Consider the following 143,863-nt stretch of genomic DNA (forward strand, 5'->3'; position numbering starts at 1 on the left):
GGCAGCAGACTGAGGCAGAGCGGGGGCTAAGACTTGGGACCCCCACACGGAGCCCCAGGTAAAGGTCTCCACTATCAGAGGGGATTCCTGTTGGTTCTCACAATTCCGAGCCTGCCTGTGAAGGGGACGGACCCCTTTACACAGACTTCTTAGCCAGCCCCCGGTTCTGGTGGGGATGGAGGGTGGGAGCGGGGCGGGGGAGAGACCTTTCAGGTAAACGGGTCTATAGCTATTTGCAAAGGAAACGCATGTAAGTTGCCTGTAAAAATCAATGTGTCCCATCATTCCTGAGCCAAGCCATGCCAATCAAAGATCGTAGCGGTTTAAAAGCAACTAATGCTGTGAAAGGCCAGAGAGTGGGAGAGAAGAAACAACACTTAAAAAAAAACCTTCCTAATCTAAACTCCAAAAGATAGACTATTTATCCATTGAAAAGAAGAATAGAAACAGATGGCCATGAAAAAAGAGCCCTGAGAAAATTCAAAATTCTCAAAAATTAAAAACATGATTGCTAAAATGAAAACTCAAAAGTAGAAGGTCTGAGCGAAGTAAAAGATCAAACAGTGATCCAGAAGATACGGACAGAGAGATATTCCAAAATATGGAGCAAAAATGAGGGAAAGTTAAGAAACACAGAGGATTCGATATCTATCTAATAGGAGTTTTGGAAGGAGAGAACAGTGAATGAAAAGAAAGTGTTTAAAGAAATAACTAAAGATAATCTCCCTGAACTGAAAAAAACCTTAAGTGTTCAGGTGGAAAAAGTTGACTCGTACCAAAGACAAGGAATTAAATACACACACACACACACACACACACACACAGACTTATTTTGATTAAGGTCCAGAATGCCAAGTTTAAAAAGAAAACCGAATACATTAGAATACATAAGGAATATAGGAATACATTAGAAATAAGGAATACATTAGAATCAGGAATATCTAAAGTGACATCGTTTGCTAAAACATAGGGGAGCAACGACCCCCAAACTTAAAACTACATCCAATCAGACAAGCAAATGTGAGGATAAAATTAAAATGTTAAGCACTCACAAAGTTTCTCTCTCCATATTCCCTTTCTAGAAAAATTAATCAAGGATGTGCTCCTCCCAAAGGGAGAAGGAATCCACGAAAGAGGGAGGTGTGAAGCCCAGAAGCCCAGGAACCACAGGGGGTCATGTGTGTAACAGGCCTGGAGAGCTGTCAGTTCAGATTAAAACGGGAAGTAAAAGCCCAACAAGAAGATGTCTTTAGGAAAAAAATAGATTTCATTACACACATGGAATATTTAGGAACCTAGAAATACTTAATGACAAAGTGAAGATATTTCAATAACTACATGTAAACACGCACACACACATACACACAAAAGGAAACTAGAAACTGGGGAAGACAAAACAAATGCTGTACAAGCTAGTCATGATCCGAACAGGAAGCTAATTAAAACGTGATTTTGAGCTATGCAGAGAATTTAGAAAAGTCTTTCATCGTGACGCGGGTGTCATGACACTATACTTTTCTGTGGGTTCAATCGCATCACTTGTTTTTGCACTGAACCTCTATACAGAGCACAAAAGACTTAATTATAGTTGTAGGACAGAATGAAGATGTAAGAGCAATGGCAAACTTGAACAGAAATAGGGAACGGGAGAGAAGCAGAAAGACCTGCAGATCCGTGGTGACCTCACCTCACAGGGTGGCCGCCTTTTACAGAGCTTAGGAGAGCTCGGAGGGAAACCCCTTTCCCCTGCGGAGTGGGATCTAGAGAAGGGAAAGGGAAAGGGGAAAAGGGGGTTTTGTACCCCAGAGCCTGGCTTCAGCAGTGACCGTGGCTTTGGTCTTTAATCTCAGGTGGGACTTTCTGTCCTCATCACCATAGGAGTCAGATTCTCAGCCACCGCTGCTTGTTTTGAGACCCACAGCCCAGGTCCCACTCGGCTCTTACCGTTTCTTTTCTCTTTCTTGTCCTCATGAGTAATTGTCTTATTTCTGAGCCATGTTCTATCTTTTTTTAAAAAAGTTTCCTCTGTGTATATTTCGTTTGGCATTGCTTACTGTTCTCACAGAGGATGAAAGGCACCTTGCTGCACCATCTTGACTGGAAAGCCATTGTATTACTGCTATAATTCTTAAAATGATATCTTAAGACATGGAAAATCCATTCCTCTCTCCTTGTAGGATCTAATCTGCAAGATACTGACATTGTGTAGTTATTGGTTTTTATACACATGCAAAACCAGAACTTATCTTTCGGATCAACACAGTATCCCTTTTCTGAACTCCGAAACAGTTATTCCATGAGGGAAACCGAGGCACGGGAGAGGGTACCATTGATGTTCAAGTGGTTCACCCACCCTCAACCTGTGCCCCGCCCCTCCTGCCCCCAACCCCGCCTTCGGGGAGGAGCATATGCAAATACCTCAGAGTTCTGAGAGGTCCGCGTGTAATCTCCACCTGCGGTGTGTTAACAGTCGCCCGCCCGGTCAGCACATTTCTCCTTACAGGTCACCCTAAGCCACTTCTGCTTCTTCCCTTCTCTCCCGTCTCAGCGGAGATGAACAGCTGGCCCTCCTCTGCCTCCTCCTCCTCTCCCCTCTCCTCTGGGGCAGAGTCCATTGGGTAGCAGGAGATCATTATTTAGTCACCCTCTAGCCGTTTCTTTCCCTGGCTGGCTCACGCTCCTTCCTTAAAGGTCTGTCCTAGGTCTTATTCTGAGCAGTTAGTCATCTGGTGGCTTTTCTTCGAAATCCTTCCTAGGCGCTTTTCCTCGCTAAGCGCTGAGGTCGGAATGGATTGGACACTCTTCTGGTAAACATTTCCAGGAGGGCTGAGACCGTAATCCTTTTCATAATTCTTAGGATTAAAACATGAAACACAATGAAGCAAACCACTGACAACTGTGCCCTAACAAATAAGGAAGCAAATACATAAAGTTGGGGGGTTGACCTCATTCTTAAACATTATCATTCTGTTTCCTGCTCTGAGCCAGCCTGTTATCTGCCGGGCTGTTTTCCTCCCAGTGTCCATTCTCTCCATTTTTTGTGCTCAAACCCCCAGTTATTGGTTGGATACATGACCACTCAGAGTAAAGACTGTTTCCTAGGCTCCCTCATAACTTGATGGGACTCTGAGACCAAGTTCTGACCAATGGAATGTTAATGGAAGTGTTGGATACAACTACTGACAAATATTTTTAAAGGGTAAGGGCAGGCCCTTTCTCCCCCTTTCTCCTTCTCACTGCCTGGAAAAGGAGATCAGATGGTAGGGATCCCTCCAGGGCCATGAGGCAACTCTCTGTGGATGGAGAGCAATACAACGAAAGGCCCCCGGATCCAGATAATCACGTACTGGTTAGAGCAGCCCTGGCTACCTTCTGGCTTATTTAGTGTGTGAGAGAAATTAAATTCTATTTTCCTAAACTGCTGGTGTGTAAGTGTGTGTGGCGGGGAGGGTATTTATTTATTTCATGAAGCTAAACCTGATTAAGCGGCCCTTGGAATGTGTTTATATATGTTTCGGTTTTTTTTGTTTCGCTTGCAGAGGATGATACAGACAGAGAATATCCAGCTGGTTGTGTTTTTCTCTCCTCTGTGTATGAGCAGCTCAGGGGTACCAAATGCTTACTATATACCACGTATTTGGTATGCCTGGTTTCATTGAATCCTGACATAAACCTAGGATGCTATTCTTATTTTCACTTTAAATGAGAGTACACTGACACCCGGAGGTTAAATAACCATGCTCAAGGTCACATCCCACAGCCTGACCCTACAGCCCACCCTCCTGGCATGTGAGCATTGATTCTGTTCCCCAAGGACCTACCGCAAAGGTGTTCATAAAAGTTACCATGCGTTGAGTCCTTGCTCCATGCAGGCACTGTGCTGGGACAGAAAGCAAATTCTAGAAAGGCTGGAGTGAATTGGTATAGGGGAAGCAGAGCAGGCAAGGTAGCTAGGGGCTCAAATTGTGTGTTTCCAAATTCAGAGCGCCTCTCAGCAGTGCTGTGTAGTGCAATATTCCTCTTTCCACTGATGCATTTTGAAATTGTGGTTGATAGATGCATTCTTTTTGAAGCTCAGTAATCCAGGATTCTTTCTTGTTCTTTCGTCTAAATTATTCTCTTAAATGGCTTCACCTGGACTTTCCCTTTGTTTTATGTTGAGAATATTGATGTCATAAGAATCTTATTCATCACATGCTGATATTAATTCTGGAAAGTAATTACTCTGAGGTACATTTTATCTTACTCACATTCAAACTAATTATGAGACGATAGAATATGAAGTATGATAAAAATACAGTAATTTATCAGCTATTGACCTGGAGATATTATACATGACTTAAGCTACAAATAAAGTCAAATGAAAGATTCGTTAGTGTCACTTTCATAAACTAACAGACTAACATTAAAAAATCATCCCCTTTTAGACTAACAACCTTTGGAAAATTCAATACTCAATATAGTCAATAAACTATTGATTGATGACACATGAAAATAACCGTTCTTATTTATTCTCCTTTAGCTGTTCTTGAACAGGAGACAACTCTTCATTTCCACTTTGAACAATTTGTAAGGTGAAATTTCAGTCCAAATTAAACTATCCTTGTGAAATTCTTTCATAAATTTTTACGCTCCTTTCTGGCTTCTTGAATAATCAACCTCACCATCTTTTTAATTGAGAATTATAGATAAAAGCATGACTCAGAGCTGAATATAAATCCTACACATTGTAACTTTGAACCAATATTGCAAATTAGATTCTCTGAGCCATTTTTTTTTCATGCTGATGCACTATAATGACACAAATAATATCAGTTGCAGGATATAAGAACTACTTTTCCTAGGAAAATTGTTCATAGGGCTTTGAACTACCTAACTAGTTCTTGAATATGGAAGCAGTATTGTTTCTGTAGTACCATGCAATTGTAAGAAGAAATGGTGAAGCATAAAAACAACTTAAAAAGAGACAAACTCTATAGTTTTGATCACTATTAAAAAATAAAATAAAAATTCTATATTGCAAAAATGTGGCATTCAAAAAAAGCAAACTACAAATTTGTAAAAATAAATATTTAAGACAAAAATATAGAGAGCTCATACAAATAACTTAAAAAACCATAGGACACCAACAGAAGCGTGGGCAAAGACTTCAGATACATAATTCACAAAAGAAGCGTTACCAATAGCTAATAAACTTAAGAAAAGTTACTCTCGAAAACAAAGAGATGCAAATTAAAATGCACAGTGATTTTTAAATATATAAGCAAATATTTTAAAATAATGCACCATTAAATAGAAGTGGTTGGAGTGGACAGCCTTGCTTTGTTCCTGATCTTAGGGGGAAAGGATTTGGTCTGAAACCATTAACTGTGATGCTAGTTGTACATTTTTCAGATTCTCTCTTTTTTTTTTTTTTTTTTCAAACTCCCAGTCCATCTCTCAGATGATCTTTTTTATTTTTTTCAGTTTTTAAAATAATTTTTATTGGAGTATAGTTGCTTTACAATATTGTGTTAGTTTCTACTGTACCTCAGATGCTCTTGATCGGGTTGAGAAATCTTCTTTTTATTCCAAAATTCCCTTCTGTTCTCTATTTTGACAATAATGCTCAAGGTTGGCAACAATGCAACAAGACACGATACTCTGCTGTGGGAGTGTAAGTCTGCACACTCTCTAGAAATCAAGTTAGCAATATGTATCAAATATTTTGTGCCATATTTTATGTCAGTCCTTTTGTTTCTATACAGTTGACCTAAGAAAGTCATCTGATACATGGTTAAAGATTTATTTACAAAGATATTCATTGGAATGTTATTCACAATAGTGGCAAATTGAAACTAACGTAAGGTCAATATTGGAGGATGGTTAGGGTAATTATGGCCAAACATAAAAGAGAATAATACGCAACTATTCAATTTCAATTTACAGAGTCTTTTTAATGCCATGCGAAAATGCTTACAAGTGGGGCAAAAGTATGATAAAGACAAGATGTGGCCCAGGAACTTGGTTTCAGAGTCAAGGAGGTGCGATGAATGGATTTGAAGTGACAGGGCTCTGAGATGCTGATCAGGGACATGATGTGGGGACCAGAGATTGAGTGAAGACCCAAAGTAGGGTCGCAAAACCATAACTCTGCATTCAGTGGGGGAAGAGGTAGAACGCAATGTAGGGAAAAAGAAACAGAGAGTCATCAGCGAGGAAAGGCAGAACGTGGAGGCGACAGAGACGGCGCTGCTTTAATACGGAAAGCAGAATGTTCTCCTCCGTAAGTCCGCCCATCCTGAGCACCAGAGTGAGATCCAGCACTCCAGAGCAGACTCTCTTCAAACTGCAGACGAAAAAGACTGGAAGGAAATACACCAAAACGTTAACCGTGATTTTTGTCTGAATGGTGGATTATGGGTGACTCTAATTTCTTTCTTCATGCTTTTACATGTTTTCAAAGTTTTATAATGACAGAGAAGTATTTTTAAGAATTTCCGACCATAGAAAATCAGCTTTTTAATTCCCTGTGCCAAGTTCAGAAACATACTACAATGGGACAAAATAACTAAAAGATGACAAGACTTCAGGGTACATCCTCTTAATCTCCAGGCCAACTGCCAGTTGCTTTATAGATGAACTTTCTCCCCAAGTGTCCTCAAGGCACTGCAGTCACCTATGCCGAGTTGAAACTGTGTCAGATATGTTTCCTTAAACAGTTGTTTCAGGTGTAGCAGTCCATGGGCAGTTTTTTAAATAACTAGTCTTAACATATTCATTCAGTCATTCACTGTGTTCCCACTAGATGGTGAAAGTATTACAAAGACGAAGTAACTATGTCTACATGTCTTATGTTCAAAGTCCTTATGTGGCACGTAGGCTAGAAGCAGAACAAATGAGCAAAGCAGGAGTTTTAGAGAAGCGAAAGAATACTTCTGCCTGAAGAGATCAGGGCAGTCTTCACAGTGGAGGTGATATTTGGACTTTACCTTAAAGTAAACGGGGTTCCAACACGTAGCGAGGGGAGGATGCCATGATCTCCCTGAGGGCAGGAACTATATTTATCTTGTTCACTACTTGTTCTGTAGCTACTTATTCTGTAGCTACTAGCTCGTTCCTGGTGCTTAGTCGGTGTTCAGCAAACATTTATTTAATGAACATTTGTGGGCAGGGTAGAGAGAAGAGACACATAATCAAATTCTCAGCAGTGGGGAAACAGGTTTATTCATACAAAAGCTACTTTTCTTTTGTGGAAGGATAGCTGGGTGAGGAGGAACATTGGAATTTAAACTGGAAAGTTATATACGGAGTCCAGGTATGCTAGACTAAGGAGCACAGAGTAGGTAATCATGATGGTGGACTAGAAATGTTCATCTGGAGTGGTTTTCAAAATCAATGGAATAGATCAAAAGTGAAGAGACCAAGTGTAAATCTATTAAAAGAGTATTGGGTAGGGACTTCCCTGGTGGTCCAGTGGGTGAGACTCCACGCTTCCAATTCAGGGGGCCCGGATTCAATCCCTGGTTGGGGAACCAGATCCCGCAAGCCGCAACCGAGACACAACACAGCCTAAATAAATAAATATTTTTTTAAAAAAATAGAGAATTGGGGCTTCCCTGGTGGCGCAGTGGTTGAGAATCCGCCTGCCGATGCAGGGGACGCAGGTTCGTGCCCCGGTCCGGGAGGATCCCACATGCTGTGGAGCGGCTGGGCCTGTGAGCCATGGCCACTGAGCCTGCGCGTCTGGAGCCTGTGCTCCGCAACGGGAGAGGCCACAGCAGTGAGAGGCCCGCGTACCGCGAAGAAAAAAAGAGAACTGGGGAAATGTGGATGCAGACTGTGTATTTGATGTTAAAGAATTATTGTTTTTTAAAATTTTATTTTATTTACTTTATTTATTTATTGGCTGTTTTGGGTCTTTGTTGCTGCACATGGGCTTTCTCTAGTTGCAGTGAGCAGGGGCTACTCTTCGCTGAGGTGCACGGGCTTCTCATTGTGGTGGCTTCTCTTGTTTCAGAGCATGGGCTCTAGGGCGCATGGGCTTCAGTGGTTGTAGCACGTGGGCTCTAGAGCGCAGGCTCAGTAGTTGTGGCGCATGGGCTTAGTTGCTTCGCGGCGTGTGGGATCTTCCCGGACCAGGGCTCAAACCCGTGTCCCCTGCATTGGCTGGCAGATTCTTAACCACTGCGCCACTAGGGAAGCCCCGAGGAATTATTGTTCATTTAGGTGTGATAATAATATTTTGGTGATCTCTTAAAGAAATACAAGGAAATATTTACAGATAAAATAATATGATGTCTGGATTTACCTCAAAATCATCCTGGAGGGTCCAGGGGTAGGGGCACCGATGAAACAAGCATGGCTATGTATTGATAACTGCCAAACTGGGGGATGGCAAAGGAACTTTCTGGGGTGATGAGAAGGTTCTATATATTGATTAGGGGTGGCAGTTAAACAAATACATACATTTATCAAAACATCGTACACTTCAAATCCATGCATTTTACCATATGTAAATTTTTTGTAGAAAAATTGGGTGATGGGTAAATTGGGTTGATTTTACTATTCCCTCTACTTTTTTTTTTTTTTTGCGGTACACGGGCCTCTCACTGTTGTGGTCTCTCCCGCTGTGGAGCACAGGCTCTGGATGCACAGGCTCAGCGGCCATGGCTCACGGGCCCAGCCGCTCCACGGCATGTGGGATCTTCCCGGACCGGGGCACGAACCCATGTCCCCTGCATCGGCAGGTGGACTCTCAACCACTGCGCCACCAGGGAAGCCCCCCTCTACTTTTTTATATGTTTGAAAATTTTCATAAAAAATAAAAAAGAAGAAGAAAAGAAAGAGAAGAAGGAAGAAATCTGCTGAAGCATTGGAAGCAGGAGAATTACTTAAATTAGAGCGGAGGCATGGAATGAAGAGGGACAGATTAAGACTGACACCTTTTCAGGTTCAAACAGCTGATGGATCGCTGGATGGTGCAGGGTTCTGCCTCACTGGAGCACTCACACAGTGTTGCGGAACTGCAATTGGCTTGGGTTGCTTTAACCGAGGCATTAAGAGGAGACAGCACAAAATAATGTATTCGGTATTGTCTGATGCAGCTCCCATTTTCTGCAACCAACTCCATTATCAGCATCATCAAAACGCCTACTTGATATTCTTATCCACAAAACTGTTGCTATGTCATCTCTGAAGGAAAGAAAAAAAAAAGACAGTGAGAAGAAAATTTCTTTTATGTGCTTTGGTTATAGGATTGAGCCTTTCTCAGGCCATTTAATAGTAGACCCAGGAGGAAAGGTATTTAGGGCTTTCCAGGGTAGGCCTAATCCTGAAGAGGTCTGGCCCGGTAATTACTGTGCCCTGAGTGCCTTCTTCTGTTGGAACCTATGTCCATGGGATAGACCATATTGCCATTTTCATGTCTGTTGATTTGTTTGTTTTGTTTTTTTTTTTTTTCAGTATGCGGGCCTCTTACTGTTGTGGCTTCTCCTGTTGCAGAGCACAGGCTCCAGACGCACAGGCTCAGCGGCCATGGCTCACGGGCCCAGCTGCTCTGCAGCATGTGGGATCTTCCCGGACCGGGGCACGAACCCGCGTCCCCTGCATCGGCAGGCGGACTCTCAACCACTGCGCCACCAGGGAAACCCTGTTGATTTGTTTTTATTTTAATATTTGAATGGGAACAATCTGTCTGGGAATATTTTCGTTCAGATTTGATATTATGATGACTAAAAATGACTATCAGTGGTGCTTAATGTAAGTTTATGATAACATTCTGAATTACATTCAAACGAGTTAAACATACTGCCCCAGAGATACGATGACAGGATGGAAAGAAGACATGACCAGAGGCAGCTCTGGCCTGGAAGTGGATCGTTCCCCTAATCCCACCAAATGGATGCATTTACCCAGCATCTGTTCCTTGCTTCTTCCCTTCTCCTTTTTTCAGACCTTAAATTTAATCTTCTGGTTCTGAAGATCAGAAGTCTGACGCATGTCTCACTGGGCTACACTCAAGGTCCGGATGGGGCTGTATTCCTTTCTGGACACTCCAGGAAGGGGTCCATTTCCTTGCGTTTTTCAGCTTTGAGGACCCACCTGTTTTCCCTGGCTTGAGCCCCCTTTGGCCATCTTCAAAGCCAGCATCCTAGCATCTCCCTGACCCCGCTTTCATCAACACATTTTGCTTCTTCCCTTCTGACCGAATGCTTGCTTTGGCCAGGGTGGTCTTCATCCCTCAGACAGCCTTGTGCCTCAAGGGGACAGCCCAGCTCTGGGGGTGAGCCCGCTTAGTCAAAGCAAATCCCCCTACCCCCCGCCAGTGATCTGTTCAGAAACTAACTTTTGTCCATTTCCTCCCCTTAACTGTGAACTCCATGAGAATGTGGATGGTCATCTGCTTTGCCAAGCGTCTGGAACAGCGCCGGGCACGTAGTTCTCACTTAATAAATGAATTTATCTTTTTCATTCCTCTTCAGCAAACTTTAACTGATCACCTGTTTTATGTCAGGGACTCTTCTGAGTGCTGGGGATGAGAAGATGTATAAGACTCCAGGAGTCTAGCAGGGGAGACAGACGATTCCCTAACAATGCGCCGTGATAGACACTGTCATGAAGTTGAAGGGAGAAGGCTGAGTGGGCACTGCCTGCAGGAGACGGGCAAGGCTTCCCAGCACCTCCGACATCCAGCAGACCATGGAGGATGAGCAGAGGTTTGCCAGGTGAAGAATTAGGGCAAATGCAGTGACCACACAATTTGTTGCCTAAGCCAGGACACTTTGGAGAGCGAAAGGAAGGCTATTAATAATTACACCGAGCAACAGGTGTAAGCAGAGACTGTTCTGGGCAAACCAGGCCACATGCTCCTTCTTGGCGGGAGGAGCAACGTGGGCGAAGGCAGAGGTGGCAGAAGCGCGAGGGGAGAGGGAGACCTCAGTGTGTTGGGATGAGAAGTGGGCGCGGTTGGGGAGGAGCTGGTGTGGCAGGTGGGCGCCAAGGCGAGGGACCTGTCCTGGCGAGCAGAGAACTTCAGCTTGGTCCTGCAGCCCTGGGGACCTGTGGGGCTTCTCGGCGGCAGAGCACCAGGCAGGTTTGCATCTGGAGACAACAGCTCTGGCTGTCCCAGGGAGAGAGGCCCAGAGGGACCCAGACTAGAGGAGGGAGACCAGAATGGAGGCTGGTGCGGTGGCTCGTTAGGGGATGCTGGGCCCTGATCTCAAGCGGGATGGGAGGGCAGGTCCCAAAGGAAGCACATACACTAGGTGTTCCTGAGGTGGAACTGATGGAAGGGCAGAGGTGGGAAAGCAGAGACGGGTGATGCTCAAGTGTCCAACCTCGGTGACTGGTGGCTCCTGCTGGGGACACGCAGAAAATGACCTCAGCTGCCTGGCAGACTCAGCGTCATCGGGGAGCAGGTACAGGAAGCTGAACCTCGCAGGGCCAAGTGCCCAGCCAAGCGGGCAAGCCAAAAGCTAAGTCACTCGATCCAAAGGGTCAGCACAGGTGGAAAAGAGGGAGACCGGGGAAGCCTGTGAAGGAGAAGCACTAAAGCAGACGGGCAGAGGGGCAGGGACCGAGGCCTGGTTTCAAGCTGAGCCACAGGCATACCTGGCGTGTCTGTAGCCTCCGCATCCCAGTCATGCTTCAGAATGGAGCAGGGATCCCCGGGCAGACCCCCGGGAGCGCTGAGAAGACAGCGCCTAAGGGTGGCAGAAGAGGTGAATCTGGAGGCAAGTCAACGTAACTGAAGTGATCTGTGGGACCAGAGGGCAAAGGAAGTCCGTATGAAGGAACACTGGCGTTATCTGTAAGTCCTTGGTGAGTTTTTTTAATGATTGTTTTTTATTGTGCTAAAATATATGTAACATAAAATGTACCATTTGAACCATTTTTAAGTGTACAGTTCAATGGCATTAAGCACATTCACATTCCTGTCCAACCATCACCACCGTGTATACCCAAATCCCTTTCAACAGCCTCAACAGAGACTCTGTACTCATCACACACCAATTCTCCGTTCCCCCTCCTCCCAGCCCCTGGCTTCCACTGTTCTACTTTTTGCCTCTAGGAATTTAACTATTTTAGATACTTCTTGTGAGTAGGATTATACAGTATTTGTCCTTCTGCTACTGGCTTATTTCACTTAGCATAGTGTCCTCAAGGCTTATCCATATTGTAGCATGTGTCAGAATTTTGTTCCTTTTTCAGGCTGAATAATATTCCATTATATATATTTGCCATAGTTTGTTTATCCACTCATCCGTTGATGGACTCTTGGGTTGTTTCCACATCTGGCTATTGTGAATTCATTACTCTTTGAATCAAGCAACCATACACTGTTCTGAATCATCTTGTTGAGGAGAAAAGAGGAAAGAATCCAGGGAGGCAGCCAGGCACTCTTTTATCTCACACATCCTGGGGGCCAGCTGTGGTTCTGAGTCCTTATGTGCAGTATCTCATTTAATCTCCCCAACAACTTGATGAAGTAGGGATCTTCCCTTCGTATAACGAGGAAACTGGAGCTTAGAGGGTAAAGGGCTTGTTCAGGATCGCAGACTGGATATCCTCTGTGGGTGGAGGGGAGGGACTCGGCCAAGGCGGCACCCTAATTCTTAACTTGAAGCCCATTGGTATCTCGGGAGTCGACTACTACTAACAACTGTAGAGCTTTATAAAATCTGTTTTTCCCTTATTTATTATTTTCGTCATCTATTTCCTATTTCTTAGTAATGATTGACAGTGGAATCCTTAAAATAAAAAGCTCCTTGCTGCTTACAGGCAGCAAAAACAAGGAAGCAGTTCCTCTGGGGACACTGTGTGCCCAGGTTGTCAAAAGGAGCAGCCCTGGGCTTGAGCCTTAGAAAGATGGGCGTGCGTTTCCCTGTTACCTGGAAGACCTATTCAAAGATATTCTGGTATCATCTGTCGTTTGTGTATCCTCAGGTTTTGTGTCAGAAAGCAGATATATCTGCTCCTATGTGTAACTGTTGTTAAAAGGAAAAAAAAGTAAAATTTCTACCACGCGTAGTAGAATTGACCAGAAGGAATTGGGAAAGGCTAAGGGAAAGAAAAAAACAAGCCCTACAAAAACACCCAGAAAAGGTTAAGTTGCCTGGGGAGATGAGCACTCTTCCTGTGCTGGGGAAAAGCACAGGACCGTTCTGTGGACAGGTGTTGGGTAATGGTGGTCATGTGATCATGGATCACGTGATCACGTGAGGAACTGTGATCACTTCACCTCGTTTCTGTTGGGGCCTGGAGGATGGAGCGCCAGGAACAGAGAGGACTTTCTGGGCTCACTTCCCTTCTTCCCATCTCTCATTTCCTCTACAGCCTCTTCCTTTTGACAGAGCAGGAGAAACACCCATTGCTAGCCCTCCTGAAGCAGGCAAACGAAAGCTTGCCCTTCTGTAAAGAGACTGTTATCTTCCTTCACTTGCAGAGTCTGAGCCAGTGCAGGCAGAAGAGCCCAGAGTCCTAAGGAAGGAAGTGTCAGAGTTCAAGTGTGTGTTCTATTTAGGCAGAGACAGACCAGAATTGAACTAGGCTTGTACTAAGTTACTTAAAAAAATTTTTTTTTTGGTTTGGATTGTGCCTAGTAACTTAAAAATATTGTCGCATAACTGTCTTTTATTTAAGTTTAAAAAAATTCAATTTACTTAATTTTTGAAATAGTTATACATTTGCATGTTTGCAAACTCAAAAAGCATAAAAAGTATGCAGTAAAGTTCTCTCTTCCATCTTGTTCGCCAATTCACCCATTCCCACTTCCACAATCCTGGGAAATCACCATGAACTATTTCTTGTATGTCTGACAGGAGTTTCTGTATGCTAAATATATTTTGGAATTTTTGCGTTTAACATTGCTATGCTCTGCTGTTTCAATAATTTTTAAAAAGAAGAAGTGGGAGCCATGCCTGTTTGTCTCAAGTGATGACAGAGCTTGTGTGTCCCAGGAAACCCCCAGTGGGTATGCTGCCCCGTACTAGGTGCCCTAGGCAGGCTCCTCGAGGTCAAGTGCCCAGGAGGCCCGGTGGGCGGGAAGAGGCAAAAATGGCAGTAAAATCACAAGTTAGAGCCGAACGTTTACAATACAAACTCCAAGTGTATGGTTAAACTCTGGTAAATCATATAGAAAAGCCACCCTGACATTTTTGAGAAGCAGGTGGTTAAGGAGAGGGCAGGATGAAGCGAGAAGCTGTCTCCAGAGGAAAAAACCTAGAGGCACAGTAAAGAAAATCAGAGCTGTGTTTGGGGAAGTTGCAGATGCTTGAGACTTTCTGGAGTCCAGAAAGTACATTTTCTTTTCTTTTCCTTTTTTCCTTTTTTTTTCTGATGAACTTTCTCATAAGAGCTGAGTAAATGCTGAACTGAAAATGGGAAACTCCAGACGGAAGGCAGTCAGAGAAACAGCAGAGTATCTGCGAGCGCTTTCTCTTTTTTTCGGCGGTACGCGGGCCTCTCACTGCTGTGGCCTCTCCCGTTGCGGAGCACAGGCTCCGGACGCGCAGGCTCAGCGGCCATGGCTCACGGGCCCAGCCTCTCCGCGGCCTGTAGGATCTTCCCGGACCGGGGCACGAACCCATGTCCCCTGCATCGGCAGGCGGACTCTCAACCACTGCGCCACCAGGGAAGCCCTGCAAGTGCTTTCTGAGACTTCACATTCATTGTGTTGATCAGTCAAGATAAATCAGCTCTATGTACCAGGATTCTTCTGTTTTTATTTGCTCTGGAGGCGGACATACTTAAAGTGTAGGTGTTTTATCCGTTTCTGTTCATTCACTAACATTTATTTATTGAGCACTTACTGTCCTTTCTCAGGCCTTGGGGACAGAACTCTAAAATAGGTTTCCAGTTCTCTTGAGCTTACATGAGAGGAGGGGATCTGGTGGCATCAGGGCCAGAGGAGGTGACCCTGTAAAGGAGGGGGAGTGTTCCAGGGAGAAGGAACGGCCAGAACAAATGCTCAGAGGTGGCATGGAGCTTGTCGGTGCTTGAGGAATAAGACAGGCAAGTGTTACTTAAAAGATATAATTATATTACTCTTTGAGATTTCCCAACTTTTCCCATTGGATCAGGTGACCCTACTCTCTAGTAAGGGGTAGCATTTTGGATGACCCAAAGAAGAAACAATCACTTTCTTCTCTGAACCCTTATAATACTATAAGTCACACAACTGGTACTTAAAGTGATTTGTGTACAAGTCTTCTCTCTCAACCAGATGGCATGCGTTTTTACTTTTTCCTTTTTTTTAAAATTTATTTTATTTTTTGGCTGCATTGGGTCTTCGTTGCTGTGCGCGGGCTTTCTCTAGTTGCGGCGAGCGGGGGCTACTCTTCATTGTGGTGCGTGGGCTTCTCATTGTGGTGGCTTCTCTTGTTGCAGAGCACGAGCTCTAGGCTCGCAGGCTTCAGTAGTTGTGGCATGTGGGCTCTAGAGCGCAGGCTCAGTAGTTATGGTGCATGGGCTTAATTGCTCCACGGCATGTGGGATCTTCCCGGGCCAGGGCTCGAACCTGTGTCCCCTGCATTGGTAGGCGGATTCTTAACCGCTGCGCCACCAGGGAAGTCCTGATGGCACGCTCTTTGAAGGAACAAGCTTCTTTGTTCCCTGTTTCCAACAAGACTTCACGAGTCAGAGGTACTCAACAGATATGTATTGACTAAAAAAAACAATTCAGATGCACATTGCTGAGTAATTACATGACTGGAATGGATCATGTTTGTATCCAGGGTTGTCGCTTTATGGCTCTGTCTCTCTCTGTTCTCCCCTTTTCACAGAAGAAAGGGGTGGCTGATGGAAGCATTTGAAAAGGTAGCCCCTTCTCAAGTTAAGCTCTGCAACTTTTGCACTTTTCCTAAACAGCCGGGATGCTCCCCAGCCTCCTGCAGTCAGGTTCTGCTTAGTGAGGAGCTAAGTACGAAAGAAAATATTCCAGTTTACCTCTGTGCTCACCGGAAGTCAAGGTTTTCTCCCCAGGTACCTACGTGTTAGTCTGATGTCTCCTTGAGATTCTCTGCCATGTTTAGCCTCAACAAATTCCAGGGTGGGAATCCAAATGGAGATTATGAAGAACAAGAAACAGGTTTTCAGGTAGGCTGATTCTACCACTTGGTACTGATGGATATGATGGTAGAGGTTCCAGAGACCATAATCCCTGCTGGTGTCCCTGTGGGTCAGATTGTCCCCTTAACGTTCCACACTCATCTCCACAGACTCCACAGGACACCCAGTGCCGCAGCCTTAGACGTCCCTCTGGCTCCCATGGGTCAGTGCCCGTGACTTTCCCTCTGCCTTCCCCTCCCCCGCTACTGTCCATCCTATTCTTCTGGATTATGAGGCTGTCCTCAGCTTGTCCCTCCTGCAGGCAGGGTTAGTCTCACCTGCCTCAGAGCTGACTGCACTTAGTTCTCCATTCTCCCGGCTCATTTTCCATAAAACTCATCTGTCTACTCCCTGAGCGCACAGATTTCTCTTAATCATCAGTAGATGACCAAGAGATATCTGTTTTAATGAATGAACTCATTTTTCAGTTTTAAATAGAATGTAAAGGGGCTGTGCCTTTGGCCCTCTTTGAAAACCTAGATTTAAATAACGACAAAGGTTTAGATACATTAGCTATATGCTATGCTGCCCGGCAAATCAGAGTCATATATCCATAGGGCATATGCTTTGACTTTACTCATCTGAATTAGAAATCAGCCTTGAAAAGTAAGTCACTGATTTGTTGATTCAAACCAACAAAAGAACATCAGTGTTTTGATTCACATCCACCTCTGGACAGCTGGATGATGTTAATTAACGCCACCAAGAAGGTTCATTCATTCAGCTGTCAACGAGCAGGGTAGAGAAGGGGAGAGACCCTGGGTTTTCAAGTCAGAGAGTCTGGGTGTGGCCCCTGGCCCTGCACTGGCTGGGCAGGGCCATGGTGAACGTGGTAAAATGAGCACAAAATGATCCAGCTCCAAGGGCCCTGGGAGGTTACATTGGAAAATGCATCTAAAATACTAATCAGGGGCTTCCCTGGTGGCGCAGTGGTTGAGAGTCCGCCTGCCGATGTAGGGTACACGGGTTCGTGCCGCGGTCTGGGAAGATCCCACATGCCGTGGAGCAGCTGGGCCCGTGAGCCATGGCCGCTGAGCCTGCACGTCCAGAGCCTGTGCCCCGCAACAGGAGAGGCCACAGCAGTGAGAGGCCCACGTACCGCAAAATAAATAAATAAATAACAAAATAAAATAAAATACTAATCAGGCGACTGGCACACGGCAGAGGCTTGTTATATCAGAGAGAGTAAACTGGCAGCCTGAGGGCAGTACTTGCCCATCCTGACTTTTAAAATGTTGATACTGAATGTCCATTCAAAGCTCTCCAGTCTATGCTGAGTGCCAGGCACTTTTCTAACTGTGTCTCCATGTTTTATCCTTGTCACACCCCTCTGGGGTAGAAATAATCATTACCCTTATTTTCCAGATGAGGGAAGTGAGACAAAGAAATACTTACCTGTGTTTATTTTGTAGCTGTAACCTGGTCCCAAAGGAGTGAGTGCCTCTCAGCCTCCTTCTGTTAGAATCAGAATGAGGCACTTTGACTTGAGCTGGGTTAGCAGGGTGGATACAAGTGTGGCCTCTGGAGCTGGGTCAAAATCCTTGTTCCATCATTTATTACTTGTGCAACCTTGGGAAAGTTCTCTCTGTGCCTCCGTTTCTTCATCTAGAAAATGGGGACGATAATAGCGCCTACTCCGCTGGGTTGTTATGGGGATTTGAGGAACTGCTTGGCGCACGCGTAATTCCTTGATAAGCACTCCCTGTGCTGCGGCTGTCTTCCATGCCTCTCCACCCCCTCTCCACCACATCCTTCCTCGCCCCATCAAGGGCAGCACAGCATTTCACCCATTGATGTCAGCTGGTGCAAACCCAAATGGCTTCGTGGAAAAGAGAGGTGGCAGAAATATATGAAGTGGCACGTGGTTAAGTGGAGACAGGAAGAGAACAGAAAAGATGAAGTGGCTTGCAAGGAACTGGACCGGAAAGGATTGTGTAAAATTATTCAAACAAAACCATTTAAAAACGTCGTGCTAACCAAATGGAATGAGCTTGCCCTAATTTGTTTACTTGCTTGGTCCCTGAAGTTATCTGGGTGTAATTTGTAGCTGATACACTCAGGAAGGCCTGAAAGAGGTCAGTTGTACACAAACTCATCTTTCCCTACGTACAATGAAGCTCTTTGTAAAGCTGATACGGTTGCAGGTAAAAACTGTATTCTAAGTCTAGATGATCCCTTTCAAGTTCTGGGGGTACACGTGTGACATTTCAGCTATATCTTATCTTCATCTGCATTACATATGGTAAAAAACAAACAAACAAACAAAAAAACACCCCAGTGCATCACCTAGCACATGGAAGATTCTCTCTTTACGTTTGTGCCTTTCCATTCAACCTTAACGCTGGGGAGGTGAGGCATTGGGAGGTTTGCTATTAGGATCTGTGTTATCACCTGTGAACTTATTTTTTAAATTTTTGAAAATTTAAAATCTTTTGGCCACGACACGCGTCATGGGGGATCTTAGTTCCCCGACCAGGGATCAAACCTGTGTCTCCTGCATTGGAAGCGTGGAGTCTTAACCAGTGGACTGCCAGGGAAGTCCCTCATCTGTGAATTTAGATGGCTATAACATCAACTAAACAACTTCAGATAATTCTACCAGAAATCCATTTAGAAAAGCCCTTGTTCTTACACACACTTACGTGTAAACCTGGTGGCCTCTGTTCCATGGACAAGGAAAGATCTTGGTGGGCAGCCTAGATGGAGATGGGGCTCAAATTCTGACACATTAGACCTGTTCAACGGGACAGAATGACAACTAGACTTTCATCCAAATAGATGAGACAGATAGGGTCCAGTCTGTCATGGGCATGGCAACACTGGTAGGAGGCCCAGGCATGCCCTGGAGGTCTAAGCAGGATGGAACATAGCAAGAAACAACTCAGGTGGGTGATACTTCCAAGTCTAGGCAGGGAAATGGGGAGGTGGTCCAGCTACCTGAATGTGTGGTTCTGGCACATTCTAGCACTGGCTCGGGTATCAGGGCAATGAGGGAAGTCCCGGCTTCCAGGGAGGCAGGTGCCTGTAGCAGCAGGCCAGCTACTATGGGACTTGGCTATATTCTGTGTGCAATTTTGTTTCCCCCAAGCAAGCTTATAATGGAAATCACTATGGAAACAGCATGCATGTACCAGAAATCTATTTTTCACCTAAATTTTGTTTGAATGTTTTGTGTTTTAAATGTTTTGAACTGAAGAGTTAAGGCATATCTGATTTTAGAGATTCGTCTGTCATTTGTCGTTTCTGCCCCACTGAAATGGGGGAAACTAAAAAAGCATCCCATCAGTTCTTCAATCGTGAAAAATCACAAGCTTTCTAATACAATAATTTATAAAGTTATTCTACTAACTTGAACTTCTTTCTCAAATAGGAAGAAACGAAGCTGAGCTGTCTGACACGAAGAACAGGGTGCAATGATGCATTTTATCGAAGCGGAAAATAGGAACTATCCCCCCTGGCTAATACTGCTTCAGCATTTCTCACAGGACATTTTTCTTACTTGCGGGACTTCTTGTCCCTGGGAATAACATCATCACTGCTGGGTTGAGATCCTTCCCTATTTTGCAACTCAACTTTCAGAACAAGTATATTTAGATACTATATTTATAACCAAATGCTAAATTTATGGCCAACAAGCGGGCGGAAATCAGCTTCGCCCCCTTCCCCATAATTTACCTTTCTTAATTCAAGGAGCCAAATATAGTTTCTTCTTTGCCTCTTTCACTTTTAATTAATTAATTTGTCTTTCGCGAAATTACGGTGTTATGACCCAGGTTATTCACCCAATGTATGTAAAAAGAAACCACCTTACATTTTAGGTGCTTGGGACATTGGATGACCCGGGCTATTTTAACCGTTCAGAAGCAGGTTTCTTCCCACCACACCCAGAATTATCGAGATCACCCCCTCACTTTTCTGTCTGGGCTAGCTGTTCCCTCGCCCTTGGTAGAGGCTGCTGGTCAGCCCCTTCCAGGATTGACGCTGGTCGCCCCCAGCACCCTTCTTGCCCCTCTCGCGGCGCGCGGGCTCTAGGACCGCGAAGGCCGCGGGCGGGAGGCGGTGGCCCCTCCGAGCCCCGCCCCGGCCGAGCGCGGGGTGGAGCCGGCGCGGGAGTTCCCCGAGTCGCGCGCTCCGAAGCCGGGGAGGCATCCGCGGGGAGCGGGCGGTGCCGGCGCGGGGAGTGGGCGGGGCCCCGAGGGGTGGGCGGGGCGCGCCGCCGGGCAGTGCAGCTGCCAGCAGGCCGGGCATTAGGGCCTCGGCGGAGCCCGCTCCCCAGTGCGCTGGGCGGGGTGTGCGGCGGGCGGCTTCGCGGGCAGGCGCGGGCCGCGAGGCAGCGGCTGCGCCCTGCGCCGGGGAGGAGCCGGGGGCGGGCGGGCAGCCGGCAGGCGGGGGCTGGGGCCCGCGGCAGGGAGTGCCGGAGCGCCGGCGGCGACGACGGCAGCGGCGGCTGAGCAGGGTCGGTGCGTGGGTCCGCGGCAGCTCGGGGTCCGCCCGCTGGCTGCGGTGCGAGCGGGCGGCCCGGCTGCCCTCCTCCCCCGCCCGCCGCCGCCGCCGCTGTGATTGGGTGGAAGATGGCGCTGGGCGGATGGAAATCCTAATGACAGTCTCCAAATTCGCCTCCATCTGTACCATGGTAGGTGAGGCGGGAGGGCGCGGGCGGCCCTCGTCCCCGCCCTCGCCGCCCGCGGGGCCTAGCGCGGGGACCGTGGCCGGGAGGGGGCGGCGCGGGCCGGGCGGGGGCGGTTGGACGGCGGGGCGCAAGCAAGCGCGGAGCGGCCCCGGGAGGCTGGCGCGCGAGGGTGGCCGACGGGGGCGGCGCGGGTCGTCGGTGCCCGGGCTCGGCCGCGGGTCCCTGCGGCGCCGGGCTGTGGGCGCGCGAGCCGGGCCGCGGGCCCGGCCGGGGCCGGAGGTGGAAGTACACGAGCGGCGCCCGCGTTTCCGTCCGGCGGCGCACGGGTTCGGGCCCGGCTGGCCGGGCCCGGAGGGTCCCCAGCGGGCGAGGGGCTGCGGCGGGAAGGCAGGGTCCCCTTACCGGCCGCGAGGGCACGGAAGTCGGCTCAGGTTTCCTCCCCGCGCCTCTGGCGAGGCCGAGTCCCCGCCGGCGCCGAGGGGAAGGGGGTGTGTGTGAAGGTGGAAACTTTAAGTAAGTGCTGTCGAAAATTTCCCCCTTTTCTCCTCTTCTGAGAGGAACAAGCTCTCCCGTTTCCAGCTGCGTGTCAAGGTGGCAATCTTGTCTTTGGGAATCCACGTTGATCTTCAAAGCAGCTTAAGCGTTCCTGTCATCTGTTTACTTGAACGCCCCAGACGCATCAGTGTGTGGCTTCAAGTGTTTCTGTGCAGGAACTGACGGCAAGGGTTGCTGTCTGTGTTTTACTGGGGCTTTTAAATCGACTTTAAGGGAAAAGTACTAATGCCTGTGGAAAAGTCCCGAGTTGAGCAGAACGTGGGTGCGTTTAAATCTTGGTGTTTTGTGGTTGGTCAGAAGAACCAGTTTTCCACACGGTGGGGCGAATTCGTTTTATTAGCTTCTTATGACTTACATCTTGCCATCTTAAGTATGAGCCATCACAGAAAAAAAGTTATTTTTCACCACGTGGGCCTAGTGATGATGTTATTAAAGACTTCTGAAATCTTTCTTTCTGTTTTATGGCTTATCAGACCTTTTTATGCATGTGGGAGATCCCCCCCCCAGCAATTTTCCATTTAAGGGTGGTACGTTTCATATACCTTTCTTTAAGGAGCGGTGAATCAGATAGAAAAGATGCTTTAGAAGCAGATTCTGTACTGCACGCTGAGGAACAGTATAAAAATGGCTGAAATCAAGTGGGATTAAAATCTACAGTATTAAAGACATCACACTGAAGAATGAATCACGAAGAATCCATTTCCTCAAATGGATGTTTGTTTTTCTTGCACAATTCATATTTTAGGAACCATTGATGTTAAAGGGACTGTATTTTTTTTAATTTTCTTTTTTTAAAAATTAATTAATTTATTTTTGGCTGTGTTGTGTCTTCATTGTGCTTCATTCGTTGCGGTGCGTGGGCTTCTCATTGTGGTGGCTTCTCTTGTTGCGGAGCATGGGCTCTAGGTGCGTGGGCTTCAGTAGTTGAGGCTCACAGGCTCAGTAGTTGTGGCTCGCGGGCTTTAGAGCGCATGCTCAGTAGTTGTGGCGCACGGGCTTAGTTGCACCGTGGCATGTGGGATCTTCCCGGAACAGGGCTCGAACCCGTGTCCCCTGCATTGGCAGGCAGATTCTTAACCACTGCGCCACCAGGGAAGCTGAAAGGGACTGTATTAAAAGGATTTCCAAGGATCAGGTAGATTAATTATTTTTAGATATGCCAGTTTTTATTGTCTTTCTAAAGGAATGTGATAATTAAGTCTTTGAAAGTGATAATCTTACCAGATTGCTGAGCTACACAGATTGTCAGGTCATAGTTCACTGTCAAAGTCTAGAGTTTGTGGAGTGATGTGTTGCTCTTCACTGTTTCATCCACTCAAGTATATCAGGTATACATTTAGCACCTACTACGCAGAAGAGGGTGTGCTGAGTGCTGGGGATACAGCAGTGATCAAGACAGCCTCTGCTTTCATAGTGTTTACATTCTAGTTAAGAGAGACAAACAATATTCACATAAATTATTAATATATGCTCTAATCAGGTTAAGAAAATGAGGCAGAGAGAGATTTGCCAAGTCAAACACTGAGTAAGTGGGATTTTGATCTCAAGAATTTTAGACTCCAAAACTCTCGCTAGGGCTTCCGCTCAGGTGCATTAATCACATGCGGTGTGTGTGTATTGTTGGCAGATAGGGAAACATCAGTGGCCGGCCAAATGAGATTGATCCAAAAAGTAGTGTTAAAATTGTATGTGCCTGTGTTCATATTTGAATACATTCTGATGCGCTCCCAAGGTAGTGCTAAATATGTCAAAGTATCCTGCAGTCTTATTCTTTAAAGAGAACTTCAGTCCGTCTTCTGAGATACTGCAAAATTGACAGTCAAGAAAAGCAAAGGTATTTATCTCTGTGCCTCTGTAGATTTCTGACCTGGTCACAGCTGTCTCTCAAGCAGGTAGCCTTCCTTGAATAATCTTAGCCCTGTCCCTCCCCACCCTCCATCCCCCTCATACAATTTCACAGCAGTTTTGTGATCTCAGTAGCACTTACCATACTTGCTGTGTTGTAAATTTTTCTATTATCTCCTTATTGGATTCTGAAGGCCTTAAGCGAAAGGACTATCATTTATTTCACAGCTTGGTGGAGCAGTACCTTCTGCATACAGTAAAAGTCCCTCCGCATCCTTCATTTCTGCTGATGTCTGGGGGCAGTAAGTTTGGTTAAACATGCCTGAGGTTGGGGTTGTGTGTGGGGTGATGCAGAGGAGAGGGGCTGGTCCTAATGACAATTATCTCTCAGAATCAGCAGCTGTGAAAACACTTATAATGAGTTGACGTTTTATTCTATAAATAATAACGTTGACATAATTTTTTCACATGTCAACACAAGGTACCTGGGCAAATAGCAATACCTTAATAGGATTAAGTAACTGTTAAAAACAAATCTCTTTTGATGTGTCTTATTCTAGATCACAGTTGTTCCTCTGACATGCGAAAGTCAGTTAAGTTTGTTTCTCTTAAGTTAGTGTTACAGCCTGACAGTGTGAGTGATTATGTTTAGGTTGCAATGAATCAATTTGCAGGGTACCTCTAGAAATGCCTCCTGTTGTTTGCCCATGAAATAATTTCAGTGTCACGTGGTGCTTGTTTTGCTGATGAAGTAGCTTCAGACTTCAGGGCCTGGCGCAGAGTAGCTACCTAATATTTAATATTATACCTCATAATTGTGAAATAATGGGGAAAGTGACCGAGTGCATGTAGAGGAATGGCCTGTGTTTTGAAATTGAAGTGGAAGCTGTAGAGCAGCTTGTGGTGGCCCAGGAGTAGAAAGTGACCATACGGGTCAGGGTTGTTAGGAAGCACAGCGCTGGGGGCTCCACGGATGTGAGAAGCACCCTCGCTTCCTGTTTGGGTTGTAGGAGTCCTGGCGGGGAAGGGCGTGCAGGGAGGGGGTTGAATAAAGGAGAAGTCGTTGCAGGGGAACGTGGTCGATCGTGGGGTGGCCTGGCTCCTTGCCCACCCTCAGTCACTGGGTGTCAGCTAGATCCCCTAGAACATGGTGTCATTGAAGCCAAGGCCACAAGTCTGCTGCTTGGTGGGTCTGACAGGTTTGCTTTGAAAAAGCCTGTACCCAGCACAGCACCCTGCGCGTGGGAAACTTTAAGCTGACTGCACTTACTGCAGGAAAGTCACAGGTGAGACTGGCTCTTTGTCTTTTCTTATTGTTTGAGTCTCACTGGGGTCACTCACGCAGAGTCAGGTGCCTGTGTGGTCAGTGCAGTTTATCATTCCAGAGGGAGGGGCGGGAGGAAAACCTCAAACCCCGCGGTGCCTTGCTCGGCGGGGTGCGGGGTAGGCTCTTCATGTAGTCCGAATATTAGAGTAAATGATAGCAGCCCTTGTTCCTTCTTGAGAAATAGGGTGGCTGATTCTTTTATTAGCGAAATATTTAATTAATTTTTATTAATATTTTAGTAGTAAAAAAGTGTTTCCTGTGATGGGAACATTCAAAGTGAGTTGCCATTGGTTTAATAATTTTGCTGTTTTTAATGTTAATTTAGGAGAGATGAAAACTTCAAAAATAAGGAGTCTTCTGTCATATAAATGGTTGGATAAGGAATGTTTGAACATGTGTTTGAGGACCTTAGCAGAGAGATTCTTTAGAATAAGTTTTATTTAAGCCTGCTGATCATTCGAATTTGGCTAAAATACATATTGGACATTAAAAATTGCACATTCTCATTATAGAAAATTTGGAACGTATTCTATAAAAAAGAGTTTGGAAACTCTTAAGGCAGCAGAAAAGAAAATAACTTACTTTCCCTCCCAGACCTTGTCTTGTCTATTTTTAATTTATTTTTATTTTTTAAATTTATTTTTAATTTATATTATTTATTTTTGGCTGCATTGGGTCTTTGTTGCTGCGCATGGGCTTTCTCTAGTTGCAGTGAGCGGGGGCTACTCTTCGTTGCGGTGTGCGGGCTTCTTGTTGCGGAGCACGGGCTCTAGGCGCACAGGCTTCAGTAGTTGTGGCATGCTGGCTTCAGTAGTTGTGGCATGCAGGCTCGGTAGTTGTGGCTCATGGGCTCTAGAGCGCATGCTCAGTAGTTGTGGCGCACGGGCTTAGTTGCTCCGTGGCATGTGGCATCTTCCCGGACCAGGGCTTGAACCCGTGTCCCCCGCATTGGCAGGTGGATTCTTAACCACTGCACCACCAGGGAAGTCCGTCTTGTCTTTTTCAAAAAACTATGCCCTAGGTAAAATTTCACATTTCAGTTTTCCACGTGAATTATTGGCACTTACCACAAATAAAGGTAAGACCATTGGGGTTTGAAACTTTTCATGTGCTTAAAAAGTATCATTTTAAATACCATGTTCAATTAGGTGAAACAGGTATAAAGACTCTAGTCTCATATCATTTGGCTTTGCTTACCTCTTGGTGGTTTTCTCCTTCCACCTCCAACTAATCTTTTTATAATAGATCTCTGAGTAGGTTAATTATTTACTGTCCCACGACCCATGTGGCCAGTTCAGCCAGACTTGATCGCAACATACCTAGTTTTCTTCCTTGGTTCTGGGCTTCTGATAGGCCCCCAGAGACTGAGTCCACTTCCATTTTCTCACAAGTTCTTTCTTCCTGCCTTTAAAGTCAGATTTATTGAAGCTCTCCTGAAACTTTTACTGTCTCAGGAAAGATTATTTAAGCATTTGTTTAGCTAGCATTAATTCCTTTCCAGAAACCTTCATTTTTTAGATTTAAATAATCTGATTTTGTTTTGAATTCTCTTTCAGTAGCTCAATTCCAGAAACTTAATATAGTATTTTGTAACGTATCCTACTGCATGGTATATTAAAAAGAGCAGTTGGACCAGAAGGAAACTTCTAATCCAAATTTTGACATTTAGATCTGTGCATATGGGAAAGTCTCCTAAAACTTTGTGGGTTGGTTTTTCTCATCTGTAAAATAAAGGGGTTGGACTAGACGCGTAAATATTCCTTCTGTGTTTGTTTCCTTCTAGATCGAAAACTCAGTATTCTCTGATCCTTTGAGTGTTTATAAATTTTATTTTATTTTATTTTTTATTTTATCTTTTTGTGGTACACGGGCCTCTCACTGTTGCGGCCACTCCCGTTGCGGAGCACAGGCTCCGGACGCGCAGGCTCAGCGGCCATGGCTCACAGGCCCAGCCGCTCCGCGGCATGTGGGATCTTCCCGGACCAGGGCACGAACCCGCGGCCCCTGCATTGGCAGGCAGACTCTCAACCACTGCACCACCAGGGAAGCCCTATAAATGATTGTTGATACCATCATTTTGGGAATGCTAATTGTGTTTAATTGATTTTCTTTTACCTGTTTGACCCCCTTCACCCATTTCTCTCCACCCCCCCACCTCCACCACCTCTGGCAAACACCAGTCTGTTCTTTGTTCTATGAGCCTTTTTTTTTTTTTTAAGATTCCACATACAAGTGAGATAATATGGTATTTGTCTTTGACTTACTTCACTTAGCATAATACCCATGATATTCATCCATGTCGTCGAAAATGGTAAGACTTTTAGTCCTTTTTTATGGCTGAGTAATATTCCATTGTATACATGTACCACATCTTCTTTATCCATTCATCCATTGATGACATCAGCTTGTTTCCATATCTTGGCTGTTGTAAATAACGCTGCCTTGAACATAGGCATGCATTTATCTTTTTGAGTTAGTATTTTTGTTTTATTTGATAAATATCCAGAAGAGGAGTTGCTGGATCATATAGTAGTTTTATTTTTAATTTTTTGAGGGACCTCCATATTGTTTTCCATAGTTGCTGCACCAACTTACATTCCCACCAACAGTGCACAGTGTGGTTCCCTTTTCTCTACATCCTCACCAACACTTGTTATTTCTTGTCTTTTTGACACATTCTGACAGGTATGAGGTGATATCTCATTGTGGTTTTGATTTGTATTTCTGTGATGGTTAATGATGTACAGCATCTTTTCATGTTACTGTTGGCTATGTGTATGTCTTCTTTTGAAAAATGTCTATTCAGATCTTCTGTCCATTTTTTGATCGCATTGGTTTTTTTTGCTGTTGAGTTGTCTGAGTTCTTTTATGTATTTTGGATATTAGTCCCTTATCAGATATATGATTTGCAGTAGTTTCTCCCATTCAGTAGGTTGCATCTGATGATGTTTTAAATAATATAAGGTGCGTGGAATTAGATATAGTAAAATATGAATTATACTTAGTTTCCTAGTTTGTTTTTTTCTTGTTTGTTTGTTTGTTTTTTTGGCCACGCCGGTTGGCTTCTGGGATCTTAGTTCACTGACCCGGGATTGAACCCTCACTCCCTGCAGTGGAAGCATAGAGTCTTAACCGCTGGACCACCAGGGAGGTCCCCCTGTTTTTTTTTTTTTTTTTAATGTTATAGAATTTATGGAAAATTACGGTCCAAAGTAAATATTTCTTCCTTCAAAAATATTTACTGGAGGTTAGTGATATCACCATTTTATTCATTAACAGGCTAATCCACGCTGTTTACTTATTTTTGACGTTGTTTTCTTTAACGATGCCATTTTAAAAAAAAGATTTGAGGGACTTCCCTGGTGGCGCAGTGGTTAAGAATCCACCTGCCAATGCAGGGGACACAGGTTTGATCACTGTTCAGGGAAGATCCCACATGCCACGGAGCAACTAAGCCCTTGTGCCACAGCTACTGAGCCTGCGCTCTAGAGCCTGCGAGCCACAACTACTGAAGCCCGCGTGCCACAACTCCTGAAGCCCAGGTGCCTAGAGCCCATGCTCTGCAACAAGTGAAGCCACTGCAATGAGAAGCCCAAGCACCGCAAGGAAGAGTAGCCCCCACTCGCAGCAACTAGAGAAAGCTTGTGCACAGCAGCAAAGACCCAACACAGCCAAAAATAATAAATACATTAAATTAAATTTAAAAAAAAGATTTGAATTTGTATCCTTTTTGAGATTCTGCATTTATTTTTGTGGGTGTGAGTGTGACCTTGAACAAGTTACTTCGCTGTGCCACGGTTTTCTTGTCTGTAAAATGGGGGTGAAATAATGTCTACTTCATAGGGTTATAGAATGGTACCTGGCCCAGGGTTAATCATCTGTAGTGTTTGTAGTTATTATTATTACCTTTGTAAAGTGACTTGCTCCCCTCCATGAGGTAAGGACTCATTGGCACTACTAATTCTAGTAACCAAAATTGAAATTTTTAAAGTAAAATGCAGTTATTTTAGTTCATTTTCATCATAAGAAAAATTAGTTTATTAATACTATATGCCTCTGAGAAAGCAGACATTTACTTTGAAGTTAAGTGAGCTAGATTATTATATTGCAAACTAAGAATGTAGATTATCTTTTTTCCCTGTTTTGAATATTTTGTAGAAAGATTTTATTCCTTTCGTATGGGAATAAAAATGTTCTAATTTGTAACATTCTCAAATATGTTCTAGAAGTTTAGATAAGTTGGGAATACTACTTTTAGAAGAAAAGTCTTATTTTTTCTACCAAAAAAATAGCATACCAACTTTTTGTCATTGTTAGAATGAAGTGTGTGTTAGCTTCAGGCCTTATTTCCTTTCAGATTTTCCTGTTCTTTCCTGAGGCCATATTGTTGCACTTGATTCACTCATGCCTCTGCCCCCACTGGAATGATATCTCTTGTTGGCCTGCGGTGCAGTTACCCAACCTGCTTTTTTTAGAAGAGGATTATTTGAATATCTGTAAAATAAGGTGTCGGTAGAAAAGGGTAAATGCTAGATGTTGTGAGGCGTTAATGGGTTGCTGAATTTAAAACTTTAATCAGAGACCCAGTATTGTTGAAAATAACTATACATAAGACTTCATCATTTAAAACCTTGTGCATAGAAGTTGTATTAGAAGGGGAGAGACAGTTTATATACGTAATTCGTTTTGGAAGAAAACCTATGAAGTCTTTACTTTCACAGAAGTACTCAGTCAAGAATGTTGTGATATCATGTAGTGTGAAGTACGTGATATTTAATGTAGAACATGATTGCGTGAGGTGCTGTGTATCTTCACTCTCCTGTGTGTTCACTGGCTTATCCTTTGCTGCCGCTGCTTCAAAAGAAAGATCATTAGCTTTTCCTAAGAGTTGTGTGGTGTCTACGGAATGTCTAAGCGTGCTTAGAATCTCCATCTGTAGTCATCCATGCATCTAAAGCTGCATGCCAATAACAATTTATTTCCAACTGAAAACAAGAAGTGGATGTTCTTCCAGTGATAACGGACAGATGTTCTTATTGAAATGGTTCGTAGGTGCAGGAACCAACCAGCATTTCCTCCTTGTGAATAGTGGTGTACTTTAATGGAGTTAGAATATTATTGCCTTTGATTTTATTTTAGTGCTTTTTATTTCAGTGACCTAAGTAAGCCTTCTGCCTGATGGTAAGTATATAAGTGCTTTTCATGGAAGGAGGGGTGGATTTATTATTTTTAAGCTAATAGCGACGTGTTCTCTGTCTTTTGTTTTTTTTTGTAAAGTGTCTTTCTTCATGAGTACTTTCAGGAAGCATTCGTGGAGGCTTGCATTCTGTCAGGGTGTATGTGGGTCCTGAGAATACAGAGATGACCATGATAAGCTCTGGTCTTACAGAGCTTCCCATTCGGTGTGTCCCGAATGGGTTATGGTCGTGCAGAGAACACCCAACTTCTGGTGGGTTTTCCCTGTGAAAATCCAGCCTTCACCTGATGACCACACTTGAAAATCTGCATCTTCTTTGAAGGAAATCTGCATCTTCTTCACTTGTCTTCTTTGAAGACATTTATAGATTGCCCTTTTCAACTGAAAAGATGTAAGTGGACTCTTCCACCTTTTCTGTCTCTGTTTGTGGTTTGTTCTATTACTTTAGTCCTTTCAAGGTGGCATGGCTGCCTTGCCCTTCCTTTCTCGTGTCCTGCCGTCTCTCTCTCTTGGTTGCAGTGTTTCACCCCAGATGTCACCATCTTTCCTTTTTACTTCTGGGACCGCACTGTGCTTATTATACCACCTCAGCGTGTTCTGTTAATGATGACCAGGGTCATCTCGGCAAACTTGGTGAGGTGGGAGGTGACTTCTGTAGTTTTCAGCTTCCCGGGGAATGTGTGTGGAGATCTGGCGCTCGGTGGCCTTAGTGGTGCTGGTGCTGAGTACTTCGCAAGCCGGTTTAGCAAACGTAGAGACGATAAATCCAGGCTGGATGCTTAACAAGAATTAGGATATTTGGGTCCATTTTTGGTTGACGTAAAGCTGGTGAGCCCTCTCTAAATGGGACGTGGTGCTGTGACAGGAAGAAGGCTGGGCTGAGTAGGCGTGGCCCTGTTGAGAAATGAAACTTCATGATAGAATATTTGTAAAAAGCTTCAGAATTGTATTCCTGGTAGACGTGGAGTGGTTGGTAAATATTATTTTTTTAAAGCTGTCAATTATATATTTTTATTGAATTTAAATGCTAGAAAAAAGTATTCGAAAGCATTTATCTCTTCATCTATTTATTTGTAATACCGCAGAACTCCTCTTTAAATACTTGCCTATGGGAAATTTTTATTAATAGACCTATTTTTGTCTTATTTTCCTTCTGTCTTTTTTACAGCCAACCTATGTTTAGTACTGATTCTGAACTATAATGACGTGGTCGCTTTTAGAAATGGGGTGGCATATATGCCTTTGAGGTTGAATGAATTGTTTTGAACTATCAAAATGAGGATTTTAAAAGTGAAATAAACCACTCAGGTTTAGCTGTATGCATTGTTAAAGAATACTATGACCTTTGGTTTCCTTGGAAACAGTAATTTCTTTTAATTCTTCATTTTTAAAAAGTCAAAAAAAATTATTATTTTAAAGAGTACAAAATTGTGTGAAGTAAAAAAACCTATCTCTTGCAAAGAGAAGGAGGGGGCAGCCCTTTCCAAGAGTTAATTATTTGTTAGAGTCTGTGTGTGTGTGTTTGTGTGGCTGGACATTACCTGAGCATATATAAACATACAGTATTGTGTGTGTCATCACCCCCCCCAATAAAATTTGCAACTTGCTCTTTTCACTTAATGTATTGCATATAATGGACATTTTTCTTTGTCATTATATTGCTTCATTCTAGGTCAGAACTGTGCTCATTTCTCCATCATCTTCAGTGTTGATCATACTAGAAAGGTTGGATTATATAATACTGATTGCATATTTTCATTTTCTTTAACGTCAATTGTGTTGGTTTCCTAGGGCTGCCAAAACCAAGAACCCCAAACTGTGGTTTAAAATAACAGAGTTTTACGGTCTCACAGCTCTGGAGGCCAGAGTCCAAAATCAGCAGGGGCTGGGGGGTGGGCAGAGCTGGCGCCTTTGGAGGCTGTGGGGAGGCTGCTCTCTGCCTTTCTCCTGTAGCTTCGGGTGGTTCCCGGGCAGTCTTTAGTTTGTGGATGCATCACTCCAGTCTTTGCTTCATCTTCACTTGATGTCCTCCACTTTGTCTCTGTTCCTTCATATCGTCTTCCCTCGGTCCACGCCTGTTTCTGTGTCCACATTTCCCCTTTTTATACGGACGTCAGTCATACTGGATTAGGGCTCACCCTGATGACCTTTAACTTGATTACCCTTGTAATGACCCTGTTTCCAAATAAGGTTCATATTCTGAGGTACTGGGGGTTAGGACTTTCAGGTGTTTTTATTGGGGGATACGATTTATCCCAATGCAACAATGGAGCAGTCAGGTTCATTTTTACAAATCAGTATCAGTGATGTTCATTAAGTAGGTTACGTACTAGACACTAGAGTTGCATTTAAGTTTCAGACTTTGTCCTCAAAGGACTTGCAGTCCTTTATATATTTTTTTCATATATATGAAAAAATCAATAATGAAAGTAAAATGCTACATTAGAAAACACTTAATGCAAAAGAAAGCAATAAAGGGGAAATAGGAAAAAAGACAGGAGTCGGAAAAAATTTATAAAATTATAAATTTTACCATATACATCTTAGCTTGTCAGAATCACCTTTAGATTTATACTAGCATAATTCCAGTGGTATATAGGAATGTTATTCCTATATAGGTCCATTCCCTTTCTCCCCTTTTAGGGCTTTATTTTTATATATATTACATCTGTTAATGTTATAAACACAGCAATACATTGTCATAATTAGTACTTTACCATCTATTTGCTAAGCCCATTACAGCTTTGCTCCAACCCGCCCCTTTGTGCTGTTACTGGTATATGTATGACGTATATTACATTTATCTATACCATGGGCCCAGTAATACTTTATATATTGTACATACATAACTATCTTATACAATTGCTTTTTAAATCAGTTAAGAGGAGAAAGAAAAAAATGTGTTTATGGTGTCCTCTGTAGTGAAACAGTTGCTGTCACGGGTCCTCTTTTTTTGTTCATGTGGACAACAGTTACTATCTGAGGTCATGTGCTTTCATCCTGAACAGCCTCCTTTAGTATTTCTTGTTAAGTCGTGTCTGCTAGCAAAAAGTTGTCAGGGTTGTTTGGTTTGGTTTGGTCTGGGAAAATCATTGTTTCACCTTTAGTCTGAAAGCTTTGCCAGATTTAGTATTCTTGGCTGGCAGTTTTTTTATTTGAGCACTTTGACTGTGTTACCCCACTGCCTTCTTGCCGCCTCGTTTCTGTTGAGAAGTCAGCTGTCAGTATTATTGGCGTCCCTTCTAAGCGACTCATCCTTTTTCTCTTGCTGCTTTCAAGTTTTTCTCCTTGTCTTTGACTTTCAGCATTTTCACTATCATGTGCCTGTTTGTGGGTCTCTTTGTGTTTATAACCTGTATATTCTTTTTTTAAAAAATAAATTTATTTATATTTATTTTTGGCTGAGTTGGATCTTTGTTGCTGCACGTGGGCTTTCTCTAGTTGGACCGAGCGGGGGCTACTCTTTGTTGTGGTGCGCGGGCTTCTCACTGCGGCGGCTTCTCTTGTGGAGCGCGGGCTCTACGTGCGTGGGCTGCAGTAGTTGTGGCTCGTGGGCTCAGTAGTTGTGGCTCGCAGGCTCTAGAGCGCAGGCTCAGTAGTTGTGGCTCACGGGCTTAGTTGCTCCGCGGCATGTGGGATCTTCCTGGACCAGGGCTCGAACCCGTGTCCCCTGCATTGGCAGGCGGATTCTTAACCACTGTGCCACCAGGGAAGCCCTGACCTATATATTCTTAAATTCTGGTTTATGTTAAATGCCTGTACCTTTCAGTTGGGAGTTTGTTTTTTTGGGGGGGGGAACATTTTCGTTATAGTATAACATATCAACTTTGTAGGTCAGAATGATTAGATTAATTCAGAATCGTTACGTCTCAACCAAGAATATATTACTAGAGTTAAATATTACATTCTCACAGAAGACATTCATAAGAAAATTGGACACAAACTAAAATGAAATGATAGTATGAATTCCTTTCATGAGTTATATGTTGTTGTGCCTGTAGATTAGCTTCACTGTGTATTTATTCTACAGATCAAATTGTTTAGTGTTCTTTGGAAAGGCAGTGGTTATGAGGGTGTCCTGCTGCATGTTTATCGGATGGTGTATTAGATTTCTAGGGCTTCTGTAACAAGAGCTGCAAACTGGGTGGCATAGAACAAGGGAAATTTATTGTCTTACAGTTCTGGAGGCCAGAAGTCCAAATCCAAGGTGTTGGCAGTGTTATGCCCCCTCTGAAGATGTTAGAGAAACATCTGTTCCAGGCCTCTCCTAGCCTCTGATAGCCTCACTTGGAAGTATTGAGCCTCAGGTGTTCCTTGGTTTGTCAATGGCCACTTTTACCTGTGTCCCTTCACATCATCTTCCCTCTGTGTGTGTCTGTGTCTAAATTTCCCCTTTTTATAAGGACACCAGTCATTGGATTTGGGCTCACCTTAATGACCTCATTCTAACTTGATTACTTCTGTAAAGACCCAGTTTCTAAGTAAGGTCACAATCCAAGCTACTGGGAGTTAAGACTGCCATATATCTTTTTTTGGGGCGAGGGATACAGTTCAATTCATAACAGATGGCTTAAAGGAGTATTGCCATCTTAAGTTCTTTCAGAAATAAGATAGGGACTCAAGGAACTGTAGTTTTTTAAGGGGAGTAGCAATTAGTTAGTTTGGGTATCTTTTAAACTAACTAGTTTAAATATCTCTAACCTCACTTATGAGCCAGGATTGGAGCTCTGTAGTTGGTGGAATTTATACTTAATTTTGCATTAAACTAATAGTGGCTGACCTTTTCTGGAAGTCGATGTATCAGTAGTTAGCTGACTGCTTGATTTTTTTTTTTCCTCTTTGTGACTGCTCAATCCGTCACCTTCTACCCAGCCTCCCACACCCAAGTCTTTCACAGCTGTGTAATATTTTCTTTTAGTTACATGGATGCTTAATAAGAAATTTTACTGTTTTGCTGATTATAAAAGGAATAAATGTTTGTGATGGACAGCAATGTGTAAAGAAACTAAAAGTCACCTATAACCCATTAATCAATTACTAGTATTTGACAACATGTTTTTTGTATGTTCTCTTGGTCTTTTCCATATGTGGCAAACATGGTTTTTAAAACACAATTTGTATTAAATATTCTTTTACTGTCCTGTGGGTAATTGAGTTAATTATTAATGTTAGTGCTCTCAAATCAGACATTTTAATATATTCGCTCGTATATCTTTCTATTCTGTGATGTCTTGGAAACCAAGATATATTTTTGTTGTTTCTCATTTTCTCTGTTGATAACAAAAGTTTGGTGTAACAGATTTAGAGAGTTTTGGAGTTAAAAAAGGACCTTATGACAACTAGCCTTTTATAGTAACAAGTAGTACAGGGGAACTAAATCTGAGATCCCGATATTTCACAGTGATAAGCAGATTCTAAATGAACTCCTTCAACATAGTGGTTTAGATTGAAGTTATGTGGGAACTAGTTTATGTTATTATTAATTTGTCCTTCCTTCTGAGAAGCTACCAAACTGGAATAGCAAGCATTGGAAGAAAGTGGTTATGCAGGAAGTCTTCAACTAACAGACTCATTTCCAAAGGTCTTTTTTTTTTCAAAGGTCTCTTTAAAGTCAGTTGATTGGCGCTCATTATTGATTCTCCCATAGAAACAGTGTATAAATTCAGCTCCTTAGCCAAACGGACAAGGTGTGTTTTAGCCCTGATCGGTTACTCTGGCTCAGCAGCGTCGTGGCACATGGTTCACGCAGAAGGGCTACCGTTGCCATGTGGAAAAGTGGGGCTCAGAATTTCATGTTTTTTGTTACCTGTCATTCTTCAGGAAGGAGACTCACTGGGAAATGTCTTACACTTGTATGGTTACTTGAGGAGAACCTGACGTTTGGGGAGGGTAGTGTGATGAAGAGTAGGCGTTCTGTGTCTGACACAGACCCGCGTTCAAGTTTCCCCTCTGCCATTTATTAGTTACAACTTTGGACATATTACCTTAAACCCTTGAGTTTATTTTACATGTAAAATGGGCCAAAAATAATATGTGTAACAATTGGGTAGTGCTTACTGTGTGCTTGACATTATTCTAAGCCTTTTACATGTATTAATTCATTTAGTTTTCACAGTAGTTCTTTGAGGTTGGAACTGGTGTTGTCTTTTACCGATAAGAAAACTGAGGCACAGGTAGCTTAAGGAGTTTTCCCAGTGTCATACAGAGCTGGGATTCAAATCCCTGGAAGTCTGGATCCAGAGTCTTTGTTTATAATTGCCATACTCAGCTGCTTGTCCAAAAATACTGCTCTGAGGTTACTAGGAGGAGTAAATAAGATAGTATGTCAGGGGTCTGGTTCAGTAAATGTTAGGTCCCTTCTTCAGCTCCTTAGGTGTCTGCGAGCAACCCTGTGTTTTCATGGCTCACTGTGTACTCAGTCACAAATTATGAATTCCCTGTATCAGCAAAATGAGTTTTAATAACACACTAGCACTTCTCTTGATTTGTCTACACATTAGCTTCTTACTGCAGGTGGAAATCCCCAGTCAAAATTTAGGCAGTTTCGGGGACTTCCCTGGTAGCGCAGTGGTCAAGAATCCGCCTGCCAATGCAGGGGACATGAGTTCGAGCCCTGGTCCGGGAAGATCCCACATGCCACGGAGCAACTAAGCCCGTGCGCCACAACTACTGAGCCTGCGCTCTAGAGCCCGTGAGCCATAACTACTGAGCCCGTGCGCCACAACTACTGAGCCCATGCGCCTAGAAACCATGCTCTGCAACAAGAGAAGCCACCGCAAGGAGAAGTCCACGCACCGCTACGAAGAGTAGCCCGCGCTTGCTGCAACTAGAGAAAGCCTGCATGCAGCAACGAAGACCCAGTGCAGCCAAAAATAAATAAATAAATGTGTTAAAAATTTAGGCAGTTTTGGGTGAGTAGAAAGGGGGAGGGACAGACACGGGGAAGGGTCTGTCCAGCACAGTGGTGGAGTCACTGGATGTCAGGGATCATCAGCGCCTGTAAACCCTGGCGCGTCAGCACTTCCCACCGGGGAGTAGGGCCTTCTCTTTGTAGTTTTGAATTATACTTACCTCTTTCTTAATTTAGGTTCTAATGAAAAAAATTAACCTTTAGATTAAAAGTTACACACATATTCAATGAAGGAAATCATATTTTTAATAGTTCACATTAATATTTTCAAATCAGATTTAACATTAGTTTTTTCCCCTTAACTTCTTTGAATCCTCTTCCTTTTTAATTGGAATGCTTACAGAAGGCTTTAGTGGAATTCCTGTGTAGTGTTTTGAAGTTATGTAGTAATCTGTAGTTTTAGTACGTTGTTTTGGCTGAATACTCACTGCCAGCTGACATGGAAATAATTGTGAAATCTTCCAATCTCTTGTTGGAGCAGATGAACATTTTGCAATTAAAAATTTTTAATTTCAAGTTAAGATCTTTTAAAATGAATCTGTTATAGCTAGATATAGCTTCATTTACGTATGAAGAAAGAGTAGTATTAGTCAAATTTCCAGTCTCTTAAGGATTCAAAGTGCTAATTTTGGTTTTGTTATCTATAACATTAGGATAATATCTAAAAGGGTTGTTTTGAAGATAAAATAGGTTATATATATCAAGTACCTAGTATCGTCCTTGGCCCATTATAGATACTTAATAAATGGTACCTCTTATTATTATTATAATATTATTGTAGCTTATATTGCCTATGGGGACATAATAAGCCTTAAAAATTATTTGTTTGATTAATATACCTTGTTGATATAGATCAAGATTTCATAATCTAAAACTTTTGACTTTCTATATGTTTTCATAACTATACTGATTTGCTTAACGTATAAGTATAAACCTCAGTGAATTTTCAGATTAAATACACCTGTGTACCAGCTCCAATATTAAGAAACAACATTATCAGCACTTCTGATGCCACCGTCATGTTCCCTCCCAGTCACTACCCACCATCTTCTCTTTCATGGGACAGTTCAGGAGTTTCTCTATTTTTTCTCTGTTAGGCCCTACCAAAAACATACTGTATGTATTAAAAGAACTAGTCTGTTTTTGAGATTAGAATTATGTTAGATGAGAAACTTTAAATGGGCTTCGTAAATAGCTTTTTACGTTGCATATTGTGATTTTTAATGAAAGTACACTAGTAATATGTTTTGCAAGTAGGAAGTGAGCTTTTAATTTGTATTTTACCTTATTATAGGGTAATTAGTAGAACCTTTTTGAGGGACAATAATCCTAGAATATCTTTTTCACTGTCACTTGTACATTGATGGTGAACAACAAAGGCAGAACTTCAGTTTCCTTTTCTGTAGGGATAAGTCAAGTTTGTATACTCCGTCCTTAGCATAGTACCTAGTACACATTAGCCATATAAGAAATTGTTTTTAAATTAAATATCGGAATGAGTATAGGCAAGTACTTGTGTATGACTTTACCTGCATTTATTTATATCCTACCATGTAAAATAATTTAAGGTGGGCCTTGCATGTTTAGAATTGCTGTGGGAAAACTGTCTTTCTAAAGGAGTTTCAGACATTAAGTTTATCTAAGAACGACAGTTTTTGAAACAGCTTTATACATGTGTGTAGCATAAGCTGTAGGAAATTTATCACAGCTGTAGGAACGTAGGGTATATCAGCGTTACAGGAACTAATCATACTCCATTCAGATGTAAGGGAAGGCACTCCGTTAAGTGTGTCTGCATCTTAAATGTTATATTTTTATCTGTATGCTGAACTTCTTTGCCGAAGAAATCATCAGTCTGGGAAAAGTCCAGCAAAATATTAACAGTAATAGTTAGAGATGTGTAGTGTATTCAGTAGGAGCAAACTGAAAAGAATAAGGTGACTGTGCCTGGAAAGATAATGATTAACATATAGAATGTGAATACAAGGCTGCGGGATCATTTATTGTCTCACCTGGGGCCCTTTGGAAGTGAAAGGTGTGCCGTGGCACCTGGCATACTGTCTCAGGCAGGGCGGGGCGTCGTTGTCCTACTGCAGAGTGAGCATGGATTATCCTAGAGTTCTGGAATCATGATTTCTTTAAACTCAAGAGAAGGAATAATAGCACAACTAAAGGGGCAAACATGATACAAAATGTGGCAAATGTAGAGCTTTGGAACTGAAAATAGTCACAAATTTAGCAGCTTAAACCAACACACATTTATCATATAACAGATCCACTGCCAGTTGAGGCTGTGATGAGAACTGAGCTCTGGCCAACACACTGATTGCAGCCTTGCAGAGGGCAGGGCTGAGTGAGGGCCCTGGCTTTTGGCTGGCTCTTAGCGCTGAGAGATTGCCTACAGTTCCCTCTCCTCCATGGAACCTGTCCTCCGTGTAATCCTCTCCTCCATGCGGCACCCTCTCTGCCAGGGGATGGGCTGTCTCACAGCACTGCAGCTTGTTTCTTCGAAGCCAGAGAGCAAGCCTGGGAGCAATGCAGACTCTTCTACAACCACAGAATTGTCGTCCCGTGACTTTGTCGTGTTCTGTTGGTTGGAAGCAAGTCACTGGCCCTGCCCACACTTGAGGAGAACGCTTTAATTCTGTCTACCACAATGATGCGTTCACAATCAGTGAGAAGTCTCAGTCTGACTGAGGTTTAATTCTTGCTTTGTGTGGTAAACATCTTACTTGTGATTATATTATGTGGAGGGGCTGCCTCTTTCTGAACTAATCAGTTATCTGTATCATTTATTTGGCAGTTAATCGTGTTTTGCATTTTGTTTTAACCAAGCGTAGTCTCTTTTTATTACAGAAAAACAAACATCTCTAAGGTAGATGCATAGTATCATGTGCCGCCGTGCACCTACCCACTGGCTGCGGCCCAGAGCACCTCTTGACCAGCCTGTGTCTCCTTCCGTCGCACCTACTGTAAACCTCCCGGATTATTTTGAGGCAAATCCCGGGTATCGCTTTATTATCGAAATATTGTGTGACTTAACGTTTTATGTGCTGGATCCTGGTCTTCCTGTTCTGTACTGTACGTTCCCTGCGGATATGGACTGTCTAGTCCATACCTTGCTTTGTCCTCGTGGTGCCTAGTGGGTAGGCAGCTACACACACGTGCACAAAGTCATTTCAGAATCCGCCGGTGGTGGGGCCTCGCCGGCTCTTCGCAGTTGCTTTTCACGTGGACCTGTGTTGGGGAGACAGTCCCCTGATAACATAGCTCCGCAGTACCTCCGGCCTCTGGTGGGAAGAATTCTAGCCGGAGTTCTGCCTGACTTGTAGACGGAAGGAACCCCGTGAACACAAAGCTCGTGGGTTCCGGGTGGGGCGTCTCACCCAGCTCGACAGTGAAGGAAGCATGTTTCCTTCGCCCCCCTCCCCAGCTTGCTCTGGCTGCGCATGTGGACATATGGTCGTATCCTATGTAGAAAACAGCAGATATCTTAGGATTTGTGTATTTCGTAGACCTCGATGTTTAAGCGTTTGAATATGTAAATGTTTAGGGATGCGGCTGATGTAGTAAAGGGTTACCTATATTTAATTTATAAGTTTTGTTACCCATAGAGATCTGAGATAAAAAGTAAATTGTGAATGTTTTCGTTCATTTTGTGATGTAATTTGATTCATCTTCGGATTGTTCGTAGGCATCTTTAGCAGCAGCGTTTTGTTCTCGATACTTTTGTGACATCCGGTGCAGTTGGTCCGAGCGCGTCATCTCTCCTTTCGTTTAAGTGCGTCTATCCCTACGGGCAGCACTGCTAAATTGGTCTTGAAGCATTGGTGGGTACTGTGGCTTGGAATGGCATATCTGTTCATGTAGTATTGACCACTGGTTTTTGCTTGCTCGTTTGCCGGTATCGCCATATAATGTATCAGTGATTGCTGACCTAGTCTACCCTTTATGAAAGTGATTTTAAAGGCGCCTTTGTTATAACATCCATCACGTACTGTAATGAGATCGTATCTCTAGCATAATTAATACATGTGTTCAAATTTCTGACTTCTTTTCTAAAGGAATTAGAATTATCATTTATTGGGGTTGTTTCAGACTTCCTCGGATAACCCTTTGTTGTTCAAAATGAAGTAATTGTGAGAGTGTTGTTTGGTAATAGGAGAGACTCTAGGGGACCGGGATGGAAAGAAGCTCCCTCTTCTCCGAGGGTGCCCCGTCTTTTTGGGCAGGTGATGTGTGCATTCTCACCCTGGACTCACTGAACTCTTACTTCTCCCTCCTCTTGGACTGAATAGGGGAGACCTTTTTTTCCCCTTTTGCTGTGTCAGTTTCAGAATGTAACAGAAGATGAGTCTAGATGGCAAGCCAAATGTGATAAAGAAATTTTAGAAATTGAATTGCTTTTGGTCAAAGCACGTCCCTGGACATTGCCTCCAAGTTCTGTCCCATGGGCCTTCAGCAACCCTATAAAGAGAGCTTCCTTAGTCCTTTTTGTCTGAGTGTGCTGACACATTTCAGTTATATGTATGACTAGTAAAATTATTTTTTATAAATTAGAACAAGTTTGAATATTTTTCTGAAGTAGATAATTGATCTGTAAATTTCTCATACGTTTCTATATGTCATATTGAAGAGAACACTGTTGGACATTACTGCTGGGAGCAGTGGTCTGACTGAAACAGCCTTTGGTGCGGGCTGCGTGCTTCTGCTGAGATTGATTCAGCACCAGAGGGGCTCTTCCCATTACTGTAGGTGTTTATTAGTAAAGTTTTTTATATGATTTAGATAATATATTCTGTGGAGAGTAGACTCCTTGAAGTAATACACTTGTTAAAATAAGAACTCCTGTTTTATAAGAAATCTGTCCTAAAGGACCCTGAGGCCAGTCTGTGCACATCCACCTCTCAGGCAGTGTCTGTGGGAGTAACAGAAAGATGTGTCTGCACGCGTGTGCTGAGTGGCTGCTCGTGCTTAGTTCATTAAACTTCAGCAGAGGTAGAGGGTAAATGGTGCTACCGATGGACCAGATCTTTTTGAGGAATTCCTAGAGGATTGGAAAGTAGTGACAGGAAAGAAAAGAACCACTGAACAGAACAATTGACTGTGGTCCTGCCAGGAGAGCCCTCGTGGAAGCTTGAATTTGGAGCCTGCCGTTCACGGTTGGCGTGTGGCTGTGATGCCATCACCATGGTAATCGCTGGAAGAGCTGGCTCAGGGGAGCCTTCTCTCTTCCTGTTCACACAGAGTAGCTGGCACGTGGGGTCAGGCCAGAGACGTGGTCTTTGCAGAGAGCGGGTGACCTCCTATCTGGGGGGCGGATAGGCCATTAGGGCTCAGGAGTGGAGAGATCAGGGAGGGGCGTGTGGTGGGCCGGTGTCCCTGCAGACGTGGGGCTGGGATGCAGCCACCCTCAGCCACGCCCCCTGGTACTCGGCCTCCCTACTCCTCCAAGCACCCGCTTCCTTGGAACTGGGAACCACCGCTTTCAGGACAAATGCGGAGGAATCCCAGCCAGAGATACCGATGCTGGTCATCTTTCATTCACGAGTCAGAACAGCTAAGCAAGGATTTCCAGAAACTTAAGGAAAAGCGGGAGCTTGAAAGAGAACAAGAAACTTGGTTCTCCTTTAAGTGGCAGTAGTTTAATGACCAAGGGCCACATTTCTGTTCCTTCGCTTTGTTCTTTTTGGCTTTCCTGTACCGCCTTCTGTTGCAGTGATATTTTCTTTGTTTTCTGGCAGTCACCTGTAAAGCCTTTCGCGTGCGTAACTAAGCTTTTCTTACGTCGAAGTTGTTCAGCACCTTTCTCCCCTTCTGCTTCGAGCCAAGCTCCTGAGCGGCGTTAGCTGCCCCCTGGGCCGCTGTCCGTGGAGCTCTTGGGTTTTGAGTAAAGGGTGGCAGATCTAGTTGTCACTACAGAAGCAAATGTAAGTGTTACGGTCCCTGCGTAGGTAAACAAGTGGAGGAAGGAGAGAGGGAGAGGCAGAGGCAGCTGGTTTCATAGCGGGATTTAGTCCTTTATGAAATTGGTTAATCTAGCTAGAGATTTAAATGTAGAATTACTAGATTCCCTAAAGCAGTATTAAATCTAATGATTTGTAATAAAAATTAGGAGGTGACATGGGGAGGGAGAGTTGGAGGAGTGTGTGTGTGCCAGTTTTTCATTTGCAGGGCAGATTTAAAGCTGTTGACGAGATAACGATTATTTACAGCTGTGATAATAACCACCTAGAGCTGAAACCAAGCTGGTCCCAGCCGGTGTCTCTGGGGAAAGGACCTGAAGGGAGGGAGTGGCAATTAACACTTAGGTTTTACTCTCTACCCTCCACAGTTTGCATTGTTTTTCAGTTTGTGAACCTGCAGTATTTATTAAATAAAAGTGTTACACAAGGCATACAAAAGGGATCTGATGCTGGTTCTAGTCTTTACTACAGCTGTCCAGAGGGAGCTAACTTCAGACTTTTGGATAGATTACAGAGCTGTGGGGCTTCCCTGGTGGCGCAGTGGTTGAGAGTCCGCCTGCCGATGCAGGGGACACGGGTTCGTGCCCCGGTCCGGGAGGATCCCACATGCCACGGAGCGGCTGGGCCCGTGAGCCATGGACACTGGGCCTGCGCGTCTGGAGCCTGTGCTCCGCAACGGGAGAGGCCACAAAAAAGAGCTGCGTATTTTCCTTCTACCTACACAAGTAGCTTCCAAAACAAAGTACAAGTAAAGTACTTCACTGTCTTCTATTGGAATTTTCCATTGTGTTGATCAGTTTGCTAAAACGATCACTTAGGAGAATTTGAGTGACTGATGCTTCTAATTCCTTTACGAAGTGAAGTTTCACCCTCGTTGTTTGATTTCCACACCTGTGAGCTCGGCAGAGTAGGTGTTTCCCTGTGTTAAAAGGTGAGGAGACCAAGCCAGCTACAGTGACTTGTTCATGGCTCATGAAGTGGTGCGGAGCTTGGGCTCAGACTCTGTCCCCGATTCCGGGCCCCCGCTGGTCCCGCTGCCTCCGCACGGGAAGTTTATAGTGTCGCCAAACTCAGGTTCCCACGCTGATTTCTCCCTGCATTCTGAAAATTGTATTCTAGTTGTATTTAAAGTATGTAAATCTGTGTTTATTTTAAAAGATGAATTTTACTGCAGTTCTTAAGAAGGGCCACCCGTGAACACTGGGTGTCATTCAGCCTCTTGCTGTTTCAGCAGCTGAAGGACACTTACTCTCAGCCCTGCTGAGCGGATCTTTTCTCAGACATAGGTGCGTCCCAGAATTTTCCTGATGTCTTTGTTTTGCACTGTTGTAGCTTGCTGAATCAAAGCAGTTGAATGTAGATGTTGTTTGCTTCAAGGATTAACTTATCTTTTTGGGCTTGTGACACTAAACAAGCCGCACTTGGCCTTATCTGATCCCTGCAGTTATGTTTTTCACCCAAGAAATTTTGAATTTCAGCAAGTGACTTGCCCTCCAGGAAAACGATGGTGGGAAAGGAAGCGTCTTTATTAACTCTTGTTTTGGGATCCCAGTGTAGCATCCTTGACCCTTGATCACCTGGTCTTTTTCTTTTTTTCTTAAAATTGTGGTCAAATATATATAACATAAAATTGGCCATTTTAATTTTACGTGTAGATTTCAGTAACATAATTACATTCAGCATATTGTGCAACCGTCACCACTATCTAATTCCAAAATGTTTTCATCACCCCAACCGGAAGCTCTGTAGTCGTTCAGTAAAACTCCCCATTCCTCACTGCCCTCCCTGTCTGCAGACTTCACTGCCCTCTAGTCTGCTTTCTTTTTTTGTTTTTTTTAGTCTGCTTCTGTCTTCTGTGGATTTGTCTGTTGTAGGTATTTCATGTACGTGGAATCATACACTGTTTGTCCTCTTATGTCTGGCTTATTTCACTTAGCATAATGTTTTCAAAGTTCATGCGTGTTGTAGCATGAATCCGTACTTCATTTCTTTATATGGCTGAATAATATTCCGTTATATTATTCCACATTTTGTTTATTCCTCTCTTGATGGACATTTGGAGTTGTCTCTGCCTTTTGGCTATAATGACTAATGCTGCTGTGAACACTGACACACAAGTGTCTGACTTCCTGTTTTCACATCTTTTGGATATATACCTAGGATTGAAATTGTTGCGCCAGATGGTAACGCCATATTTAATTTTTGGAGGAACCACCAAATTTCTTCACATCCTCACCAATGCTTGTTATTTTCCATTTTTTTCCCCTGGATTCCGGCCATCCTGTTGGGTGCGCAGTGGTACATTGTGATTTTGGTTTGCATTTCTCTAATGAGTCGTGATACTGAGCATCTTTAAACGTACTTATTTGCCAGCTGTATATCATCTCTGGAGAAATGTCAATTCAAGTCATTTGCCCAGTTTTTAATTGGGTGGGTTGTTTGTTCTTGAGTTGTTGGAGTTCTTTACTTTGGATATTTATCCCACTTGGTCAATAATTCCTTTAATATGTTGCTGAATTGGGTTTGTTGGTGCTTTGTTGAGGTTTCTGCATCTACTCGTAAGGAATATTGCCTGTAGTTTATAGAGTCTTAGTCTGGCTTCAGAGTCAGGGTAATGCTGGTTTCATAAAATGAGTTAGAAAGGGTTCTCAATTTATCAGAAGAGTTTTACAACCCCTGGTCGTAAGTGTTCTGCAGTAGTTGATGCTGAGGCTTTTTCAGCTGAATGGTGTTGGTGGAGGGGCTGACCCCTGGAACTTCCGGCTCTGTCCTTTCTGTGACATCATTCCACTTTGAGTGATGTTTTGGACAGGACTCCACGTGGTACCAGCTGCAGCCAGTTCCTTTCTATATTTGACAAAACTATTTAAGTTTGATGATAATTTTAGTTTTTATTACAGTTAGCCCCTAGAATCCGGAGTATGAACTCTGTTGTTATAGTAACAGAATAAGTCAGTCAATAATTTACATAATTTTGATTTCACTTCGACTTAATAATACCTTTTAACTCTGTGGTGATTTTCCTCTCAGGAATCTGAGGGACTTTACAAATAATTCACTTTACTGTAACATAGGATTTGGGGAAAATAGAGGCGTTCATGTTTTCTCAAGTGGAAGAGCATTGCCCCACATTTTCTGATTGAGCACCGCCGCACAGGTCAGGCAGCCAAGTCAGGTGTCTGAGGGTTGGCCTGGTACCAGTCCAGGGCCCCTGGTTTTTGATAGAGCTGAAACATTTGGTAACACAGAATGTTAAAACTGTCAAGAATGTGGTAGAAAGGGCTTAAAATGATGGGACATTTCTTGTAATTCTTTTGGCCATGCAGGTGAATCTCTGCATTGAAAGGTGTGCAGAGGTGCTGTGAAAACCAAACCTTGCCCCCTTTTTGGCCGTAGGTATGGTGCCAGTGATGGAGTTCAGATATAGCCGTGTTTTAAATGTTTAACCGTCCATGAAGGTATTTTGTGAATTATTTGGCGTTGGTAGAAGGGTTGGATTTGTAAAACTCATTGTGCCCATTCAAATCATTAAGTATGTTTGGTCATGTTGGAGAATTTTCTTTCTGATGTTATTGTTAAGCTAAACGTGAAGGAGTCACAGAGTAATTCTCCCTAAAGATGTCCAGTGTCGCCGCTGTTACTTCGGCAGAGACGAATTAACGAGATTTTTTCAGTAGTTCCTTGTCTCGTGATCACATACAGGTCAAAGCATGGGTTTTTTGGTTGTGGCACCGGGTCAGTGCCAACACTTTTCCATTCCTTGACTGACTTCAGAGATTTGAAGCGCATCTATGTCTTTATTCTCGTCATATAAATATTCTCTGTAAGTAACACACATTTAGCCACGAATTATATAAACAAACTTTTCGTTGGCGATATTAGGTCAGGTAATTTGAAGGTTGTAGCTTTTAGCTCACGTCTGATAGGAACATTGAGTTTTAGTGGATATTTGAATTTTTAGAGGTTAAAATTATATGCCTGTTGTTTTGGGTTTGGTCGTTAGTCGTTGATTTACAATAGTGATGCAGATGTGTAATTTGTTGCTTAGCTTCTGTTTTTTTTTAAATTTTTTTTAATTTTTTGCGGTACGCGGGCCTGCGGCCTCTCCCGTTGCGGAGCACAGGCTCCGGACGCGCAGGCTCAGCGGCCATGGCTCACGGGCCCAGCCGCTCCGCGGCATGTGGGATCTTCCCGGACCGGGGCACGAACCCGTGTCCCCGGCATCGGCAGGCGGACTCTCAACCACTGCGCCACCAGGGAAGCCCTAAGCTTCTGTTTTTTACATGGCATGTCTGTACATGTATCACTTTTAGGTGAAAAGGATTACATAAGTGCCGACTTCTGAGTAACTTTAAATTTTCAGTCTTTGGCCAGTGGTTAATCATAGAAATGAGTTTTCCCGAAGAGCTTAGATGAGGAATTTTACACGTGTAATAGGTGCTTATGGTGGCAGTTGAAGGAGAAAGTAAGCTCCTTTAATTTCTTCTGGGAAGAATCCTGGGGGCGGGGTGTGGTCAGGCGGGTAGGAGGGAGGATGAGACATACACACGGACGCGTACACACCTACCGTTGGACAGTGAACTTGTACGGTTTCCCGTTCTTTGAGGAGCTCACGGAGATGGCTTCCGGAGGACCTGCCTCGGGCCCTGCCTCGTGCGCTGGCCTTGGGCTCTGACCTCCCTGCGCGGCTGAGTGTTGCTGGCAGCACAGCCCGTCTCGCCAGGGTGGCTCTGCCCCGTGTGGCCGCTGCTTCTCAAAAGGACTTGCAGCCCCTGTGATCTGCTGCAACAGGGCAGCGCCGTCTTAGGTCCGGGCCAGTCCCGGGGTCCTTTGTCCTTTCTGTGGAGCCCGTTTTAACTCTGATGGCAGACTTACAAGCAGAGAAGACCACTGTGGCGGGCCTAAGATTCTTAGAATGACTGTCCTGAGTGTGGGACCCCCAGATCCTTCATCAGTCACTGTGGGAATTTCAGGTCTTCGAGGGGTCCAGCCCAAGGTGGGAGTAGGAAGGGGCAGAGGGACTGCGTGTTCAGTGCCTTCTGTGCCAGGCTTCGCTCTGAACGCCTCCTGTCCATTTGGTGGAAACAGGCCACAGAGGGGCTGTCGTTTGCCCTGTTTGGGAGATGGGAGAAGTGGGGTTCGGGGTGAAATAGCTTGCCCTAAATTCGCACCTTCAATGTGACTCTATATTGCTACTGTTTTAGAATTGAAGCATTTTAGGTTTTCAGTAGGTGCCACACATCTGGTCTCTCTCACCTTGCTGGTGAGGAAAGTGAGCAGTGATTTGCAGAAGGTGACGCTGCTTAGTTGTTCACGTGTTAGAACCAGGCCAGGAAGGCAGGCCTCCTGGTTTGTGGGCCTCGCTCAGTGCCGCACAGCCTGAGCTGGAGGGGGACGCGCCCTCACTCACGTGCATCAGGGCACGTGCAAAGCGCTGATGAAAATACCTCGGAAGGAAAATCGAGGCTTGGCTTTTTTCGTTCCGTTTGTGAAGCCTTCCCCGAATTCTCCAGCTCTCAGCGTCTTTCCTGTCCTGACACCCTGTAGTGCGTACTGTGTTGTAGCAGAGCAGTTTGGTATCTGTTCTCTCCTTTATAACTTTAGATTTATTTTAAAAATAATTTTCTACCTGTCATCATGAAGAACTAATTTTTTTTCACTGTGTACTCCCCAATTGGGTTATGACTTCGGCAGTTTCTCTGTATCCTTTTTAATGTATATCAAAAGTTTTCTGACTTGAACCCACAGTGAAAATTAGCTTTACAGTTAGACCTCATGTATGCATACTGGAATATTGGAACCAAAGTTCCACAAACCGTTGTTTACTCTTGGTAGGGAGATGTACTGTCATCTGTTCTGTTTTACTGAAAAAGACACTGGTGGCTGTGACCCACTGAGTTGTCCTCACCCCGCCACTAATGGGTGTGACTGTTTGAAAATAACGTTCCACAGTGTTTGGCACAGAGCTGTGCAGAAGTACTCAGATGCTTACTGAGGTTCATCCTTTCTGAAGGACTGCTGCTTTGAGATGATTTTTATGATGCCTGAAACTGAGGGTATGGAAATGGTTTGTTTTTTCATTAAAATGTTTGTTGTCTTTGACTTAGTTTCGGGGGTACAGCGTTTCCCGGGAGAACAGGCATGGACTTTCAGCCTTCTCTTTCTTCTCCGTTTTCTTGTTTAGGAGACAGAAACTTGTTTCTTACATCTTCGTACTTTGGAGTCATCCTTTTACAGCAGTCAGAGGATGTGTTCACATCCTCACGTCGGCTCTTCCTGTGCCTCCAGAACTGTTCTTAGTTTGCTAAGGTCACTTGCTCCTTTGACCATCAGGAAGCCTTTCCTGCCCGTTTTGGCAGTTCTCCTTTGGGTACTGACCTGATCTGACCCACTTCAGTATTAACCTTGGAATGGTAAACACTGGATTCTAAGATATGACTTGAAACACAGAAGTGGGGAAAATGTATTTTCTCATGTTTGTATTAAATACAGATTATCTGCTATAAAGAACTGTAACTATCTAATGTAAAGGAGGAAGTGCCGGCCGGCCGTATCTGTGGGTTCCACATCCGAGGATTGAAAATATTTGGGAAAAAAATTCTGGAAAGTTCCAAAAAGCAAAACTTGAATTTGCTGTGTGTTGGCAACTATTTGCATAGCATTTACATTGCATTGAGGATTATAAGTCATTGAGAGATGACTTACAGCGTACGGGAGGGTGTGCATAGGTTATACTCAGGTACTGCACCACTTCACATAAGGGTCTTGAGCATCCTTGGATTTTGGTACACGTGGAGGTCCTTGGAACCAATTCCCCACAGATACTGAGGGACGACTGTATTCTTGATAAGTATGTTTTCTTGATGGAGATGTTCATCTTCTAGGTTTTCATCACTTTTTTATTTCCTACTAAAATGTATTAAGTACCCTGTCTTCTTAAACAGTATACACTGAACATAATTAGCTTTTCAAAATGATATGTCTTCATAGATACCATTTTCTACCAGGGTCTAGCTTTAGATTGTGGAAGAGATTTACTTAATTTACTTTCTTGAAAACATTCCTGGGTGTCAGTTTGCTTTTGTGTAATTGTTTCTTTCTCATAATGGCACAGGCAGGGCAGTCAGATGTGTGTTTTCCACGGTTGACTGTGTAAACAGTATTTAATCAGAAGCAGCTGTCTCCCAAGTGATTTTCTTTTTTCCTATTTGCAGATGGTATCTTCAAAACATAGGTATCCTTATCAACAAATAAAGGGTATCCTTATAGTTTCAACTTGCTCTTCTTTCGCTTGGGTGGTTATTTTTGGCATGATTCAGCGTTCTAAGAATCATACTAGGTAGGTTTAAGGAGGCTCACTCCATGGCCTGCAAAGTCTTACGTGGGATGATTGTTTCTGAGGATGATACTGTACTAACTTTCATCCAGAGCCTTGTTAGTGTCTGACCTTTAATAGACTGTGCAACATTTTATCCTTAATGTTTTAATAAGATTGGAAGAGCCAGTAGATTCACACATTGTTAGAAATGTGGGGATGGAGGTACTATAGAGATCAAGATCTTACATACGAGATAACCCAGATCCCGAGAGAGCAGCCTTTTTTCTCAAGGTATTACAGTTAGTTAGTGGCATGGCCAGAGCCAGACTCAAGCCTGTAGCTTTGCTAGTTGAGTGCTATTTTTAGTGTACCCTGGTCTCTCTCGGTAACTCCATAATGGCTCCACTTTTCTATGAAATTCTTTCCGTAAAACAATACTTCCTATTTTTAATAAACCTTTAGTTTCAATTAGTAGCATTATATTGACAGGGATATTGATTTTAAAATATTATCCAATATTAACCTTGTTTCTCAAGCACAGCTATTGAGGTTTTTTTCTTTCTGATTTTATTTATTTATTTTATTAAACTTTTTTTTTTTAAGAACAGTTTTAGTTTCACAGCAAAATTGAAGGGAAAGTACAGAGATTTCCCATATACCTCCTGCCCGCATGTGCACAGCCTCACCCCTTGTCAACAGCGCCTCCAGAGTGGCACACTTATTACAATTGATGAACCTATGCTGACACAGCATAATCACCTAAAGTTCATAGTTTACACTACAGTGTACCCTTGGTGTACTTCCTGTGGGTTTGAACAAACGTACAATGACATGTATTCATCATTATAGTATCGTACAGAGTATTTTCACTGCCCTAAAAATCCTCTCAGCTCTGCCTGTTCATCCCTCCTTCTCCTTAATCCCTGGGAACCACTGTTGTTTTGTTGTTGTTGTTTTGAACTGTCTTCATAGTTACCATTGAGTTTTTAACTTTCAATTAATTTTTATATTTAAAAGTTTTATAATTTTTATATTTAGAAGTTTATTTGGTTCTTTAAAAAAATCAGCTTAGGCTTTAAATTCTCATCTTTGTTCTTATAATCTGGCTTCTGCTATTTCTTTGCACATATTAAGCATTTGTTCTATATCATGTCTGAAATAGTCCTGGTATTTAATATCTTGAATCGAATTCTGCCATCTGTGCTTCTGCTGGCTTTTACTCGTGGTGCTTTGTTTTTCTGTGTATGTGTGATTTTTGATTGTGAACTCAAATCTCTTGGAGTTTTATTTGTGGGAATTCTTCGTGGGGTGGATTGAATTTGTCTTCTAGAGTGAGTTTGTAATTCTGTTGGTTGCTAGTTGTAGGGTGGAAGAGGGCACTGTCAGCTCAGGACCTCTTTGAATTACATTTTCTGCCTGATTTTGTTTGTTTGTAAGATCATATAGCATGTGTGAATTTGGGTCACAAGCTTTGATTAGGGCCAGCTTGTGGTTATGACTGTTGGGAAGATATTTATCATCTCCCCCACTCCCACACCAAGGACAAGTCAGGCAGGTTTCGTTGCCATCTCCTTCTGTGGTGCAGGGTTATTTCTCGTTCCCCCTTAGCTGAAGACGTAGCCCTCTTGGGCTCACTGTCATGCTGGGGTCTTCTGCTGGCCTCCCTGTCTTTGGTGGGCCCTAAGCTTCAGCACCTGGTTACCATGTTCTGTTCCATCCAGCTGTCAGAGTAGGGTGCACAGGTCACTAGTGTTGGCAGGTGACCTCCATGTAAAATCTGTGTTTGGCATTTGCTTATCTCCCAGGGTTCTCCCATGGCTTCGTGTTTTGGTTTCTGCAGATTCCTTATTTTCTCACCAGCTCAGTAAATTATTATTGTTTTAATTAAAAAATTCATTCACCTTTCGGTTGTTTTCATCAGGAGGGTCACGAATATCTAATTACTTCTTCTTGATGAATTTGTAGTAATAGGTACTGAGTCTAAAATAATCTTATGTAAGTTACAAAAATGGAGACAGAACGGTCAGAAAAAATGTCGTCTTCCTTCTGAGCGTGCTGTTCTCAGACAAAACAGATGAATCCTGTTCCTCACGAAAGCTTTAGAGCAGAAATTCCTAACTGAGAACACCAACGTTTCTTCCCTTTATCCCTGTAAAGAATCGTGATTTTGTAAAGCATTGTTAATTGCAGTAGGGTCCTATTTCTCAAGTGTGGGGATGCAGGGCTGTTCAGAGCCATTACTGTTGGATGTTGACTTGTTCTAGGCTCAGCTTAAATCTTGCGGTGCTCGACTGTTATTTGACCTGATAGGGAGTGTCAGCCTTCAATAACATCTTCAAGGGATGATGTTTGAGAACTCTGGTAAACGTACTAAAAATTGTGTGGCAAGTTTTCGGCTTCGTGGTGGTTTTTCACCAGTTAGACTAACTGTAGTGTTGAAAACACTTAAATTTTAAAAAAAGCACTCATCAGGAACTGGATTGCCTTGTCTACACTTTGCCTTTGTAGTTAGCATTTGGCTAGAGGTAGGCGTGTGCTCTGGTCATTTCTGCAAGAAAGTCTTGAATTCCTGCCGTGGGACTCTCCTCCTGTAGTTCACAGGATCCGCTCTGCAGCGTAATTATGCTGTACTGAGGTATAGTTTACTGTGCTGTGCCTTACTTTAGAAGTGTCGCCGAGCAAATCCCGTCCTCTCTGTACTGTCCGTGTCGATCTGCTGCCCTTGCCGTATCTGCAGCCACAGTCCCTCCCTGTCGAATCGTGTTGCTCGGCACGTGTGGGTTGGCTTAGAATTCCCGGGAGCTTTGTGTTACTACAGTAGTGTCCTCAGAAGTGTCGATAAAAGGGATTGGAAATATGACAGAATGTTAAGTTAGAAGGCACTTTAGAAATTACCGGATCTTCGGCTGTGAAAACCTAAGTTTGTGTAAACGCTTACTCGAAAACCCAACAGATAAGCTTAGAGCTGGGGGTTTAGAAAATTGCTGAGGAGACTGGCCCTTTTATTTTGCAAATAAACATTCTTAAATTACCAGAAAGGTTAAAGGACAGTGGTCTGAGTTTCCGCTTCATCGCACTTAACCTCCTCCTCAGTCCAGCCTCCTTGGATTGTGGTTCTGCTGGTGGTTCGGCTTTGGGGGAGTATCATGAGGGTTCTTCCAGGGGCCGTGTTGTGGAGTTGGCCAGATTGAGGAGTTGATCTGTTTTTTTTAATGAAGCTTCCTCATTTTCTCCTTCTGATTTTTGTTTCCTTCTCTTGTTATTTCTTAGCTATTGCATGGAGCCGGTCATATTTATTAATATTACTGGCCAATGAGAGTAGCTTTTCTTCCCCTTGGAATTGAAGGGAAGGGAGAGAAGAGAAGCAGCATTTACGGACAGCGGCTCACGTACAAGGCACAGCCAGATGCTTTCACAAAAGCTTCAGCTCAGTTTATTCGTAGCCGCTCTGTAAAGTAGTTGGTACCATTTCCCTCTTACCCTTAGGGACTTGAGGCACAGAGAGGCTAAGAACTCGAACCGTAGTCAAAACTACCCTGAGGCCAGGATGGGTGGGGGAAGGGCTTTCTGAGCAGCGCCTGGAAGCGTGTAGGGACACCAGTGGGACATGGGGTGGTCAGAGCACACGGGTGTGGCACGCGATCGGTGTTACAGCGGAGAATGCTCACATGGTGTTCTGTTCTTGCTTCATCCCGAGGGCCAGAAATGCTTTCCCCAGGTCTGTGTACCGGCATTTTATTGTCCCAAGTACATAGATGCATGAGGTCGTACTTTGGATAATAGCACCTTTTCTTGTCTTTTTTTTTGTGTGTGTGGGAAAGGGGTTATACTCATTTGAATACACCAATATCAGTTTAAATTCTTGCATGTGGCTTAGTGATAGTTTTCAATATATGTGAGGAAATTCTGCGACAAGATACTTGAGCTGGCGGAGGCGGAGAGCGGGCTTGTAGCCTTCCACCAAGACGGTTCTATTCAGTGGATCTTGAAGTTGCTGTAATAACTGAATTTCATGTTGTTATAAAACAGTTCATGGAGAGCCAAATTTAGAAATAAATAGTATCTGTGAACTAGTGATTGTGTCGGGGATTTATAGAAAGCCGAATAGTAATTCCTAAATTAAAAAAATAAAGACAGTATCGTGTATATATCCAAGTGCTGGATGGCTGGAGGGCATTTTAGAGGAAATGTCTCATTGTGGTGGAACTCGACCACCAACCCACCCGGTCCCTTCCATCAGTACTTACTTCAGGCCTGGCCCATCAGGAAGTTGAAGAGGCGTCGTCTGACAAAAAGGTCTGGGCTTCCCAGGCTTAGGAAACAGCAGGGGTGGGCTATGGGCACCCGGTGGTGTTGACCGTGGTCGCACCCTTGGGGAGGCATGGTGCGTGTGTCGTGTTGTCGTCTTGTGTGCAGCTCCGCAAGGTGGTGTTGGGCTGTCTTGTGAGTAGTATCAGTTGTATTTGTCTGGTAGGGTGTGTTCTTGGGAATTTCCAGGTAGACTGATGCAGAGTTACTATGTTCTCAGAACTGCTTTTACTTCCCTTTCAGGCTACGTCTTGAGCCCATTTGCTAGTGTGTGCTGGTACTCAGGGCCTGTGTGCTGCCCACCACTTCCCCCGACTCCCCGTCCCTTTTCTTTCGGAGACCTCAGATGCACAGAATTGAGTCGGTCGTATTCCTGAGACCATGACACACAGTTACTGTCTGGGCAAGGCCCCTCTTTTGTTGGGCTTTATTTTATTTTTTCCTTTTTGTCCTTCACCCTGCAGTTCCACATCCCGGCCCTCTTCCAGCCCCACTCAAGTGGGTTTCATGTACATTCTTCCAGCCCGTTGGCCATGTACTGTTTTATATATATATGTGGATCTCGTTTTTACTTTGTTTACTTAATGTTATATTTTTGACAAGTATCCGTGTTTTTGTATGTAAACCTAGTTCATTTATTCTGACTGCTACATAGTATGCTGTCATTTTATAGACCATCTAGACTGCAGTCAGCTGTGCAGTCGTCAGTGACATTTCAGCAAACGTTCTTGTCACCTTTAATTCTGTGTGAGAAGGTTTCAGGTATATACCTCTGAAGAAGTGTTAGGTCACTGAATATATGCATATTTAATTTCACAGAATTTCAGCTCTCTGAGATGGCTGCTCTGAGATTACACTCCTGTTAGACCATGTGATTCAGCAGGGGCTCACGTCCATTACTTAAAACAAGGAACAGGATTTGATATAATTCCTTGATCCAGGCTTTGTCCATGAGAATGTTCCTGCAAACTAGTTTTTGGTCATATTATTAAAAGCCTTTATTCTTCACTATCACCCTTTGTTTTCTTTCCATAATGTTAGGTAGTTATAGGGAACAAGAAAATTATTATTATTATTTATTTATTTTTTTTTTTTTGCGGTACGCGGGTCTCTCACTGTTGTGGCCTCTCCCATTGCGGAGCACAGGCTCCGGACGCGCAGGCTCAGCGGCCATGGCTCACGGACCCAGCCGCTCCGCGGCATGTGGGATCTTCCCGGAGTGGGGCACGAACCCGTGTCCCCTGCATCGGCAGGCGGACTCTCAACCACTGCGCCACCAGGGAAGCCCCAACAAGAAAATTATTTTAAGGGTTTCTCTGTAATGTGTATATAATTGTGACAGTATTGGGAAAATACTGTAAATACTAAGATGTCTGTTTTTCATTTTATAGGGCGCCAATGCCTCGGCATTAGAGAAAGAGATTGGTCCAGAACAGTTTCCAGTCAATGAGCACTATTTTGGATTAGTCAATGTAAGTATCCGTTGATACATAGCCTTCAAATTATGCTTGGAAGTAGTGTTAAGAATGATGAATGCAGTTCATAATTTATTAAAGGAAATTTGTTCCTTTGTATCAGTAGACTTAATGCCAAGAAACATGACTTGGAATTTCAAAATTATCTCTAATGGGAGGGAAACAACATTGCCTGAAGTCTTTTTTTTTTTTTAATTTATTATTTATTTATTATTATTATTTTCTTTGGCTGTGTTGGGTCTTCATGGCGGTGTGCGGGCTTCTCACTGTGGTGGCTTCTCTTGTTGCAGAGCCCGGGCTCTAGGTGCACAAGCTTCAGTAGTTGTGGCTCATGGGTTCTCTAGAGCACATGCTCAGTAGTTGTGGCGCACGGGCTTAGTTGCTCCGTGGCATGTGGGATCTTCCTGGACCAGGCTCAAACCCGTGTCCCCTGCATTGGCAGGCGGATTCTTAACCACTGTGCCACCAGGGAAGTCCCCATTGCCTGAAGTCTTAAGAGTCTTGGAACAGTTTCTAACTTGTCGGCCTGATTTTTTTTCCTATTTTGTGTCAGAATTTTCTCATAACCAAAATTTCATATGGCCTAGACCAAATGATCTCTTTGATTCTTTGAGAATTATTTACGTGTCTAAATATAAGTGATCCAAATGTACAGATATAAATACAGTTTTGTAACTGCCCCCATGTGTCTATAGCGTCTTTGTCAGTTTGCTTCTGGCGTTGTTCCAGTGGTATAGATTTAAAAGTGTGAAATATAAGAAAAAAACATAGCCTTGCCCTTATGGAGGTAATCATTGTAATTATACATTATTAAAACTTTGGAAGAACTTTCTTTAGAAGTTTTAACTCTTTCCTGAATCATGAGAAAACACCACCAATCTTTGTTATGTAGTTGTCATGTCAGTTTATGCTGTACTGTACTGTTAGGTGGATCCATGGTGAGTGTTTTAAAGTATGTGTATTGGTGATAATACAGGTAAGAAAGTAAGTTATGCTGAACAGATTGGTGTGTTACTGAGTACTAGCACGTCATTATGTACATAGATTCCTTGTGCAATTTGAGGAGGGCAGTTGCGTGGTATGTGTGTCTTGCCTTGCTTGGGGACCCTTCTCTGTCTGTCTGCGCTGGGTATAAGCTAGTAACACAGGGTCAGCAGTGCCCACCCTCCTCCTCTTCCCCTCCCTAGAGGAGGCCACTCATTAGTCCTCGGGCTATTTTTTCTGGAATGTATCCTTACAGCCTAAATAAGGTACTTATACTGCCATTAAAAAAATAAAAACAAACTACTGATTTCCTGTTTTGGCAGATAAGAAACTTCACTCTCTTTTCTCACCATCCCTGCCCAACTTCACTTTCCCCCATTCTCCCAATATGGAATTAATCATTGCTTTATTTTTCCATGTCCTAAACTTTCATTTGTTCTTCCCAAAGCCTTCAGCAGAACTAAAGAAAGCCAAAAAGACCTTCTCAGTATCCGTTTCCACTGAGCCGTGCCTGTCAGGTACCACCCAGCCCCCCGTGCTCCTTCTGTGTAGCCTGTACCTGGCGATGTCTCTTCCATCGCCCTTCACATTCCCTGCACTTGTCTCCTTTCCTTCTTCCCGACTTCTTTCCGGGTTTTTCCTCCCTTGCCTTGTGGAACACCTTCTGTAGATGCTTGTTTAGGAAATGTGCATGGATACAGACTTTGAGATCTTGTATATTTAAGACTGTTTTGGTTATTGTTAGAGCTAGGTATCCATCCTAGGTTACATCAGGGCTTACTCCACTGCTTTCTGGCTTCTGTTGATGCTGAGAGGGTGGATGCCATTCTGGTTCTCGATCTCTTATGTACAGGGCTTTTTTTTTCCCCTTTAAAACGTTTTTGGGAGGCCTTAAGGATATTCTCTATCCACAGTGTTCTGAAATCTAATCCTGTGTCTTGATGGGGACCCTGTTGTGCTGAGTGTTTATGGACCCATTCAGACTGATGATTTATTTCCCTCAGTTGTAAAACATTTCTGATACTATTATTGGGATAATTTTCTTCCTATCGTTGTAATTTCTCTGTTTTGTCTTTTTTTGATATGGTTAGTTGTTATACTGAAACACTTAGACTGAGTCTTTATTTTTCTTATTCTCCCATTTTTGATCATCTGCCTTATTCTACATTTTAGACTATATCTTCAACTTTTTTGTCCAGCTCATTGCATTTTTTATTTCTTACAATGTTACCTTTTTTCTTCTCTTGTTTCATGGGGGCAGTATTTTCTGTTCCTTTTCGCAGGATGTCATTTATAGTTTTTGTTGTTGCTGAGGTTTTCTGATGCTTACTGGATTGCTTCTGAGACCTTGGAGTTTATTCCCCGCCCCCTTTTAAACTTTGGTATCTTTCCTGTTGGAAGCTTTCCTCAAATTGTACTCATCTGTAAGGGTGAAATGCTGAAAGGATGACTGGGGCTTCTTATGTTGTGGTGGGGCTGCTCTTTCAGTCTAGAGTGGCCCCTGGCGAATGCCCCTCCCTCCCACGGCCCCCATCCCATTTCAGTAGCTGGAGCTGTCTCTCTGGGGCTGTTTATCTTCTGCCGGGAAGCCTCCTCCGGCGCCTGTCTGGGGTGGGGGTGGGGGGTTATTCGGGGTTTTATTTGGTCCTGTTTCCTGCTCGGTGCCTCACTGCTGTCCTTAAGGGTTCTCCACCCAGAGTCTCCTCTTCATCTTCTGCGGAGACTAAACCTGCAGCTGAAGGAAGAGTTGAGTGCCTGGGGGTCTAAATGGTCCTTTTAAAGACTGACGACCAGACTTGTGTTCTCAGAGGTCCCCACCCCACAAAACGTCTCTGACCCTTTAGAGGTGAGTCCGTTGTTACCCATTTGTCTCTTAGAGACATTTGGGCTACTTCTCCTCCATCTGCCTTCTGTTTTCTGGAAGTTCGCTGATACCTCTAATCTCTCATTGTCTTCTTTGGCCTTTTGAGTTTTTGCCTAATCTGTTCTTTTACTGTCATTTTATTGGGGTATCATGGGGAGGAGAGTTAGATGAATATGTTTAATTTTTCTTGTTTATTGAGCAGGCTGGCCTCTACTTCTGATATCTGATGCGCACACTTACAGAGTTGTCTAGGGATCAGAAGAAGCCTCCTTTCAGTTCTGGGGGTGGCAGACCCCAGCTCTTCAGTCTCGTTGCCCTTTCCCTGTGGCTGTGGCTACCGCCCTTACTTGGCTCAGCCTCCAAAGCTAATTTGTGTCCTAAATTGTAGAAAAGTTGTGCCGATTTTTAGTGTCCCAGAAGAACCCATTTTCCTTAGTTAGAATAGTAGTATTTTCTATATTGAAGGCTGTTTTCCCTTTACCTTCTCCAGCATAAACATTCCAGTCTCTCCATTTTGTGTCTAACTGACTTTTTTGCAGATAACCTCAAAACAAGTAAACGAGTCTTAAAGCTCTATATTATTTTTTCTTCTGCTGGTATGTTGTTTTTAATTGGATACCAGTATCCAAATACCAGTGTTGATTGTGTGTAAAAAAAACAAACAAAAAAAGTTTCTAAGAAGGTATCATTTTTACTACTTCACGTGCATCGGTCTAAATTCAAAAGGTAGAATTTGTATTTCTCCCTGAAGCTGAGTAACCGAGATTCAGTAAAACCAAGGAAAGCAGGAATTTCTGAGAACAGTTTCTGATCTCTGTGCCTGGCTATTATGATGAAGAATTGAGATCCCTAAGGTAGCCAGGGCTCCAGCTGTGAAAGATTGAGGAACACCTTGAATTATATGCAGAAATAAATTGGTGGTCGGAGTAGATGCAGCAGAACTAGGATAGTGATGAACTTCTTCTTTGATCTGTGCCCTCAGGCTACTTCGCAGCTGTGTTGCCTGCCTTTAACCGTTTTCCATAAGCCCTGTTTTCAGCTCTTAAATTGTCATCACCCTTCTCTCTGGTTTCCTTCCCCCTTTTTTCTTTGTAGAGCTATCACACTATTATAGAGTCCCTTAAAAATTAAGGTTGGAGCTTTGAGGGGTCGGGGAGATGGCTTAGTTAATTGAGAGGTGAACATTTGAACATCTTCCTCCTGTCCCTGTGCCTGTCTGCCCAGTAGTTAGTGTTATAAACAACATGGAAGGTAGCTGCTTTAAGGCACTTGGTGGTTAATCTTTCCTAGCAATTGGATTCTGTTAAAGTGAGGCACATGTACATTTTCTTTTCATCAGTCTGTTCTTAGCTAAGTGTGCAGGTTCATTTTAATTGCTCTTACAAAAAGCTAATACTGAAAAGGGTTCCCATTAGATCTGCTTGATTGGATCCCTTTTTGCGACCGACCAAGTAAGTGGTAGAATCACTCAATAGCACTTGCTTTTGGGAAATAGTGTGTGTATTTGGGCAGTTAGAAAATTAGACTTTTTTTCTTTTTTTTATGGAGAGAAGGGAAAAAAAAAAAACCCCAAACCCCACAGTTAATTAATCTACCAGAAAATTCAGAGTGGTTACTCTTCACTTTGTTAATAACAGTCTGTTTTCCATTATTTTCAGTTGTAGATGTTTTTATCTTGGAGGAATATTTTCACAAAGGATAGCTTTTATGGCCGTTTACTCTTAATGGTAACTCTGATGCCATCACTGTGATTTGCATAATACATAGAGTGGGGATTTCCTGTTGGGTTAACTCTTGTGAATACGTTAGTATCTCTGATGGTACAGGATGTTAGGAGAGGGGAAATACTTGTGTGGCTCGGGGTGCAGAAGCCGCCTTGAGGAGGGAGAGGAGCCTGTGGAAGCTTTTCTCTCGCTGTGAAATACCCACCTTACGTGCCTGCTGTTTATAGTCAGCTAAATTCTTTGAAAGCAAATTGTTTAATCTGATAAACCAGATTGCCTTTTTCCTTTGTCTTGTAGCTAATGAGTACTTATTTTAGTAAAGTTGATAGTAGTGATTTAGACTAGTAGTATCTCTTTCCTACTTTCTGTGCAGTCTCTCCATTTTTAAAAAATTTTATTATTATTATTATTTTGGCTGCACTGGGTCTTCGTTGCTGCACGCGGGCTTTCTCCAGTTGTGGCGAGCGGGGGCTGCTCTTCGTTGTGGTGCCCGGGCCTCTCACCGCAGTGGGTTCTCTTTTTGCGGAGCACGGGCTCCAGGCGCGTGGGCTTCAGTAGTTATGGCTCACGGGCTCTAGTAGAGCACAGGCTCAGTAGTTGTGGCACACGGGCTTAGTTGCTCTGCGGCATGTGGGATCTTCCCGGACCAGGGATCGAACCCTTGTCCCCTGCATTGGCAGGCGGATTCCCAACCACGGCGCCAGCAGTGAAGCCCAGTCTCTCCATTTTTAATAGCCTTTTAAAAATCATCTCATTATATGATTTTATTTTAATTTTCTAACACAATAGGTTCCCAAACACAAGTAGGTTTGTGGGGCTAGACCGTTATAAAAGTCTTTTTAACCTGAATTGCTAGTAGTCACTAGTTGGAACTCTGAATCCAGGGAACAGGGGCCATTATGGAGGAGAGTGAGAAATAAAAATGGAAGGTTTTGTAGGTTGTAAAGTTGATTAGGCCTGTGTCTCTTGGTTCTGTTTTCTTTTGCATTGGTTTCCTTTTCCTTTAGCTTCTCTCCACCTGATGGCCATCTTATATCATCAGAGATCCCAGACCGTCCATATCAAACCTGACCAAAGAACTCTGCCCCAAGGCCTCTGGCCAGATTGGATCCAGTGCCCGACCCTGTTGCAGGGTCTACAAAAGAGCTTGTGACTGACAGTCGTACAGAGCTTGCACAGAGAAGTGGGTTCCCGTGAGGAAGCCTGGGGCAGGGGGGCAAGGGAGGGGGGAGGAACAGATGTCCATGGGAATCTGGATTAGGTTCACCTGGCTGCAGAGAGGGGGTGGGTAGGGGCACGTGGGGTCTAGACCTATGTAAAACAGGGCCACCTGAACAGATTGTGGTTGGGGGAGGAGGGCCTTCCCGTAGAAGGGAGGGTGTTCACAGGATGGCACTGTCGCCAGCCAGCATGGAGGACCGTGGGGCACTTAAACATTTAAAAACATTTTTTAAAGGTAATACTGTTGACATAATTGTGATTAAAACCAGTAGTTTCCAAATGAAATATGTAAGATGATTCATTGGGGACCAAAGTATGAGCATTTCTAGTGTTTATTTTTATCTAAAAAGGAAAGATATAGGTTAAGCTTTACTAATTCTTAATAATTGGTTGACACTGGCACCCATACTACTCTGTCCATGTGTGTAGTGTTCCTATGTCACTGCAAGTTGCATAGTACCAAAGGCTAACAGTATCACCCCTCTTATTCATTTGTGCTGTTGCAATCTATTATGATTCAAGTGGAGACTTAGGGATTACAGGATTTAATCTATTTCAGCTAAGCTAATTTTTCAAAAGGGACAGATGGCTCAAAAAGGTTGTTTCAAAAATAACCATGTAGTGATGAGGTATTCCGAACCATGGTAAGTGCTTCATGGAGATCATTCATTTAATTCTTTGCAAGGTTGTAGAGGTGGGTGCTGTTATAAATGGCATTTACAGATGAGGAAACCGACGAAGAGAGAGTGGCCTGGTAATTTCCTAGGGTCGGGTAGCAGAACCAGACTTGAACCTAGATAGCTTGGTTTCAGATCCTGTGTGCTCAGTGGCCAGGCTTTGCTGCTGTCAAGACAGATAATTACTTAAATGAATTCAAACAAATTTGAAAGATAGGATCGACTATCTAATACCATAGTTTAGAAAGTAAAGGCTGTCAAGGAGAGAGTCTTTTCCACTTGGACCTATGTATGTATCTTTACGGAGATACCTTTTTCAACTTTGATATCCCTTAGAACTACATAGCCAAATAACTGAACTGTCAAATCGCTCTATTAAAATCTATAACCCATAGTTTACAAAAAAGCATACTGTCTCATCGCTCTTACTTAATAATTTTTAGTGAAAATAAAAAATTAATATAATAATTTGAAATGTTCATCTTAATCACATTTGTTGTATTTTTAGTGTACACAATGCAGTACATATATTATTTCTAAACAAATATGCATGTATTAGGGATATGTGCTCAAAATGATCTTATCGATGGGGATATGAGAAATCTTTTTTTTTTTTTTTTCCCCAAGACTCAGAGAAAGCAGGGATAGGTCACTGTGTTCAATAAACAATTGAGAAGTCAGTGATGAGACCTTTAATATTTGTTTCCCCTGATTTTAAACCTGGTCATGCCTTTGATCTTCAGAACCAGCTGAAAAAGCACAGGGTAGGTTTCAATCCCATTCAGAAGCAAGAGTGCAGAGGAAATCATCCCAGACAGTCTTTTGCATGAAAGCTATATACTTGAAGGATGTGTTTTTAGGTTTCAGGAACTTCAGTGAAAGTCACTACTAAAAATCAGGGAAATTGAAGGAAAAGCTTCAAAGTTACGAATAAGATTGAAAGTTAGTTTATTCTGGAGAAATAGTAGTAGTTTCAACCTTTACTTTTTCTTTAATGGGGTTGATGAAGGTAAGTAAAGAAGACCATAGTAGAAAGCCTCCAAGGTTGGTTGTAATGTTACCTATTGCTTGTAGTCAGAAGATTAACAGGAGGCGGACTTCAGCAGTCTCCACATGCCAGTTCCTTAGCTTATTTTATTTGCTTTTTTATTAGTGGGTCAAAAGCTTCATCATCATAATTGTTTCTAATATACTGTGAGCTGCTGTCTTTTGTTTATCTACCTGCTCTGTGGAAGTTGTTAGAGTTCCCTGTTGTTTATTCTTTAATAAAATGTCCAAATTATGGGGATTGTATCTTCTGTTCAGTTTACAAAGCCATAGTTTGTTGGTCATTGGAGTCATTAGACTGTTGTACAATTACTAGTATTTTTCAGACTAATTAATACTGATTAATTGGTAAGATAATCTTAGTCGTATTGGAGATTGTACTGCAGGTGTACTTAGCCCCTGGATAGGCTCTATTGAAGGATATCCATGGTTGTATTCATGATCAATGATATCTATGCATCACTGTCATATACTTTTAGCATTTCTCTGGAAAGCCTGTAAACACATCTGTCTTTACGAAATCAGTTCTTGGCTCCGACTAGCAATGTGAACATAGAAGTTGTAAATCTTCGCTGAGTCCGTTGTCCTGTTCCTATTTTGGGGTATTTAACTTCTTCCTCTGTTCCCTGAGTATCTTGTAAATTGGTAGTTCAGTCTAGACACGTGGTTAAAGTTTAGGGATTTGATTTTGTTTGTTAAGGCAAGAATACTTTATAGGAATTGCTACATATTTCTTGGTGCACCACATCACGGGATGTAAAGTTTGGGCTGTTCATTTTGAATGATGCTGGAAGGCATTGGGCGTTCAGGTCTGAGCCCCCCATTTTAAAGTTCCCCACCAACCTTTAACCAAATGTTTTAGGTATCCAGGGATAATTATCACCCAATCCATTATTTACAATGATTTCTTCTGGATTTATTAGCCAGAATTATTCTCTAAACAGTAACTTTAACGCCCCCTGAAATATGGTTTTTATGAGAAAGGTGGGGTAGAACTTTGATGCTTTCCTTTTTTATATTCTTGTTTACAACTTCCACTGGAGTCTAATAAACCACGTAGATATTTGTGTAGTTGATGTGCTTTTTAATCCATTGCAGTAATTCTTTTTGATGAAAGTTGGCTCTTCAAGCCACACGAAAAGATATTCCAGGCTAATCTTGTACATTGTACATTTCCTGTCCATTACGTTGTATAGCCGTATCTGTAAGTCGTCCTCGTTCCTTTTTGTGGGAGAAGGGTTTTTAGAGGCCACAGTCTGGATTCAGGGGAAATTTATTGATGTGGAGGCCTTTTCAGTGGACAGAACCTGAGAACGCAAACACACACACACACTTTAAGATTTACAAAGAGGCATGAGTTTATACTGCTAGTTCTAATTCCAATTTAACTTTAAAGGGCTTTTACTCTTCTGATTTTTACTATTGTATCTTTTTTCCTTTACGTTAAAAAATTTGATTACGGGCTTCCCTGATGGCGCAGTGGTTACGAATCTGCCTGCCAATGCAGGAGACGTGGGTTTGAGCCCTGGTCCAGGAAGAGCCCACGTGCTGCAGAGCAACTAAGCCCATGCACCACAACTACTGAGCCTGCACTCTAGAGCCCGCATGCCACAACTACTGAGCCCACGAGCCACAACTACTGAGCCCGTGCACCACAACTGCTGAAGCCCACGCGCCTAGAGCCCGTGCTCCGCAACAAGAGAAGCCACCACAGTGAGAAGCCCACGCACCCCAACGAAGAGTAGCCCCTGCTCGCCACAACTGAAGAAAGCCTGTGCGCAGCAAAGAAGACCTAACACAGCCAAAAATAAATTTAAAAACATTTTTTTTGATTCCTAGGGGATATTAACATAATTCCTTCCTTGCTTTGTCTTACAGTATATCTTTAGTGGTTTCAAAATAGCAATATCAATGGGTTAATTCTAACTGTGAGTACTGAATGCTGTTTTAAGACTTCTTTGTTCTTTTTGTTCTTAGACTGTAGTTCAGTAGGCATGGATAGTAAAAATTCTGTGTTTTAAAGTTATTTGAAGTCATTCTTTTCTTTTTTTTTTAAAGCTTTATTTATTTATTTATTTTAAAATTTATTTGGTTGTGTTGGGGTTTTTTTGCTGTGCACGGGCTTTCTCTAGTTGTGGCGAGTGGGGGCTACTCTTCCTTGTGGTGCCGGCTTCTCATTGCGGTGGCTTCTCTTGTTGCGGAGCACGGGCTCTACGCGCATGGGCTTCAGTAGTTGCGGCTCGTGGGCTCTAGTTGTGGCACACAGGCTTAGTTGCTCTGCAGCGTGTGGGATCTTCCCAGACCAGGGCTCGAACCCGTGTCCCCTGCATTGGCAGGTGGATTTTTAACCACTGCGCCACCAGGGAAGCCCTCACTCTTTTCTTTACGTAGTTCTACCACCAACTTGGTACACGTTTAGGTCTGATTTATTTCTATTTATTTTCAATTTTAGGAATTTATTCTGTCTTTTTCATTTTAATTTAGTTTTTAAAAATATGGTTACAAGGTAAACTTTTTATAACCGTGTACGTGTACAGCAGTCTCACTTTCATTGCTCTTACTCTTTTCCCTTTCTCTATATATAACCATTTTTATTAGCTTTTGATATATTCTTCCTAGTTTTAAAATATAAGCAAACGTGTGCATGTATTTATGGACATAATTGAAGAGTGCCCGTTCTTCAGCATTCTTCTCCACTTGCCTGTTTCTGGTTACTGTATGCCTGACCCCGCCCCGTGGCAGTTCTCTGAGAACTGTCCTCGTCCCTTGTTTACTCCCCAGCTCCTCAGTGATGGACTTCTAGGGGTTTTATTAGCCAGCTTTGGGAGTCAGTGTCTATTAATGGGAAGGAAAAAAGAAGGCGAAAAATATTTATTAAACCCTGTGTTATTTTCTCTGTAAAGTAGGATGACTTTCTCCCCTGTTATTAAAGAGAAGGAAACTGAGGCTGAGTGATCAGTCACCTGCTCCAGGCCACGTGGCCAGTGAGAGGTGGGGCTGCAGTTCAGGCTTCAACTCTGGAGCCAAGTCCACGTCCTTCTGACGGATGGAGAATAATGTGACCTGGCATTTCGGCATTTCAGTGGTTCTTAGGCTGTCACGTTGATGACTTTTTCATCTAATATTTCAGAGTATCTTGTTTTTCCTTATTTTTTGTTTTTGTTTATTTTTTGGATGGCACTGAAGAACCTGATAGTAAACCTCACTCTTACGTTTTTTTTTAAAGAATTTTTGAGAGTTACATTTTTACACGTACAGTATAGAAAATGCTTTGTATACAGCCAGTACTGTCATAACAGTGGGAATTGGAAAAGGAATTCGCCAGAAGCCTAAACCTTGACTAATCTCACTATTTAAATATGTAGTTCTTTAACTCAGTTTTGATAAAGGCCAGATTTATTGCATGTATTTTTCTTCCGTTTTAACCTGAAACTGATGCCAGGAGCACCCATTTAATGTTAGAATTGGGTGATTTGCAATCAGGACAGTTACTTGTACTCTCAGATGCCTTTTAAGTTATGAGGATCATCAATTCCCTGTCTTGTCTTTCTCTTCTCTCAGCTTTAGACATAGACATTCTTTCTCTGAAAACTGTGTTGCCTCAAATTTAACAAAAATGTTTTTTTCTCTTCTAGTTTGGGAATACTTGCTACTGCAATTCAGTTCTTCAAGCACTTTATTTTTGTCGTCCATTTCGGGAAAAAGTTCTCGCGTACAAGAGTCAACCTAGGAAGAAGGAGAGTCTTCTTACGTGCTTAGCAGACCTCTTCCACAGCATCGCTACCCAGAAGAAAAAGGTTGGAGTCATACCTCCTAAGAAGTTCATAACAAGATTACGGAAAGAAAATGGTAATTCTTCTACTTCTTTTTTTTTTGCGGTACCGGGCCTCTCACTGTTGTGGCCTCTCCCGTTGCGGAGTACAGGCTCTGGATGCGCAGGCTCAGCGGCCATGGCTCACGGGCCCAGCCGTCCCGCGGCACGTGGAATCTTCCCGGACCGGGGCACGAACCCATATCCCCTGCGTCGGCAGGCGGACTCTCAACCACTGTGCCACTAGGGAAGCCCTCGTCTACTTCTTAATGTATTGCTTATTTAACAGGAAGATCAGGTGCAACAAGCATCAGCTGATGATGCGTTAGCTGCTGAAAAGCCAGCAGTGATATTCCTGTCTCTAACGCAGTGCCAGTTTAGTGACGAGACAGTCACACAGTGATTACTGTGAGGTGTGATTGCTGTTTGAAGTATGTTGTACAAAGATCAAATTCTGTGTGCCAGGAAATGAGAAATCATAATTTCTCTTTTTTGCCTGCTTGGCTTTTCTATCAAGAAGAGTTGTGGGGTTTTGGGGTGTTTTTCTTTCACTTATTGTTCATTTGTTGTTCTCATAATGCTTTCATGTATGTTAACTCATTTGATCCTTAACGATAACCTGATGAGAGAGCATGTTATTTACCCCATTTTAGCCATGAAAAAAACAGAAGCTAAAAGACTTGCCGGGAGTCACACCCCAGGGAAAGGAAAGACCTAACACAATAAAGTAAACTTTCTGGCTTAGGGTAGGTAGTTTTAACTTTACCTCCTGTCCCCACCCCACTTTTAAAAATAGTTACTGATTGCATCCCACTTCTCTTTTCTCTCTTAAAATATTTTTCATTTAATTTTCATAGCAAGTGCATAAGTTAGACATTACTTCCTCGCTTTACGTGATGTCACTGGCTCTCAGAGACGTTAAGGGCACCTGTCAAGCCCCGCACTTCTTCCTGACATCTGAGCCTAGTGTTCTGTCCAGTGTGGTGTGCTACCTCAGAAGGTTCAGTTGGACTCAAGAAACGTGTAGAATGCTGCTTGTTTGTTCGTTTGTTTGGATGTAGGCATTTCAATCACTGCAGAAATAAAATTGAGCAGTGTTTTTCGTTAGATTTGTTATCTATTAAATATATATAATGATGCGCACAGAAATATGACCTGAGAAGTCTTTAGTGTTGGTTTTTAAACACATCAGTGGGGAGGCCTGCCCTTAAGTCAGTTGACACTGTTCATTATCACATGAATTGAGATGAGCATGGGTCATATCTCGTTCCCTAAAACATATGAAGGTGCTGAAATAATATGGCTCTAGGTTACTACTCTTTTTGTTTTTGTGGTACGCGGGCCTCTCACTGTCGCGGCCTCCCCCGCCGCAGAGCACAGGCTCCGGATGCGCAGGCCCAGTGGCCATGGCTCACGGGCCCAGCCGCTCCGCGGCATGTGGGATCTTCCCAGACCGGGGCACGAACCTGCGTCCCCTGTATTCGCGGGCGGACTCTCAACCACTGCGCCACCAGGGAAGCCCTAGGTTACTACTCTTGAATCTGATACCTATGTTAAAAATTTTGTTCATTTTCTCCATATACAAATATAGATCAGTTGATTAATTGCTCACAAAAACACATCTTTTTTGTGTTCCCCTGACTAAAGCTAAACCTACTTACTTTCTTGAATTGCAGATATGTATAGTATCTTCTGTTGGTAAGAAAGCCAAGTACAACTCTGTTAGAATGTGGACTGAGTGATTCAAGTCTTCTCAGAGAGTCTTTTTGTCTGTGTTGGTAGTAAACTTAGAAAATTTTGTCCTGGTAGAAAACTCATGTACTGTTAACCCGTGAGCAACATGGGTTTGAACTGCGCGGCTTCACTTGTATGAGGATTTTTTCCAATAGTAAATGCTGTGGCACTGCAGCATCTGCAGTGGCTGGAATCCACAGGTGCGGGCCAGGTACAGAGGAACCACGTATACAGGGGGCCAACTGTGAGTTATATGTGGATTTTCAGCTGTGCAGAGGGTCACCTCTCCTAACCCCTGCTTTGTTCAAGGGTCAGCTGTACATGATAATTGAACATGCCATCCTTTCTCAGTGATTTTGTTAGTATTTTAGAAATGTTCAACATCGGAAACATAAACTTATACCGAATGCCTATTATTTTCCTTTTCATGTAATAGTACATTTTCCTTGACCTTATTGTTTAATAATATATCGCATGTATTCTGTCTTAGTTTGGGCTGCTGTAACAAAATTACCATAGACTGGGTGGGTTAAACAGTAAACATTTATTTCTCAGTCTGGAGGCCAGGCAGTCCAGGGTTAGGGTGCCGGCAGATTCACTGATGGGTGAGGGCTGTCTTCCTGGTTTGCAGACAGCCACCTTCTCGCTGTGGCCTCTTACGGCGAAGAGAGAGGGAGAAGCAAGCTCTCTCGAGTCTCTTATAAGAGCACTATTCTCAGCCCTTAAGACCTAAATGAGATCCCAAGGGTCCCATCGCGAGATAGCATCATACTGGCGATTAGGGTCCCATCATATGAATTTGGAGAGGGGCAGGTGCATGCAGTCCATAACATTATCTTTACCTGAACAATGATTTTTAAATTTAGATCGACTCTCCTGCTGAACGCTGAGTTCACGTTTCTGTGTTTTGAAAGTTCTGTGTGGTTCAGTACCTGCAGCTTTATATGTTTGCTTATCAAAGCTGGGGTATCTTTCCGATATTTGTTATTTTTTAGGAGTTCCATTTTTTTGAATTTTTTTGTGGGTTTAGGCAGAGTCAATTGATACACAGTAGACTTCTTAATTACTTTGTTGAATGAAATTGATTCCAGAATGAATATTCCAAACCCATCTTTTCATTAGCTTTGTTTCATTTTTCTATACCTCAGAAATAATATTTAATAGACAACCATGTTTATTACTTGATGTTGCTGGCTTTTGTAAATATGTTTTGATTTTTGGCTTTTGACTTTTTTCCCGCTAATTAATGTAGAGGAGAGCATGCAAATCAAAGAAGATTTAATAAGGTATCCATTGCATAACCCTAGTGAGATTTTATTGTCTGGTTTGTTTTGAATCTCTGGAAAGTGTATTACCTATTTCAACATCTCCACTAACTTTCATTGTTGGAGTGTTCTTTTTTCTTCATATTAGTTTATTAATTATACACTCTTTATTTTTATTTTTATTTTTTGCTGTATGCGGGCCTCTCACTGTTGTGGCCTCTCCCGTTGCGGAGCACAGGCTCACAGGCCCAGCCGCTCTGCAGCATGTGGGATCTTCCCGGACCGGGGCACGAACCTGTGTCCCCTGCATTGGCAGGCGGACTCTCAACCACTGCGCCACCAGGGAAGCCCCTCATTGTAGTTTTGATTTGCATTTTCCTAATAATTAGTGATGTTGAGCATTTGTTCATGTGCCTCTCGGCCATCTGTATGTGTTCTTTGGTGAAATGTCTATTTAGGTCTTCCACCAATTTTTTAATTGAATTATTTTTTTGATATTGAGCTCCATGAGCTGTTTGTATATTTTGGAAATCCTTTGTTGTTTTATTTGCAAATATATTCTCCTATCCTGAGGGTTGTCTTTTTGTCTTGTTTATGGTTTCCTTTGCTGTGAAAAAGCTTTTAAGTTTAATTAAGTCCCATGTGTTTATTTTTGTTTTTATTTCCTTTACTGTAGGAGGTGGGTCAAAAAAGATATTGCTGTGGTTTATGTCAAACAGTGTTTTTCCTATGTTTTCCTCTAAGGGTTTTATAGTGTCTGGTCTTAGATTTAGGTCTTTAATCCATTTGGAGTTTATTTTTGTGTATGGTGTTAGGGAGTGTTCTAATTTCATTCTTTTACATGTAGCTGTCCAGTTTTCCCAGCACCACTTACTGAAGAGGCTGCCTTTCCTCCATTGTATGTTCTTGCCTCCTTTGTCATAAATTAGGTGCCCATATGTGTGTGGGTTTATCTCTGGGCATTCTATCCTGTACTGTTGATCTACATTTGTTTTTGTGCCAGTACCATACTGTCTTGATTACTGTAGCTTTGTGGTATAGTTTGAAGTTGGGGAGCCTGATTCCTCCAACTCCGTTTTTCTTTCTCAAGGTTGCTTTGGCTATTCGGGGTCTTTTGTGTTTCCATACGAATTGTAAAATTTTTTGTTCTAATTCTGTGAAGAATGTCATTGGTAGTTTGATAGGGATTGCATTGAATCTGTAGATTGCTTTGGGTAGTATAGTCGTTTTCACAATATTGATTCTTCCAATCCAAGAACATGGTATATTTCTCCATCTGTTTATGTTATCTTTGAATTCTTTCATCAGTGTTTTATAGTCTTCTGAGTACAAGTCTTTTGCCTCCTTAGGCAGGTTTATTCCTAGGTATTTTATTCCTTTTGTTGCAATGGTAAATGGGAGCGTTTCCTTAATTTCTCTTTCTGATTTTTCGTTGTTGGTGTACAGGAATGCCAGAGATTTCTGTGCATTAATTTTGTATCCTGCAAGCTTACCAAATTCATTGATTAGTTCTAGCAGTTTTCTGGTGGCATCTTTGGATTTTCTATATATAATATCATGTCATCTGAAACAGAGACAGTTTTACTTCTTCTTTTCCAATTTGTATTCCTTTTACTTCTTTTTCTTCTCTGATTGCTGTGGCTAGGACTTCCAAAACTATGTTGGGTAAGAGTGGCGAGAGTGGACATCCTTGTCTTCTCCTGATCTTAGTGGAAATGCTTTCAGTTTTCCACCATTGAGTATGATGCTTGCTGTGGGTTTGTCATATATGGCCTTTATTATGTTGAGGTAGGTTCCCTCTATGCCCATTTTCTGGAGAGTTTTTATCATAGATCGGTATTAAATTTTGTCAAAAGCTTTTTCTGCATCTACTGAGATGATCATATGATTTTTATTCCTTAATTTGCTAATGTGGTGTATCCCATTGATTGATTTGCGTATATTGGAGAATCCTTGCATCCCTGGGATAAATCCCACTTGATCATGGTGTATGATCCTTTTAATGTGTTGTTGGATTCTGTTTGCTAGTATTTTGTTCAGGATTTTTGCATCTATGTTCATCAGTGATATTGGTTTTTAATTTTCTTTTTTTGTGATACCTGTTTCTGGTTTTGGTATCAGGGTGATGGTGGTTTCATAGAATGAATTTGGGAGTGTTTCTCCCTCTGCAACTTTTTGGAAGAGTTTGAGAAGGATGGGTGTTAGCTGTTCTCTAAATGTTTGATAGAATTCACCTGTGAAGCCATCTGGTCCTGGACTTTTGTTCGTTGGAAGATTTTTAATTATGGTTTCAATTTCACTACTTGTGATAGGTCTGTTTATTATTTCTAATTCTTCCTGGTTCAGTCTTGGAAAATTGTACCTTTCCAAGAATTTGTCCATTTCTTCGTGGTTGTACATTTTATTGGCATATAGTTGTTTGTAGTAGTCTCTTATAATCCTTTGTATTCCTGCAGTGTCAGTTGTGATTTCTCCTTTTTCATTTCTAATTTTATTGATTTGTGTTCTCTCCCGTTTTTTCTTGATGAGTCTGGCTAGGATTTATCAGTTTTGTTTATCTTCTCAAAGAACCAGCTTTTAGTTTTATTGATGTTTTCTTCATTTCTATTTCATTTATTTCTGCTCTGATTTTTATGATTTCTTTCCTTCTACTGACTTTGGGTTTTCTTTGTTCTTTCTCTAGTTGTTGTAAGTCTGTAGGGTTAGATTGTTTACTTGAGATTTTCCTTGTTTCTTGAGGTGAGATTGAATTGCTATAAACTTTCCTCTTAGAACTGCTTTTGCTGCATCCCATAGGTTTTGGGTCGTAGTGTTTTCGTTGTCATTTGTTTCTGTGTATTTTTTAATTTCTTCTTTGATTTCTTCAGTGATCTCTTGGTTATTTAGTAGCGCACTGTTTAGCTTCTGTGTATTTGTGTTTCTTACACTTTTCTTTCCTGTAATTGATTTCCAGTCTCATAGCATTGTGGTCAGAAAAGATGCTTGATACGATTTCAACTTTCTTAAATTTTCTGAGGCTTGATTTGTGACCCAAGATGTGATCTATCCTGGAGAATGTTCCATGTGCACTTGAAAAGAAAGTGTATTCTACCACTTTTGGGTGGAATGTTCTATAAATATCAATTAAATCTATCTGGTCTGTTGTGTCATTTAAAGCTTGTATTTCCTTATTTATTTTCTGTTGGATGATCTGTCTACTGGTGTAAGTGGCGTGTTAAAGGACCCTACTGTTATTGTGTTACTGTCGATTTCTCCTTTCATGGTTGTTAACATTTGCCTTATGTGTTGAGGTGCTCCTATGTCGGGGCATAAACATTTATAATTGTTATATCTTCTTCTTGGATTGATCCTTTTATCATTATGTAGTGTCCCTCCTTATCTCTTGTAACAGTGTTTATTTTAAAGTCTGTTTTATCTGATACAAGTATTGCTACTCCAGCTTTCTTTTGATTTCCCTGTGCATGGAATATCTTTTTCCATCCCTTCACTTGCAGTCTGTATGTGTCCGTAGGTCTGAAGTAGGTCTCTTGTAGACAGCATATGTATGGGTCTTGTTTTTGTATCCATTCAGTCAGTCTGTGTCTTTTGGTTGGGGCATTTAATCCACTTACATTCAAGGTTATTATTGACATGTATGTTCCTATTACCATTTTCTTAATTGTTTTGGGTTTGTTTTTGTGGGTCTTTTTCTTCTCTTGTGTTTCCTGCCTAGAGAAGTTCCTTTAGCATTTGTTGTGAAGCTGGTTTGGTGGTGCTGAATTCTGTTAGCTTTTGCTTGTCTGAAAAGCTTTTGATTTCTCTGTTGAATCTGAATGAGATCGTTGCTGGGTAGAGCAATCTTGGTTGTAGGTTCTTCCCTTTCATCACTTTAAGTGTATCCTGCCACTCCCTTCTGGCCTGTAGAATTTCTGCTGAAAAATCAGCTGATAACCTTATGGGGATTCCTTCGCATGTTATTTTTTGTTTTTCCCTTGCTGCTTTTAATATTTTTTCTTTGAGTTTAATTTTTGTTATTTTGATTAGTATGTGTCTTGGTGTGTTTTTCCTAGGGTTTATCCTTTATGGGACTCTCTGTGCTTCCAGGACTTGGGTGACTATTTCCTTTCCCATGTTAGGGAAGTTTTGGACTGTAATGTCTTCTCATATTTTCTCAGACCCTTTCTTTTTCTCTTCTGGGACCCCTATGATTTGAATGTCGGTGTGTTTAGTGTTGTCCCAGAGGTGTCTTAGGCTGTCTTCATTTCTTTTCATTCTTTTCTCTTTACTCTGTTCCAGAGCAGTGAATTCCAGCATTGTGTCTTCCAGGTCACTTATCCATTCTTCTGCCTCAGTTGTTCTGCTATGGATTCCTTCTAGTGTAATTTTCATTTCAGTTACTGTGTTGTTCATCGCTGTTTGTTTGTTCTTTAGTTTTTCTAGATCTTTGTTAAACGTTTCTTGTATTTTCTCAGCCGTGCCTCCATTCTACTTCTGAGATTCTGGATCGTCTTTACTATCATTACTCTGAATTCTTTTTCAGGTAGACTGCCTATTTCCTCTTCATTTATTTGGTCTTGTAGGTTTTTACCTTGATCCTTCACCTGTGACATTTTTTTTGTCATCTCATTTTTTTTTTTTTTTTATGAGTGGCATTGTGTTCCTGTCTTACTGGTTGTTTGGCCTGAGGTTTCCAACACTGGAGTTTGTAGGCCATTGGGTAGAGCTGGGTCTTGGTGCTCAGCTGAGGACCTTTGTGAGACCTCAATCCAGTGAATATTCCCTGGGGTCTGAGGTTCTCTGTTAGTCCAGTGGTTTCGACACAGAGCTCCCACCGCAGGAGCTTCAGCCAGATCCCCTGCTCGTGAACCAAGATCCCGCAAGCCACGTGGGGTGGCAAAAAAAAAAAAAAAAAAAAAAAAGAGAACAATAACAAAGTAAAAAATAAAATTAGAGTAGGAAACTAACAGATATGTTAGAAAGACTATAAATATAAAAATATAGATGAATCAACAACCGGAGAGTACATCAGTACCACAATAATAGAAAAAGAGGAGGAGGGAGAAGGAAAAGAAAAGAAAGAAAAGGAGAAAAAAGAGGGGGAAAAGGCCTTGGCTGTGGAGGGCGGGGCCTAAGCAAGGGCGAGGTTTGGGTAGTGGGCGGGGCCTATTCTTAGGACCCACAGGACTGGAAAAGGCCCTGGGGCTGTGGGGGGTGGGGCTTAGGCTGAAGGAACAGAAGGGGCCCAGGCGTGCCCCCCACCCCTGGTCTCAGAGGGCCAGAGACCTCACCTGGGAGCCCAGTAGGCTTCCTGGGCTCTAGTGGGCTGGGCAAACGCCCTACTCTCCTCTCCTGCTCCTCCCACCTGCCTTTCCTGTTCTCCCCTCGGCCTCCCTCCTATGCCCCTGGGGCCAGGGAGAGGGGTGGGCCCTGGAGGGCAGAGGAGCGGCCTGGGAGCCCAGCAGGCTCCCCGGGCTGAGTGGGCAGGGCACACGCCCTGCGCTCCTCTCCCTCTCCTCCGGGAGGGTCCCTCCCATCTGCCTCTCCTGCTCTCCCCAGCCTCCCTCCTGGCCCACGAGGCCTGGAGGGGGCTTTGGAGCGGGGGTACCAGCCTGGGCGCTTAGCAGGCTTCCCGGCGCAAGTGGGCCAGGCCATTGCCCTCTGTTCCTCTCCCACTCCTCCCGAAGGGCCCTTCCCGCCTGCCTCTCCTGATCTCCCCGGCCTCAGGGGCGCCGATCCTGTCTGGCTTCCACTTCTCCTCCCGCTTCAGTCCTCCCACGTCCTACCTGTTCACTTGGGGGTTCCTCTCGTCTCCTTGAGCGTCAAGGTCCCCACAAGTGGCTGGCAGGCACCCTAGTTGGGAGACGCTAACTCGGCATCTTCCCACACCGCCATCTTAGAATGTATTTTCTGGAGTGTTCTTAAATCAGTCTCCTTGCATGTTACGTTAAAAACTTCCCATTCTGTATTCTCAGTGGATGTTAGCTCTATATTGTTTTAACCATTATTGCTTTATATTACTAATCATTTAGATATCCCTTGGAAAGAATCTATTTTAATTTCAGTAATGGATTTTTGTTTTTAAAATTTTCATTTATGTTACCTATTCACAGCAGAAGACACTATAGCACTGTGCTCCTGCACGTGGTGTGACAGCAGTTGCTCCATATGTATGTTGTCTCTGATGACGGGGATATTTGCATTGCATTAATGATTAAAAGCTTAGTCTTTACTGTGTTCCAGGCACTGTGCAGGAATTAGGGATAATGAAATAAGACAGACCTCTGCCCTCATAAGGCTGACATTCTAGCGAGAAAGACAGACAAACAGTTACGTAAGATAATGTGTCATTGCTACAAATAAAAGTAAGCAGGGCAAGGTGGTAGAGGATGAGGGAGTTGATAAGTGGTGTGAGAGCAGAGATGTGAAGTGAGAGACAAGTCATTTGAAGATCAGAAGCAGGGTTGTTCCAAGCAGGTAGGACAGAAACTGCACTTGCCCTGAGTGCTTGAAGGACAGCAAGAAAATTACTGCAGGTAGAGAGGAGTGAGATGAAGGTCAAGTCAGAGAGAAGGAAGGGCCAGGCAGCTCCCGGTTTATTGTGCAAAGGCCACGGGAGGCCCCTGGAGGGCTCCGCTCTGCATCAGAAGGTCCCCTGGCTGCCGGGGGCCTGGCGGCAGGAAGGGGCACCCATGGGCAGCGCGAGGAGAAGCATGGCGACTGGCCGGGAGACCCCTGCAGTCGTGGAGGTAGGAGACGAAGCCGTCCGCTTATGACCATTGACTCCTGTCAGCTCTCCCTTGTTTAGAAGAGTTAACACACAGGTTTGTGACCTAACCAACTGAGTTGACGCAGCTGGATCATCTAAGGAGGACTTGAAGTCAGACCAGCTGGCTCGAGGCAAAGTGCATTATTCACGTGGTTGTTTGGGGCCAAGTTTATTCTTCTCATGTCGTCTGAGCTGTTCCAACCCCTGTTGTCTGTTCCTTCATTCATTCACTCGAGAAATGTCAGGCACGTCTAATGTGTGGCAGTACTGTTCTGAGTGCGGGGGATACAGCAGTGAGTGCAGGAGGAGGGGTGCTGCTTCTCAGGGAACCTGTATGTGCACAGCGGCATTCCAGGTGCTATGCAGAGACACAGATACAAAAATATAAACACATTCAAGTGTTCGTCCTCCTCAAGCGAGGAAATGACTACTTGTTCACAAATAACAGCTATGAAATAGATTTTAGTAAATAATTTCTTATAGTCATTAATCCTTTTTCTCCAGAAGAGCAGGAAAGGTATTTTGTATGATGAAAAGCATAGCTATTTCTGAATTATGAAGAAAACTTACTTTCAGGCAGTGATTCAGTTTCCCTCTTTTATTTTTTTTGCATTGATGTTACAGCTGTACCAGGACTTTGATAGCTTATACGTTTCATATACGTTTATTTAATATTGACATTGTCTGTCTCTCCCGCTAGACTGTCAGTTCCTCAGTGTCGGGAGCCATTTGTTTCTATGCACCTTTGTAGTCCGAGGACTTAATCCAGTTCCTGGCACATCGGGGGTGCTTACTAGATATTTGTTGGATGAGTGAATGCATGAGTGAATTTGTTTAATTTGCCAAAGCAAGTTTGAAGTCCGCCTTGCCCATTATGCTGCTTTGCAGAGAAGAAAGCCACCCAGAAGAAAGCTAAGGGTTTAGAAATTAGATATAATACAGTTTACAGGGACTGTTGTGAGGCCATTTAGTCGATGATGTTTGGATGTTTACGTGGTCTTGGTTGATGTTTAAAACTACAGTGGCTGCTCGTAGTTTAGGCTCTGCAAGGTTCTGGTATGTTCGGTTTACTATGTTTATAGAAAATGGATGATAATATTTAAAATATTTTAACAAAATAGAGTATTTTCTGATTTACTTTGCATCTCATTTGTAGAGCATTCAGGTCAATTGAGGTATTTCTTTGAATATGATGTCATTGTTCTGTATTAAAGGAACATCCCCCCCCAAAAGATATCTTTTAAAAAAAATAAAAACATTTGCATATTTCTGCTTTACAAAAATATTTGTTTTGAAAAACATGCATGTATGCTAAAATAATTTAAGAGGGAAGAGTGAGTCTAGCTTGTGGCATTAAGCCGTCATGTAGCTACCCACTGTGGTGAATTATTCATCCCTCACCCTAACCAGGCCCTTAGCAGTGGTTACAAGTCTTTTTCCTGGCCCTCTCCCATCATCCCTCCCTCTGTATTCTCCATGACCCCCCAGTCTGTTTCCACTTTGTTCAAGACCCCGAATTGCCTCTAGCATAATCTCCCTGTAGTCCTCATCTTAGTGGGCCTCCTGAGGTTGGTGATTCTAGATTTGTGACCTGGGGAGGGGTGAGTGAGAGATGGAAGCTCTTGGTCTTTGAGGGGCCCCATTCACGTCCAGGAGCTGCCTGGACACAGAGCAGGTTAGGGCAGGAGTCGGGGTGGATGGAGAAACCATGGGTCAGGCCATTAGTGGGCGAGGGGAGGTTAGCCATGACCACAGAAGGGTGAGGGTTAAGGGTAGGATGGCCAGATCTTATGCGCTTTCTTGATTGAGGGAGAGTTTTTTTTTTTTTTTTTTGCGGTACGCGGGCCTCTCACTGTTGTGGCCTCTCCCGTTGCGGAGCACAGGCTCCGGACGCGCAGGCTCAGCGGCCATGGCTCACGGGCCCAGCCGCTCCGCGGCATGTGGGATCCTCCCGGACCGGGGCACGAACCCACGTCCCCTGCATCGGTAGGCGGACTCTCAACCACTGCGCCACCAGGGAAGCCCGAGGGCGAGTTTTTATATGCAAGTGAAAGTGTAGTGGTTTAGGGGTGGCAGCAGGAAGCTAGAAGATGCCAAAGGTTGAAGAAATGGGGAGTTTAGAACAGAAAGCAGCTCTTAGAAGGAACAGCAGACAAAGGGTTGCAAAAGAAGAAAATCCCAAGGATGAGGAAGGAAATGAGGTACAATAAGTGGAGGCTGGGAGACTGGGGGGAGGGGCAGGGCGGTGTTCTTAGGGATGGAGGTTATTGCCATGAGAGGCAAGGGGAAAGGTCGTTGACCTCAGTCATCTCAGCCTTGGCATAGACCGGTCCCTTGGCGGCGCCACCTGAGGGTTCCGAGCACGACCTGGCTTGATCTAGGAGACGGAGAGGATGGCCGGAGGGTTTGCAGAGGTGCAGGCGTCTCACTGTGTGGGTGGCGTGCAGTGACGTCTGCCGGAGCAGGTGGTGGGAGTGGTGTCAGATGCTTTGGATCCACTGTCCCTCGTGGGGAAAACCCAGAAGACACGCAGTACAGCAAATTAAAGATCAGTTAGAGGTTAAGTCCACATGGACTAATGCAGGGACTCTTAGGACTCAGGGCTTTTATTGTTCTTAAAAATAACATAGGGAGTTTGTTTAAGGCTAATCAAGCCCCTCAGGACAGACTTATGGCAGAGAAGTGAAGTGTGGCTCCAGGTGCAGTCCTAGCATCATCGTGCTGGCCTGTGACATGCCCGTGGCCAGAGGTGGAGCCACAGGATGGAGCAGACAGTCCTGCTCTAGCACCTGCATCTTAAATGTGATACTTTTCAGAGGTCTTTTTCACACCTAGATTAAAATCATTATTTTCTTTTAATGTTCATGAAAATGAATATTTTCACTTGCTCCCATTTTATCTTTATAATAACCTTGCAGAGGGAAGATGGCATTCCATTTTAGAGACAGGAAAATCAAGACCTTTTTCGTTACAGTGGGGTTGAATGTTTTTTCATGTGTTTTATTTAAACTTTTGAGTTTTGTTTCTATAAATTGTTGATTTCAAGTCCTTTGCCAACTTTGTATTTTCTGTTGTGTTGAGATAAACTCTTTATATTATATGTTGAAGATGTTAATAACTTTCAGGTTTCACTGTTTTTAACTTTTTCAATGAGTTCTAATGCATGGAACTCAGTTTTATGCAGTCATGTCTGTAGCTCTTCTAAAATGTAATTTTTTAATTCCTTTTATTTTAGGAAGGCTCTCCTTAAATTTTCTTCTCAATTTCTATTCTATCGTTTAAAAAACTGTAAACTGTGAACTTCCTGGCACTTATTAAATGTTTACGGAAGCTCTGAAGGTGAAGCTTCCTGACTGGGTGGTCATCTGAGTGCGTTTTGTTGGCTGGACCGCGGGCGCCTTGTGTGGCCAGGTGGCCCCGGCTGCCTGTGTGTGGCTCGCTGGGGCCGGATGGCCTGGCTTGAATCCGGGCCCTGCCGCTTCCTGGCAGTGACTTTACCACTTGATCCCCTTTCCTCGCTTGTGAAATACCGTTAATAGCAGTGTCACAGGGCATGAGACCCTGCCCCTGAAGTCCTTCCTCTTCAGGCTCAGGGTGCGTGATGCAAGCACAGGTCAAGCACTTAATGTTAGCGACCCTCAGGTTTCCACGACATTTACTTATTCCTGTAACTACAGGGAACGTTCCACAGAGTTACAGACCTCACATTTGGAAGGGGCCTTAGAGATTCTCTGGATTAAATAGGTAGTTCATGATGCCTTTGTTCCCTAAGCCTGACTGCACAGCAGAGTCACCTGGAGGAGCTTTGAAAAGTGCAGGTTCCAGGCCTCATCTCTGACTTAATCAGAATCTCTAGCATGTATGGCCCAGTATTTTTTAATGTTAACAACTTCCTCTGTGGTTCTTATGCATTTGCGTTGGCACTGCCAAGAGGTTGTCCAGCTTCTACTTTAAAACTTTCCATGTTGGGACTTCCCTGGTGGTGCAGTGGTTAAGAATCCGCCTGCCAATGCAGGGGATGCTGGTTCAATCCCTGATCCAGGAAGATCCCACATGCCGCGGAGCAACTAAGCCCGTGCGCCACAACTACTGAGCCTGCGCTCTAGAGCCTGCGAGCCACAACTACTGAGCCCACGTGCCACAACTACTGAAGCCTCCGCGCCTAGAGCCCATGCTCTGCAACAAGAGAAGCCACCGCAGTGAGAAGCCCGCGCACCGCAACGAAGAGCAGCTCCCGCTCGCCGCAACTAGAGAAAGCCCGCGTGCAGCAACAAAGACCCAATGCAGCAGCCAAAAATAAAAAAAACTTGCCATGTTGTAATATTTGTGGAGTAATGGATTAAATGAGTTAATAAAAAGCCATTGTTTCTTATCTCCTCAGTACATTATGTGTGAGGATAGGTTTTGCTCTTTTCTCATTGATCTATTAGTATTCTTTTAAAGATTCTCTTTCATCGTAACTTTATTTTCTCCAAATTCAGTCATAATGTGTATATGTGAAAGATACCTATTTCTTGTACCTTACTCTAACAGTTCCAAACATTTTACTTAGCTCTGATAGAATACTATTCTTTTTTAAATTTAGTTTTTTAATGAAGTTATTAATTCTGAAATATGCTTATTTTCAGAGCTTTTTGACAACTACATGCAGCAAGATGCCCATGAGTTCTTAAATTACCTACTAAACACGATTGCCGATATCTTACAAGAAGAGAGAAAGCAGGAAAAGCAAAATGGTCGTTTGCCCAACGGTAATATTGACAGTGAAAATAACAACAGCACACCAGACCCAACGTGGGTTCATGAGATTTTTCAGGGAACATTAACTAATGAAACCAGATGTCTTACTTGTGAAACTGTAAGTATATCATAAAATTTCATGTAGAACAAATCTAATCCATTATATTCAGTGTTCTTTGAGCATGGGCATGAGAGATGCACTGGGAAGTTGTAATCCTCAGGTGTAGAGTATATGACTGCGACAGATGTGCCTCTCAGTTGTCCGCTGGTTAATAGTGAATACTGAGGTGGCAGAGAAGTACTTGCTGCCGTTTGAACTATTTGAGTTTGTTTCACTACAAGAGACCGTAGAGCCATATTCTGGAAATTATAGTCTTAGTTGAGCTCGTGAAACCTACAGGTCAGGGAAGTATATTAATCTGTTGCCCCTTTTCCTACAATCATGTTTGTTGTTTATGGTTGGAATAACAACTGAAGCCTACTGCGCACACTCAAGGAGGGAAACTACCCACTTGCCGGGTAGTTTGTAAAGATGAGCAGTAGGTAAATCTCTTGAAAACGATTTACTCGTAGGGTTGGATAACGCAGGCCTCCTGTTAAGTTCTTACCTTGTTCTCCCTCGACGAATGAAAGGCCAGACTCTTACTTAGGCATCTTTATCCAGTTCTGCCAGTGACCCCTTTACAGCACAGCCTCCTCTCAGCACAGGGTCTGGTTTTAGAGTTTAGTGGTTTGCATCGCATGTGGTCGCCATGCTTCCTTTAGCCTCCTGCAATCTGGAACATGTTCATAGTCTTCTTCTCTTTTATGATACTTACATTTTTAAAGACTGTGCCCCTCCCCCTTTTAATCTAACATTCCTCGTATCAAGTTTGCCTGATGTTTCCTTCTAATTAGATGCAGGTTGTGCATTCTTTTTTCTTTTCTTTTATTAATTAATTTTTTATTTTTGGCCGCATTGGGTCTTCGTTGCTGCACGCTGGCTTTCTCTAGTTGTGGCAAGCGGGGGCTACTCTTTGTTTTGGTGCGCGGGCTTCTCATTGCGGTGGTTTGTCTTGTGGAGCACGGGCCCTAGGCACACGGACTTCAGTAGTTGTAGTTGCAGCACGTGGGCTCAGTAGTCGTGGTGCATGGGCTTAGTTGCTCCGTGGCATGTGGGATCTTCCCAGACCAGGGCTCGAACCTGTGTCCCCTGCATTGGCAGGCGGTTTCTTAACCCCTGCGCCCCCAGGGAAGCCCCGGTTTGTACATTCTTGGCCGGAACAATTCATAGTTAATGTGTCCTCGTCAGGATATCACATACAGGCACACAGTTCCTTCTGCCCCTCGTTGGTAAAATTAATTTTGATCTCCGATTCACGATGTTTTTCAGTTTCTCCACTTCATAATGACTGTTTTTTATGCCCTTGTAACTAGTAGGGAGACTGTGGGAGACACAGATATTCTTGTTCCTCATCAGAATCTCCCCCCAGACTTAGCATTCACTGATGATTTTTGCCCAATCCATTCTTTACTGAGATGGTTGTACTGCTAGTTTTTAGTAGCAGAGGAGAGTAGCGTGGTCAACTGGAAAAGAGTCCACAAGCTAGAAAGGTAAGGGAAATGCTTTATGGATGTTGGAAAGAATAACATAGTCTACTCAGTTAACTGAATCAGATAAACTTATACTGGCAGAGACTAATAAGGAACTCTTTTTTTTTTTTTCTTTTTAAATAGATTTAAGAAAAATGGAGTGGAAAGTACAGAGAGTTCCCAAATTGCCCCCCTCCCCACTTCCCCCTAATGGTAACATCCTTGGCATTAGTAAGATACATTTGTTGCAGTTGATGGGCCAATGTCGATTCGTTATTATCTGAAATCCATAGTTTACTTAAGGGTTCATTCTTGGTGCTGTCTGTTCTTTGATTTCTCTTTGTTTTGACAAATGTATAATGATGTGTCAGTCACTACAGTATCCTGCAGAGTGGTTTCACTCTGTGCTCCACGGATTCCTGCTTCCCTCCTCCTCAACCCCTGGCAGCCACTGGTTGTTTTACTGCCTCCATAGTTTTGCCTTTTCCAGATGCCATGTGGTTGGAATCGCAGAGTATGCAGCCTTTGCAGATTGGCTTCTTTCACTGAGCAGTGCGTATTTGAGGTTCCTGCATGTCTGGTCCCAGCTTGGTAGCTCATTTCTTTTTACTGCTGAATTACGATTTATTGTCTGGAGGTACCAGAGTTTATCCATTCACCTACTGAAGGACATGTAGGTTGCTTCCAAGTTTTGATAATTATGAACAAAGCTGTTATGAACGTGCATGTGCACGTTTTTGTGTGGGCATAACTTCTCAGCCTCTTTGGTTAGTACAGCGCTGAGCACAGTTGCTGGATCGCGTGGTAAGAAGAGTATGTTTAGTTGTGTGAGGAGCTACCAGCGTGGCTGCACCATTGCACATTCCCGCCAGCTGTGAGTGAGAGTTCCTTTTGCTGCACATCCTTATCAGCGGGTGCTGTTGTCAGCGTTTTGGATTTTAGCTGTTCTATTGTAGATGTGTAGTGGTGTCTTGTTTTAATTTGCACTTCCCTGATGACATATGATGTGGAGCATCTTTTCATGTGCTTGTTTGCCATCTGTACATCTTCTTTGGTGAGGTATCTGTACTGGTCTTTGACCCATTTTTAAAATCAGGTTGTTTGTTTTCCTGTTGTTGAGTTTTAAGAGTTCTTTGTATATTTTGGATACCAGTCCTTTATCAGGTGTGTCTCTTGCAAAGATTTCCTCCCAGTCTGTGGCTTGTCTTCTCATCCTCTGAACCGTGTCTTTGGTAGATGAGAAGTTTTTAATTTTAAGTATTAAATTTTAATTTTAATAGAGTCCAGTTTTTTCCTTCATGGAAATGCTTTCGATGTTCTTTAAATGCTTTTGGTGTTGTATTGAAAAGTCATCACAAACCATCAACGGGTGTAGAGTCGTTGCGAGTGGGAGGCCCCGGGAACCGAGTCGGAGGTCCCTCCCATTGCATCGCGTCATCTCCTTGCACGTAGGAAAAGTGATGACTAAAGTTCTGTCCTACTCCAGTTCAGATGAATAAATAGTATCTTCATTTTTATAAGATGATTTATTCATAATTCAAACAGAACATTGTTCAATTTTGGGGGGAAGTAAAAGAAAGTCATAAGTGAAGATTACAGTTTGGCATTTTGGGCTAAATTTTTTTCTTAAATGATAAAACAATACAGATATCACATCCTTTGCCAAACATTCTCATTCAGTCTTGGCCTTTTTTTTTTAAGAAATAGTGTATATGGTACAGTTTGTTTTATGCTTCACAGTATTACCAAGATTAGGAGAAGTAATGGAATTTCACATCACAGTAGCCTTTGCCAGTAAGCAGTCACAGGTGCACTTTGGTGTTTTACCTCTACGTATAATGAAAGTTACTCATTCAGTGTCCTTTTGAATAACTTGGGGGAAAAAGGATTCTTTATATACTTAATTATACTTAATAATACTAATAATAGAGTGCACTTAATTCTATCATTTTGGAACAGTGATTAAAGAAATCAAAGGTTGTAAAGCAATTATACTCCAATGAAGATGTTTATAAAAAAAAAAATCAAAGGTATTTCCCTATTTTTATAGATAAGCAGCAAAGATGAAGATTTTTTAGACCTTTCTGTTGACGTGGAACAAAACACATCCATTACTCACTGCTTAAGGTAAGTGCAGAGTTATTTATTTTGACATGTAATGACTGTCTTTGGGTTTAGAATATTTTTAAATGAATACATACCTTTCTGGTATAGACAGAATCATTTTGTGTTTTACACAGGGGTTTTAGCAACACAGAAACTCTATGCAGTGAATACAAATACTACTGTGAAGAGTGCCGCAGCAAACAGGAAGCACATAAACGGTAAGTCAGCGTGTTTGACATTTATAGCGATTCTTTGCCAGTGCTGTGGATGGGCTTTTCTAGCTGAAAGCGATCTAGGACAATTTGCAATGAGAAAACATTCTTTCTTTTATCACCAACAGCTCAGACTCATTAGGTAATTCCTAGATAAACAGTATTCAACTCTGTACCCTCAGGTGACTTTCTGCATTTAGTGACTGTTTAATAATCATAAACCAATACAGTTAACATATTTTGCTTTGAAGCTTTCTTGATTATGTAAACTTTTTCTTGGTGAGGAAGGATGAGGGGAAAGTACTTTACTCACCCTCACCCTAGTTTCCACTGTTCCTACATGGCGTTTTGTACCTTCTCTCAGTATATTATTATGAAGACGGTATTTTGGTATCAAGGAATTGAATCATCATCATCATCATCATCCTGATTATTTTACTTTTTAGTTTGAATCAAACTCAGAAAAGTTGCGTGAACAATACTAACAATGTGGTTTTTTTACCCTAAACCATTTGAGAGTGAGTTCCTGATATGATGTCCCAAGATCCTGGACACTTGGGTAGCTGTTTCCTACCAAAAAGGAAGTCTCCTATGTACTGTATCCATCCAGGTCAGGAAAGTAACACTGATGTGTTACTGTTATCGTAGACCTTATTTTAGTGTCACCAGATATCCCAATAATGTTCTCTATAGAAAAAAGGATCCAGTCCAGAATTACACATTGCATTTAGTATTCATGTCTCTTTAGTCTTTTTTACATTTAGAACAGTTCCTTAGTCTTTTCTTGACTTTCCTTATCTTGGCACTTGAAAATTACAGATTAGTTATTTTATAGAATGTTCTTCTTTGGGTTTGTCGCATGTTTTTGTATGGTTAGGTTCAGGTTATGTATTTTGGGCAGGAATCACACAGAAGTGATGCTGTGTTCTTCTCATTGTGTTCTTTTAAATGGCACACGATTCTATAATATGTGTCAAGTGTCAGGGTTCCTAAGACACTCCTGGATTTGGTGATTGACTAGAAGGACTTGCAGGACTCAGCATGTATAGTCGTGCTCACAGCTGAGATTTATTACAGGGAAAGGGGACAAGTACAATCAGCCCAGGGGAAGCCAGGCCAGCTTGCAAGAGTCCTGTCCCCGTGGAGTCACACAGACGTACTTAGTTCCTCCAGCATCAAATGTGATAACACGGGAGAAGTGTTGTCTCCCAGGGAAGCTCCTTACCAACTCGGTGGCCGAGATTTATTGGGGGCTGGACACGTAGGCATCCTCTGCCTGGCATGTACCAAAATTCCAGCCTCCCGGAAGGAAAGCAGGTGTTCAGCATAAACCATATGATTTGCACAGACAGTTCTCAGGGGCATCGAGACACGCTTGTCAGTTAGGAAATGGTGGGGACACCCCCCAATCAAGTTCCCAGATGTTAGCCCAGGAGCATCCTCGCACCCGGCCTTTCCGAGGACAGTCTGAGGCCTGCTCTGGGACTCTGTCTTGCACATCCCGTGACTGGTACTGTTCTCTTTGGACACTTGACTGAGGTGCTGTCTCCCAGGATTCTTCACTGTGAAGCTGTGCTTTTCCCCAGTTGTAATTCATATGTATTTTGAGATTGAAAATTTGATGAGAAATGGGGATATTTACAGTTTTTTTCATTTTTTAAATCTCAGTGAGAACTCAGAGATTCCTGTTTTATCCCGTGGGTAATGATTGTCTCGTTTATTTTCATGTTCACATTATCCCGATTTGGCCAGCAGGAGCCCCTTCCCGCTGCCTCCTGTGTCTTTTGCCCCGTCCCTTCGTTCTCCAGCCCCTCTTTACTCTGTAGTGCAACAAGATGTCCAGGCTCGCTTTGTCCCTTCCTTGCCGCCCACGCTGGTACCAGCCGTTTCTCGAAGGAGCCCTGGTTCCTTTTAGGGGGAGAATAACGTTTAAAAACCAGGACCGTGGTATAGGTGTGCTCGTTGCCGTTGCCGTGTCACTGTTCCTGGGCCCACTTAGTGAACAGACCTGGAGGACATGTGTGCTCGTGTGTGTACATATGTACACACATTTACATCTGTGCTTATTTATCTGTTGGTCTATCTGTATCGAAAAACCACATTCACAACAGTACCTCCAGTTTCATCCAACACCATAGGGTTTATTCTGGTTTTCTCCTTTTTAATATTTGTAAGCCCCTCCTCTGACAGTACAGATTGGCTCCCATTATCCTTATATATTTAATAGTTTGGTCAGTGCCCCTGTAGGTAGCCAGGCTTATCACCGCACCCCTGCCCCCCAGAAATAAACCTGCATTTGTATGCTCAATGATCTTCAACAGATGGTGGTGGGAAAACTGGGTATCCACATGCAAAAGATTGAAGTTGGATCCTTACTTCATACCATTCACAAAAATTAACTCAAAATTGGTTAAAGACCTAACCATAACACCTGAAACTATAAAACTCTTAGAAGAAAACATAGGGGGAAAAAAAGCCTCACGATGTTGAGTGTGGCAGTGATTTCTTGAATGTGACACCAAAAGCACAAGCAACAAAAGCAAAAACAGATAAATGGGACTGTATCAAACTTAAAAACTTATGTGCAACAAAGGAAACAATGGAATGAAATGACATGAATGGGAGAAAATATTTGCAGAATATTAACAGAATGGGAGAAAATATTTGAAAACCAGATATCTGATAAGAGGTTAATATCCAGAATATAAAGAACTCACACAACTCAACAGTAGAAACCACATCCTTGGGCAAAGGACTTAAGTAAACATTTCTCCAAAGATGACATACAGATGGCCAACAAGCATATGAAAAGATAACATAACTAATTATCCGGGAAGTGCAAATCAAAACCACAGTAAGATACCACCTCACATTAGTTAGGATGGCCACTTTCAAATAAAAAGAGAAAATAATGAGTGTTGATAAGGATATGCAGAAAAGGGAACTGTGTACTGTTGGTGGAAATGTAAAATGTTGCAGCCACTGTGGAAAACAGTGTGAAGGTTCCTCAAAAGTATTAAAAATAGCATTAAAAAAAAATAGCATTACCGTATGATCCAGCATTCTGCTTCTAAGTATATATCCAAAAGAACTGATAACAGGATTTTCAAAGAGATATGTGCATTCCCATGTTCATTGCTCTAGTATTTACAATAACCAAGAAGAGGTGGAGGCAACTTAAATGTCTGCTGACAGTCACACATGGTCATAGGTCATGTTCCCCTCACCCCCAGCACCATGTGCCCCAGTTAGTCGTGCTTGACATTAAATTTATAAGAGGAAACTGTGGAATTTTATGTACAATTATTAAGCTTTTCTGTCTGGTCAAGACTTGCCCTTTTTCTTTCCTAATATAAAAATTTAAAGCTATAAATTTTCCTCTAAACGCTGCTTTGGCTGTGTTCCCACAAATTTTAACATGTTGTATTTGCGTTATCATCCATTTAAAAATCTATTCTAATTTCCCTTGTGATTTTGTCTTTGTCCCATGGATTATTTAGAAGCATATAGCTCAGTTTCCATATTTCAGGGGGATTTTGCTATTTTTTGTTTTTTAATTTTTGTCAGGAAAATATATCCTGTGATCTCTGTCTTTTGGAAGTTATTGAGACTTCTTTCATTGTCCAGTACATTAATGAATGTCCAGTTGTACTTGAGAAGAACATATATTCTTCAGTTTGAAATGGAGTGTTCCATAAATGTTGATTAGATCCGTAATTTGGTTGTTCATACCTTCCCTATTCCTACTGACTTTTTTGGTTAGAGAAGTCTGTTAAAGACTTTACCTCTGTGCATTTATCTGTTTATTTCTTTAATTCTATCAAATTTGGTACTTGGTACTTGAAGATTGTGTCCTCTTGATCAGTTGGCCCTCTTTATTATGGAATGTCCTTCTTTTTTGTTTTTGGAATGTCCTTCTTTATCTCTAGTAACACTCCTTGGCTTGGGTTCTACTTTGTCTGATATTAGAATCAGCCAGAGCCAGCTTTGCTGACTTTGTTAATGTCTTTTTCCATCCTTCTACTTTTTAAAAATAGTTTTAAATTATGATTAGATATTATCTAATTATAATTAGATAATAGGAAGGTAAATACCTCTTACATTAGTGCAAAATGAACACACCTTATTGTTTTAAAGATGTAAAAGCAAGAAAATGTAGATCATAAATTCATCCAAATTTTAATCATTGTGTAGTAGGTAAATGCCATTTAAAAAAATCTAAATGGAAAATTAACTTATAAGTCAGTTTACAGAAGATAAAAATCAATGTCGGGGACTTCCCTGGTGGTCCAGGGCTTGAGACTCTGTGCTCGCAATGCAGGGGGCCCGGGTTTGATCCCTGGTCAAGGAACTAGATCCCACGTGCTGCAACTAAGACCCGGCACAGCATGCATGCATGCGTGCGTGCATACATAAATCAATACGTTTTAAAAATCAATGTCTATTTCAGACTTTAACTAAAAAGGAAGAAAAAGTTCTCTGTCCTCCCGTTTTTTTCTTCAGCATATTTGTCTTTTGGAGAAAACATTACATTCTGAGACCACTTTTTTAACAACAGTGACAGAGATCAAGAGCTCCCTAAGGTCACCTTTCTCCACACATGTTTGAATGGAAGGAAAACCAGAATCCTATCAATTCTTTGGTGTGTTGGTGGAATTGGTGTTTCAAGCAGGAAATGAACTTCTTAGTTCTTCCTTCTGCTGCACAATCTCCATGATGAATTTGACTCAGCTTATATATGTGTTCATTTCTTCCTGAGCCATTTCAGTATGAGAAGAATTTTGTGAGGTAGTCTCTCATCATCTATAAAATGTGGCTCCACAAATATTTGTGTTTGACTTTATCCTGTGTCTCTTCACAAGTGTTGGGTTTCCTCTGGGAAGAAGTGCTGCTGGGAGGATTCGTGTTCCTTCCGTGTTGTCTGATGGGGCGTATTTTATAAGCCAGCATTTGGACATGTTCTGTTTTCTCCATTTGGGCCTTTCCCCCTCTGCTCTGGCTTAACTTCTAAAAGCACATTTTTCCTAACCCCCAGGCCATATCTGTCTCCTCTTCCTAATCTTAACTGCCTGTATCTAATACACTACTAACGTATTTAACACTTAGAAAAATCCTTGTGGGTTTGCACCTCACTGGACATTTTCAAAGGATAGTTTGCTTTTATTGTTTTGAAAGAGTTTGTTTTAGCAACTCTGTACCAGTTTAATTGAACATCTGATGTTTAAGAGTTGGATTACTGTATATATAAATATATATCTTGACTTTTTTACTTTCCGTAACTATTTTCCCATGCCATTTAGAAACTTTCAACAACATTGTTTGAAGTTGTAAAATATTCTGTTGTGTTTGTATTGTAATGTATTTCAGCGTTTCATGTTGTTGAATAGCTAGGATTCTCCCACTTTTTCACAATATAAAATAACTCCAGAACTGAATTCTTCTCAGAAGTCTTGTATTTGAGATGATCTATTTAGTTTCCATTACTGAGGCAAAGGCCATAAAGGCTGTTAATTCGTATTGCTAGATTGCTTTCCAGGAACGATTAGGTTTTACATTTATTTTCGCTAATGTTTTCCAAAAGCCAGGTTAATAAACACTTCTGGAATAATAAGCTACCGCACCACATTTAAGACCTGTAGAATGCAGATCTAGAATGGTGCTGTAAAATGAGTTGTTTTCACTTCATTAGAGGCAGAGGTTTAATATGTTTCATTTTTTAATCATGAAAAGTGTTTTGCTTCACTGAACACACACAGAATTCAGTTCTGTAGTGTTTGTCAAGTACCTGCGTGTGCCAGGTGGAGAAATATAATACAAGAGATGGTTCCTGTCCGTCCGGAGTCCAGACCCTAGAAGAGAAAGACCCGTAATCATCTAAATGTTTTATAGTGTAATAAACTGTACAGATATGAAGTGAGCGTGTAAAGTGCTGATGGAGGGTTGAGGAGAACAGCTATTTGCGCCAGAAGATCAGGCGTCGGCGCTGAAGTGAAATGGGGGAGCAGAGGCGTCTCGGGGAGAGGCTGCCCGGAGGGGTCCTTCAGGGCGTTGGGGGATGGGGAAGCCCGTACTTTACAGGTGAAAGCTTCACTCCTGCGTTTCCAGGTTATTTTGTTCCCTTTCCAGGATGCACGCAGCCACCGCTCTCACTAAGGAGCTGCTCCTTGTCTCTGGCAAACGCCTTTAATGGATGGTCTTTAATGCTTTTCTCACTGTCTCCTGCTCTCAGTCTGTTACTGAATTATATAGCTGAATAGAACAAATGGATCTCAGCCTCCATTCACCTCCGAAGGAGTGAGCGGCCTTAAGGAACTGGTTTTTCCTGCAGCTGGCACAGTGACCTATATTTCAGAAGTACAGAGTTCTTAATAAAGGAATGTACCATCATATCTCTTTGGGAGCCGTACCGAGTGCTGTGTCAGATTATGTGGTTTGGTGATGATGGGGGGCAGGGGCCGTCTTAAGACTTTCAGAATTTTGCTTTGCTAATACAAAAGTCATGGGTAGAAATATGCAAAAGTGGGCAGTGCCAGGCTATGAAAACGATCAACTGTTACTTGAATCGTGAAGTTTGATAGTTCTTTTAAGGACATGGTGAACGTCTTATGAAATTTTGTTTTCATGTTTATTTTAACAGGATGAAAGTTAAAAAGCTGCCCATGATTCTAGCTCTGCATCTGAAAAGATTTAAATACATGGATCAACTTCATCGATACACAAAACTTTCTTACCGGGTCGTTTTTCCCTTAGAACTTCGTCTATTTAACACTTCAGGCGATGCAACCAATCCTGACAGAATGTACGACCTCGTGGCCGTCGTGGTTCACTGTGGAAGGTAACAGGGCCGTGGGCCATGGTGGCAGGATGCTCGGTGGTGGGCAGGTGCACGCACAGGACGCTCGTGAGCCGCTCAGATATGCAGGCCCTTTGGAGGTTTCCGTAGCCCTCGGTGCTGTAGGACGAAAATAAGTTTATTTCAAATGGATATTTCAGATGCATTTTACCATTTCATTCTTAAAACCTTTACATATTAAAATAGTGTGTTATTGCCTGGATTTGATACTTGTTCTTATTATTTAAATATTATTCTGGGAACTTTAAGTCCTGTTAGTTTTTCGTTTCCTTTTTTCTTGATTATTGGTTAAAAAAAAACACTGCTTAAAGCGATTTTACAAAGTAAGTTCTTTCTGAGATTAATTGGATATGTTCATCATGTTAATGATTGTGAAAAACGCTTTAAAAGGTTTTGGAGATAATCTTCAAAGATAAGCTTTCTGATTTTATAAGTCCGTGTGTTTGTTTCCTGTTAGCCAATAGAGTGTACTATCTCATCTATAGATCTTAATTTATAGAATAGCTCAAAAAATTCTCAAACCACAGGAGTGTCACATAATCAACATTTATATTTGGAACATACAGTCTTCATTGACTGTTTAGAATTTCCTGTAATAATTTTATTTTTTATTTATTTATTTTTGGCCACACTGTGCAGCTTGTGGGATCTTAGTTCCCCGACCAGAGATGGAACCCAGGCCCTGGCAGTGAAAGTGCCGAGTCCTGACCCCTGGGCCTCCAGGGAATTTCCTCCTGTAATAATTTTAAAACAGGTCACTCATCCTTTTCCCCCTGGCTGTTGCAAACTTGTACTAACAGCGTGTTGTACTCCAGCCTCTCCTTAGCTGTCCCTCCCTCTCCCAGCTTTCTGCTCAGAATATGTCAGGACAGCTGGGAGGGAGTCCACTTCTGTCACAGTCTTTAACCTCCATGGTCTGTGTCAGCCCATCTCCTGCCTCTTATCCTCAGCAGAAATCTTTGTTTTCCATTTTCGGAGCATTATGTTTCTAAAGAAAGAGTGATGACATCTGAACAGAGGAAAACAATATCGGGTACCTTACAGAACCCTGGTGTGATGATCAGACTGGAGGTTTATTTTAGCATTAAAAGTGGTGTTTTTTTTTTAAGTTTTGAGGTATTTTCCTCTACAGTGAAAAAGTACTATCTTTGTGTCATTTTGTCACCTAAGATATTCATCTCAACTATGGAATCAAAGATCTGAGGAAACTTGGAGGCAGCTTATTCTTATATCTGAAGTTGCTACTTTTAAAATAGTATTCACCATAAAGAATAATCTGTGTTGAAAATTACTTCAAAGTCTGTAATATAATAATTGTGGTAGAATTATAATTTGATTTTAAAAGTATATATAAGCTTTTATAGTGAGTCATACTTAAACTGGGAGAGGTTAAAAATCTTTGACGTGTTCTTTGTAAAGAATTTCTTTTAGGGACTTCCCTGGCGGTCCAGTGGTTAGGACTCTGCGCTTCTGCTGCAGGGGACACGGGGTTTGATCCCTGGTCAGGGAACTAAGATCCTGCAAGCCACGAGGCACAGCCAAAAAAAAAAAAGAATTTCTTTTAAAAGAAATAATCCCACCTTTATTTTTACATTCTTCTAGATTTCTGTATTCCAGATTTGTTGAAAATGAGATGCAGAGGCAATTATAATAATTATAGTGGTGCTAAGAGTTAAGTACTTAAAGCTAGCACTAATGATACTAAAAAAAAGTCACTTGTTTAAAGAAGTTTATGAAGTTGGAGCTTGATTTCAGAGCCCAGGATTCGATATCTGTACTTTTTCAAGCATCACATGGAATCCTTCCTCGAGAAAAACTATTGCCGAGGGTTGAGACTCAGAAATAACTACGTGCGTTGTTTTGTAGTTTAATTCAGCATGTTCTGCCTGTGATCACCTCTCCTCCCCCCAAAAAAATGCTAGAAATTTTTATTTAAATCTTTTATAGAAGCAAATTGGAAAATCACTTCAAAAATAATAATTTTAGGGCTTCCCTGGTGGCGCAGTGGTTGAGAGTCCACCTGCTGATGCAGGGGACGCGGGTTCGTGCCCCGGTCCGGGAAGATCCCACATGCCGCGGAGGGGCTGGCCCCGTGAACCGTGGCCGCTGAGCCTGCGTGTCCGGAGCCTGTGCTCCGCAACGGGAGAGGCCACAACAGTGAGAGGCCCGCGTACCGCAAAAAAATAATAAAAATAAAATAAAAATTAAATTTAAAAAATTAAAAAAATAATAATAATTTTAGGGCTTCCCTGGTGGCACAGAGGTTGAGAGTCCGCCTGCCAATGCAGGGGACATGGGTTCGTGCCCCGGTCCGGGAAGATCCCACATGCCGCGGAGCGGCTGGGCCCGTGAGCCATGGCCGCTGAGCCTGCGCGTCTGGAGCCTGTGCTCCGCAACGGGGGAGGCCACAACAGTGAGAGGCCCGCGTATCGCAAAAAAATAATAATAATAATAATTTTAAAAGGCAACAAAGAATTTTATAGTATAGCTTTATATAAAGAGAATACTGGTTATATCTCTCAGAGTAGAGTACTGATTATTTGGTCTTAAAATTGAATGCCAGTTCAGATCAATGTAGCTTGATCTTTTGGGGGAAAGAATAGGTAAGGAATATTTTTATCTGTTTCAGTTTTTCTACTTTATAAAACGTGGAATATAGGGCATAGAAGAGCAATGCTAATAAACTTTGTATAAAATTAACTTTTATTTCTCTTTGTTTCAGTGGTCCCAATCGAGGCCATTATATTGCAATAGTTAAGAGTCATGATTTTTGGTTGTTGTTTGATGATGACATTGTAGAAGTAAGTAGTTTCCTAATTTCTTGTTTTTCTTCAAAGTTGTGTGTGTATTTTGCTCTTAACTTTTTCCTTCCAGCTTCTCATTGTATATGACAGGTCTTCAGATTGTAGTCTAATTTCTACTTCTTGCTCCCTAACATCCAGTCCCATTGCTGTAATGGTCAGCTAACCTTTAAAATGTTTAGAGGGCTTCCCTGGTGGCGCAGTGGTTGAGGGTCCGCCTGCCGATGCAGGGGACACGGGTTCGTGCCCCGGTCTGGGAAGATCCCACATGCCGTGGAGCGGCTGGGCCCGTGAGCCATGCCCGCTGAGCCTGCGCGTCTGGGGCCTGTGCTCAGCAACGGGAGAGGCCGCAGCAGTGAGACGCCTGCATACCGCAAAAAAAAAAAAAAAAAAAAGTTTAGAATAGGAACTTCCCTGGTGGCACAGTGGTTAAGAATCTACCAGCCAATGCAGGGGACACGGGATTGACACCTGGTCCGGGAAGATCCCACGTGCTGCGGAGCACGTAAGCCTGTGCACCACAACTACTGAGCCTGCGCTCTAGAGCCCGTGAGCCACAACTACTGAGCCCGCCTGCCACAAGTACTGAGCCCGCATGCCACAACTACTGAAGCCTGCGTGCTTAGAGCCTGTGTTCCACAACAAGACAAGCCACCTCAATGAGAAGCCCTCACACCTGCACAGCAACCAAGAGCAGCCCCTGCTCACCACAACTAGAGAAAGCCCGCGTGCAGCAACGAAGATCCAACACAGCCATAGACAGATAGATAGATAGATAGATAGATGAATAAATAAAATTTTAAAAAATGTTTAGAATAAAACAAGGGAAATCTTTCAACAACAGAGCTAGTTTAAAAAAAAACACTAGGGCTTCCCTGGTGGTGCAGTGGTTGAGAGTCCGCCTGCCAATGCAGGGGATGCGGGTTCGTGCCCCGGTCCGGGAAGATCCCACATGCAGCGGAGTGGCTGGGCCCATGAGCCATGGCCGCTGAGCCTGCGTGTCCGGAGCCTGTGCTCCGCAACAGGAGAGGCCACAACAGTGAGAGGACCGCGTACCGCAAAAAAAAAAAAAAAACACTATTAACAAAATAACTTATTGAGCTATAAGGCACAGTAAAGCATGCAAATTTTAAACAACTTAAATTTTTACATGTGAATGCGTGCCCACACGTAACCGCCATCTAGATCAAGATATAGTATATTTTCAACACCCCAAGAAGCTCCCTTATTCCTCCTCCTGGTCAGTACCCACAGCTTTCCTCCCCTAGCCACCATCCTCTGGAATCCACTATTTTGAATTTTACGATGTTACTGTGATGAATTTTGCCTGTGTTTGAATACGAGGGGCTCATCCAGTATGACTGCTTTTGTGTCTGGCTTTTTCACTCATCAGTACCTGTGCAACTCAATCTTGTTGCCTGCAATGGTAGTTCTTTCTTTATTGCTGTCTGATTTTCCATTGTACGGCTATACCACGTTAGAAACTTGACTTTTTGTCCATTGTTGACTATTACAAATAAAACTGCCTTGATTATCCTTGTACAAGTCTTTTGTTGGACATAGGCCCTCATTTTCCTTGGGTGTATTGTAGATTGAACCATATGAAACAGCCATTTTTGTAGGTCCCAAATGGTTGACGATTAGTGGTTTCCTATAGTTCAGGGTAGAATAGAATTGCTGGGTCACACACAGGGTGATTGTATGTTCAGCCTTAGAAGATGATGCTAAACATTCTCCCCAGCGTCTGTACCATTTTACGTTCCTCCCCGCTATGCATGAGAGTTGCATTTGTTCCACGTTCTCACCAGTACTTGGCATCGTCCGTCTTTTTAATTTAAGCCATTTGGGTTGTGCAGAGCTGTTTTATGAATGAGAAAATGAAAGGCATTATTCTAAGAAAGCTTGAAGATTTTATTGGATTCAAGCAGTTCAAAGAGCTTGTTTTTGTACTAAAGTTTGTGTTTTGCCTCACAGAAAATAGATGCACAAGCTATCGAAGAATTCTACGGGTTGACGTCAGATATCTCAAAGAACTCTGAGTCTGGCTACATCCTTTTCTATCAGTCCCGGGACTGAGGGAACCGCGATGAAGAGAGACCTTCTGCCTCATTTCTTCTCTGATTATTTGGGAAAGGATCAAGCACCAGTTTTCCAAGAAAAGAGAAATGCAGGAAGCTCAGGGGGCAGTAGCACACTTTGCACACAGTAAAGCAAAGACTGGATTAACACGCTCTTCCTACTGTGGTAGTTGATTGATTTGCTCAGGTATCATGCTGTCTGCACAGTTCCATACAACGAGGCAGTGAAATCAGAGATACCAGCTCCTCTTGTAAAACAGCCTTCCAGTAATTGACATGCATTTTCTCTTCATTAATTGCACCAGTAATGATTGAACTCCTTGGGGGTGCAGTAGAAAGAAAAGGAATCTGTGAGGTTGTACTGACAATTGCAGGAGATGATGTTGAACACACTGCATACATTTGCCTGGTTGAACACATCGAGAAGCAATACTGGGTGGTCTTTTCAAGCGTAAACCAGAAATACTTTTGGGCCCAACACTTGCAGTTGCCTTCCTGATGTAAAGAAACTAACAGATACTAGAATCCAGTGTCAGGAAGACAAATACGTTTGCTTCTCTGAAGAAGCTTATAATAATATACAGTATATGTATATCTAGGGAACAGTTGGTCAAAAGTGGCTTTTTGTTTCCCCAAGGGGAAAGACTGGCTTTGTAATTATAATTTTTTTCCTTATTTATTTTACTTAAAACTGGTAGAGTCTAAGTATTGTATGAAGTGCCCATGATTCTGTCGTAAATTTCAGCATATTTTTATTAGTTTTTGTCAGTTTAACTAATCCTTTTGTTTCTGTTTTTAAGGTGAATTTTAAACTCTGTTTTAAATCATAAGTTACCTTAAGAAAAATAGCAATGAGAGGAGGTACATACTCTTTTTCGGGAGGAACTGATATCTCTGGCTAAAGATTTGTCCTAGTTGTCACTTATTTCATTCAGTTTTAATTTCAGTAAAATTAAAAACTATCCCAAATTCCCTGTCATTGTGGAATGATCTAAGAAGTCCTGGTGCGGTGGTGGTGTGCGGCCTTGAGAGTTCGTCAGTGCTCTGCTTCAGGTTGAGGCCACGTTTGGAAAACTCATGTCATAGCAGCTACGTTACTTTCAAATGTTCTTTATCCTGGAAAGAAGTGATCCATCCCAGCCCCAGCTCCTGGAGAGCTAACAGACCCTGTGAGGGTTACATTTTAATGAGGTCGACCAGAAGTACTTTGAAAGCAAGTCTTTTTTTATTTTTTTTCCCCTTCCACCTTTACAGATGTTATTGGAATTTAACTTTGTGTTTAAGACTTCATTCTGTTGGCAGTTTCAAGAAGTAATATGTGTGATGCAAGATGTATGTAAACCGTTGCAGTTGACACTTTGCCATGCATCAAGAAGTTGTCTGACAGTGGCCGAATGTAACTTGCTGAAAATAATTGAATATATATTCAAGATAATAGCAATCAGGCCTTAGATGTTCTTTATTCATGTTTTTTCGAGGCAGGAATCTTTTTCTTTTAATCGTTGTAATTTTGTAAACTTATTTTACTAATACTGTTGAATCTGAAAAACAAGCAACAAAAAAATGTTTTGTCTGCTGCTATTATTAACATTTATTATCTGTATCTTTTAGCTCAGGAAATGACTTCACCTGTTCGTTCCATGGATCGATCCTTAACAGGGTCACTTAGCTAATGGGGCTGTTGAAACAGATGTACTGGGAGAAAATGATGATATATTTTGACAGATTGCTTTTTAAGAGACAGTTTCTAAAGCCTTGCCCTGGCTGGAGTGGTTCTGGTGCAGATTATATGGCCTGCCTGATCCACCACCACGGCACAGAGAATCACAACCAAGAGTGTGGGCAAGGTGATAGCCGCGGAGGTGGAGGCATCTTTTATTTTGAGGGCTTTAGCCAAATTGTCTTGGAATTTAAAGCGAAATTGCTGCAGCTTTCAGTATGGAGACGAGGAGTAACGTGAAGCTGAACCAGTTTTTCCTTGCGTTGGGCCACAACATGTATGAGAAAGAGAGATGAAGTCATTTGCATAAAGGTACAGCCTTGGGTTACTACGTTGTGTTTGTTTTTACATTTTGCATTTAAAAAAACGTACAGTGAAGTAAAAGCCAAGGTTAGATTTCCTATTAAAGCAAGTTCTAGCGTTGTTTTTGAGTTCCATGGTAGTCACACACTGTTCACATCTACACCCTGTTTAATAGGATGACTTGTCGGGAGGGGACGATGGGGTGACGGTTGTCAGTTTTCTGTGTACACTCTGAGTGCAGCTGCATCTACGTAAAATGTCTTGAAGCTTCTCAGAAATACAGTATACTTTAAAAACATGTAGGGTTAGGGTCGGGGGGGAAAATGCAGATACAGTAAGTAAGAAAAGTGACCCATATCGAACACGTTGTGAGGTGGTGTGCTGGTCCGACTGATGGAACTGAGGGGTGGGTTTCAGTTGTAAATGGTGGCTGATTGCTGTCTAACTGTGTACATGTATGTTGGGATGGCTATCCCATATTTTGTATATTGGAATAAAAATTTCTATAAATTATCATAACTGAAAGTAAATATTCTAAATTAAGTCTCACTTCTAAGTCACATGGCTTCTGTCTTGGCGGCTTTACCTTTAGAAGTTGGCTCGAGACAGGAGCCCTGAGACTCTGGGCAAAGAGAAGAGGTGAGGAATGTAATATATGGGTCTCGTCACCTCTAACCGTCCGTGTAGGGTTTTTTCTTTCCTTGACGGCAGTAGAAAGACCTCACTCCCATAACTTACTACTCTTGATACTTTCTTTAAAGCTACTTTTCAATAAAGATTCTCTCATGAGGTATTTACCTGGGAGTTGGGAGGCTAAGGCGCTCAGGTCCTGGCTCTTCAGTGAATTTAACTGTGTGACCTTGGGCAAGTCACTTAACCTCTCTGTGCTTCAGTCTCCCTATCTTGTAAAATGGGAGTAATACCTACCTCACAGGGTTGTTGTGGGGATTAATTAGATATAATGTCTGTAAAGCATCTAAGGTTCTTGAAGAAGGCGCTATATAAATACAAAATAATATCTATTAAAGTTGGTTTATTTGTGCTTGTGGGGTTTTGTGTGTTTTTTCCTTTTTTCCTCAAATGCATTTGCAAACTAGAAGTACTACACACTTCGGACACTGTGTTACTGGTTTTGCTCAGAAGTTACTACTTTTGGGACCCAAAGAGATCTTCCCAGAACACATCCCGTTTGTGTAAAATAGCATTCCGTACGCGCCTGCGCGTTTCTTCAGCACGTACCTCGCATTTATTTGTCTTTATTTAGTAGCATTGTCCTTCCAAAAATCCCAAGTTTAGAAATGTAAACTTAGAATCTCAGAGGGCAAGGTATCTTAACAGTCACTGTTGCTAGCACCCCTCCTCCCTTCCAGGGTGGTACTTGCTCCTGTAAAATCAGCACTTGAACTTGAGAACTTGAAGCTTCGTCAGCTGTTGAGTGACTGCTGTTTATTTATCCTCACCATTCTTGGGAACCCTGGCCTGGGGGCGCTCTTGTTTATTCACGTCTCTGAAGGACTGTTCTCAGAGTGAACACAGTACCCGTAGGTGGGGAACTGAGATAATCATCTGTATCATGTTGAACTTTGAGTAGATGACACTGTCTGTTTTCAAGAGTTTTTCGTGGACTGTTGGAAAGCCAAGACCACCCCTCCCGTTTTCCAAGTTCCCTTGTCTTCCAGTACCTGTGCCTGTTATTTGAAAGCTCTTCCTCTTCTCCTCATTGATGTGTTTTCTGTGATAACCCTTTTTTTTTAAATCCAGAGCTGCTGAAATAGCCCATCATTTTTGAGTTGAGCATGTGATAGGCCCTGGACTCAGCATTTTACCTTTTTAAAAGCTTCATCTTGAAGACAGTGTCTATGAGGTTCATTTTACAAAAGAGGAAACTAAGGCTTTTCAGAGGTTAAGTGATTTTTCCCAAAGTCACTCAGGTGGAAGGTAGTAGATCCAGGTGTCAGTGGATCTGAACCCCTTGTTTCCCTGTGGAAGGTTCTAAATTACTCTCAGGAATTCTCCCTCAAGCAGCCACTATGGACCCCTGATTTCTGAAGAAACAAGCTTACACGATCCATCATATGCCACTTAACTATAATCCACCTTAATACTGGGCTCCTTTCTTAAATTTCCTCACCTGCTGTCCATGATGTGCCCTATAATTAAACTGATCTAGGACTTAATGAAAACGTCATACCTTCTAATTGTTTTCAAAGAAGCAAAACTCTTTGAAGATCAAAAAAACAGTCCCACTCCACTGAGAAGTCGTTCCCGAATCTGGATAATGAGCAGAATCACTGGAGGAATCTTACAAATGTTCAGATTCCCGAGATCCATCCCCGAAGATTTTGACTGAAGATGAGAAATCGAGTTCTCAAGGGCTTCCAGGTGATTCTCATCACCCAGGTTTGGGCCTGTGTTAGAACTCACCTGAAGTTCTAGATCAGGGTTTCTATAAGTTCACTGCCAACCTGGAGTTGACCTGTTGGGAGCATTGTCAAAAAGTGAAATCATCTAAGGAATACTCATGGGATACTGAAGAGGGACAGAACTCTTGTCTTTACGTACAGCATTTGAAGGGCTGCCGTCTAGGGGGTGTTTTGCTTCTAGGGTTGAGTTGGGACATAGCAATGGGAAGAGCAGAAAGGCCCTTAAGTACAAGGGAGAGCTCTCTGTTGGCTCAGCAGTGAGAGAAGACAAGAAATGAAGCCTCGAGCAGACGCGTTTTACCATTGGCAGGTGGGGTGCCTAGACTGGCTCAGAGGTTGTGCTAGAAAAACAAGCTCCTTCCCCCGTGAGGCTGCAGGGACAGGGCGGACAGGGAGCCATGCATCCTAGGCCAGGGCTCGTATTCCCTCCACATCACACTGCCCTGCATCTTTTAAACTAGCTGGACGTCGGGTGCTGTCATTTACCGCAGGGAGAATCTAGATTGCACTGGTCAGTTAGGGTGGGAAGCACCCCTTCGCCTGTCCCTGACTTGAAAAGAGGTAGGTGGGTTGAGCAAAGCACACCCGTCTCTAGGTTTCAGGTGGCAGGAGCTGATTTCGTATGCCGTCAGTTTGTGCGGGCACAGCGGCCTTGGGTGAACCTACCCTGCATGAAAGACGCACTCCACCGTCTCTCAAAATACTTTCCTTTGGAGAACACTCAGGTTCTTCAGATTTAGGGACCTCCGAATTGTGGCCAACTTGGTAGAAGACATTAAAACGTGACCAAGGAGCGATGGCTCCCCTTGTGCGGTGGTGCAGCCCTTGCCCAGTACATCCTGGCAAGCGCATGTTGGGTCATTGACAAGATTGCGGAAGAAGAGGCGTGATTTTACTGTGCTCGGCCGTGTCGTCACAGAGCCTCACCCACTGCAAGGCCCAGGAACAGGACCGTGATCGCATACTGTCTGTGCACAGTTTGGGGTGATAAAAGCAATGATGACTTGTGTTGTTTATAACCTATTTACTGAAACTTCCGTTTGCTGGTAGCTTTTCCCTTCAGGAAGGAACCATTTTCCAAACGGAGTTTGTTTTAGGATGCAAAAATGAATTCTTGGGCTTCCCTGGTGGCGCAGTGGTTGAGAGTCCGCCTGCAGATGTAGGGGATGCGGGTTCGTGCCCCGGTCCGGGAAGATCCCACGTGCCGCGGAGCGGCTGGGCCCGTGAGCCATGGCCGCTGAGCCTGCGCGTCCGGAGCCTGTGCTCTGCAACGGGAGAGGCCACAGCAGTGCGAGGCCCGCGTACCGCAAAAAAACAAACAAACAAAAAGAATTTCTTGGCTGGACTTGACTGGTTAGTTTTTAATAACCTGCCAGAGTGTCGCACTTATTTAAGGAAAAATAAAAAGTGATGATAGGATGATGAGGAACGTAGACTTACAAAATGGCCTGTCCGTGGATAAGATGATTAGATGGGATCATGGAAGCTTCAGAAAATATAAGCATCTTACCTATTTTCCCAGCATTACACGTATTTATCATTCTAAAAGCCATCTCAATTATTGCACTCTGCCCAACAGATGTATATTTTAAGTTCCTATCGTGAACCCAAGTATGAGCAATGTAGTGTCTGGACTTCCATACATCATATCTACTCTATTTTACCATATATTAAGCTATTGACGAGAACCGGTTTGAACTTACATTGATTTACTGAACGTAGTTACACAGTGAGATAAGGCTTAAGATCCTATCCCAAAGCAGGCAGGCAGGCAGGGGTGGGAGATTTGTGCTCTGAGAAGCAAATCCTGAGCTGTGGTGTGGAGAGGGGTCTGGAGGGGCCAGAGTTGGGTGTGTGTGATGAAGCTTCAGGGCAACAGGACTCTGCCGCGGGCTGGCTGGGGCGCGGGCGAGGGGAGCAGTGTCTAGGAGGACTCCTGGATTTGTCTCACTAGCACAGCTTACGACACAGAAGCCTTCTGCTGAGAAGCCTGGAGGAGGGCCAGCTTGGGGGTTACGTCATAGTACTCCACGGTATGAATACCACGGTTTCTTTATAAGCATTTGCTTTTGTGTGTGTGTGGTATGCGGGCCTCTCACTGCTGTGGCCTCTCCCGTTGCGGAGCACAGGCTCCGGACGCACAGGCTCAGCGGCCATGGCTCACGGGCGCAGCCACTCCGCGGCATGTGGGATCTTCCCGGACCGGGGCACGAACCCGCGTCCCCTACATCTGCAGGCGGACTCTCAACCACTGCGCCACCAGGGAAGCCCCATAAGCATTTGCTTTTAACAAACTCACACTGCCTGGCAGTTCGGGGAGGCCTAGCCCTGATGGCCGGGGAGTCACTGGAATTCACACGCTCAGGATCTATTAGCCTCTGTCCCACATGCCACGGGGCAAAGCTTTAACAGTAGAATTTGAGATTAGGTACAAAGTTGAAATGGCTCTTGTACTTCTGAGATAATTACTCTGTGGCCAGGGAACTCCCAGAATGTGTTACAAGGTCTACAGTGATTCCGAGGTATTTAATAGCTGAGGACAGATTGATAAGCTTAGCAGCCTCGTGGTGAAGAATGTTGGGTGTCTTGAAAGCTTTTATTGGAAATGAATCGTATCTATCCTCTGCTCTGGCATAAATAATTTCCTTCTATGGAAAGGTGATATGTCTTAAGGACCGTGGAGGGGCTTTAGAACGAGAGAAAAAAAAAATGCAGTTGACGGGCAACTTGCAAAGTTTTCAAAGGAAGTTTTGTGAAGTGAATTTACTGCTAGACAGATTGAAGTCCAGTCTGATGAATCTGATGGACCTGCCCCAGGAGCCAGGTGCCACTCTGTGAGATGCAGGGGTTGCAGTCCCATAGGAGGAGGGCTGATTCCAGGGCAGCCTTGCAGTCCCCGGTTCACTGGTATCAAATATGCTCCCATTCTCTCCACGGGGAACTCTTGTCAGAGATAGCTGCTGACGCGTCAAGTTTCTCCGACACAGGTCTCTTGGTATCCTTCCCAGCACCAATCTAGATCTGAACTGGTGGTCACTTGGTGACCGTAATGTTCATTGCCTTCTCCTTTATATGCCGGGCTAATCAGACACACATTAAGTGGGCAGCGAGCCAGCCCTTCAGAGCCTCAGGACCCAGTCCCATAGCCCGTAAGCCTGCTTTCCTCATTTATAAAATGGCAAAAGTAAGGCCATCTTGAAGGAATGTCATAAATGGAATTGAGATACATGTAAGATACACCTGGTACAGTTCAGGGCGACAGTCCCTCAACAGCGTTGTCTAGAAACTTCAGCGGAAACCTAGTACTGATTTCTTAGATATTGAAGAGTTATTATGTGAAAAGCATCACTTCAGTTGTTGCAGGGGATGTAAAGATGCATAAGACACCATTTCTGTTCTCACGGCGCTCACAGCGTAGAAAATAAGCTCATAGTTGAAGAAAGACAAAACGTGAGTAAAATGTTCTTCAGTTTCCGCAGGAGGTGTCAGAGGAGACTCACGTGGTTTAGAGCGCATCCCAGCTCCGCTCCACGTGTCAGCTGAGCAAATGCCGGGCTTCATTCAGCTCCTCGCCTGTGAAATAGACATCACTGGATGCTGCCTGAGGGTCCAGAGGGTGAGGATTGCATTGCAAGGGCTCAGCCAGTGCCCGCAGGGATCTATTGATGCAGCTCCTGTGATTGAGCGCCCACTGTGTGCCGCCAGCTTCCAAGAGCACAGAGTGAGGCCTTGTGCAGCTCAGTGGAGGAAGCAGGCAAGCCAGTAATTAACTGCAAGGATACAGGGTGTGGAGAGCCCTGATGGGGACGTAAGTAAGACGACAATGCAGGAACACAGAGGCAGAGCATCTAAATCAGACTGCAGGCAGGGAAGGCGCCCAGAGGAAACGCCACTTGAGCCGAGCTTTCCAGGAGAAGTGAGGGTTATTCAGAAGAAGGAGGGGATAGAGAGGGGACGCCTCTGATTATAAAGAAGACAGTATGTGAGAAAGTGCTGTGGACAGGAAGCGTCGCGTCCTTGGGAGGCGCGGCTGTAGCGTGGTCAGAACCAAGAGGCAAGGAAGGTAAGGCTGTAAATCCAAGAGCGTAATCGATCAGGTAAGGAGTCTGGATTTTCCTAAAAGGCAGAGAGGGGACCTCGGGAGCGTTCTAAGCAGAGGACTGATTTCTCAGAGCGACGCTTGCGAAGAGCCTTTTAGCAGATTCCTCCTGCCTGGAAGAGGAAGACCAGTGAGAAGGCTGTGGTCATCCGGCTGAGAAGGCGTGAGAGCCTGGCCAAGGGGCGGCTTTGGGGGTGGGGGGCGGGTTTGGGACACCAGACGCTGAGATGGGATCTTTAGGACGAGACTGCCGTGGTGGGGTTCTTGCGGGTTCTCTTGCAGGCCGTTTGGTCCCTCTCTTCACGCTCCGGTGGGGCAACCTCACCTACTCCACGCCTCCGACTATCAGCGACGCTAGTGACAAATCTTTACCTGTTGCCTAGGTGCCTTGAGCTCCAGGCCCTTCTAGCCAGCTGTCACGTGGGCCGCTCCATCCAGATGTTACACAGGCACCTCAGACTCACCTGGCTCAACCCCCATCCTGCCCTCACTCACGTACACAGGTCAGAGACTGGGAATCGTCCTCCACGCCTTTATGTCCATCCTGCCAATACATCCAGACCTCAAGTCCTCTCAGGACGACCCTCTAAATCTCCTGAGCCCACCTACTTTGATATCTCTAGGCCATGGCTTTGGTCCAGGTCGCCACCACCTTGTGCCTCCTAATCAGCATTTCGGCCTCCAGTCCTGGCCTCGGTAAATCCATTCCCCACAGTGAAATTTGAGGGCTCTTTTTTTTTTTTTAATTTATTTATTTCTGGCGGCGTTGGGTCTTCGTTGCTGTGCCCAGGCTTTCTCTAGTTGCAGTGAGCGGGGGCTACTCTTCGTTGCAGTGCACAGGCTTCTCATTGCGGTGGCCTCTCTTGTTGCGGAGCACGGACTCCAGGCCCTCGGGCTTCAGTAGTTGTGGCTCGCGGGCTCAGTAGTTGTGGCTCGCGGGCTCTAGAGCGCAGGCTCAGTAGTTGTCGTGCATGGGCTTAGTTGCTCCGCGGCATGTGGGATCTTCCCGGACCAGGGCTTGAAACCGTGTCCCCTGCATTGGCAGGTGGATTCTTAACCACTGAGCCACCAGGGAAGCCCCTGAGGGCTCTTTTTAAAGCGCGCACACTTCCTGAATACATGCTGGAAGAACTCATCTAAAATGCGCACATGAAATGGGACCGAGCTAGTGCAGAACGAGATCGTGTGGCTGATTCACTGGGAATTCTCAACACGAGCCGCTTCACTGCTGTGTCTTAAACGGAGCAAGCGTTTTGCTGAGTGCAAATGTCTGAATATTCATTAGGTGGAGATTTGGAAAAATGGCTTAAAAATTTTTACATCCGTCTTCTGTGCACATCATAGAATGTTTCCTGGAAGTAGTCAAGGGAGAAATCAGACAGCCAGCTCCTTGTTCCAATGTCATTCCCTGGATAAAACCTCTTCGCCCCATTGATTTGAAGAAATGCCACCTCCATCAGGTCCTGAAATCCCGCATGAACTTGGAGCTCTCTGGGGCCCTCTCTTCGGCTTCCAGACCTGCCTGTCTAGTCCCAGGACCACATAGCTGTGAACCCCATGGTCTTCACGTCTTAGTAGCACTTCAGTGAAAAATAATACGGACAAGCATACAGGAGTGCCTAGTGCTTTCTGTCTCTGACTATTTAATACATTTCAGAAAGTATTTGGGCACTGATTTTTTTTTTCACAGAACGCTATTGGCGTCCTGTGGAACACAGGCATTCCCTGGATTTGAGAAATACTGAACTTGTAAATCTTGCTTTAGAAAGGCCCAGCAGGCCTGTTGACCCAGGAGGAGGTCAGACTCACGCGGCTTTTACTGTGCACCTGCTCTGGCCAAGCATCGTGCAGGAAAGTGTTCAGGTGTCTCGTCTCGTTTAATCCCCACCTCAACCCTTTGGAGCAGCGGTCATGCCCTCTGTTTTACTGGGAAGGGTGGGAGATTCAGGGGCTGTGTTCCGACGAACGTCTAATACCTACCGAGCAGCGTGCCAAGTGCTGGGGTGGACGGCTGCTTCTGCCCACGCCCTGTCCTCAGTCACGCTGCACTGTGGCTGCAGCCCCAGGAACAGGAGTGACGGGGCGACTTAGGGAGCACTTGTGAGCAGGCCGGGGCTCGCCCTACCCTCGCACCGCCTGGCGCTTCTCCCCTGCGGGAGCTGGGAGACGCTGGGCTCGAGTTTGCAGCCTGCACAGTGGACCGCTCTCACCCTACCTCCACTCCCAGGCCCAGCTTTTCTGCCCCGGGCCTTAGAGCGGGCCGTGCCCTCTGCCCTCATCCTCATCGTACCCTCACGGATTCCTCAGCAGGATGTCACTGCCGCCCTGGGCCGTCGTGTCCTGGGCTCTCCTGGCCACCAGAGGGCCGTGGCCGGCCGGGCCCCCTGCGGGCAGGATGGAGCTGCCTCTCAAACCCAGGACCCGCCACGGCGAGGCCAGCTGGGTAGAGCAGTGACGTTTACGTGATGCAATAATGCAATACGGCCCCCACCAAACTCCTGGGCACGCGCCACACCTGCCCCCCATCTCCCTCGTTTACTCAACAGATACTTACGAACCTCCCGCCGAGACACGGGGCTAAACATCAGATTTATCCGTTGTTTCCATGGAACAGTGTCTCGGGGTTCAGGCTGCGGGTCCAAGGTTTGAGAGCATCAAAGTGGAGAGATCATCACAGACTCTCAAAGGGAAGTAAAATGTCTGGACACACCATCCAACCATGTTGTTAGGAGGGTCCTTCCTGCACCTGCACTATGGACGCCAGCGCCCCTGACGCTGTGCACGTCATTGACCTTGACCGCTGAAGCCTAATTCTCCAGTTTATGAAAGGATATTACCTTCGTGAGCAGTGTGAGATGGGATCAGAGTTCCGTGCAGGGCAGTGTTTGCACAACTCAGCCCAGCTCTTTGGTTTCCCAGCAATTGTTACGGAAGCAAGAGCCGGTGCCGCGATCCACTGATGACTCCGGAACAGGGCGGGCAGACTGGGGGTGTGGAGAGACGGGAGGCCGCTCCCCACAAGTGCTCCTAGCCTAGTGCCGTGGGCCCTTTACATCTCAGCAACTGCTTCTGCGACAGAGCAATCCTTCATTTTGATAGTTTACGCACATAATTTGGTTCCATGCGGGCGTCTTGTCAGACTCAGGCAGTGAGTCCCCAAAACCAAGGCGGGGTGAGTTGAATGGGGGAAATTATTGTTTTCTCAAGGATTAAAATAAACAGAGAGGATGGGTTATTACATACTCAATAATGTTGGCCCCTTGATTAAAAATACAAATGTAATTCAGCTCAAAATCATTCTCTAGTTTGCTGTTCTACAAAATTAGATTCCAGTCATAAATGAGCTGACTCTCTTAAACACAAGCCTTTTCCCTCACGTCAACCGTCTCTGGAGAAACAGCCTTCCTAGCTTGGATTTTCCATGGATGGAATTTTGGCCAAAACATGACTAATCTGCTTCCTACAATCATTAAAGGCTAAGAGGCAACATGGCAGAATGGGGAAGCTTGGACTTTGGAATCCGATCAACCTGGATTCTTTACCTGACCAGCTGTGTGAGTTTTGGTCAAGTTACTTAACCTCTCTGAGTCTATTTTTTCAGGTAAACAAATGAAATATTAAAACATTTGAAATGAGGATGACAATGTCTACCTGATGTGGTTGTTTTTAGGTGTTCAGATACTGTATATAGAAGTGCATGACATAGTACTTGGCCAAGATTAGGCCCTCAGGGTATGGTAACCAGTACTATTACTAATGCTCAGTAGAACTCAGATTAGAAGGCTGTACACGTTGGTTCCAGAACCCAAGGGCTTTTTCTTCATCGTAGAAAGGGAAATACACTAAGCCAGTGGTTCTCAGTTTCTGCAGCTGATTAGAATCTCCTGGGAAACCTCCAAAAATTCTGCTTTTTTTTTTTTTTTTTGCGGTACGCGGGCCCCCCCACTGCCACGGCCTCTCCCGCCGCAGAGCACAGTCTCCGGACGCACAGGCCCAGCGGCCACAGCTCACGGGCCCAGCCACCCCGCGGCACGTGGGACCGTCCCAGAGTGGGGCACGAACCCACGCCCCCTGCATCGGCAGGCGGACTCCCAACCACTGCGCCACCAGGGAAGCCCCAAAGATTCTGCTTTTAACTGATCTGGGATGAGGCCGGGTGTTCTTCTTCCCTTTTTTTTTTCAACTGAAAAATAGTTGACATACAATATTATACGATTTCAGGTGTACACCACAGTGATTTGAATTTATATATATTATGAATTAATCACCACGGTAAATCTAGTAGCCATCTATCCCCGTACAAGATTATCACAGCCCTATTGACTGTATTCTCTGTGCTGTACGTTACATCCCCGTGACTTACTTACTTTACAGCTGGAGGTTGGTACCTCGCAATCCCCTTCACCTATTTCAGTCATCCCCCCCACCCCTCCCTCTGGCGACCACCTGTTTGTTCTCTGTATCTATGAGTCTTTTTCTGTTTTGTTATGTTTGTTTGTTTTGTTTTTTAGATTCCACATATGAGTGAACTCATATGGTATTTGTCTTTCTCTGCCTGACCTATGTCACTTAGCATAGTACCCGCTAGGTCCATCCACGTTGTCACAAATGGCGAGATTTCTTAGGGGCTCACGTATCTTTTCCAATTAGCGTTTTCATTTTCTTCAGGTACATCCTCAGAAGTGGAGTTGCTGGATCGTATGGTAGTTCTATTTTTAAGTTTTTGAGGAACCTCCATAGCGACTGCACCTGTTCACATTCCCACTAAGAGTGCAGGAGGGTCCCACTTCTCCGCATCCTTGTCAACGCTCGTTATTTCTCGTCTCTGACAATAGCCCTTCTGACAGGTGTGCGGTGATACCTCATTATGGTTTTGATTTGCATTTCCCTGACGATTAGTGATGTTGAGCATCTTTTTAATGTGTTTATTGGCCATTTGTATGTCGTCTTTGGCAAAATGTCTACTCAGGTCCTCTGCCCATTTTTAAACGATTGTTTGTGTTTTTGATACTGAGTTGTGTGAGTTCTTTATATATTCTGGATATGAACCCCTTATCAAATATATCGCTTGTAAATGTCTTCTCCTATTCAGTAGGCAGCCTTTTCATTTTGTTGCTGGTTTCCATCACTGTGCAAAAGCTTTTTAGTTTGATGTAGTCCCAATTGTTTATTTTTACTTTTGTTGCCCTAGCCCGAGGAAACAGATCCAAAAACATATTACTAAGACTGATGTCAAAGAGCCCGTGTCTTCTTCTAGGAATTCTGTGTTTCCACATTCTTTTAAACATGCACTTAATGCGCTGTCAGGGCTGAGAAGCCCTGCTCTGCGTCCTAATCAGCTGGGACAGGCTGACCAGACGTCAGGAAGCCTCACAGTGGTATTCGCTTGGGGTCTGGCCTTCAGCCTCATACGTTCAGAACTATCTTATCAGAACCCTCGAGGTCACTGGTCTTGGAGAGACAGACACATGGTGAGATTCAAATGGAGAGGTCTGAATGTCGTCTTATTAATTTATGATGAAGAATATACCTGTCAAACTGACCAAGTATATGTGTTGGCCTGAACAGCGTATTTTCTGTCTAAGCAAACTCCTAAGGAAGCCACGTGATGAGGAAGGACTCGGAACAGAGGAAGTGGCCCCGTGGTTTGAACGTTGACTGCCGTCGGGCCTGAGATCCCACGAAGGGTATGTGCCCTTTGGGAAGGCTGGATGCACCGGCCCTCTTTGCCAGGTCCTCTGTCACCCGTGAATCGGTCTGCACGGCATGTCGTCGGTTTGCTTCCAGATCATCTTTTCAGGTCGCCATGATCAGGTCATTCAGAAATGGATTCCAGAATGGGAGTCAAGGCAGCAGAACTAGCTCACATCTGGGTCTAACAAAATGACTGGTCATTCCATCAGAGAAGGGGAAGGTCTGGACCGTGGCTCTGTTTTTTTTTTTTAATATAAATTTATTTATTTTTAATTTCGGCTGCGTTGCTGTGCACAGGCTTTCTCTAGTTGCGGCGAGCGGGGGCTACTCTTCATGGTGGTGTGCGGGCTTCTCATTATGGTGGCTTCTCTTGTTGCAGGGCACAGGCTCTAGGGCGCATGGGCTTCAGTGATTGTAGCACGTGGGCTCTAGAGCGCAGGCTCAGTAGCTGTGGCTCACGGGCTTAGTTGCCCCACGGCACGTGGGATCTTCCCGGACCAGAGCTTAAACCCATGTTCTCTGCACTGGCAGGCGGGTTCTTAAACCACTGCGCCACCAGGGAAGTCCCTGTAGCTCTGGTTTGATGAGAGCAGGTGTCATAAACATACATATGAGTGCCCCAGAGGAAAGGACCTGGGCCTTGAGCTCTGTCCTTCTCATTCCCAAGGAAGATTTGAAAACTGCCATGAAAGCTGTGGCTAAAATTTTGTCTGAAGGATTATAAACATTTAACTTGGCTTGTAGAGCTCATTACTGATTCCACATCTGGGCCGAGTTGGGGATGGTGGACCAGGGTCCAGCAGCTTCTGAAGCCCGTACATCTGAGGAGAGGATGAACGTCCTATGACCAATGTGCGTGTGATCCTGCCAGGCCGGGTTCCCAGCAGGGGGACATTAGGAAGAGGGTGTCAGGGAGTGACCGGATGGGAGGAGACCCACAGCTGAGGCCATCGTTCCCCATCAGCACGTGGGTGACAAATGACCAGAAGAACAGGGTGACTGAGACATTGGGGTTGTATAAAATGTTACCCAGGGAGGAAAGCAGGAGCTCAAAGTTAGGTTCACTTCGGGTTCAGAGTCTTTTGGGCTTTTTTTCTGGCCACACCGAGTGGCTTGGGGGAATCTTAGTTCCCTGACCAGGAATTGAACCTGGGCCCCCTGCAGTGGAAGCACCGAATCTTAACCACTGGGCCGCCAGGGAACTCCCCAGAAGTCTGTCTTTTAAAAAGGATTAATTTATTTAGAATTTAAAGATCACCAAAGAATTGAGGATGACTATCCGGTCTTTCTTACTAGAGAGTGAGAGCCAGGTTCGGTTTACTAACCAATGATACAGGTTAACTGTATTGATAGAAACTCAGCATTCAGTATGGCTCTGATACTAACTTTAGTTCCTTCTCATGAACGCTAGTTCCTTGGCCAGGGGGGGCAGAGGGAAATCTCTTGCCTAGGCTGTGTTTGGATCTTCGCTACATTTAGCCACCCTAATTTTGCTTTTCTGATTCTCTCCTGTGGGACCCAGACCGGTTTCCATCAGATAAACCATGTGCTTGCGTCAGGGACTTGTTTTCTACAGGAGTCCTATTTTCCGACCTCCTCTATGCTGTCTCACTGGAGCAAACTCGCTGGCAGGTAGCAATGAACCTGGTGTCTCCCCAGCTCACCTGCACACCTTTGAGGGGAGCTGGGTTTGTTCCTAAACCCGCTGATGCCCGTGGTTCATGTTATTGTACTTAGGAAATGTGATTACACACTAAGAAGTCAGCCCATTAACTATTACATACGTGAATATAACGAGTGTAAAAGGGAGAACTGCTTCTCTGAAAGCTGAGTTGAATGATTTGGAAAGATTCAATACAGGTAACTTAAAGATTTGCTTTAAAGTAAGTGTAGGGGAGACTGGGGGAAAATAATTTAAGAACGGAAGCATTCTGTACTGAAATTGCTTTTCAACGGTCTGTAAGATCTCCTGCCCATTTAAAGTAATCAGAATTTGAAATTGTAGATAACACATTATAGGTGTGATTTATGCAAAAAAGGAGACAGCAAGAATCCCCAGTTGGGGCACTGCGCAAAGAAAAGGCTTTGGCCCTGGGTCAAAATACTGGCAAATAATTGGCCATATATATGTGTTTTAAGGTAAAATAAAATGTTTGAAGTATTTATATAATTCTTAAATCACTGATTCATCCATTTAACACATACTTATTGAGTGCCTACTGTGTGTCAGTGTTCTCAGCTCTGGGAATGCAGAAATGATTCAGACCAACCAAGTCCCTGTGCTCAGAATGTACATTCTCGTGTAGGAGTCGGCAGGAAACAGGCGTGTGATATATACCTGTGACGTCATGCACCTCTGTGAACCGTGCAGGTGAGCAGAGCCAGTGATGGGGTGAGGAGGCAGGGGCAGGAAAGGCCTCTGTAATGAGGACACGTGAGAGCAGAGAGGGAATCACGTGGAGAGCCACGTGGAGATCAAAGGGAAGACTATAGGGGCAGAGGGACCAGTGGGGCAAGACCCCCAGCCGGGCCTGAGCTGGACGTACTGAAGGAACCTGGGGGAGCGGGTTGGAAGGCGAGTACTTCGGGGTGAGGAGAGACACCGGCAGGGCCACGTCACCGTGGGGGTGACTTTGGAGCTTACTCAGAAAATGAGGGAAGCCACATGGTGGGAGGGATGGGAGGAAGGAGCCTGGCTAGGTCTGATTTCTCATTTTATTTTTATTTATTTATGTTTTTTGCTGTACGTGGGCCCCTCACTGCTGTGGCCTCTCCCGCTGCGGAGCACAGGCTCCGGACGCGCAGGCTCAGCGGCCATGGCTCACGGGCCCAGCCGCTCCGCGGCATGTGGGATCTTCCCAGACCAGGGCACGAGCCCGTGTCCCCTGCATCGGCAAGCGGACTCTCAACCACTGCGCCACCAGGGAAGCCCTGATTTCTCATTTTAAAAGGCCGCTCTGCTGCTGTATGGAGAATTGAAGATAGAGGGACAAAGGTGGAAGCCGGAAGTCACAAATGGCACAGACAGGGCCCAGCCAGCGATGCCCAGTTGGACGAGCAGGGAGGACCGGACGCCCAGGGCGGTGCGGGGAAGCGAGAGAAGCAGGCGGAGGCGGAGGGAGTGACCCCTACAAGCGGCCTGATGGACACGGAAGGGAGGGGGAGGGGGGCTTAGGGAAGGGACAGGGATGTTGGTGGGCGCGTCCCGAGGGGATGGGAGCGGAGGGGCGCCCTGGAGGGCGAGGTGCTGCGGCCTTTGAGTTCATTAGAGGGAAGAAGGCGGGACTGGGTTCAGCGACGACGAGGAAGCCTGCTTTCCGTCTGTCTCCGCAGCTGATGCGTTGGGAGGTGGGCCCAGGCCGCTCTTGCCCATTTTTGGCGGCGCCGCCCGTGGAAGCCGCTCAGCAGAATTCCGCAGAGGGAAAACAAGCCAGAGGCTGACACTTCTCAGGCTTTAGGTAGACGCTCTGCGGTTGGAAGGCTTTCGGAAAATGTCTGTTATGGGAATGTATTTTATATACAGGTGTCAGCAATCTATTAAAAAAAAAAAAGTTCCCGGAAGCCTCGGGACCTGGCGCGGACCGGAAATATCCCGCATCCGGTCACCCTTGGGGACCAGGAATTTCTGGAGGGATGGAAGAAGGAGCATGGTTCAGAGGTGTTACCCCGATGGCCTGGCTTTAATTTTCTGCCATTTCTGCCTCAACCCCGCGGTTCCGGCCCTTGGGAACCGACGATGCCAACAGGTTGAAGATCCTAAACCTTTGAATTTTGCCCCAGCACAGCCCTGCTTGCCCTTGATAAGCCCGAGACCGGGAGGTGAAGGCAGACGTGTGCTTTTTATAACAAGAAAGCCCCACGTGGGTCCTTACAATCTAGTGTGGCCCCTGTGAGGGATTCCTCTTTCCTGGGCTGGAGGCAGGTCAGGGCCCCGAACCCAAACAGGCTGAGTGGGCCTTGCTTCACAGCCCACACCTGCCTTTTTCCTGGTAGGAAACAGGCATTCCTGCCTAGAAAGGGCCTGCCCATCAGGGAGAGGCCAGAGCCCGGGCCTCCATCCCAGGATGAGCTGCCTACCTCCCTGGGCCATCTGGGTGGGGAGGGGGCTGAGGGTGCAGGCAGGATCAGGTGCCTGAGGGGACCAGAGGAGGAGAGGGTGACGCTTCTCCAGGCAGGACAGCTCCTGGGGGCGCTCGACCAGATTTTATTAAGTTTTGAAAATATTGCTTTTACTGGTAAATAACAACCAGCATACCTAAAGTTGCATAAAAACATAGGTACAATTTAATACCTGCAGCCTAGAAGTCCCCTGTGTGCGTCTTTCTGGTCAACCCCCTGACCTCCCAGAATGGCCAACAACCTGACTGTGTGATAACCATCTCTTTACTGCCCTTTATAGTGCAAGCATGCATGTGTGTACCCTAAACACTGTACTTTAGCGTTATTTCTAAACTGCACAGGAATGGAGTCACGTTCCGTTCCTTTATCCTGCTTCTTTCTCAAAGCATCGTGCTTTGAGATCCAGCCACGCTGTTGTGCGCAGACTTAGTGCACTGGTTTTCACTGCTTATAGGATTCTCTCCAGTGAGTAGATCACAGTTACTTATTCATTTGACTGTAGACTGGGAATTGGCCGTTGTACAGGGCTGCTGGCAGTGGGCAATGCTGTTATGAATATTTCTGAATATGAGTCACACGTGCAGTTTCTCTGTGGGCTGTACCTTGCGAAATGGAAGTTCTGGGTTTGCGTATCTGTAATTTTAAAGATGATGCTGAACTGTTTTTCAAAGAGGTATCTGGGTTGTCCAAATCTATATCCTTGCTGACTTTCATGTTTGTTAATTATGAAAAGAGTATGTCAAAATCACCTACTATGTGTGTAGATTTGTCTATTTGTCCTTTTAGTTCAGTCATTTTTTTTGCTTTATATACTTAAATGTAGGTTATTAGATATATCAGATTGTTACATCTTCTTGGTCAATTGATCACATTCAAAACAATTTCGATTCAACGCAAGAATGTTGATAAGAGCACCGTGCATTGCCGGGAACGCCGGACAGCCCCACGTGGGAACCTGTCCAAATGTGATCATTTTGTCATTACGAAGTGACCCTTCTTATCTCTGTGGATGCTTTTTTTTTTGCGGTACACGGGCCTCTCACTGCTGTGGCCCCTCCCGTTGCGGAGCACAGGCTCCGGATGCGCAGGCTCAGCGGCCATGGCTCACGGGCCCAGCCGCTCCGCGGCACGTGGGATCCTCCCGGACCGGGGCACGAACCCGCGTCCCCTGCATCGGCAGGCGGACTTCCAACCACTGCACCACCAGGGAAGCCCTCTGTGGATGCTTTTTGCTTTGAAGTCAGTTTTGGACTTCTAACCTTGTTGCCTCCGGGATCCTAGAGATCCTAGAGAGCCAGAGGGAGTGAGTTTGCTGAGTGAGCCCAAGAGGGCAGGAGAGAGAATCAGGCTGACCCCCTTGAGCCGCCCGGCCCTTGGGGCTCAGAGAGGTTGGGGGACCCTCAGTCCACGCCCTCCTGGGGACTGGAAGGAGGCGGGGAGGGGGGAGCAGAGCCTTGAGGACAGCGCTCCCCATCGGAACACCTGCTGGGTGGGGGGTCAGCTGCCCACACACGGCTTTTCCACGTGCTCACCCCACCGCTCTGAGATTCGGTTTCTAAGGCTCTTGTTTCTATGCTGTGATGTGGTTGTCGACAGTATTTTCAGAGGAGGAGCTTTGAAATGCGAAGGCATTTATGACAGTGGAGTGACTCAGGCTGGGGCTCTGCTGTGGGTGACTCAGGAGCTGGGCCCGGCGTGGAGGGTGTTCTGGGGCTCATAGGGCTTGTTACTGGGCAGTGAACAGGAGCCTAGACCCCTTCAACCGAGATGCAGCCTCCTCGGCTGCCCCGAGAGGCCGGCGGAGTCTGGAACTTGGGCTCGGCGACAGGACAGGAATGGAGCTGGTCCAGGCCAGCGGGTCATAGCTTCCCTCTGTGTGCGTGTCAGTGCGGACACGGCGGCTGAAGCCAGATTCTGACTCACCCCCTTGCTCATCTCTGCTTAGTGTCACCTTAAAGCTGGTCAGCAGAGAGACCATGTGCGTCTGTGCGCTTCACAAGTGGGGACCTTCCAGACCTGCCCGGCTTTCCACCTCACCAAGAAACGTCCTACCTTCTTTGAGCGCTCCAGCCCCCAAATCAGCGGTCCCCTGGTCCCACAGTCATTGGAATTGTGCCCTTGTAAGTAATAAGTTCACTAGTATGGGATCAACCAACACTGTCTTATTGGGTGAGTTCCAGTGTTTTTAATCTTCATGTATCTTAAATCTGATGTGGAGCCGAAAACCCCAGATGCACTCCTTCAGTCAGGCCCTCTGTGCTTTGGCGTCAACGGCCGGCATTCTTGTGTGTTCAGTAAACTCTCTTTGGGAAAGAAAGGGGTAAACTTAGATTCTCCTCCAGATCTACAGATGCAATTTCAAAATGACATCTCCACCGAAGGACCTAGATGCCCACTGGCTGTGCATGCTGGGTCATTCTGTGTGTGTGTGTGTGTGTGTGTGTGTGTGTGTGTGTGTGTGTGTGACTGAGTGGTATTTGGAAGCCTGCATGCCTCTTTCCTATAGTTAGAAATTACTTGGCAGGTCAAAACAGTGAGCTCCAGGCCTTATTCTCTGTCTTGAATTTATAGACAAAGGACCTTAGCTCCTTGAGGCTGATGTGAGACAGCAACAACCTGTTTTAGCTCTTTTGTGGATGGGCCGGGACCAGTGTGCAGGGACATGGACGGATAGGGTGGGGACATGTGAGAAGGCAGGTCCAGGCCTGAGGGCTGTGGGTGTGACAGCGGGAGAAAGTTTGGACGGACGCTTATAAGGTAGAAAAGAGCAGAAAAACAGGTTGTGAGAGTTCAGGGGCCAGTTAAGTAGGACGTTTCATCTCATTCCTTGTGTGTTTTTCCCAGGGATCTAGAACTAGTTTTTCCTCCACAGTCATGTGCATCGTCGCCAGGGACACAGAGAAGACATGCCGGCCAGGGACACAGGGAGGAGATGCCGGCTCTTGCCTCCAGACTGGTCACCCTGTGGTACCACCTAGGGTTGGGCTGCAGCACTTCCTTCTTTTTAGGAGACATGGGAGCTCCAGAATCCATCTGTTTCCGAAGCAGAGTGTGTGATGCATGTGTTCCTCTCCCCAAAACACTTATTAAATGCTCTTCAGTGCAAGGCACTGCCTGCACCTACATTTTCACACTGAAGATGGCTGGTGAGTATTGGCGTTGGTCAGAGTGCCGTGACTCCACGGGGCTGGTGTACAGCTGAACGCCTCCCTTAACTTGGAAGCAACTCTAGGGATGAAAGGAAAATGACCCACAGCCCAGGGATGTCACGGTCAGCTGGGCTTGCCCCCGAGTTCCTACCTCTGCAGCTGAGTGTGTTCAACACATGTTTGTGGGGATAGTGTCAAGGCATCGTGGAGATCAGTGACTTCAGTTGGAAGTCGATGCATCCTTGGGGTGTCTCTGACCCCCATCTGACAGCGCACGGGCAGGACCTGAGCATCCCCATGCTAAGAACCGTAGCTGCCTCTCAGTGCCCTGCCTGGGGCTCAGGCCCTGTGCAGAGTAGGCTTGTTCCTAATCAAGCCAGAGCCTTGCGTGGCTGAGGAAATCGGAGCCTGAAGAGTTCTGCCCCATCCCCCTAGCCAGTCCCCAGAAGAGCTCAGCGGTAGCCCTCGTGTTTCTGGCCTCGGCTCGTGGTCTGTCCATTACCCCGCCCGGCATAGTTTCCATCTTTGTCTTTCTCATTTCCTTGGTTTCGTTTCCCGCTCTCCAGAGAAGCTATCCAGAGGCGACTCTTGCACAGAGGGACACTTTCCTGGAAGCCCAAACACCTGCCCAAAGTCCTTGCTCTGCAGGATCCCCGGTAGGTGCCTCACCTGCTCGTGCTCAAGCCTTAGGCCCCCGGCTGTGCCCCTCTGGTCGGCCGAGTCATGTCCTGCTGTCTTTGCACCCCAGGGCCGAGCCCCACCTGGAATGCGGTAAGCGCTCTCTGTGGACAGAGCCTCCCTCCTTCCTCGCCCCCCTGCACCCCCAGCCCTTCCTCCTACAGCGCAGTGTCCTGACTGTCCCCCAGGGCCACCTGCTGGCCTTCTCAGCATGCCACGGTCTCCCAGGCTGTCAGATCCCTGGACAGCCCTGAGGGAGAAAGTGCTATGGGATCTGGGTCAATGGATGAAGCCAGGCAGCAGGGAGCATCTGAGGGAGATGGACTGAGCTGCCTCAAGGTTCAAACCTAACTCTGGTTTCCTCCTTACAGGCCTGTGCGGGGCCCCAGAAGGTGCGGGAAGTTAGCATTCAAGTTACTCTGCTGCATATGGGTTGGCAGTTGGTTCTGTGTTTGAAAGAGCAGCTAACGTTTAGCTGAGCCCGTGACAGGAGGGTTCCGGACAAAGGAGTGACCTATTTCTCACAGGGCCCTGCGTACGGTTTGGTGGCCTAGGGGAGCCCCGAGTTTGCATCAGTGAAGGCTTCTGCCCAGGAAGCCCGTCCAGCTTATTCTGGGAAGCTGATGGGACTCCCTGCAGTCCAGGTGAGAAGAAACCTCAGCTCAGGGCTGGCCGTGAAGGGTTGGGGACCCCCCACCCCGGGGTACAGAGTGGCTGGAGAACTACCCTTATGGCTCGACGGTGGGGTCCCGTCTCCCGCAGCCAACCCTGCAGGTGCAGCTGAGTCAGGAACCACGGACAAGGCGAGACTTGGGGCCCTGTAGCCCGGTGGTCGCGTTACAGGCAAGAGGTGACTTTTGGCTCACGTGATTCAAGACCTATTTTGTCACAGAAATACAAAGTAGCAAGACAAAGCAAAGAAGTCATTAACGGTTATTATTGTTGCTGTAGAGTTGCTTTATGTTTTGTTATAAAAACAAAATTCACCTGAGTAAACTTGAAGATCTGATTGGCTTTGTTAGCTGAGTCGTGAATTGGGCAGCATCCCATCCAGGTGGGAGCTCGAGGGGTTTTTATAGGGGGAAGGAGGGCGGGGAAGGGGAGCTATTAGCCAAAGAAAAGAAAGGATTGTTCCAGGCCAGGCTGATCTCTTTTGGGAGAAGGGGAGGCAGGGGTCGTACCTCACCAGACTTGATCAGGAAATAGCAGATTGGCTGCTTTAAAGGTGACATTTCTAGGAGGGATTGAAACTGCCATTAAGGGGCTTCCCTGGTGGCGCAGTGGTTACGAATCCGCCTGCCAGTGCGGGGGACACGGGTTCGAGCCCTGGTCTGGGAAGATCCCAGAGCCCGCGAGCCACAACTACTGAGCCCGCGAGCCACAACTACTGAGCCCGCGAGCCACAACTACTGAGCCCGCGAGCCACAACTACTGGAGCCCACCCACCTAGAGCCTGTGCTCCGCAACAAGAGAAGGCACCGCAGTGAGAAGCCCGCGCACCACAAAGAAGAGTAGCCCCTGCTCGCCACAAGTAGAGAAAGACTGTGCGAGCAACAAAGACCCAATGCAGCCATAAATAAATAAATAACAAAAACAAAAACTCTAAAAAAGAAAGAAAGGAACTGCCATGAAGTCTTGGTTCGCTGCGGGGTGAGGGTGAGGCACAAATGGCTCCACGTGGGGCTTGTAATTCCTTTTTCACCGTTTTCTCAGCCAGTGGCTCTGACATTTCTCGGAGTCCTCTCCCCTAAATGAACAGGGTAGGGTCCAGGGTGCGGTTTGGGCTTCCTTATAGAGTGTTTCATCTCATCTAACTTCTGCTCCAAAGTTGGTGAACTTCAGGCAAATTTTTCACCATGTGCACATGGTAAATACTTGGGTGATATTTTTATAGGCACCCAAAATACTTTAAATTATAATGGTAGTGAATGAGAAAATAATAGCGCACGAATTATCAAAATCACTCCCAGGATTTCCAGTGTTTAAGAACAGCCTGGCTCAGGGGGTCCTGAACCCAGAGTTTCCAGCTGAAATGGTACCCCCGTGGTGATACTGCATGTATAATAAAAATATATATTTGGTTTTGTCCCAGGTTCCTGGCACAGGGCTTCTAGCCCCCTTGGAATTTCCTGAGTGATAGAGGTGATTGGGACCGCTTTTGTTATTCATAGCAAGCCCCTTTTGACCTCATTCAAATTTATGTTAATGAGGTGGCTCTGGGAGGATGGAGACTGGTTGCCAGAGGGACCAACCCTGTGATTAAAGGATTGGAACTTTCAGCCTCACCCCTGGACCTCTGGGGAGGGGGTAGGGCTGGAGATTGAGTCCAGGCTCCAAAGGCCTGGGATGTAATCCATCAGCCTTTGTAACGAAGCTTCCATGAAAACCCAAACTCAAGGGCTTTGGAGAGCTTCCAGGTAGGTGAACACTGGGAGGTCTGGGAGGGAGGCGCACCTGGAACTCTCCGGGCCCCTCCCCACACACCTGGCCCTGCGCATCCCTTCCATGTGGTTGCTCCTGAGGTGAAGCCTTTATCATAAATTGGTAATAGTAAGTGAACTGTTTCCCTGGGTTCTGTGAGCTGTTCTAGCAAATTACTGAACCTGACGGGGGGTTGTGGGAACATCCAGTTTGTAGCCAAGCTGGACAGAAGTTGTGGCTAACCTGGGGAGCCACTCCCTGTGACTGGTGTCTGAGGCTGGGGACAGTCTTGGGGGATGGGGCCCTTAACCTGTGGTGTCTGGGCTGACTCTGGGCGGTCAGTGTCAGAAATGAGTTAAGCTGTAGGGCACCCAGTCAGTGTTGCTTGGTGTGGAAAAACCCACACTTCAGTATCTGAAGTGTGTGGAGTACAGAAGCCGAGGTTTTTCTTTTAACCATGGTTTGCAGTATAAACACAACTTATAGTTTCCCTGTCCTACCAGCTTTGAAATTGTGTGCTGCTTCTTTTTTTTTTTTTTTCGGTACGCGGGCCTCTCACTGCTGTGGCCTCTCCCGTTGTGGAGCACAGGCTCCGGACGCACAGGCTCAGCGGCCACGGCTCACGGGCCCAGCCGCTCCGCGGCATGTGGGATCTTCCCGGACCGGGGCACGAACCCGCGTCCCCTGCATCAGCAGGCGGACTCTCAACCGCTGCGCCACCAGGGAAGCCCAAAATTGTGTGCTTCTTGGTGAATTCTTACAATCTACAAACATTCGAATCGTTGGCAAAGTGAAGCTTTAATAATATTTTGCACGACACCATTTCAACTTTGCCTAGTTTGAATTAGTGTGAGATATATTCATTCACTGAACAAATCTTTTTGGAGTGACTTCTGTGGACCGGCGTCTTATAGGTGTTGGAGATTCAGCAGCGACAAAACCAAGTCCCCACCTCTGAGGACTTAATAGTCTCAAGGGGGGACTGACAATAAACAAATAATTGATATGAGGTCAGGTAAGGTAAATTCGGCGAACAGAAATAAAGCAGAGGAAGGGATAAGGAAAGATGGAGGAAGAGGTGTGGTTTCAGATAGGTTACCAGACGGGGGGAGGGGAAGGGCAGAGGCAGCAGCAAGCCATCGGAGTGTCTGGTGACTTTTTAACACACACCTATTAACTGTGTCTTTGGGCAAGTGATTTACTTAATTTTTCTGAGTCTGTTTGCTCATCTGTTGAACCAGGTTGATAGTAATACTTGGCTCACAGGGTCGTGGTAAATATAGAATGTGATCCTGTGCCTCAAACCTTTATCTCTGACCCCAGCACATACAGAGGATGCGCTGAAAACAAGGTGACTGTCACTATTATTATGACTATTGTGATTATTATCACCAGGAATAGTAAGGTCTTTGAAAGGACTTACTACCATTCAAGGCACGGGACTCGGGCAGAGCACAGAGGCAGCCTCTCCTGGGAAATGTCTAAACTGTAAACACGTCTGTGGATATTTAAACACACTAACCCTCCTGCTGACAGGCGCTGGTGAGGGCTGAGGGCGAGAGAGCTGAGCCCAGGGTCACTGAAGAGACTGGAGAGTGGGATTTTAGAGGACACGCTCATCATGAGTAGGTAACTTTAGGGCTGAAATTGGATATGACTTGAGAGTTCCTAGCCTGAAGGAGAAGAATGCCATCCAGATACCACTAATGCCATCTTCAGTATCTTTTGTGCATGCTCTATTGATAGGACGGAGCGTTTTGCAAGCTCCTATCAACACCCTGGAATTATGCTTAGTATGTGGAGAGAGGTGTACAAGTGCACACACACACACCCCTCGAACACATGCAGGCCACCAGGAACAGGTGCAGCCCCCCCTCCAGGCCTCCCTCCTCCTCCTGTTCTCCTTTTCTGTTTTTTAAAGTTTTTTTTTTTTAAATCTATTTTTTTCTAGTTGATAAAACCTATATTCAGGAGGGTTACAGGTGTTGATGAAATAAAGTATTTATTGATCAGAATCAGTAAATAATATACCGAAGAGAGAGTGGTGTTCAGAAGAAAGGATGTCTCCGTGTAAGTTTCCACTTCCAGTTAGTTTTGTTTATAACTCTTGTGAATTTGTTCCAAAGCAACTGATAGGTTAGGGAAAAATTTGAGCAAACGTGAACTTTGCGTTTGCCCGTGAGCATCAAGTCGTATCCAACTGAACTGAGCAGGGTAGGAATTCTCAACATGCGCACGTGCACACGCGTACACACACAGACACGAGCACGCACACATGCACAACGCGCACACACTCCTGTACAAACACGCACGCGCGCACGCACATACGCAAGCCCGCGTCCGCGCGCACGCACGCGTACGCACGCACAGGCACGAGCACGCACAATGCATGCGTACGTAGGTAGCCGGACACCTCAGGCAGCTCCCGGCGAGCTCGCTTCACCACGCCTGTGGTCCCAAAAGGCTGGGCTTTCCTCTGCTTTTGCACAGGTGAGCTTTTCTATATTAAAGAAAAAAGAAGAAACAGTCGTTCCACGCCGCCCACGTCTAAGGCTCCAGGTTCACAACTCCAGGGAGCGTGTGCGGGGAAGGCATCGTTTGTGTGTGCGCACCTTCACCCAAATCCGCGAATGCTGCAGGAGCCACCCGTTTCCACGCCGTCCTGGCTGGCTCAGTGGTTTCAGGCCTCGCTGCAGTTTCCAAAGCACGGAGCGCCGGTGATAGAAAACGAAAAGGTCGAAAACAGATGTCCAGCAGTGATTCCCAAGTTAATTGTAAAAGAAGTCTATAATGTTGGCTTAGATTTTCAACTTCGATGAAACAGATATTTACTGTAAACACCTGCTTCAAAGGCCCTATCTCTCCAAGGCAGAAACACATGCCTCAGGATAAAAGGCTGGAAAGATTGCGTCCCTTTGACAGTGTCGAGGAAAACCGAGGACAGCGGGCCCTACCCGTTCCCCGTGGGTGTCACACTTTCCACCGTCCTCGAGGACACGGAGGCTGCAGCCCCGCCCAGCCCCCCGTTCGCAAGCCCGCTTCAGGTCATTTCCAAGGTAAGGTGCTGTGCTCATTTTCCTATGTTTGTGTTTATGAGCCGTCTATCATGTTAAAACTGCCACCGTTTTCGCTCGGGTGCTGTCTGTTTTGAACGTGTCCCTGGTATTTAGTTGTTTCTGGGCCCCATTTACTCCCGTAAGCCCGGTGCTGTTTATTGAGTGATTTTGTGTCCAGCAGTGGTTTTTAGGAACACAGATGTCACGTTGAAGCGCAACGGACTGTATTTGCCAATCGTTTGTCAGCTGCGTTACTTGGTGATTACTCAGTAATCTCGGCACGTGGCCCCGAGTGACTCCGGGTGGAGTGTAGGGGGGAGCCAGTGTTAATATTTTGAGGAGCCTCACGTTTATGTATTAACTGACTTTTTATTATGTAGTTTTCCAAACAAACACAAATGTTCCTTCTTTAAATGTTGAAAATATCTACCTGGAGCTCATCGTGTAAGAGAGTCCAGGGACTGGCAGTCAGGAAAGGACGCTAGGGCCAGCATCAAAAACCCAGTTAGGGGGGACTTCCCTGGCGGTCCAGTGGTTAGGACGCTGCGCTTCCACTGCAGGGGGCACGAGTTCAGTCCCTGGTCAGGGAACTGAGATCCTGTAAGCGAACAAAAACCCAGCTGGGAAGTGGGACCTGGAGACAAAACCAACCGGAGACAATTGGAGAAAACACCCCCAGGTGTCCGTGATCTGGGCAGACTCTCGGGTGAGAGGCACAGGCTGGAAGGTATCCTGGGGAAAGCGCTGCAGCTGCGAGGATTTGGGGTGGGCGGAGTCGGGAGGTGGGAGTTACGAGCAAGAGAAAAACACGTCCAAGGGCGTCGGCATGAGGAGGTCACCACACATCTGTCAAGACCAGTGAATCATCTGGGGCTCCTGGCGTCCAGTGTTGGCCTCTGTCGGTGATGCTTGGGCGTCCGACCAGCTTAGGGTCGGTCAGCAGTTTGGAGCCTCCCAGCTGCAATCCTGGGTCCGTACAGCAGAGGGAATGTATTCACATTGGTGCGAAACGCCCCAGTAAAAGCCACCAAATCCATACCTGGGGGGAGCAGAGGGCGGGACTCCTTTCCTGGGGCTTACTTGGATCAGGTAACGCCAGCCGGCCTCCTGTCTTCACTAGGGACCAGGTGGAAAGCTCAGAGAGGCTGCAGGACAGGAAGAGCCCTGGCGGGTGCAATGGCATCTTGGTAACCTGACCTCCCCCCGCCCCCGCCCGGGTTTATCCCGGAGGAGGCTGACTGGAGAGGCCGGGGAGGGGTCCCCCCAGCACAGCACACCCCCAGGAGCACGCTCACCCCGCATTCAGCTGTCGGGGACTGCTTAGAAGCAGAGGGAATAATCTCTCCTCAGCTGCTCCGTCAAACTTCCTCGCATTCCGCAGGGTCTGACGCCCCCCACCCCGGCAGTGCTTCCTGCTCCGGGACAGGGGCTGCAGTCCCTTCGCTGGTGGTGGCGGGGAGCTGCACCTCTCCTCCTCCTTGGCGGCGATGGGCAGTACCGCTACCCTGACAAGTCCCCGCTGACCACCTCCCTCCCCTCTCTTCCCATCACTGCCCCACCTCGATGGAGACTGTGTCTGGGGCACCTCTGAGCGATGTCCACGTAGATGGCCCGGCACCTCTAGAATACGTGGGTACCTGTCATCTCTTGTTCTCGGCCACGGGGCCTTGGCTGAAACACCAAGAAAATGACAGTGCCTTTGGTTACAGTCCTACACACATGGATCATCTGTGAATTTACTGCTCTATCCCATTGGTCCCTTTGTGTGTCCGGTGCCACAGCTACCGTGTTTTGCTAATATGGTGAATTATACAGATTGATTTTCTCATGTTAAATCAACTTTGCATTCCTGGGGCAAATCCCATTAGGCCATGGTGCGTTACCCATTTAATATATTGTTGCATTCTGTTTGTTAATACTTTGTTTAAAAACTTGTATACTTGTTTGTAGCTTTCTTTTCTTGTAATTTCTTTTAGTTTTAGTATCAGATAATGCTGACCTCATAGAGTGAGTTGGGAAATAATCTTTCTTCTTCCATTTTCTGGGAAAGTTTGTGTAAATGTGTATTATTTCTTCCTTCCTTCCAAATATTTGGTAAAAATTACGAAATTTACCACCAGAATTTACAACCTTTAGGCTTGTGGTTTTCTTTGTGGGAAGTTTTTAAATGACTAATTCAACTTTTTAACTTTTTAATAGGTCTTTTCAGATTTTTCTATTTGTTCTTGAGTCCGTCTTGATCATTTGTGTCTTCCTAGGAATTTTTCTGTCTTATTTCAGTTGTGTAATTTGTTGGTGTGATATTATGGTTTTTAATGAGAAATATATATTTGATTTTCATCCCTGGTCCTGGCACAGAACACCTGAAACGCATGGGATTTCCTAAGTGATGAGAGTGATAATGGTGTCTCTTGTTATGTTAATGAGGTAACTTTTAGAAAGTCACTAGGTAACCTAGGGATGGGGACTGGTTGCCAGAGGAAGCAACCCCATGATTAAAAGGTTGGAAATTTCAGTCCACCCACCACCCCCTCAGGGGAGGGGAGGGGAGGGGAGAGGGGCTTGAGCTTGAGTTCAATCACCAATGGCCAATGACCTAATCAACCATGATTATATAATGAAGCCTCCATAAAACCCCAAAGGGATGGCTTCATAGAGCTTCCAGGTATGTGAACATGTGGATTTGCTGGGAGAGTGGTGTGCCTGGAGGAGGCGTGGAAGCTCTGTGCCCCTTTCCCCATACCTTGCCCTATGCATCTCTTCCCGCCAGCTGTTACTGAATTATATCTTTTCATAATAAACCGGTACTCTAGTGAGCGGAATGTTTCTCTGAGTTCTATGAGTGACTCTAGCAAATTGATCATACCCAACCAGGGATCGTGGGTATCACTGGCTGGTCTACAGCCAGTCAGTCTGAAGCACAGGTGACAACCTGGACTTGCGATGGGTTCCTGAAGTGGGGGAGGGGTGAGCAGTCTTGTAGGACTGAACCTTTAACCTGTAGACTCTGATGCTGCCTCCAGGTAGATAGTGTCAGAATTGAGTTGAGCCCAGCTGGTGCTGGAGAACTGCTTGGTGATATGGGGAAGAAAAGCACACATCGGAGTTGGCATCAGGTTATCCATAATGCTCTATTCTATTTCTATTTATCATCTTCTATTTTCTGTAGAGTCTGTAGTAGTGCTTCATTCATGACATATAATTATGTCTTCTCTCCTTTTTTCATGGCTAGTCTAGCAAAAGGTTTATCAATCTTGACTTTTTCAAAGAACCAGCTTTGGTTGCTTGATTTTCTCTGTTGTGTTTTTTCTGTTTCATTGATTTGTTCTCTGACACTTACTATTTCCTTCTATTTACTTTGGGCTTGATCTGTTTTTCTTTTACTAGTTTCTTTGGACAGATACCTAAATTATTGATTTTAGATATATTTTTTCTAATACAGTTGGCCCTTGAACAACACCGGTTTGAACTGTGCGGGTCCACTTATATGCAGATCTTTTTTCAATAAAAACGTACGACAGTCCTACACAGTCTGAAGTTGGTTGAATCTGTGGATTCGGATATGTAGATGCAGAACCCCAGATACGGAGGGCTGACTCTAAAGTTGGACGTGAAGTTTTGACGGCTTGTTGAATTTCTGAGTGAAAGAATATTCTGGCCCCTCCATTCTGCTTGAACTTCATTTCTTAACATAGCCCCCACTCCACCTTTACCCACATAAACAATGACTGCATACTCATGTATGACTGAATATACCATGTGGAAACAGCTGAGATGAGGTATGTCTGGCTCACAGAATACATGGTATCTCTTCCCGTCCACCCCAAGTATCTATTTATGGCTACTGATTTAAATGAGGGCAGAAAAGCTCTCGGTGGAAAACAAACTACATCTGAAACTGGGCTCCATACAGTTCGGGGGTGTTTAGCAATGAGGCTGGGACCAAGGCAAGAGCATGAGCTGATGGGGGGTAGTCATAGTGTAAAGAGGGGCTCTGAGGCAATTCGAGAGGATTCATTGAGGGTTCTGTACAAGACAGACGGGGGTGGGGTGGTGTCTTCAGGACAGGCTGGAGGGTGGTGTGTAGATCTGCTCTGACCCAGCCCTAAGGCTGAGGTGTGTGTTATGGGGAGAAAAAGACTGTAGTCCTAACCCATGGAACTGTCCTGTAATTCCCAGCACTTTATCTCTTAAGGCCAGACACGCCTGATGAGGGAGCCGTTCTCACTCTCACTTCTCAGGGTCTGCCAGGCCGTTAGGTCACGCAAAGTCTGAGGTCCATCGACAGAGATCTGTAGCTTGGAGTAGTGGAGGCTGCATGGCAGTGTTGGGCTCAAGGGTAGAGGTGGTTGGTGGTACCCTGGACTGCATATGAGGAAACAAAAGATAGTACTTTGGGACTGCCGGAAATGAATGGGAGCATGGAGGGGGCTTAGTGGTAGAGGTGGGAGCTAAGGACCATAGTTATCTGAATCTCGATTTTGTGGCGCTGTTGCTTGCCTACCCAATAGGTAAAGAACACTGATTTTGTTTAGTCCAACGCTAGTAGCAATATTCACTCAGAAGTTGGGTGCAGTCCTGGGGGATTAGTTGAGTGTTGGAGGCATCATGGTACCCCATTTTCCTTTGTCAGCCATTGGTTCTTGAGTGGGTACATGACCCACTTCTGGCCAATGAAACATAGAGGGGGACCACCAAGAGGTGCGATGATTAATTTTATGTGTCAACTTGGCTGGGCCATGGGGTGCCCAGATATTTAGTCAGATATTATTCTGGGTGTTTAAGTGAGGGTGTTTTGGGATGAGATTCACATTTAAATCAGTAGACTGAGTAAAGCAGGTTGCCCTCCCTAATGTGGGTGGGCCTCATCTAATCAGTTGAAGGTCTGGATAGGACTGAAAGGCTGGCTGACAACCTTTGAACTGGAACATTGGCTCTTTCCCGTGTTCAGACTTGAACTGAAACGTCGGCTCTTCCTGGGCTTAGAGCCTGCTGGCCTTCTGACCCGAGCTTACAACACTCACTGTCCCAGTTCTCAGGCCTTCAGACTTGGACCAGAATCATACCATTGCCTCCCCTGGGTCTCCAGCTTGACGACTCACCCTGCAGATCTTGGTACTTCTCAGCCTCCATGGTTGCATGAGCCAATTCCTCATAATGAATCTCTCTCTTCTCTCTTGAGAAACAGATATGTATGTGTGTGTGTGTGTGTGTGTGTGTGTGTGTATATATTCATTCATTCATTCATTCATTCATTCTGGGAGAGATTTTTCTCCCTGATGGAAAAGAAGAGCCGTCTCAGGAGAAGCACCCTTTGCTCTTGGCTTTGATTCGGTTGTGGGAGGATGGGCCGTCTAGAGCTGTAACAGTCATCTTTGATTATAAGAACATAAGATGAGGAGAGCTGTGCTGGGGAAGCAGGATAGAAAGACAGAAGCCTGACCCTTGGTGACATTCTGAGTCGCCGGACCCACCGTGGAAGAGCCTGGTCCAGGCAACTCCTTGAAGTTTAACCCTTGCTACCCAAAGTGTGGTCCACACCTCACACTGATGGTATTATCCGTTATATTGGCCAATTGTGTTGTCATTTATGTTCCACATTTCTAACGAGCTTGTGCAGAAGCTCAGGCCCCATCCCAGGTCTTCTCATTTGAACCATTTAATCATTTAAAAATCAGCATCTTCATTTTAACCAGATCCCTGGGTGATTTGTATGCGCCCTGAGGTTTGGAAGGCCCTGGCTTGGGTGAGTTTTACCTGGGTGTTATTTTTCTTGCCCCTGAGCACATCCTAATAGAATTGACGTGACCTCTTTCGGATCTGTAGACGGAAGGTGGTGAATGTTTGGCTGCTGTGCTTCTCTGACCTCGAGGTGCCCCTTCTTTCTTGCTTGTTCCTCCAGACAGGCTGGTCTCTGTCCCTTGCTCCCACTTTTTCACGCGGCTAACGTATCTCCTTCAAGACACAGCTAAGGCATCTCCTCCTCCAGAAAGCCCGCCTGACTGCCCCCAGGTAGAATCTGGAGCACTTCCTACAGTGGTTACTGTGTCCTCTTTTATTTGCATCTTACTTGGCTAGAACCTGGGCACCGTAAGGAAAATCTGTTTTTACTCTTTGTACCCTGCACGCCTGTCCACTGTCTGACACTTGCTAACAGCTGAAGAAGTGTTTCCGAAAGGCTGAGCGAGTAGTGCTTTGCCGGCCCGCTCCTTGCTGCTGTGTCCTACTCCAGCAGACGTCTGGGCATCCGAGGCACACGGATGGGGCAGGAAGCCGGGATGGGATTAGGGAACGAGGAGACTGGCTGGCCAGCAGCTGTCTCTCCTGCCATCTCACCCCCTGGTCCCCCAGAGAGGACACAAGTCAGAAGCAGCTGCTGGGCCCCCCTCTCCCTCCTCCTCCCTCCCCTCTCTCTTTCCCAGGGACAAATGTCACAAAGCCGCCGACAGCTGAGGAAGCGACGTTTGGGCAGAGAGGAGACCCCACAAGTATGAGCTGGAGCTGGAAGCGCTCCGGTCCTCCCCCTGGACTGGGGCCAGTCTGTGGATGCCACCAAGCCCCTCAGGCTCCGGCTGTCCTTTTAAAATCAGAGTGGAGTGGTGATAAAACCTCACGAGGACAGGGGCCGCGACAGCCCACTGCTAGTTACGCTGAGGGCCTGGCGCGTTCTTATTAAGAGATGATTAGGGGTGTGATGTTTCTCCCTTGCTAGAGGCAGCGTCGTTTGTTTCCATAGACGGAGGCTTTCAGCAGAAGCAGCCTGGCTTTAATCTTGGGTAGGCGGGGGGCCGTTGCTGGGAGTGGGTCCCCCGGCGTGAACGTGGGGCTCCGCTGGGGAGGTGGTCAAGCTGCTGTCCCCCAGCGGCCCTAGGCAGGGCCTTGGCCCCGTTGGGCGGCGCTCCTGTGTGTCTGGCGTGCGCGCATGTCGGGGCCGTTTGGCGAATCAGCTCCTGGGCTGAGCGGCCCCTCTGCCCGCCTGGCCCTTTGTGCAGATGTGCTAATTGGTCTGACTGCAGGCAGAGGAAAGTACTGAGGGCTCACGGTGGGGACGCGGACTGTCTGTCCCCAGAGGGGCCTGCGGGGAACAGTCCTTCGGGCGGCAGTGGAGATGGCAAAGCCACGATTAATTCGTTCATTTTGCAGATGTTTGCGGGCGAGCCCTTGTCACCAGGAGCCAGGTGGGCCCTCAGGATTCAGATCTGGAGGACCTATTCCTGCCCTCAGAGCGCCCCATCCAGCAGGGAAGACAGACAGACAGACAGTCTGATGTAGAAAGTGCTGAGATAGAGGCAACCACAGGGAACGAAGGGAACAGAACCGAGACTGAGGGGTCAGAGGGTGTCCCAGAGGAGGGATGCCTGAGCCGCTTCTTGGAAGGACAAGGCCGGAGAGGAGGAGACTGACATCCACTCAGTACTGACCACGTGCCCAGCACAGTGCAGGCCACAAAACCCACCTCTCATCCCATGACCCTCCACAGATGGGGACCGAGGCTCGCAGAGGCTCCCCGGCTGACCTGAGGTCACAGGGGAGCCTCCAGAGCCTTACGCCATGAGGTGCTGCCCAACAGTCATGCAGGGATGAAGGGGAGGGCCCTCCAGGCTGCATGAAGCATGTTCTCCAGTTTCTGTACTTGATGTTTGACATCTTCCTTGCTGACCAGAGAGGGACCACACTCCCCAGGGTCAGCTGATTCCTGGAGAAAGCAAAACACTGGCCCAGAGCTCCCCTTCCATCGTCTCGTATAGATGCAACAGTAAAGAAATGGAAACAAAGTTTTCCTTGAAATGAGAACTCTTAGGTGTTACTTCTCTTAACAACTTTCATATATATGGCATACAGCAGCGATCATTGTACTTATCATGTTGTACATTACATCCCTAGTACTTATTTATCTTATGACTGGAAGTTTGTACCTTTTGACCACCTTCATCCAATTATCTCCCCCCCCCCCCCCCCCCCCCCCGGTAACCACAAATCTGATCTCTTTTTCTATGAGTTCGTTTGTTTGATTTTAAAGTATAATTGACCTACAACACTGTGTGTGTTCCTGGTGCACAACATGGTGATTCGGTATTTCTATGCATTTCAAAATGCTCACCACGATAAGTCTAGTTACATCTGGCAGCATACAAAGGTAATCCATAATCACTAACTCTTCCCCACACTGTACGATTCATCCTGTGACTCATTTATTTCGTAGCTGGAAGTTTATACCTCTTAATCTCCCTCACCTGTTTCTTGCCTCTCCCCGGAAGTGGTTCCTTCTAGCAACCACCTGTTTATCATCTGTATCTATGACTCTGTTTCTATTTTGTAATGTTTGTTTGTTTTTAGATTCCACATATAAGTGATATCATACAGTATTTGTCTTTTTCTGTGTGTTGTAATTCACTTAGCATAATATCCACTAGGTCCATCCATGTTGTCACAAATGGCGAGACTTCATTCTTTTTTATGGGTGAGTAATATTCCACTGCATGCACATATACACACACACACACACACACACACACACACACACACACACACACACACACATATATATACCATATCTTCTTTATCAATTCATCTATTTATGGGCACTTAGACTGCTTCCATATTTTGGCTCTTGTAAATAATGCTGCAATGAACGTAGGGGTGCGTGTATCTTTTTGAATTAGTGTTTTTGTTTTCTTTGGATAAATACCCAGGCAACCACAGGGAACGAAGGAGTAGAATTGCCAGATCCAATGATAGCTCCATTTTTAATTTTTTGAGGAGTTGGAGGTGACTTTAAATTGGGTGGTCAGAGGAGGCCTCTCTGAGGGTCTATTATTTAATCTGGGGTTTGATAAGGAGGAATCAGTTACGCAAAATCTCAAGGCAGTGCAGCCCAGGTGGGGGAAACAGCTTGTGCAGATGCCCTAAGTTAGGAACAAGCTTGTATCGTTCAAGTAACTGGAAGACGGTGGGTGTGACTGGAGCAGCGAGCTCAAGGGCAAGAGTGAAATGAGGCCGGGAGGAAGCAGGAGCTGGGTCTCACAGGCCTGGCAGACCAGAGCGAGGACTTGGCATGTCACCTTCATAACATAAGCTTAAACCTCTTGCCTCCATCTCACTTCTGCCCTTTTACCCTGACCAACCTCATCTCTCACCTGGACCATCGCGCTAATCTTCTGTCTGGTCTCCCTCTTCCCCCTTTGCCTCCCCTGATCCATTTTCCACATAAGAACCAAAGTGATCTTTTGAAGAGGATGTAGGACTTTGGCACGTTCAACCTCTGTTCCAGACTCCTCCCGGTGTACCTTTGTCTCCTGCGGGGGCTGGAAAGCTGAAGACCCTATTTCACAGACTCCACACAGCTAGGGTTCCAGGAGCAGTTTAGGCTCTGCTTCCGTCAGAGGTATTTGCGGATGATGTCAAAGAGTGCGAGTGAGGCGGGGAGAGACGCGGCATGGCACAGGGCATTCACTTTGGAAGGCGTGGTCTTGCAGGTGTGGCCCTGGCGGGTGCAGTGCGGCTCTGCAGCGACTGTTGGAGCTGCGGCCTGTGGGTGCGGGACTGCTGGCTCTGTGGTGCGTTCTGGGGCCGCAGGTGCAGCCTCCCCTTCCTGATTCCTCAGCTTCCCTGTTGGTGGGCTCTGTGGTGATGCTCTGGGCCCCTCCTCAAGGTCCAGTCCGCAGCCCGTTCAAAGTCTGTGAGCAGGTAATTCCCTATGTCAGATCCCCTTCTGCTTATTAAACAACCGAATGTGGTTTCTGTCATCTTCTACTGAACTCTGAACATGAAAGCCACCCTGATCCCATCATGTCCCTCCCTGCTCCCTAACCAGAGAATAAACCCCAACGTCCTTCGTGCCTGGAAGGCCCTGCGTTCCTCAGCCGCTCGTCTGACCCCTGCACACCTTCCTCTCTCCTCTTCTCCTGCTGAGGCCTCCTCGTTGGTCGGGTTGCAGCTTTCCGTCACTCCCTCAGGGAAGCCTCCCTCTAGGGCTGCTGTAACACGTACACAGCCTGGGTGGCTTTAACGGCAGAAGTGTGTTGTCTCAAGTTCTGGAGGCCGGAAGTCTGAAATCAGGGTGCCAGCGGGGCCGGTTCCTTCCGAGACTGTGAGGGAGGATCTTGCAAGTCTCCCTCCTGGGCTTGTGCATGGCCTTCTTCACGTTCACGTGGCTTTCCTCCTATGTGGGTCTCTGTGTCCACATTTCCCTTTTTGATACGCAGAGCAGTCATACTGGATTAGAGCCCCACCCTAATGACCTCATCCTAACTAATTACATCTGCAGTGACCCTGTCTCCAAAGTCCAGTTCCATTCTGCAGCCCTGGGGGTTAGGACTTCCTCACAGACATTTGTGGAGGACACAGTTCAGCCTATAGCGGTCAGGTTCGCAGTTATTACCTGTCATCAAACTGTGTCAGAAGCTGTCAGCACAGTGTGTGACAATATGGGCATCTGCCTGTTCGGTGTTTGTCCTGCGACCAGACCGTAATTCCATTAGTTGGGAAGACGTGTCTGCTTTGTCGGTTGCTGTATCCCCGTGCTTAGCACGGTGCCCGGTGCAGAGCAAGTGTGCAAAAAGTATCCACTGAATTGGTAGAAGAATAAACTGTTGAATAAATAATGATTGTTTCTAATAGCTAATGAAAGACCTAAAAGGCCAATGGCGCACTAGTGGCCAAATCGACCAAGTCACGGTTGTCTGTTACACAGCTCTTGTAGTTGTCTGTTGCACAGCTACTAAAGTCTGTTTCTGAAGAATTTTTAACAACGTGGGGAAATGCTTATGATTTGTCGTTATGACATAGTAGAATATAACTGTTTATGCAATTTCAGTTATTTGAAAACAAGAAGAGGAAAATGAGATAAGGTCCAGCATTGAACCTCACAATTACTGAAAATTCTGATACAAACTCTGATCAAGTTTGTCCTTTTCCACACTGAATTTAACTCCTCTGTTTCATTCGCTCAGTGCCTTCATGTCAGGGCTAAAGGATGATTAGCACCTTTGAAGATTAGGATCCCGTTAACTATCCTATATTCTTTGGAGCATATAAAATGAGGATATGAAAAAATAAATAGGGCCTCTGGGCTAAGATAATCTTATTTTTAGTCACTCATTTTGCCATTAATCAAACCATATCTGAATGTAAACATGATGCATTTAAACTTTTTAGTTTGCATATTTCTTCTTTAAAATAAAAAGGACTTTTTTCTGATTTCAGAACTAATACATGCTCATTATCAAGAAGTTAAATATCAAAGTAAAATAGAAACTTAAAGGATCCTAAAATTCCGCTTCAATCAGAGCAATAACCATTAATTACATTTTGGTAATATTCTTCCCTAAACGCACACACATACGTTAACACAGATAAACGTCGTGTGGAAATGAACCCACAGTATCTGACCATCTACAAATGGCTGTTTCAGTTAAAACATTTCCTGGCCATTGCTTCATGTCAGCTTCCATCACCTCTCTGGTTCTTATTATCCCAGGAGGGTCTCAGACTCAGCAACTTAGGGTCTGAGAATAAGTGAGATACAGGAAGGTGACTGGTCATCTTCCCAGGGGCAGAGCGGTCCGGGTCCAGATGCCTGGATTGGTTCATTCTCTGTTGCTCATTGCTCTTCTTGGCCGTGGAGACCAGCCTTATGAACCACGTGTTGGGTGGTTGGATGAACCGTATGTGGCGTCCTTTTCGATGGAAGCCGCTGTGTAAGTAGCAAAATAACAGAACCAGGGCTGCCCTCTGCTATTGGAGTTAAAAGTCCCACCACTCTGCAGAGTTCTCTGAAGCCTCCAAAGGTTAGTGGAGTTATTTCACCACCGTTCGGAGCTGTGACGGAGCATGTGAAACTGGGTTAGATGGCTAAGAATGTGGATTAAATCTCTCTTAAGTGGTGTGGTGATGGTATGGGGCGTGGGCTGTGTGTACATGTGTGTGTATCTGTATGCCTGGGTGTTTTGCTAACAATTTAGTAAATTTCAGTCTCCACGTTTTCTTGTTAAGCTGTAGTCTTCATGTGTCCTCAAAATTTCTCAGTGATTTATAGGTATAGCATTTTATGTTTCGGGAGTAAAAAATTGTATCTTTAAGCATATTGATACATTAATACATCTGAAACGTCAGAATTATATTTTGAGGTATTTGATGAGAAGCAGAGGTTACTGTAGGGTCTGTGAATAGCGTTTCCCCCTCAACTTTGGAGTAACACGAAGCGCCGATTTTAATAAATGTTTCAAGACTGATTTTTTCGAATGAACTCTTCCCTGCTCTGTTTTCCAGCCTCTTCTCTGGGTAAGGGCTTGTGCAGGGAAGACTTTATGTCACATTCCCAGGGAATGATGAAATTGTATCGCACTGACGGTAAATAAGGACCTCCGCTTCCAGGAGCGGGAAGACAGATCTCTGTGGAGAGGAAACCTGCAATTTGAAGTTGTTTTGAAGAATGATTTCATTGTCTTGTATTATAGAATATTATGTGAGATGATCTGTTAATTGTCTCATACTTAGGACAGTTTTCTCATTGATTTAACAGAGCAACTCTGCTCACCTTCTTTCAAGGTACAGTACAAAATGTAACAGCCAACAGTTAGGAGGAAGGGGCTCTGGGGAGCATTCTTCCTGCCCGCGGTGCATACATCACCCATGTTTATTGGTTTCACCTTTGAAACTAAGCAAAGCACCAAACACGTCCTTTTGTGTCAGAATCAGGAGATGTATTTCCGAGCAATTGCACATTATTTCAGAGATGAAGACTTAGGTGGAGCAGGTGACGAGAAGACACAAAGAAGGTCTTTGAACTTGAACCTTGATTTTGAAGTGTCATCAATGACATCTTCCTTGTCTGACGTCTGGGTGTCAGGGAGGAGGGAACTGTCTCTTGGCCCATCATGCCCAGCCCTTGGTGGAGAGAGTTCAGCGCTTTACCAGTCAGTCTGAAGCCCAAGCTGGGGTCCTGAACACAGCAGAAGCGTGCCTGACAAACGCTGCTCTAATGTGGACTTAATTCATTTAGATTTTTTTTTTTTCCATTACCGTTCCTAGTGTTCTTTCTGAAAGAAGCTCAGGAAAGAGAAGCAGATCGAGGCTGGTGTTAGATCAACCCAGCTCCGTCTCCACGGCACGCATTGCTCTGCATGCAGTTTTGTATATTTTTGTCTTCCCACGTTCCCCGGGGTTCTGGTGGGCACGAGCCTGGGTGTTAGACCTCCAATAAGTGTTTCTTGATGAATGCATCAACGCAAAAGTACATAAACGATCTCCTGGGTTGAGCTGTACCTGCCTGTAGACCACCGCAGTCTTCCATGACCGGCAGACCGCTGGGTGTGGTGACCTTTAGGCATAAGGGTCAGTATCTCAAGCTCTCGTAGACTCAGGGCTTTCTCAAGGGTGGGATCGGCATTGTGTGCCCCTGTTTTGGGCAAACATGTTTCTTGTTTCATTAAAGAGAGAGTTAATTCTTCTGTGTCAGAGACCATGGCATGTACCTTTTTTCATGGGAAAAGCAGAAAAGCAAGGAAGCAAGCTGTCTAGAGCAAGAATGAAATGGGAGGAAGGGGAGATGGGGAGGGAGGAATAGGGGATGTCCTCAGTGCTTGCTGTGTGCCATGTACGGAGCTAGGGGTTTCACACACAGTATTTAAATGTATCCCTTCCCCCTCACCGAGGGACTCTGAGGTAGGTGTTATGATGCCCATTGCAAGTATAAAAAACCAAAAGCACAGCGCGATTGAGTGTTTCACCCTGGGCCACACGGCTATCACATGGCAGAGCTGTGCTTTGTACACTGGCCTGACCGCTCGAGCCTAGAGCTGTTTATTCTGAGACAGGACCAGTAAACACTGGGACCCTGACTTGTCTTCCTGAAGATGAGGGCTGCACATCAAAGACACATCCAGTGGTTAATTTGGAAGAGGCACTAACTCATTAAAGGAATTTTTATATCATTTTATATTAATGGAAAAATTTAATATACAACTTACTGTATTCCATGCAAAGTGCTAAATGCTTTGCACACCTTACCTCATCTGACACACACACACACAGGATCCATTGAGGCAGATGTGAGTATCCTTCCCATTTTACACGTGGCAAAATGAAGGCTTAAGACACTACACGACCAAAACAATCTTAAAAAAGAACAAGGTTGGAGGATTCACATTTCCTGATTTCCAAACTTACTACAAAGCGGCAGTAATCAAAACAGTGTGGTCCTGGGACTTCCCTGGTGGTCCAGTGCTTAAGACTTCGCCTTCCAGTGCAGGGGGTATGGGTTCGATCCCTGGTTGGGGAGCTAAGATCCCACATGCCTTGCAGCCAAAAATAAACCAAAACAGAAGCAATATTTTAACAAATTCAATAAAGACTTTGAAAATAAGTGTGGTCTTGGCATAAAGACAGACATATAGACTAATGGAATAGAGAGCCCAGAAATAAACTCTTGCGTATGTGGTCAAAGGATTTTTGACAAGGGTGCCAAGAGACATTCAATGGGGGAAAAGACAGTCTTTTCAGCAAATGGTGCTGGGAAAACTGGATATCCACATACAGAAGAATGAAGCTGGACCCTTACCTAACACCTTATGCAAAAATTAACGCAAAATGGATCAACGACCTAAACGTAAGAGCTAAAGTTATAAAACTTTAAGAAGAAAACATAGGACAAAAGCTTCATGGCGTTAGATTTGGCAATGATTTCTTGGATGTGACATCAAAGGTACAGGCAATAATAGAAAAAACATTCAAATTGGACTTCAAGAAAATAAATACTTTTGTGCATCAAAAGACTATCAACAGGATAATAAGGCAACCCACAGAATGGGAGGAAATATTTGCAAATCGTATAGCTGATAAGAGATTAATATCCAGCCTATAGAGAACTCCTACAACGCACCACCAACAAAAAACAAACCACCCGACTCAGAAGTGGGCAAAGGACTTAGACAGACAGTTTTCCAAAGAAGATACAGATGGCTGTAATGCACATGAAAAGATGTTCAACATCACTATTAGGAAAATGAAAATCAAAATCGTGAGAAATCACCTCACACCTGTTAGGATGGCTATTATCAAAAACAGAAGATAGCCAAGTGTTGGCAAGGGTGTGGTGACGTTGCCCCCTCCGCACCGTTGCTGGGAAGGTGTTACAGCTCTTGTGGGACACGATTTGGTGGTTCCTCAAAAAATATAGAGTTACCATAAGATCCAGAAATTCCACTTCCGGATATATATCAAAAAGAATTGAGCAGGGTCTTAAAAGATATTTGTACACCTGTGTTCACAGCAGCGTTATTCACAATAGTTAAAAGATGGGAGCAACCCAAGTATCCATGAATGGATAAGTAGAGTGTGGCCGGTACATGCAAGGGAATAGTTATTATTCAGCCTTAAAGGAGAAGGAAATTCCAGCTCACGCACCAACATGGATGAATCTTGGAGATGTTACGTGCAGTGAAACAAGCCAGTGACAGAAGGACAAATACTGTACGATTCCACTTCCATGAGGCACCAGAGTAGTCAAATTTATAGGGACAGAAAGTAGGATGGTGGTTGCCAAGGGCTAGGTGGAGGGGAGGGTGGGGAGTGAGTATTTAATGGTGTGATGGTTAATTTTGTGTGTCAACTTGTCTGAGCCAGTGGTGCCCAGATAGCTGGTTAAACATCATTTCTGGGTGTGTCTGTGGGGACGTGGTTCTCTTTCTCTGGAGAACCCTGACTGCCACAAATGGATTTAGGGTGTCAGTTTTGCACGATGAGAAGAGTTCTGGAGATGGAAGGTGGTGGCTGCAGGGTGACGTGAATGTGTGTGACGCCGCTAAACGGTGCGCTCAAAAATAATTCACGTGGTGAGTTTTGTTATGTGTATTTTACCATAATAAAAAAAATGGGAAAAAAGATACTACATGATTTTTGCTCTCGTTCACACGAGGAGTTAATGCTGGAGTTCAGATTTAAAGCTGGATCTTGCAGGTTCCAGAGTCCTGACTAAACACCGCGCAGTGGGTCTGTGTGTGTGACGGAGGCTGAGCCTGTGTTGCTTTACTGACTATTTTGCCATCGAGGTGGCTGTGTTTGTGGTCCGCAGCCCTGAGAACCCCAGGAAGCAGCCACCCACCATGCAGAGCGAGAGCAGGGGGCCCCAGGGGAGCCCCAGGGATGGCAGACATGGGTGGGCATGGGCCCATCCTCTTGTCACCTCTGCCTCTCATCTCAGGACCACAGTGGCCAGCGGGGAGGAAGTGGGTGGAGCGAGGGGACCCCCTCGCCCCCCAGGGTCCTCTCTGCAGCTCAGCTGTGCTGCCTTCTGCCCCTGTCACAGAACAGATGAGAAAGAAATTAGGCTCTGGTTGGAAAAAGTTAAACAGATGAGACAAAACAAATCCCTTACTGTGCCTGGAAAATTCCACTCTCTAATTAGAAATACCGAGGATGCCAATAGAACAGACACAAAGTTCATACAAGTGGCGAAATCTCTTTCTGTACTTCGCATCCTTGCTTTTCAGGTACAGTCACTGGGATAGGGTGCAAGTGGCTTGTTAATAACAACAGCTGACACGTAATGAAACTTGGCTGTGTGTCAGGCGCTGCAGTAGCCCACTATTTGCACGCTCCCCAGTCCTCCCTCGTCTTCATCCCCTCTGCACGCGGCCTTCCCGGGGTGCTGTCCCAGGAGGCTGGAGGTGCAGGATGCGGGCAGGTGGGCACACATCACCCCCTGGGAGAGGAATGGGCTGGGCAGGGGCCTGAGGGTGGCAGCTGGACAGGCCTGCAGGGAGTGCACAGTCAGGAGGTGGAGGTGTGCGAGGGGCGCCTAGGGAGAGGCCTCCCTGATGAGGCTTCTCGGGCAGAGGCCCCAGCGTGTTCCGAGCATTCGGGTCGGCCCTGCCCCTTCAGCCCCGGAGGAGGCTCCGGGTCTGTGCTGTTAATACCCCAGGCGCTGGCGCGGTCCTGGTTGGGTGTGGCGTTTTGAAAGAAGGAGGACTACCGATCAGTGGTTCATTTTGAAAACCCGTTGGCTTGGAGGCAGTTTGGGCCGGAAGCTGTTGGGTGGATTTTGTGCTCCCACTCTCCTGTTCCCTGCCCTGCCCGCTGCCCCCGTGCATGTGCGCACAGCTACAACTACAACACGCACGCACGCACGCACGCACGCACACACCTGGTCGGCGGAGCCCTGTCTGCCGAGAAAGAGCGTCCCTGCTGAGGGACAAACAACCTGAAAGTTTTGTCCAAGCTCATGGGTTCTTCTTTGGAACACATAAGTCTCTGTTTGGGTCGTCTGCCCCCTCAATCCCTAGTCTTGGGACCACCAGTGGCGCCTGCAGTGGCTGGGGGAGCCCCTCGTGAGGGCCACTCTGGGCCGCTCTGGCCTTGCGGAGTCCATGTGTTTGGAGGACGCGCATGCCATGCTGGCGGAAGGCTGCCTTGTCCATTTTCTTCCAAGACACGCAGACGTGTCTCTAGATGTAGGCGGAGGGCTTTGCTTACTGGTTGTGGCTTTCAGAGTTTGTTGAGGTTGCCTGAGCAGCGTGAAGCTGGCATCTCCCCCCGCCTACTTACCTGGGCTGCTGGTCTGAAGGCGGAGGCCATTGGAAGAAAGAAGTCTTGCGTTGCCGTGAAGCAGGTGGCATCCCTGCCCTTCCCTTTCTCCTCCTCAGTGATGAGTGATTGAGCCAGCACCACCTGGCGACTCCCCACTCCCCCGGGCTGGTACCGACTGCCACCCACACTCCAGCTGGCATTCTGAGATAAACCCGTCCTAGCTGTGCTGAAAACACGAGGCCTTAAAGATATTGTTGAATGCTGAAAAATAAATCAATACCCGTATATTCATATGAACGTAAAAACTGAAGTAGTGACCCGTCAGTTTAACAAGCTGGCCTCTGTGGAAGGTGTGGCCGAGTTCCTCCCTAACTCGTGTGTCCTCGTTGTCTCTGAGGTTCCCTACAGGCCCTGCGCTGGGTTGACAGCTGAGATACCTGGGGGCTAAGGGAGCCGTCAGCTCCCAGCTCCTCTCCACTCAGGATAAACCACTTGAATTCGAAGACTCACAAATTGCCTAGTCTGAATTCAACACATATAATAAGTGGTCTTAGCAGAGAAACCCTTGTCAGTTAGTTGCTTAAACAGATATTTCAGTGATTTTGAACTGTGATCCTCGTCATGGTTGAGAGCAGTCCAGCCTCCGATGGCTTTAAAAAGGTGCCCGCTTATTGACTCCTTCCACAAATGTTTGTTGAGCACCTGCTGTGCCGTGCGGAGGGGGGGGCAGGGATGGTCCCGCCCCTGGGGGGCTCTGACTGCTGGGAAAGGTGGGCTGGGGCTGTGGCTTAGAGCTCCGAGGGACATTCGGGTGGGATGGGAGGCACCCGGACAGGACTCAGGGCTCCTGAACGAAGGGTGTACAGGGTCAGACTGGGTGCGTGGCTACGAATCAGCAGCGGCAGGAGAAGGCGTTGCAGGCAGAGGGTGTCCTGTGCAGACGCCCACAGGTTAGGGAGAACACAGCTCCCACCTCAGGAGTCGGCGCAGGGCCGGCAGGATGCCCCGGGAAGGCAAGCACCTGTGGATAAACGTGCTGGCAGGTCCCGCTGTCCCTGTCACCCAGCCAAGCACACAGGGCTCCGGGGAAAGCGCCGCCAGTCCAGGGTCCTCCGGGCCTCCATCCCACTCAGGGAGAGCCTCAGGGTAGAGGGGCCTGGGGTCCGCATCAGTCGTCGGGCTACTCGAGGCGAGTCCCCATTTCATGGGGTCACTCGTGCTCCGTGGTCCGCCCAGTCTACCCCGCAGATCACAAGTGAAGACCCTATGGCCAGAGGTAAGGGACTCGCCCAGTGACCTCAGCTTGTCTGGTGCCTGGCCAAGTCTCCTGACTCAACAGCATGGCTGCATCCAGGCTTCTTGCCCAGAGCCTCTGAATTGTGGCCAGACGGACTTCTTCCAAAGCACTAGAGGATGTGACCGTTCGCTCTTCACCCCTCCTAAGGTTTCGCTTTACATCAAGAATAAAGTGCAAGCCCGTCATCAGAGCCTCTGGGGCCTGGACCCTGCTTATTTCGGAGCCCAGCTGGCTGGCTCTCTGCCTTGCAGCTGCCCTGGCCACCTACTGCTCCCTCCCTCCACCCCTGGGCCTTCGCGTTTGCTGATCCGTAGCCTGAGACTC

General features: G+C 44.9%; 1 protein-coding gene and 1 long non-coding RNA gene across 4 annotated transcripts; both read left to right on the plus strand.

Annotated features, from left to right (window-relative positions):
• Nucleotides 1–20,474: 20,474 nt before the first annotated feature.
• On the plus strand, nt 20,475–100,119 carry USP12 (ubiquitin specific peptidase 12). The gene is made up of 9 exons (XM_067713649.1): nt 20,475–20,722; nt 55,537–55,617; nt 66,773–66,986; nt 81,321–81,550; nt 85,055–85,131; nt 85,245–85,328; nt 91,960–92,157; nt 94,898–94,976; nt 96,951–100,119. Exons 1-9 carry the CDS (start codon nt 20,675–20,677, stop codon nt 97,050–97,052), a joined length of 1,113 nt encoding a protein of 370 aa, XP_067569750.1. The 5' UTR covers nt 20,475–20,674; the 3' UTR covers nt 97,053–100,119.
• Nucleotides 100,120–117,152: 17,033 nt separating this feature from the next.
• On the plus strand, nt 117,153–120,223 carry LOC137211090 (uncharacterized). Of its 3 annotated transcripts, none has more exons than XR_010936882.1 (4): nt 117,153–117,532; nt 118,285–118,558; nt 119,128–119,883; nt 120,002–120,223. It is a non-coding gene; the product is annotated as an uncharacterized lncRNA (long non-coding RNA). The 3 variants fall into 3 exon arrangements; XR_010936881.1 differs by having other exon boundaries at nt 119,128–119,217; nt 119,611–120,223; XR_010936880.1 differs by having other exon boundaries at nt 119,128–120,223.
• Nucleotides 120,224–143,863: the final 23,640 nt, after the last annotated feature.

The sequence above is a fragment of the Pseudorca crassidens genome, chromosome 18, assembly GCF_039906515.1.
Source record: "Pseudorca crassidens isolate mPseCra1 chromosome 18, mPseCra1.hap1, whole genome shotgun sequence".
NCBI classification, from domain to species: Eukaryota; Metazoa; Chordata; class Mammalia; order Artiodactyla; family Delphinidae; genus Pseudorca; species Pseudorca crassidens.

Coding starts and splice junctions, on each gene's coding strand:
- USP12 (XM_067713649.1), top strand. CDS start 20,675: ATGGAAATCCTAATGACAGTCTCCAAATTCGCCTCCATCTGTACCATG. Junction 81,551..85,054: donor GATGTCTTACTTGTGAAACT/GTAAGTATATCA, acceptor CTATTTTTATAG/ATAAGCAGCAAAGATGAAGA. Junction 85,132..85,244: donor TCCATTACTCACTGCTTAAG/GTAAGTGCAGAG, acceptor TGTTTTACACAG/GGGTTTTAGCAACACAGAAA.